Source organism: Emys orbicularis, chromosome 10, assembly GCF_028017835.1.
Source record: "Emys orbicularis isolate rEmyOrb1 chromosome 10, rEmyOrb1.hap1, whole genome shotgun sequence".
NCBI lineage: Eukaryota > Metazoa > Chordata > Testudines > Emydidae > Emys > Emys orbicularis.
Genome location: NC_088692.1, coordinates 31,321,656 through 31,463,707, shown reverse-complemented (window position 1 = coordinate 31,463,707; position 142,052 = coordinate 31,321,656). Strand labels below are relative to the sequence as shown.

Sequence of the window (142,052 nt, the reverse complement as noted above, 5' to 3'; positions counted from 1 at the left end):
GACGGGGAAGAAAAGCAATCAGGGTGTTCAGTTCTTCCTCCCCTGACTCCAGCACAAAGAGACACTGGAAAACACCTGAGAACCAAAGACTGGACTGAGGGAGGAAACAGCTGCTGATCCAGGCTGGAAAGATCTTTCTGGCCTGTGAAAGAATCTGCCTGGAACAATATTTAGGGTGAGAAATATTAGTTGTAGCCAATTTCTGTAGTGTACTAAGGATAGCAAGCCTGTTTTGTTTATTTACTGAAGTGATTCTGCTTGTTACCACTTATAACCACTTAAAATGTACCTTCTTTTAGTTAATACACTTTTCTTGTTTATGCTATAAGCCAGTTTGTGCAATTAATATCTGGGCAGGGGCAGGGAGCCGTGCACATCTCTCTTCACACTGAGGGAGGGGGCAACTTTCATAAAACCTTTGGGTCTGCACCCCTTAAAGGGGGAGACCCTGGGTGCTGTAATAAGCCCTAAAGCTGGTCTCTGTCTGTGCAGCTGGGCATGGCCCTGCCTATGTGCTTGGCTGGGAGAGGCTAGTGAGCCTGACCCAGGAAGATCAGGTAATAGGGAGCCTAGGCTGGCAGAAAGTGGGGGAACTCAGTGATTTCCAGGCACATCAGGTGACTCCCCAAAGGGTGCAGCTCGTCACAGTGGTGACCTTGGGCCCTGAACACAGAGCACCCTGGGGATACCATGTCCCTGGGCACCATGGGCCGCAATCCTGGCCTCAGGTTAGGGGCAGACATCTGGGCTTAGGAGCAGTGTCAGCGGGGCTCAGTGCACCAGCCAGTCACCCCAAGGGCTGCAGCGCTGGGTCCTGCTTTCACCCATCCTTGGGCCTGATCATCTACCCCGGGGACCTGCCCCAGCAGCTGCTGTAGTGCAAAGCCCTAGCGCAGACGGACTAAGCTGCTCGGGGTTTGTGCCAGGGCAGCTGCCCCCGGTGCCAGTCCTGCCTGTGGCCCTTCACCCTGTCTATGCTGGGGGCCACCCTCCTGCTCCCCCTCCACCGGGATTCTGGCTCTGGGGTCCCTCCTAAGAGCCTTGGCGCTGAGGCCAATAGTCCCAGGCCAAATCCATCCCTGCCTCAATAACACAGCTTCCAGCCAGGAGGGAGCAGGCCCCAGCCCAGCACAGAACGGCTGCTCCCTCTGCCTACGCAGCACCCGTCTCCCTCCCCACAAGAGCTGCCCTCACCTGGGGGCCCAAGCTAGCCCCGTCTGGGCCCTGGCGGTGCCGCCACGACCTGTTGAGCTCCCAGATGTAGACTGGGTGAGGGATGGCTCATGGAGGGCATGAGATTGTGCTCCAGTGGCCGGGCCCAGGGAAGATGTCCTGGGCTGGATGGGGTCTGGATCTCAGCTCTCTGGACTGGCGGCATGGCAGGGAAGAGCATTCCAATGCCCTGCTCCAGAGCTGTGCAGGGGCTGGGCCGTGCCAGTTGCACCAGCCGTAGGCTCTTAGAGGCTCACATCGGCGTCAACGAACCTGCTGCACTAGGACTTTGGAGACACGCTCCTTCCTGGTGCTTTCAATTAACTCCTTGCGGTGGAGCCTCTCCTGACTTGACTGGGAGCTGGGTGGAGGGGAAAGGATGCAGGAGCTAAAAGCGTTTCCCGGGGAGAGGTAGGGCGCCGGAGCTCAGCCCGCATGCAGGGAAGAAGGGACTACAAGGAGCTCCTTCAGCCTCACACTCTTCCTCCATTCCTAACTAGGACGGGTGTCTTGGGGAGCAGCTTGGAGAGTGCCCCTGGACTGAGCCTTGGGAGGGTTTGTCTCTGTCCCTTTCTGCAGCTTCCCCTTGTCTCCTCTCTGCTGCTTCTGGCTTGTGTGGGGTTATTGTCATGCCTGTCTGCTGCCTAGCTGCAGGGAAGTTGTGCAGCCATGAGGTCTAGTGGTTGAAGCTCAGGAGCAGGGAGCTGAGGTTCTGTTCCTAGCTCTGGTGTTGTGTGACCTGGGGGAGTCCCTGGCCTCCTTTGTTTCCCTGCTAGTTAGTTGGTGATAATGATCCAGACCTGCTTTTGAACTCTGTGGATGAAAGACCTTTTATAGGGATCAATATCACCGGAGCTTCAGCCTCCAGGTGCCTGGGATTTCTTCTCCCTCCTCTTCCTCACACTGTGGTTCCTCAACCCCTGCCAGCTCCATGGCCAGAAAGAGCCCCTGCCCCTCCCCCCCATGCATAGCACCTGCTGCCTCTGCCAAGCTCTCTCACACCATCACTGCCAGCCAGGACTCTGGGGGAGGACAAGGCTGTGGTGCTGGCCAGGGGGATTGGCCATATGGGGTGGGCCAGGGCACCCCCTGTGACGTTGCCCTCCATATATTTATGGAAATATGCTTATGAGTGTAAATATAATGTAACTGGAATATGCTTTATGCAAAAGGTCTCTTGTAAGGTATCATTACAAAGCTTATAATCTACTGAATGTGTTCATCCTGTCATTCTTGTATCTGAAGCTAGAAATATGAAGTATTATTCTGAAGTCCTGTTGTAACTATGCAAAATGTGGGCTATTAATGGTGGCTTGGAATCTTGATGGCTTCCATTAACTAGGACAATTGGTTGTAAATGGCTCTGTTTACTTGTAAGCCTTCCTGTATACCTGGGTGCCAGCCAGTGGGTAATGAAGTCTCACAGGACATGTGAACATATCACATGATACTGGAATCCATCTTAAACCTGGTGCTTTTCCATTTAGAAGGAAAGGTGGGAACCCAGAGAGAGACAAAGGATTCCTGCCTTGTGCCAAAGCTATAAAAGGGGGTGGAACAGAATAAAGGGGGCTGCAGTCATGAGAAAACCCCTAGTTACTACCAAAGCTGGAACTAACAAGAACTATACCAAGGGAAAGGATTGGGCCCAGACTAGGAAGGAGTCTAGTCTGTGAAAGATGCTTATTGGAACATCTCTGAGGGTGAGATTTACCTGTATTCAGTTTCTTAAATGTATCAGGCTTAGACATGCGTGTTTTCTTTTCTTTTGCTTGGTAACTTACTTTGTTCTGGCTGTTATTACTTGAAACCACTTAAATCCTGATTTTTATACTTAATTAATAAACTAAAGGGATTTTATTAACCCAGACTAAGTGATTAATACTTGGGGGAGCAAACAGCTGTGCATATCTCTCTATCAGTGTTATAGAGGGCGGACAATTTATGAGTTTACCCTGTATAAGCTTTATACAGAGTAAAATGGATTTATTTGGGATTTGGATCCCATTGGGAGCTAAGTGTCTGGGTGCTGGAGACAGGAGCACTTGCTGAGCAGCTTTGGGGACATGGACCAGACCTGGGTCTGTGTTGCAGCAGACTACCATGTCTGGCTCAACAAGGCAGGGTTCTGGAGTCCCAAGCTGGCAGGGAAAACGGGCTCAGAGGTAATTCCAGCACGTCAGGTGACAGCCTCAAGGTGGTCTCTATGACTGAACCCGTCACACCCCCTATTCTCCCGTCCCTTAACGGACAAAGAAGACTTAACACCTATCCTGGTACCCCCCATCCCCCCCACTCCTTTATCTAGGCTCCAACAAGCACCTCTGTAGGTGCTGCCCATAGACAGAATATCTAATTCCCCACCTGGGTACAATTGTCTGTGTGCGCTCCCCTTCCATCTGTGCAAAAATGCACCTTCATGGTGGGGGGATAAGAATACAGATAAGAATCTGTTTCATAAGCCTGGAATTCCAGAAGTTAGCTGTTTCGAAAGGTACAGTCCAGTTGTGTACACTGCTTTTCACTGCATTTGTATGCAAGAAAAACTACCTTTGTGTTTAAATATAAATCAAAGGGATACAGTGTACTATTTATTGTTTGAAAACAGTATTTTCTATGCTCAGTTTTAAAAGGTTTTTTGGGGGGAAAAACAGAGGAATACTGCATTGACGCTGATTTAACAAATATTAGAAGGGATAGGCTAATATGCATGTGTTATCACTGCCCTCTCCTGGAATAAACCAGAACTGCTGAGTTGTAAACCGTAGGTCCTGCAAACCCACTAGCTAACTTTTGCTCAAGTGGTGGGGCTTGTGCTTTTGGAGCAAGAGGATCAGGATTTATTCTTGCTGACCTTGTCAATGCTAAGTGACCACACCTAGTACAGCATAAACACAACCATCCGGAGCTCAGATACTGCAGCAAAGGTGCTCAGCGGGCGTTACCTGCTAGTACCTAGACAGACAGAACCCTAAAGTCTTAAGGGACCAGCATTTTGTTATAACAGATTAAAAACTCGAATGCAGTTTTTAAACATTATGGTCAGAAAAATAAAGATATTTAAGAGATCTGGGTGAGGGAAGGAACTAAGAATTAAAATTCCAATAAGCTCCCCTCACAAAACCCTCTTACTGAATTCCCCTGCTCTGTTATCACACACTCATTTGCTTGGGCAGGTTAATCTGCTGCACATCTCTCCAAACCTGCACAGGAAGCAATAGTGGCTGGTCAGGGTTTCCCAGCTGCTTATGCGGCCAGTGCATGTAATGACTGCAGCGTGCATGCCAAGTAATTGGGACATCTCCCAGGAGACTGACTGCATCTAGCGACTGTGAAGGGGAACAACGGCTGCTCAGGTGAAATAGATTGCGGGGGGGATAAAACCCATTAATCAGAATGCCTTTGGCTAGCTCCAGGGGGTTAACCAGGTGTGAAATCCAAAGCTCTGCCCTTTTAATACTGAAGCTGCCACAGAAAAATTAAAAGAAGAAATGACAGTGGAAGGGAGTGAAGACCATGTTCTTATCATTTATTATCTGTATTGTAGTGACACCCAGGAGCGCCAGAGATGGACCGGGCCTCATCGCGCAGACGCCGAGAGTTTCCAATCTAAGTACAGGAGTTTAAATCGCTTCAGACTCTTCTAGCCAATAGTCTAATAGATGAACATTGGCTCTTACTGACGTGGTATCCAGTGAAGAATAGTCTCCTGTAAAAATAGCCTTTAGCGGTTGCCACACCACTGATGGTAGTTCACGTTTATAGGACGCTTTTTGTCCTGAACATTACACACTTACACGTGCAAGACTAATTCCCTGCACTCCTGAAATGCAGCCCGCTATGGGTGGAACTCAGCAGCTGTTTAACAATGGACAGTAACACCAACACAGAAGCTAAAAGGCAGCGAAGAACACCCTGGCTAGTTGAACTAGCAGGGGACTCTAGGTAGGAAGAATGCAATTATCCACAATGGACTCTTACCCAGAGACCATTTCAGCTGGGCACAGGCAGGTCTGGATCAAAGCCATACGGGGAAACATCCCCCACAGCAACCACCCCAGCAGAAGGAGACCCACCCCCTCCCAAAGCAGAGTGGGGGCCTAGGCTTTTCTGAGGCTGGGTCTCCGGCCACCTGGCTTCCTCCTTGGCGCGAGCGGTTGCTGCTCCCCCTCCACTGCAGGCTGGCTGCAGACTCAGGCAGATATCACGGTTACCCTCAGCAGCACGGCTAGCAGGAAGACTAGAAACGACAATGAAAGCTGAGATACTGGCATCGCCACATGGACAGGGGTGGGGAGAGGCAGCACCTCGTCCTGGGCCTCTCTGCCTTAACCTGGCCAGGGGACAAGCACTTGTCTGTCCGTCTATTGCTGTTTGTGGGGCACCCTTCGCTGTAGCCTCTCAGCCCCAGCTGGGCACAGAAAGCCACCTGCTGCCGACCGTTCTCCCAGGGGGCGGCTCTGCAGACCCCACCCCAGGGCAAGCAAAGGAATCCAGGCCACGATCTCCTCCCCCAGTTCCACGGGCAGCCCAAGGACGACGTGTGCTGTCAGACAGGAGACAATCCCAGAGGGGACTTTGTTGGTGGGGGGGATCCAGAGCCCACAGCTTGTTTCTCACAGGATGTAAAGCCTCCTGCTTCATGGTTTAAGCCATTCTAACTCGTAGGGAGAGGGCTGTGTAGGCTCTGTAGACTCTGGGCCTGGCCCAATCTGGCAGCGTCTACGTTCCTAACAGTGGCTCATGCACTGTCCCAGTGGCAGGCATGTCTACAGGCTTCTCATGAATGGGAGCTGCTCCCCACCTCCTGTCCAGCCCCAGCCATGCCTGTGGTTTCAAAGCTCCTTCCACATGCACAGCTCCGTCGCCGCCTGGGCGATCCCGTTCACACGGCAGCACGATGGTCCCGGCCAGCTGGTGAAACGTGACCATGAGAGACCGCCAGGCTCGGAACAAAAAATAAACCAATAAATCAGATGTTACGGAGAATCTGGAGGTGAAAACAGGAGAAAGAGCGACAGCTGGAAAGATCAAAGCACCCTGCCCGACTCCACCGCAGAGCCACTGCCCTGCTCCTGACCCGTTCTCTCGCTCCAGTGCACGAGAGAGAGAAGCCGAGTGAATGAGGATAAGGGGTGTCTGCAGGCGAGTAGCCCCCTGTGGTGTGTGCGTGGTGCTCACACACACCCCAGAGGTGGCTGCATTTCACAGGTGCCGGCTGTACACAGGGTAGTTGGAAAGCATTGTGTGAGCCTGCTTTTATAGAGCACCCAAAGAGCTGCCGTGTGTAGAGCCAGCACCCCTGAGGGCAGCCCAGAGGACAGCAGAGGAGGGGGATTTTTGGTTAGGACAGTGGGGCAAGCCCCTGGCTTAGGGAAGCCCCCTGGGAGCTGCATGCCATCACTGCTGAATTGGTCTCGTCACTAAGGCGCGGCAAGGAACTCGGCAACGCACAGGGCGGGGTGCTGGTGGGGAGGGGGAGAACTGAAGCAGCCCCACTGGAATTGGAACCTGCTGTCCCAGAGCGTTTATTAAAGCCGGACTCAGAGACTGTGGCACCTGGCACCCCCTGTCACGAGCCAGCTGGAGCGGGCCCGATCCCGGGCTGCTTGCACGCTCCCAACTCCCATTGGCTTCAAGGCGAGCTGGCTTTGAACATCAGCCTTCCTTGTGCTCTGTCTTAAGTGCCCAGGGCCGTTGCTGGCCATTCCCCTAGCCTGGCAAGGGAAGCCATTTGCAGGGCACAAGAACCAGGGGATTGTGTCAGCCCAGCTACAGTGCTGCTCCTTCTCCAGCCCTGTCCTCTATTAACCCTTTACGCACACAGACGTAGCTTGCACAGAGGCTTAGATCGTATGGCGGGAAGGCCCATTGTGATCGCTAGCCTGAGCTCCTGCATAGCACGGGCCAGGGGACCGAGCTGAATTAATTCCTGCCTCAGTAGAGCAGATCTTTCGGGAAACCAGCCAGTCTCGACTGAAAAATTGCCACTGCTGGCTGGGTAACCCGGATGCAGACGAGCCAGCCCCAGTTGTGCCGAGGACTTGAAAACCGGCCCCGGAGCCCCTTCCTATTCTTACATATCTCAACTGATTCCAGTCCTGTCCAGAGTCGGACGCCCTCAGTGGCAGCCCCTCCGCACTGCTGTGCTAATGTAGGAAGGGCACCTGCGGTAGCAGCCAGAGCTCCTGGGTCCTCAGCACACGTGCTGCCTTGCAAGGTAAAGGTGGGGAGCAGACCTAGGGCCAGACTCAGACTCGAGGGCTGCACGCCTGCATCGCCCAGACGTCAGTGGGAATTCTGGGTGCTCAGCCCCTCTGAGAACCAAGCACCTGGTGTTTCAAGTCACCGAACCCCAGGTCTGTGCGGTGACATACGCTCCCAGACAGCCCTTTGTAATGAGAGGTGCTGGGTGAAGCCCAGACACCAGACAAAGCAAGCATGGCTCATTGTTCAATATTACAGCAGCTGGAGGACCCAACCAAGAGTGGGGCCTCCCTGTGCCAAGTACTGCACAGCCACACAGCGCGAGACAGTCCCTGCCCCAAAGAGCTCACAGGCTAAACAGACAAGACAGACAAAAGGTGGGAGAGGAAACTGAGGCACAGAGCAGGGAAGTGACATGCCCAAGGTCACCCAGCAGGCCAGTGGCAGAGTCCCCTGTGACTCTCCTGTGTCCCCGTCCAATGCTGTGACCACCAGACATCCCTGCCTCCCATCACCCCATGTATTTGCTCTGGTTAAGCAGCTCCCCCTTCCTCTCCTCAGCGTTAGCTTTGCAGATGGGCATATTCCGGGGTATCTCTCGTCATACCAGGGTTAATTACAGCCCAGACTCACCCCCTCAAATTCCTGAAACACTTGCCATCCTCCAAGGAGCCCAACGGGGAATAATTTCTCCCACCTCTGAAATGCAGCCAGCTCTGGGGTGCAACGTGACAGGCAGGTGAAACAGCATGCTGCCCCTATAGGAGGGGAAATGTTGCCTGATGACACAGAGCCAACTCCCTTACACTTGAGAGAGGTGCATTAGTCTCGTCTGTGTTACCGGAGTGCCTCCATTGTGCGGGGGGCTGTACAAACCCACACCAAAGAGCTGGTCTGTGGGCCCAAGCGCCCACAGGCGGGTACAGCGAGAGCCAGGAAGCAATGGGACAATCCTGATCAGCACCATGGCAGCTGGTGGGCTGCACCTAGGGACCAAAGAGCAAGTGTGAAAAATGGGGATGGGGGGGGGGGTTAATAGGCGCCTCTATAAGACAAAGCCCCAACGATCAGGACTCACTGTAAAATCGGGACATCTGGTCACCCTGGCTGAGCTCAGAGCCGGCATCATTGTCAAGTGTGTTATCAGCATCACAGCAAAGGAGGGATTTGCAGGACAAGGAGCGGGTTTGTGGGGGTTTCCAGGGAGCTGTTGTGTTAATTTCAAAGGATGAATGGCCCCAGACAGTCAGAGGTGTGAACATGAGCCTGTTACCACCCCAGGTCTGGGGTCCAGAGACCTCGGCCTGCTTAGTCCCATGGCAAATGCGCTCGAAAGTTCACGCCAAAGGCTGGGAATTATTGATCAGGGGACACAAGAGAAACAGGTTCAAACCCAAACCCGAAAGCCTTCTGCGATTGACGCGGAGTGGTTCTGCAGGAGAAACGATCCAATGTATCACAGGGCATTGGCTAGAGTCGCTTATTCTGTCCCTCTTAGCAGACAGGAAAGGGTTCGTTCTGTAGCCGGATTGCTGTGAATGGGGGTCACTTTCCTGGCTTTTGACCCAAGAGACCGATGCAGAAGGAGGAGAAGAGACAGGGTAGTAAAGGTGGGGCAGTATGGCTTTCCACCACCTTCTTAGGATACAAGTCACTGGCTGATACCTGGGCTGGCAGGTCGGCCTCCCCCCAGCTCACTTCCCCAGGCTGGGGTGTCATCTGGCTGGTCTGGTCCCTCTCCTTCGCTGGCAGGGCAGAGCCGAGCCGGGGGGACTGTCTCCTCCTGTCATGCTGGTGTTGGGCCGTGCCAAGAGCAACACCACCACATGCCCAGTTCCACCCTCCCTTTTCTCTCTATGCAGATGCTTGTGCTCTTGCTGCTTTGGTTTCAGATTTGCTGGTGGTGGTTTGTGTTTGTATTGTAATAGCACCTAGCCCCGTCCTGGACCAGGACCTCACCGCTAAGCATGCTGCAAAACATCCTTTTGCAAATGTTTTGGTGTGTGGGAAGAGCATGGAAACGAGCTCTTTCTAGAGTAGCACGAGGTGCCCCCAAACATCAGCAAAATAGTGAAGTAGCTTGCTAATAAATCCACAAAGTAAACACTTGAAAGCTGTTTCGTCTACTTTTTCTGCTGCAGTGATTTTTGTCAAGTAACGAAATGGCCAGAGGAGAAGTGCAATAGTTCAAGTGGATGGCGATCCCTCTTTAGTGTGACAAATCATACGCTTGTAAGCTCCATTTTAAAAAGCAAAACGTGTCACTGGTACATTGTAACGCCCATAAGACTCTACACTTGCACCTTTTCCACTACCTGGAACTGCACCCTAAGCATCAGAGAATCGGGTTGAGGTAAAGGAGCAGTGAAGAGGTCTCCAGTTGTTGTTTGACTTCACCTACTGCAGAACTGCAATCTTCTCTCATTGTGCATGTGGCAGTTTAATAATGAAAAGCAACCCTACAGTGTGGCAGGCAGCGAAGAATACCTTAAGCAGTCCAAACTGCTGGGGAAATTTAGCTGCACAGAATGCATTACTCAAATTGGAACTGATTTAGAACCGTGGGACCAAACTCCCCACCCCATGTTATTTTTCAAAAATGCCACAATCTATAATAGAGACAAGGGAGGTGAGGTAATATCTTCTTTGGGACCAACTTCAATCTAGAATAATCTCTAATCAGAAGTGGTTAAAACCTCAATTTTATTTAGGTCTCATCTGAAATATAGGAACTCCACAAAATCACGCCGTGCCATTGGGTCCCTATTGACCCAGAAGGAAGAGTGCCATCTACTGAATTATTAGTACAAATCTTTGCACTCCACTGCGCTATCGCTGGAGATTCTCTCTGTATACTGACTATACTTTTTCCTGACCTGCAGAGAAGGGGTTGGACGCCACTCGGTGAGCAACGCTCTGTCAGCCTGAGTGTAACCAGAGTCTGGGCAAGTCAGCCTACAGCCTAGTCTGCTCCATAGGAGCCACAGGCTGGGGAGAAGGGGAACCAGGCGCTTCCTACCCAGCCCTCTCTGCCTAGTCTCCTGCCATTCCAGACCCACCTTGTCTGGGAACTCGGTCACTGCGTTCCTGAGGCCGTGCAGCGCTCTGCCTCGAACGTGGATGTTGCTGTCCTCTGTCCGCTGCAGCATGGCCTTCACCACCTGTTTCCGCATCGCCTTGGGCTCATTCTCCATCAGCAGGGGGCTGCCGAGGAACTAAAGGGACCGAAAGGAGCTGTCAGAGAGGGCTGGGCGAGGCCAGTGGGTCCTAGCCCGGCAGGAGCAAGGGGAAGGGAGTATGATCAGGGGCCAGGAGGTGACATAGATCCATACCGACTGCTGTTCACGAGGGGCTGGCTTCAGCTGAGCTTAACAGAAGTGACATGTGCAGGGCAGAGCGCTCCCTCTGCTTCCAGTGGGGTGCTCCCAAATCCCACCACAGAGCCCCCAGCAGAGGGATTAATTTACAAGCAATACACCACCAGGACCATCTCTCATTGGCTGACCAGCTATTGGCCCCCTGTTCCATCAGCTTCTGGGCTTGGCTAACCCTCCCCCCTGGTCTTCCAGGCTCACCTCTGCGAACAGGGCAGTGCAGGCCATGCGTTCGCCCTCCTGACTGGCCTGGAGGCTGGGAAGGAGAAGCTGTGGGATGCTCTTCAGGGCCAGGTTTGGGTGGGTCACTATGGCCCTGGGAGAGAACAAGAGTTCGTGTTGACGTGTGCATGACAATCCTGCACATGCCGGAATCCGGCCCGGTCCCGGCCACCGCCTCCCATCTCTGCCCCACTGGGCTCCAGAGCGAGAACGTGACTCCTCCAGCCTCTGTCCTCACCTGCTAAGGAGAGTGAACCCCTCGGGCTGGGCCTCCTCCAGCAGCTGCCAGCCTCGCTCCTGGTCCATTAGCTCCACAGCTGGCTGACTGCCCCTGAGGCGCAGCACCCGCGCCAGGGCCTGCACGGCCATGCTGAGAAGAGAAGGAGGCAGGAGATGGTGATGCGGGGATTCCTGCTCTCTGGGCGGGGTGGGGGGGCAGGACTCCCTTGCTGCAGCACTGAAGGGATCAGGGTGAGCCTAGAAGCTGCCCCACTTCTGCCTTTGGTTCTCCCCCCGCAACTGTGGGGGCAGGGGGGAGTGTCTGCAGATGTGACCTTCGCTCTCCTCCAAAGATGTTAAAATTGCCCCCCCCACCCCGCCCAGGAAACTGACCCTGGGGAGAAAAGTACATGCAGTGCCCCCCTGAATGCCCTGCTGCCCTGAGCCCTGCCCCCCAGGGCCCACTGCAGAAAAGGGGTGAAGTGGCTCAGTGACAGGCCAGGCCTCTCCTAAAGCCTTCAAAGTAGACAGTAAATAGAGAGGTTTCAATAGAGCTGCTGTCTCTATTTATTTTTTAGTAAATAGAGACAGCAGCCAGCTCTGCCCTGCTCCCCAGCTCTGCTCCCCCTCCCCCCGCCCCCGGCTCAGCTCCCTCATCACCCTGCTGAGCTACCCACTCTGAGGAGCTCTCCAGCTCCCTGAGTATCCGGGAGCAGTTCTGCCCGCTCCTAAGCACGAGAAGCCTGGCTGATCTGAACCCTCGGTCCCCCGAAGGTGTCGGGGGTCCCTGGACAACGAAGGTCCAAGCAGGAAGCTTCCCCCTCCTAGGGGCTAGCCCAGACACTGCGTGGGTGCTGGGATCCATCGGCCCCACACATTACCTGCGTGGACTGGTGTCACTGGGCAAGTCCTGCTGGGCTCCCGAGAGGTGCCGTGCCGGGGGGCAGGCGATGGCGAGGAAGCAAGAGGCGAACAGGTCGTCCTCGCGTCCCTCCAGCGTGTCCGCTTGCCTCAAGGCCCCGATCAGCTCCCACAGGCCGCATGTGGTCTGGAAGGGAAAAGATACAGTCAGAAGACCGTGGCCGTGCGCAGAATGCAGCCGGGAAAGAGGGCTGAAATGCCAGCGATGGGAACTTACCGCCGGGGGCAGCCGGGCTGGCTGGGGGCAGCTCCTGTCCTGGGTCTGTCCAGGGTTAGCCCGGCCCTTCTCCGGGCTGTCGTACAGCAGGATGTGCAGTACCTCCCTGGTCAGCATGGGGTCTGCACCTAGGAATCTCCAGATGGCCTTGATGTGGCTGTGACGGACAGAGGGACGGCAGGTAAGGAATTCACACAGAGGACGGGCCCAGTTGGTACACACCGGGGATGATGCCCTCCGAGGGGTGACGGGCCAGAAGCAGCAGGTTGAGCCTGCTGGTGGCTGACCTCAAGGCCCTTCAGGCACTGTCCAGTCCTAAGGGGTTCATACCCTCCTGCCTGGGCACTGCCAGGGGGCGCTGTGTCACAGAAAGGGATGGGTGGACGTGGCCAGACTCACTTCTCCCAGCTCGGGGGCCCCCTCCCTCCCTTGCTGCCTTCTCCTGATGGGAACCAGAGGGGCTGGGGTTAGAGCCCCCATGGGGGAAAGCAGTGACTCTGGGCTCAGGGGTGGGGGCTGGTGTGAGGAGGTGCCCACCCTTGGGAGGGGCTAGGGCTAGGTGCTGGGCTGGATCTCCTGAACTGCGGGGGGGGGCACAGAGTGGGAGCTGCGGCCAAGGAGAGCAGGAGCTCCTTCCCCATGGGGCAGAGAGTGGGGGGTTCAGGAGGAACAAGGCTCCAGTTCTGGCCACGCCATGGCTCTGGGGTGGGGGGTTTGGAGAAGGCTGTAAAATGGGCTCTGTGCTTGTCAGCTCTGGGCAGGATGCAGGGAAGGCGCTGCTGGCCCAGGGGAACCTGGCAGGCTGGTGAATCGGAGAAGACCAGCCCCTGGGGTGGGATGAGACGTCTAAAAGCGTGCGGTGATGGGGAAGATACCAGGCTGGGATTCCAGGGGGGAGAGGGCATTTCCCAGCTGGGGGGAGGGGGTGCCCCTGCGGGGACATGCTCAGTGTAGGGGCGTCTGTGGGGGCAATGCAGTTAGGTTGGCCCCTCTCCTGCCTCAGCCTGGAGGGATGCCCTGCCGGGAGCGGGGGGCCATGCTGACAGAGGGGGTGACCCTGCTCACATGGGGTCTCTCCTGGTCTGTGTAGTGATGGGGGGGGGGGGGGCTGGAAGACTGTTCTGGCCTCCAGCCAGCCAAGCCATTGCACAGCCGAACCGGGATGGGGTGCACTGGTTAGCAGTGCACAGAACGAAGTGGGGGAGGGTGACAGCTGTGTTAGGAATAGCTCAGCTGGGGGAGCCCTGAGCCGGGGGTCCCAGAGCACACGGAGCCCTCCAAGGGACAGGGAGGCTAATGGTGACAGCATGCCGGGGCAGGGCTGTTCCCTGGGGGCCTGTGTGCAAGGGGAGGGGCTGTGCTGCATGTAACCGTGGTGCTGTGGAGTGACCCCATTAAGGGGGGGCTCGGAGGCCGGAGGGGGGTGTTCTATCCTTTCCCTGGGGCCGGCGCTCACCGTTTGTAAGGCCAGGGCATCTTCAGGAGGATGCTGACCGCGGTCTTGGTGTGTTGTCTGGCCAGTAGGTGGAGAATGTCTCTCGTCTCATCACTCAGCCGCCCCCCCCGGGGTGGGCTCAGTGTGTAGGAAAGAGCCGCCTGGAGATCCTGCACCTGCGGAGGCAGAGCAGGGGCTGAGACCCTACCCCCGCTGTGGGTGGGTGGCAGGCAAGGGCCAGGAGGAACTGGGCAGGCTCAGAAACAAGGCAGCGGTCACATGGCCCGGCGGAGGCCATGGATAAACTCTCCTAGCGAGTGACTGAGCCGAGGGGGGTTCTGGGTTCGGTACCTTGAAACCCCCACCCGTGATCCAGCACCGTAGAACTAAGGGTCCCAATCCCGCTGCCCAGTGACACCCCACCCCCCGGATATCCCGGCTGTACCTCCCCTTGTGACAACATGCCTGGGCTGCTTCAGCACCAGAGTGGGATCTAAGCGTCTGGGATGCATTTCCATCCTGTACGTCAATCCATGCCCACTGGGCAAAGAGTCAGTGGACACGGGGGACCCCACCACAGGCTCTGTTCCTCCAGCTGGGGGATGGGTCTGGAGATAGGGCACATTTCCCAGGGAGTGAGCTGGGCAAGCCAGACTCCTGGGATCAAAGCCTGAAAACCATTACAGGGCCGTGCCCAGCGGCCCCCTTGCAGACAGGGCATGGATGGGTCCCATTGATCAATGATGGTGAGAAGGGATGTCTCCCCTCCACATCCTCCCTCGTGCCCCAGGAATTCTAGGCACGGGGCAAGATGGAGCTGCTCGAGATGTCAGCATGGTGCCTCCAATGCCCAGCCATTACTTGGCCCTGCAGCTCTGATTCTTGCTCTCCAAGCACCGCCTCCATGACGCCCGCCAGCTGGTCTGCACACTCCTCCTTCTCCAGCAGGCCCACCAGCAGGGTGAAGCTGAAGGGCATGAGGTCACTCGACTGCAGGTGCTTCGCGATGAGCTGCAGGGAAAGGCACAGGCCGAGTGTGAGCAGCGAGCCCCGGCCCGGGGAGGTGGGTTTGCTCTTCGGGGAACGGGGACAGAGGCACTGGCAGCCTGTGCCCAGGGCTATGTGAGTGGGCACTGGAGCCCATACCCAAGAATTTCCATCTGCCGGCTCCTCATCGAGGGAAGGAGACAATAACCCCCCTTTCCCATGTGTGTGTCTGTCTCTCCAGCCACAGTCTTTTACTCACCATAGCAACATGGACAGGGTTCTCTCTGCAGCTGGCATCCTTCTGCGTCTTGCTCAGCATGCTCACCACCGCCCCGGTCTTGGTGTACACGACAGCTGCACAAGAAACCACCAGTGCTCAGGCAGAGCTCTCGGGGCCGGATTCTTCCCCCTCCCCTTCGAGACAGATCAGAGATGCCAAAGAGCCAGACTCCGGCCGCAGCTGGGAATGACCAGCTAGGGTGAGCTCTCAGCTGGCTTCTGGGCCAACTGCCCACCTTCACACTGATGTAGAAGGTGTGTTGGGGCTGGGGTGGGATCAGGGGAGGTCCCAGATGGTCCCAGGCACCTGGTGAAGGGCAGATGCCAGGTCAGCCCGGTAGGTACCAACCCACTTCTGCTCGGTGTCCCTCTGGTCAGGGCTGCGATGAAGGCGCCATGTTCTCTCTGCAGCCCTGCTCGCTAGGTAACGGCCGGGGCTGTGAAGGCTGAGAAGTGGCGACTGCTTCCGCTCTATCTTACCTTTGCAAGGCGTGAAGAGCCAGTAGAGAGCCTGAGATGCCCAGTATCTGGTGGCCTCCTGAGCATCGAAGGCCTGGCTTGTCAGCAGCCCGGCCATGTAGCCCTGCTCTGCCATGGGTTTCAGGTCCTAATGGGCCACCAAACAGAAATTGAGGACATAGGTCGGGGCGAGCCCAGCTCTGTCTGTATTCCCCCCCCCCCGCTTCCCGTGAGTGCTGGGAGGGGGCGGGGGGCAGCAGGGTCTGCGCTGCTCACCTCGGTGATGGCTTTGAAGCGGTAGAACATGAAGAGCCGGGCGCTGGCTCTCACAGCTCGGCTCCTCTCCTGGGCCCGGGGAGAGCAGATCCACGGCTGCAAGTGCTGGGGAGCAGGGAGAAAGTGGTGTGAGCGGCAGCAATGCCGGGGCGACCTCCAGAACCTGCTTCCCGCCCCAGCAGGGAGAGGACATGGAGCATTTAACCTCTTCTCCTCCACTTCCGGACACTGGAACTCAGCGCTCCTCTCCTGTCTGGGGGGCGTTGGCACAGGTCTGAGGGTCTTGGGCTCAGCGCTTTGAGGATTCTCCCCATTGATCCTGTAGGGTCTCGGGGCTGTTTCCTTCAGGGGAACAGGGGCTCCAGGCCAAATGTAGGAGGCCAAAGTGACACCCCTGGAGCAGGACTAGGATTGTCTTGCTGGATCCCAGGGTTGGGTGTATGCCCCATGGGGACTGGCTAGTTCACAGCAGCTGGGAGGCCTGCTCAGCCCCCTCGGGATCAACTGGAGCCTTCCCTCTTGTGGTTCGGGTAGAACCTGACCAGCCGGCCCATCCCCAGATGGCCAGTGCGAATGGGCCCCTCCCCCCTTCCTGATTGGAAGGAACGGAGCAGGCGGGGCCATTAGAACGGAGACAGGTCCTGGCATGAGTCAGGTTGAGTTTGATGGCTCGAGGGACAGCTCCCTCCCTTAGTAGCAGAGCTCCAGGGGGCATCTCCAGCAGAGCCACCGCCTAGGGAATGGTCCTGTCTGGAGATGCCTATGCCCCCTGGGCCCGGCAGGGGCTCTGCTGGGGAAGCTGCTCTCCGGGGCTGATCCTGGGCCCTGCTCTGCGCCTGCACCCATTCACAGCACTTCATGCTGACGGGAGGGGCTCCCTCTTACCAGGCAATACGCAGAGATGGGGGCTGGATAAAGTGACCCGGAGGCCGAGGAGGGTATGGCCCGTTAGTGAGCCACCAGGGAGAAACATCCTCCGGTTCTTATTGCAGCTCATCCCTCCCCCACTTCCTCTCCCTCCATCTGCCCCTCCCCGGCTGCTGGGCTCCGCAGCTGAGTCAGGCCCCATGGACGTACCCTATGTATGAGATGGCCAGCAGGGCATGCTGGTGATCGGGGCTCTGCAGCCGGGCCCGGTCCTTGACTCTGAGCATCTCCTGCAGCACAAAGCAGAGAGTCAAAGGCAAAAGAATTTGGGGGTGCCCGGTTCCTCAGCAAGACGTGGAATCTCCAAACGCAGTTTGACGCCCCCACCGACCCTCAGCCCCAGCGTGCAGTGCACTGGGGCACGGAGCTGGGAAGATGGCCTGGGAGCGGCCATGTGGCCAGAATGCAGGAGACATTCACCAGAGCCCCTATTTCGCCATTCCTGACGGCACATCTGGAAACTTCAGCATCTGCCACGGAGCAGGGAAGGGGGATCTGGGCAGAGGCGATTTTGTGACGGGGAGCATTAGAGTCCTGAAAAGCTGAGGTCAAATATTTTCCTGCAAACCAAGGGAGGGCTGCGCCTGTTAACTCCTCAGGATCATGTCCCGGAGTGAAAACCCTTGGAGTTAATCCCCAGGGCGCTTTCTGGGTGCTGGGCAGATCCCTCAGAAGTGGGATGGGGAATGGTCCCAGGTGTAAGCAGCATGAATCCGCTAATGGAAAATAGTGTCATTTAATTCCTTGGGCTGGAATCGCACCAGAAGAATCTGGCATCAGCACTGGGTTTGCAGTGCACAATGTAGAGCCCTGGGCACCGGGTCGCAAACCCAGCACATGGCCTTTAAACGCCAGAGACTGTGGCATGTGCATCTGCCCTAGGGACCCCTCCCAGGACCCAAGCATGCTCACTCACCAGCAGGGGGGACAGCACGGTGTATGTGTCCTGGCTCACCAAGGGAATCCTGCTCACTTGGGTGACAGCTTCACCCACCAGCGCGAGGCTTCTCAGAAAAGCAGATCTCACCAGTGGGTCCTGGGCTCACAGGCAGGAGGGGGAGAGAACAATGAGGAAACAGCCACAGGCAATAGAGAGCTGAGACACAAGGCTACAGGGCGAGTCTCTACAAGGGAGCTGCTGTCCTAGGCGGGATTGCCCTCACGCCCTAAGGGAAAGGACCTGGTTTGCCGAGTGGAACATCTTTGCAGTCCCTAGGCCTGTGGGTCTCCAACTATTTTTACTGATGACCCCTTTCACACAGCAAGCCTCTGGGTGTGACCCCCCTAATAAATTAAACACCCTCTCTAATATATTTAACACCATTATAAGTGCTGGAGGCAAGCGGGGTTTGGGGTGGAGGTTGACAACTCGCGACACCCCATGTAATGACCTCGTGACCCCCGGAGGGGTCCCGACCCCCAGTTTGAGAACCCCTGGCCTAGGGGAATATCTCTGGAGATGAATGCAAGGAATGGGCTGATTCCCAGAGGTGCTGAGCACTTGCAGTTCCCAGAGCTGTCAGTGGGCCCTGGGGCTGCTCAGCTCCCCTGACAATCAGGTCGTAATTGTCTGATCTGGGACAGGAATCTGCTGCTCTCTGCAGTTGGCTGGGCTCTCCCTACCAAGGCATCCGTTCTCCAAGGAGAACATTCAGTTAAACCAAAGTAGCATCCCCTCTCCTTTTCGCTGGGACGCGCATATGGGCATCGTAACCAGGGTAGGACTGAACATCGGCCTCAAACCTCCGATGGCAAGAAAACAACCTAGAGTTATCTCAAAAATCCCCCTTCAGCACCAGAGCCTGTCAACCGGGCTAGGGGCCTGAATCCCTCCGTGCGCCTTTTGTGCCCAGCTACACCATCGACTGCAGTGTGTGGGGAAACAGGCCCTAAATCTTTATCTTCTGATCCCTGAGTGCAGCACAAGCCTAGAGGTACCAAACAGGGTACAGTCGTCTCTGGGACAATAGCACCAAGTGATGCTCAGTTACACTCTAACAAGGCCCAGATGGGAGTCCTTCCATTAGCTTCCATGGGCCTGGAATCAGAGAAGCTAATTGAGATGGGGCAGTCACAGAGAGTGGTGCTGTTCCCATGTCTCCTGTCCCTCCTGGGGCAAAGGGCCAGCCCTCTGAGCTGAGTTTATGCAAAGACATAGCTCTGTGCTGCTGTGCATAGCCCGGGTAGGTGCTGTGTGGGCGGTCAGGGGAGGGCTCTGACTTACGTGTGGGCTCAGAAAATAGTGGTGTCGCATGGGAGCCCAGGATATTGAAGCCTATGGTCTCTAGGATGAGATCCGTGGGGCGTGAGTGGACCACGTGCCCATAGGTGAGGAGCAGGAGGCTTCTCAGCTGCTCGATGGAAGCTGGCTCCTGAGAATTGCAAAGGAAAGAGTGAGGAGAAGGGATGGCCTCCAGCTGCTCCTAACTTACAAATGGGGCCAGGGGAGGATTTTTCATCCAGCCGGCTTAGCCACCAAAGGCTACTCTGCTGAGCTGAATTGCCTGGACTCCGAGGCCCTTCCCAGCTCCCCAGGATTGGGTGGTTGAGGTGACCCGGCAGCCGAAGGGGACGCACTAGCAGCTGCTTTAATTCAGCCTAGCTCCAGAGATGTCACTGGGACCACAGTGGATTGCACTGGCCCAGAGCGTTACTGGGAAGGTGGTGGTGGTGGTGCCGGGAGAGGGGGGATGCAGGTTAATGTCAGACATGCCAGCTCTGGTGAGTCTGCCAGGAAGGTCTGTGAAATAGCCCAGTTCAGGGGAAGACCAAGGGTCTGTTCTGCTGAGAAATGTGTCAGCTGGAGCTGATGGCATGGCAGTGTCTTTTGGGCCCTCTATGAGCCTTGTTTATGGGGCTGCGTGGAGCATGTCTGAGCTCCCCAGGAGATACCCTGGAGAGCTTAGACAACAGGACCCACCTTCCCCCCTGGATCCACCCCATTGTGCTGAGATTGCAACTCCACAGAGGAGTAAGGAAAGGGCTCCCTCCTCGGAGGCTGAGCCACTGCTTGGAAATTCAGCTCTTCGCTGAACAGGCTTCTGGGAAGCAGGGTCCTCCCTGGCAGGTCCCTTTACCTGCAAAGGTTGGTGAAGGGATGGATGAAAGAGCAGAGATGCTAGGTGGGACCGTACCTCCAGAGAGCCACCGGCAGAAGGCTGGAGCTGCACCCTGCTGACAAACTCTTCCCAGTGCTCCAGGATGGCGAAAACCTCATATAGCTGTTGCCTGGCACACAGCCCAAGCGCTCGGGCGAATCCCTGAGAGACAGAAAGATGGAGGTTGGGAATGCTGAGCAACAAGCCAAGGGGCCAGGATGGGCTCTCCAAGTCATTGCCATGGACATGGGTATAAGGAAGATCTTTTCAATCCACTGGACCTTGTCCAAGGCAGAACATACACATGTAGCATAGGGGATTGACAAAGAATGAGGGATCACTTGACAGTGGAGGAGCAAAGACCTCACCTCTCTTTCCTCTTCTTCTCGGAAATCGACCATCTCCACCAGAAGCCATAGCTGGGGCTTGATGCTCTCTGCTGGAAAAAACATCAGCACGGTGCCCCAGCACTTGTAGAGAAAGCTCTGCGAAAGAGACACCATCATGCTGGATGCATTGGGCACAGCCTGGCATGCACAGAGCCCACTGGGTATAGCTGTCTGCTTCACTGACCCCAAGCTGCCCTGGTTAGCGACTGCTGTTCTGAACTAGGCTCTGAACCCCAATTCCTTCCAGGACACTGACCTTGTCACCGGGCCGCTTATCACCGTAGGCCAGCTGGCGCCTGATACTAGTGATGAAACAGCCCAGCCAGGTGTGGTCCGAGATGAAGAAGAGAAGGTCTTCCAGGAACTGCCAGGGAAAGAAGAGCCAGTTAGAACCGAGAGGGGCCAAGAAACTGGTCCTCTCAATAGCTCCAGCCAGGAACCCACCACAGCTGGGAGGGGAGGGGAAGAGGGAGCGTGCACTGTCACCCCCCACGTGTCTCCTAATGCTTCTGAATCCTTGTGAGCTGCCCCTGGTGCTTCTCCAATTGCATCTGCTGGACTCAGCTGCTTCCTCTGTCCCACAATGTAGTGCTGCTGAGGGGCCTCTTAATCCTGCCTCAGCGTGGAGGGGGCTGGACTAAATGACCTCTTGAGTTCCTTTCCAGCCCTCCATTTCTCTGACCCTTACCTGCAGCAGCTGCTGCTCCCACTCCCTCTGGCAGAAGCAGGTCTTGTGATCTGGAAGAGATGGGCAGGTCAGTTTCCTTTGTGTTTAGACCCTTCTACTGAGGAGCAGCCTTCAACTTGGCTCTTGTTTGGCAGGGGGTGGGGAGGAGCTGCCAACTCACGGGCCCCGAGGGGACCCATGGCTCTTTGAAAATTGCTGATGGACAACAATGCTCCTCAGACCCAAACCCCTTGATGTGAAATACCCAGGAGTTCTGCTTGCCAAGATCCTTCCCCAGGGTGTGAGATGTCGAATGAAGGTTAGATACGGTCCTGGAAAGGATCCTGCCTGTCTAGGCATGGGGGGCTGGGCTAGATGAACCAAGGGATATGATCCTGACGTGATCCTCTCTGATTCCAAGGTCACAGCATCATATTATACTGGATTCAGAGGGAGGCCCTGGCCTCTCCCTCTCTGAGCCCAGCATCACGGTGTCCCCTCCCTTTGCTCCTGCAAGGGGAGACACTCCCTCCTCACCTTCCACATAGAGGAGCATTTCCGTCTTGTAGCTATTCCAGAACCGGCTCGACCCGGCCTGGAACATGCTCATGAGCTGGAAGAGGAGGAACATGGCTGCCCTTCTGACCTGCACCGTCATAAACGAAGACGCACCGAGCACCTGGCGGACAAAGAGGCAGAGGTGGCTGTACCCCTCCCTTGCGAGGCAGTGTGAGAAGGGAGCTCCCTACAGATGCAGGGGGAGAGCTCAGTGATGGAGGGAAGGAGACAGCAGGGAGGTGGAGCTGACAACCAGGACAGGATTGAGATGGATATTTCAGTTGATCAGGGACACTCCATGGACCAGCTATTGGCTCCTTCCATCCTCTCACTCCTGGGCTGGCTCTAGCTCAGATGAAGGGAGACAGGATTATCCAGAGGCCGTCAGGCAGCTGCTGAGTCAGATCCTTGGCCTAGGTTAGAGCAGCACAAGGGGAGCTTGAAGCAGCCCGAAAGAGGCAGCTGGGCCATAAAGGGAATCCCCAGCTGCCCCTTGGTAAGGGAGGATGCTGGAGGCCAGGGGGCAGGAGGGGGCCTGCACAACAGTCCCTAAAGGCTCATTCCAGCTGCCTTCTATTGGAGCCGTCCGAGGGCTGCACTGACTGGTGCTGGGGGACCTGGTCCAGCCCCAGGATTGGGGAGCCAGGAAGGTGGCTGGCTCAGAGAGCTTGCTGGTTCTGTTAAATGCCGAGAGGCGCTGGGTCGATGTGCAATGAACGCGAGGAATGTGACGAGCCAGCTCCTCTGGGGGCTGCGGGGAGAAGAGCCACCACACACTGCACGCCAGCTCCAGGAGCGGCCCCTTCCCACTGAGCATAAGGAACCTCCTGGCTGCGGGTTACTCACCAGCAGCCGAGCCAGCAGCTCCTGGGGGAGAGTGGACTTGGGGCTTGACCGACACCCTGTGAACAGAAAGGGGGGACATCCCATCAGGCTCTGGAGGGATCTTTTGCATTCATCTCTGAGCTCTACCTGTGCCCTTGACGGCTGGCTGTGTCCTTGCAGTGAGCCGGAACCAGAGCCAAGAGCTGATCCCCACCCTCACCTGGGGGCAGACGCCTCTCGCCACAGAAGGACTAAGAGCGGGTGGATAAAATACTGGGACTCACCTCTGTTCGCCTTGCCGCACCTCCTGGCCAAGGGCAGCCTGCCTTCCTCCTGCATCCTCTTTACCACCTCGACCGAGGTCTGCAGGAGGAGAGGCAGGGCTGGCCCATGGGCTGCTGGGCTCAGTTGAAGGAGCAGCCCAGGCCATAAAACCTGCAGAGCAGAGAAAAGCCATCTCAGTACGGAAATATCCTCTTCCTGCACCAGCTCTCTCTTTCCTACACTAGACAGGACCCCTGGCCTCGCCACCGCCAGCCAGACCTCTCTACCCAGCCTGAACCATGCAGCGATCCCCACCCCCTCCCCTTCACACCTATCAGTGTCTGCCTCCAGCACCAAATCAAGTGACACATGACTGACCCCCCGCCTTTTGTTGAGTGTAGCATCATCATTGACAGCACAGTATTTCCTAACTCCAGTCCCACTGGGAAAGGCTGTGTTCTCACGGCAGAAACGCAATACACCAGCTTGATAAATAAAGAGGAGACTAGGAAACCCAATACTATCAAGTGAAACCATGACAGGCGCTCAGGGAGGTTTGAGCTCTGACCTTCACATCCCCACACAGACCTGCACCACTTGAAGCACAGACGCAATTGCTGTCTGCTGTGTGGACAAGAGGGGGACTTAACACACACTGTGCCAGAGGGTTACACAACTCTTTGCTAGACAGTATAGAACAGTGGAGATCAGGAATCCCCGGGGGTCTATCCCCACCTGTAGTAACTAAAGCACGTATATTGGGCATGCTCAATCTGAAAGACAGTGTAGCTGAGTGCACAATACTTGGGTCTGCCTTATTAGAAATGTGGCTTCTAGTCTCAGCTCTGCCTGAAGTGACCGTGCGCAACCTCGCTGTTAATTTGTTCAGTGTGGGAAGGGGGCTGGCTAATACTTGACTGCTTAGGCTTGCGTTCTGACGCCTGGGTCAGTAATCAGGTCTGTGCAGTGTGTGGAAACCTAAGCAATAGTCGGCAGAGATGAGATTTGGATGTAGTGTCTCCCAGCTCAGTGGACTCTCCCGTAGGCACCAGGGTAGTGTGGGTGAGAGGCAGGAACTCCTGGGCTAGGGTTGGCTTTTGCAAAACAAGAATGTGATGGGCTGTATAGACCCCACCCTGTAACAGCCAGGGAAAAGTTAACAGAAGGACCAATGAAGAGGGACTGAGCTATGGAAGCTGCAGAACCAGCATGACTGACCACAGGGGATACTCGAGCGGAAGAGCCCCTGTGACACCAAACGCTGGCGTGCAGGGGCACTCAGACGGTGAGTGTTCCCTGTTCCAAAGACCCAGGTCTGGCTCGGATCCGGGGTCCATTTTACCCAACCCCATGATGTTCTGGAGCGAGGAGGCTCAGATAAATAAGTCTGGTTGGGGCCTGTCTCATCGAAAAGCTCAGACCCAGAGAGGCCTGTGTCCAATGGAGAGGGGCAGGGTCACTTACATTGGCCATTCTGGGGGAGTTAGCCAGGGACTGCAGGGTGCTGGAGCAGAGCTGGCGGACCTCGAGCTCCATGGTGCGCCTCCCGTCTGCTTCCTCCTGATGGTGAGAAGTAAGGGAGACACCAGGGAGATTTAGATTCGGTGGAGACCTCCGTGGCACGGTAACTCTAGTGGGCATGGCAGGGGGTGAAAATGGGGCTTGAAGAGAAAAGGCGCAACCCTGGTTGTGACTGTGCCATAAGCAGCCCAGGGTCTGTGTGGAGCCAGTTCTAGGCTCCAACCCTCTGCCTGGTGAAAACCAGATCCATCATGGCTTAGTCTCCTAAGGTGGATGATCACAGTGAGGCGAGAGAAGGAGGAAGCCAGGGGTCCTGCCCTCCCTGCGCGAGGGACAGAGCCCGGATGGCAGCTGGGAGAGGGATCAGAGAGAATGGGCTGGGAGGAAAAAACACTGTCTTCTATTTGTCATCATCTTCCATCAGTAGACGGAGGGTGCCGTCCCCAGTTCCATCTGCTTCCCAAGTCCTATTTGCTGCCCATCGCCTGCCCCTCCCCATCTGCAGCTGCCCCCCTTCCCTATCCCTTGACCCCATGTTCTGCCCTGTTCACGGACTCCCGTCACTAAGGTCTCTGCGGATTCTTACCGTGCTGTCGAGGGTCAGGGTGCACTGACGCACCAAGAAGTCAATTAAGGGTCTTGAGGCAGATTTCTCCAAGAGCCCATGCGCCCCCATTGTCCTTATAAAATAAGCAAGGGCTTCTCTGACCTGCCAGACCCAGACAGAAACAGAAATGATTTGCACACAGTGTGGAGGGACCTTGTCCCCTCCCAGTCCAGGCTGGGATCCTTTCTCAGCGGGGGGTTTGGTGAAATACTGCTAGGCAGCCCAGAGATGACAATGCAGCCGGAGCCCTGCAGGGATTCTCTCCCCCACCTTCTGCCCTACACTATGGAGCACTGATGGATCATGTGTTTCGATGCACAGGGTCCCGGCAGGCTCTGCACTGGCAGGCAGACATTCACTAGCTTTGGCCGCGTTGGCCATGGTTCCAGACTCACCCGTATGCTTGTGCTCTGCAGGATTGGCCCCAGGGCTATGAACAGCTTCTCAGTATTGTGCGTCATTTCGGAAACTGTAAGAGACACAGACACACGGCTCGGCAGGGCTGATGTTAAACCGGGGTGTGCAGGGACCTGAGATCTCAGGAACCTTAGAGCAACCTCAATGTCCCTACATGACCCTCCTGGCAGGTTACTCCCATGGGTAACCAGCTGCATCTGCCCACGCTTGCAGTTCCAGCAGTGACTGTCCTCTCTCATTGCCGCAGCATCGGCTGAGGGGCTGCAGGACTTGGATTATCTACTGCAGACAGGTATAAATGACCCCAATGAGGCCCAGTGCTAAGCGCTGCTAATTGCACAAGAGGCCATAAGACATCAAAAGACGAGGCCTCGCTGTGGGGTCACTTACTGTTGGATCGGACTATCCGGTCCAGAATGAAGAGACTGGCACAGGTCTCCTCTTCCTCGTCCTTGTTCAGCCTCCTGAACAGGAACACAAGCAGCTCCACCAGGAACAAGCGAGCTGCAGGAAGAGGAGTGAATCAGAATGGGGTGGGTGAATCATAAAGGGGAAGGGAATATAGTTCTATGCCTGGGCTCTGAAATTCTGCAGGCTCTGGGAAATCTCCTTCTCTGGGAAAGGTGAATGGGTTTCTTACCCAGATGGACCAGAGAGTCCAGGGCCTCTCTCCGCTCCTCCAGGTGCTCTCTGGGGAGATGACACACCTAAGGGAAGAAAACAACACCAGCAAAGGCAAACTAGATCAAGTGTCTCTCAGGCCAAGCCCTCGGATGGCAGAGTGAAGGGGTGAGGGTGGAGAGGCAGATTCTAATTCCCATCTAAAGAACAGGCCAGCAAGCTGGATCAGTCTATGAGTGACGCCGAGGCTTCGGGGGCCGTGGCTCATGTAGAAGCAGAGTTTGACGGGTCAGGAACCGAAGATGTGGAGCCTTGGAACAAGGTGCGGGATGCTGATGTTCCCGGTCAAAGGGGGTGGGTTGAGTGGGAGGAAAAGAAACCAAAGGAGAGTTCTCCAGGATCCATCCCCCAATGGGAACAGGATGAGGCAGGGACAGCTCTTCCCACAGCCTACCCAGTTTAAGCCAACAGGCCCCGGGATTTTGCCTGAGTGATCCCAGCATCTCTTACCATGGAGTGGAGTGCTGGGAAGAGGGTGCCAATGTCCTTCCTCAGGGCAGCCTCATCCATGTCCCCCTCATGCCTGTCATTGGTGGGCCCGGGCTAGTCACTGGGCACCTGGGGCTGGGCCTAGGAATGTCACAAAGCAATTGGGGGTGTAGCACAGAATGCTATCTGCATGTGGACCTAGAAATATCAGTGGGTACTGGGGAATGTCCCACACTCAGGAACCATCCCATTACATCAGAGCCAAGGGAACACCGGCAAACCCTGAAAAACTCGTGGGGTGGGTGGAATATTATGTAGGGTAGGGATTTTCTGCCAGAACATCAGTATGACAATAAAACAACATACCTTCCATCCAAGGATCTCAAAGCACTTAGTGAATTAAGCCTCACTAGACATCTCACATGGGGAAGCTGAGGTTAAGAGGCTTGCCCAGAGGCACACAAGTTTGTGGCATCAGCATAGCTTGTTTGTCAAGACACTTCTTAGCTATTCAAAGAAGATTTAATAGTCCTGAAGCGCAGATTACTCTGCCTTTACACAGAAGTGTTACTGCCTTCTACTTTGAAGTGTATGTAACCCTTTTGCCCATCTAAGTTGGCAGCAACAAGGGCCGGGTTCTGTATCTAGGGGTTCCGTTTTAATAACACAATGCAAAACCGGCTCGAGCCCCCACCCAGTGACCTGGGACAATTACATACCACCCCCCTGGGTACCTTTAAGAGGCAATACTTCCCCTCTCGCAAGCACGGAGTCTGAGTGTAGCAGAAAATGTTTAATAACATGAGGTAAACGACATCAGCATAAAATTGGAAAAAACACCACAAACAGGATTTATAACACAAACCATGAGCAAAACCCACCCCAGCAAATTGGGCTGTGTTCTTTCCCTTTGGCTCTTGAATTCAACAACCCAAAAAATTACCCAGAGTCCCCAAAGTCCAACACCCCCAAAGTCTCTTGGGTCCAGCAACCACCCAAAGTCCCAAAAGTCCAACAACCCCCAAAGTCTCTGTCCCTGGTCAGTACAGCCCCAGAGTAAAAAGGGGGGGGCACGCAGGGTGGCTGGCCAGCTGTCTGTTTCCCCGTGGGGGTTTCGCTGCAGCCTTCACCACAAGCCAGTCCACTTTCCTGCCATCCCACGAACTGCTCCGCTCTACAAGCTGCTCCGCTCCGCTCACCGACCTGTGAGCCGTTCCAGCTGTCCCCACAAACAGCTCCACTCGCCATTCCTTGGCCCACTTTAACCAGCCCCGCAAGGCTCCACGCCGCTCCTCCAGTCGTCCCCACAAATTGCTCCACCAGCTGCTGAGCAATATAGCTTCAGGCTCCCCCACTAGTTAACACAGCACTTAGTGATCTTGGCTCTTAATAACTTTAGCTCTTTTGTGATTTCAACTCTTAGCAATTTTAGCTCATAGTATAGTAGGGGAGCCCCAGTGCTGGTGCACCCTTGGCCCAAAGTGAATTCAGCTCAGCAGCCTGTAACTAGACTCCGAATGGAATCAAAGTTAGCTCTGACATTCAACAGTGGAGAGAGGAGGTGGTGCAATTGGTGTTTCAAACCCTCAGAGAGGGCCCATACCATCAGGTACAAATATACCTGTCCCCATCCTCTCTCAATTCACTGGGTTTTGTAACCCATGCCCCTTGTCAAGCAAGTGCTACTTAGGTAATGGTGAAGGACTTACTCAGTCCTTCTGTCATACAACAGTTCCACTGGCCTTGATTCACAGAATCAGGGTAACAAAACTTTATTCTTCCTGCCCCAATAATAGAGAAACTGGGGATCCCACACCAGCCAAAGTAACCACTTTCAGTTGCTGTTGTTTCATGCCAGGTGAGTGGGTGTGCCTATGCAAACAAGATCAGCCCCTGGAGTTCTTTTCCACACTCACCATAATTCACCACCAGATGTCAGGGTAGAGCTCATCCTGACTCTGCTTACATGTATTTAATCAGAGAACGAGACAATAGCAAAAGTGCTCAATCAAGAATCTGCAAAATATGGATTCTTGGAGAAAAAAAGCCCCAGGTATATACCCCCCTCCCCTCCAATCACAGAACACATGTACACAGGGGATCTCTCTTGTAGTGCAGCTGGCCTGTTAAGTGATCATCAGCAATACATAGGGCCCTACTAAATTCACGGTCCACTTTGGTCAAGTTCACGGTCACAGGATTTTAAAAATTTCATTATTTCAGCTATTTAAATCTGAAATTTCATGGTGTTGTAAGTGTAGGGATCCTGACCCAAAAAAGAGTTGTGGGGGGAGGAGTCACAAGGTTATTGTAGGGGGAGACTGCAGTATTGTCACCCTTCTTCTGCGCTGCTGGTGGTGGCGGCACTGCCTTCAGAGTTGGGTAGCAGTGGCTGCTGGCAGGGAGCTCAGCTCCGAAGGCAGAGCCGCCGCCGCCAGCAGCAGCACAAAAGTAAGGATGGCGTGGTATAGTATTGCCACCTTTACTTTTGTGCTGCTGTCTGCAGAGTTAGGCCTTCAGCAGCTGCCACTCTCCAGCCACCCAACTCTGAAGGCAGCAGCGCAGAAGTAAGGGTGGCATGGTATGGTATTGCCACCCTTACTTCTGTGCTGCTGCTGGCAGGTTGCTGCCTTCAGAGCTGGGCATCTGGACAATAGCTGCCCAGCTCTGAAGGCAGTGCAGAAGTAAGGGTGGCAATACTGCAATCCCCCTGCAACTCGCTTTTGGGTTAAGACCCCCAATATGAGAAACAATGGTCTCCCCTGTGAAATTTGCATAGTATAGGGTAAAAGCACAAGAAAGACCAGATTTCACTGGGGAAGACCAGATTTCATGGTCTCTGATGCGTTTTTCAGGGCCATCAATTTGGTAGGGCCCTAGCAATACAGTTCTGTTCTCAATGTGTTACAATTTCCCAACATGATTCACTCCTGCATTATTTAACAGGCAGCCCTGCCTATTCACTGCAGATTAAAACAACCTTCCTCCAAAATAGGGTTAATGTTGGAAGCAGGAGGTAAATCTTTAGTCCAACAGCTAATACTGCTGTGTGGGGAAGGTTGTATGCTCTTCTGGGAAACAGAGTGCTGATGCTTCACTGACAATTAGTGGCACAAAACGATCCGGAGAACTAACAGATCACTTGCTTGTACCACATCCTATTACTCCTCCCTTTCCCGCTCTCCTAACAGCCAGTTTCTTGCCAAACCTCTCACACTAACATTTCTAAAATCTGCTTTTTCCTTTCTGTCCCTACTACCAAAATCTTGGTTCACACCATTGTTGTATCTTGCCTGGATACCTAATTTCTTCCTTTCCAGTGTCCATTATTTTCTCCTCTCCAATCTATCCAGCATTCAGTAGCTCAAATATACTTGCTTTCCCACCTCTCTGGTAATATCACCCCCAGAGTACCTTCATCAAGTTCCTGTCTCTTTTTGTGTCAAGATCAAAATCATCTTCACTTATGGTTCTGCACAGCTCTGCGCCCTGCCCATGTTTCATCTTTTGCCTCCTATTGTTTCCTGCCTTGCCCCTATACAGTATCCCTCTTCCTGAGTATCAGGCATCTTTGCCATCCTCCCTCCTCAGAACACATAGCATTTGCCTTGCTGTGTACTCTCTACTCCTGTACTCTCTACTCTTCCCTTTATCCTGTCTCACTCAGTCTCTACTTAAAAGCATCAGAAGTTATGAGAGTCATTTGCTGTATAATAATCAACCCTCATCTCTCCTTTTTCCACCCCCCCTCTCCACTATCTAACTTCATGGTCTATGCTTGTCTAATTTAGATGGAAAATTCTTTGTGGCAGAATTATGGCACTGCATAAATGTTTATTAATCATAACAATGCAGGAGGACAAACCTCCAGCAGTTTCCATCACTATTGCATCTGTTCTAGTTTGCAAAGCCCTCTTCAGCTTGATCGGTGAGCTACACCACCCAACCAGCTGGCTTACAAAGCATCTCTGTTTTTTGTGTTGATTTTGTATCTTTCTTGGTAATTTTCTCGGTGAGGTGGACTCTTCTTCAATACACATAGGTCTCTGTTTTTATGGTGCTGGTACCATATACAGTTCTCATAACTACTGAACTGTTTTAAAAATCAAACAAAAATAAGTGGGAAAAAGAAACACATATATCTCTTTTGAGTAGTATCAATCTGACTAAAGGATGGGAAATCATCATTTTAGATATTAAATAGTATAAACGTCCTGCCTAGCTTAGGATAGCAATAATTCAAATAATAATTAAAAAAATCAGTAATTGTAAGCTCTGTGGGCAGGGACCATCTTTTTTGTTCTGTGTTTTGTACAGTGCCTAGCACAGTGGGGTCCTGGTCCATGACTTGGCCCCCCAACCGCTACAATGATACAAACAATAATAATGTTTGTTTATGAAGTGCCATCTCAACCTCTAGGTTATAAAACATAAGTTCTGTACAACATAGTACAAAGAAATTAATCAAAAACAGCCCTCTTAAAAGTCAAACATAAACAAGAGAGTAGATTTTTTATAAGGAGATGGGAGGGACAGATAATACATACGGACAGGCCTTGTGTCCTTTTGTTTTTTGAACACCCACATAAACTCTTTTGGGAAAAGTTTTTTGGTGTTTCTAAATGCATAAAAAGATGGACTAAGATTAATATCTGGTGCAAATAGAATCCCATCCTAGGGGAGGCCTTAGAACAAAAGCACAGCCTCCTGCTGATTTAAGGCCTGCTGGTGATATATCAGTAAAGGCAGGTAGCATACGAGCACAGAAGCCCACCAGGACAAAGCTAGAGGCTTTACAAACAAGAAGCATACAAAGATTGTTTCAAGTACAGAAACTTAATTTTATTAGGAATTAGGAATAAAATTAACGCAGCATTATAATCTCTCCTACCCTTCCTTCTATATGGCTGCCAAAACTGTTACAATAAGAACAAGACTCCAAATAAGGAAAAGATGTATAATATATTTTTTAAAGGTATAATCCTGATAAAACCAGTTCTGAATGATGGAAATATCAGTGGTTAACTGCTGGTTTATGAGTAGTTTTCTTTTACCAACCCCACCCTAACAGAAAAAGATGGTGGTTGGGTATCCAATGGTCAAGTACCAGTGTATTATAATAAAACCACTCACTTACTTACTTTTTGACTATAATCACTTCCTAAGATACCTTTCTGATAATGGTCCTTAAAATATGGTTCTACTCTGAAAAGTGACTGTAAAAATGGTACCTTCTTACTCAATAAATCTGTTCACTGTCATTATTTCAAGTCATATCTGCTTACCGACAATAGTAAGTTTTTACTATTTTATACACTTGCTGCCACTGCTTACACACAACTATGGGAGAGAGAGCTGGAATCCATTCTGGCTCATGCATCATTAACCAAACTGCTAATTACATGTCAACTGCAGAAGCTTTAATACTGGTGAAGATGTGTAACCCTGAAAGAACTCAGTTTGACTTTCAGATCTCAGATGGAGTTTACAGAGCTGGCAGTTAGGAGGAAAATACCTATATTTTTACTCCTAAACTAAGTGAATAGGATCTGAAAAATTATTAACAAACTATCAATTTGTAACCACATGATACCATTTTTAGAGTTACTTTTCAGAGTCTCACCCCATGTTAATTGCTTCTGAGCTATTTTATTTCTTATATTATACATGAGAGTTATTTTTCATAAAGCAGATGAACTGGGCTGATGAATGTATTATATGTTACATCAAGGAACTGAACATAACCAACACATCATAAAAGGGGAATTAATTCCCATGGCCTTCTATCTAGGGGTTCTCCTTCCCCCCCTCCACCCCCGTGCCATTGAGGGGTTTAATTTCTCCAGACCACCTGATGATCCACTATATCAGCAGGAGTTTGGACGTTTGGAATGTTTCATTAGTGAATGAGGGCCAAGACCATGATGTTCACCCATCTCCTGACTGAACAGAAGAGACCGTAGATCAGAGAAGAGGAAGTGCTCAGAACGATGGATTACCGAAGCCAACCATTCGCTGTACCTCATGGATTTCCTGGAGCAGTTCCTCATTCTTCAGCTCTAACTGTATGGAAAAGAAGAGGATCAAACAGGGACACATGAACAAGTCTTAAAGCACCTAAGATACAACTTTCTAGAATACTTTGGGCCATGAAGGAGGATTCAACCAATTAATCCCACTTAGAGACTGTAAAGAAAATAGAAATAGCCTCTTTGTCATTGTACCAAATATTTCCCTACTGCTGGTATCAGAAGTAATATCAGATGTCAGCAAGATGATAGCAGCTGACAGCAGAAGCCTCAGAAATGTCACCTTTAATTAAGTATCTTATTTTCAAATATAATTCAAACCTGAAAAAGGGCAAGCACTTCTCACTATATGAATATTCAGAATCCTCTGCTGAGAAAAATAGATGACTTCCTTTTTAATTGACATCAGACCATGAGCCGACCTCTTCATCCTGCTTTTTTTCCCCAAACTAGAAGGGATGAGAAAAATACAAACCTTCATTGCGTATTTGTAAGACTGCTCTGCCTCCAACTGCCTTCCTCCCTGAAAAACACCAGTAGCCTGTGAGAAGCTTGTTTGATAGGATAAAATCAGGTGTTTCAGCTACTGTCAAGAGACACATTTTAACAAGGTTGGATGACAGGAATACCTCAGCTGTGGAATATTTAGTAGGAGAAAGGGTAATGAGAAACAAAGGGGAAGATTGTTTCTTTTGGCATTAAAATGCTTCCACATTTGTGTGTTTCCAGAGAACAAACCCCAAACCTATCTATCTTTACCAATGAGGCACCTTTGAGACATATAGATAGACATTGATGTAGATAAAGCAGAACATGTTTCATCACATTTGATGTTGAGATAAGACACTCACTTGCATGCAGACTAGCGCTAGATATGCCCACACTTCGGCATTGTTGTTATTCAGGGCATTGGCCTCAGAGAGGGCATCTTCTGCCTCCGCAAGTTCTTTCAGCTTTATAGAGAGAGAGAAAGAGATGAGCAAAAACTGAACCGCAGGTGAAGTATTGCTCAGAGTTTAACACACACCTGGTATACGACAGCTGAAGAAATCAGTGTGAAAAAACCTTCAGAAATGATCCTCACTTTAGGCTCCTCTGAATTATACAACAATAATGACACAGTGTAACAAATTTAGAGCAGAGAGAGTGAGACAACTGCAATGTCAGACTCTTCTGCTCTCCTGACTGGAGGGAAAGCCCCTCATCACTGACTCAGACACTACCGAAGAGCCCAGTCCTCTTACAAATTACCCATGGACTATTCTCACTGAAGAAAGCAACAATCACTCTTTCACCGCCATGTGTCTAGAGTTTAGAAACTACTGGGGAACCCTTACGATGGTTGAGGAGGAAAGTAGAGTCACCCTGACCCCTCCCATTCACTTTCTTCAGATGAGGGAACCTTGCAAAGCAGCCCCTTGGGAGATGCTACACTCTTTATGGCTGCAGGAATCTCAGGTCTGTGTCTCTGTCTTTATTAAACCATTCTGAAAATCCTCACATCTTTAATAAAGAAAGGGTTATTATTGGTAGCCCTTCCCATCTGCTGACTTGCCTACATTCCTTCCAATGGGGAAAGCAATGTGAGTCAAAAGAAAAAGGATCCTTCCTGTTGACACTTAGGTTGCACACAGGTAGGTGCTCATTTAGAATGGAGTCCAGCACAGTAATTGCATGCCTATGTGACAATGTACTGAGTGTGTCTCTGGGAGCCCTCTAATACCAACTGGTAGAGTGCATGTTATACTGTAATCAGAGGTGAAAGTAAGCTGTAAGTAATACTAATCTATTAGAGTTCTTTGAAGGGGTCAACAAACATGTGGACAAGGGGAATCCAGTGGACATAGTGTACTTAGATTTCCAGAAAGCCTTTGACAAGGTCCCTCACCAAAGGCTCTTACGTAAATTAAGCTGTCATGGGATAAAAGGGAAGGTCCTTTCATGGATTGAGAACTGGTTAAAAGACCGGGAACAAAGGGTAGGAATTAATGGTAAATTCTCAGAATGGAGAGGGGTAACTAGTGGTGTTCCCCAAGGGTCAGTCCTCGGACCAATCCTATTCAACTTATTCATAAATGATCTGGAGAACGGGGTAAACAGTGAGGTGGCAAAGTTTGCAGATGATACTAAACTACTCAAGATAGTTAAGACCAAAGCAGACTGTGACGAACTTCAAAAAGATCTCACAAAACTAAGTGATTGGGCAACAAAATGGCAAATGAAATTTAATGTGGATAAATGTAAAGTAATGCACATTGGAAAAAATAACCCCAACTATATATACAATATGATGGGGGCTAATTTAGCTACAACAAGTCAGGAAAAAGATCTTGGAGTCATCGTGGATAGTTCTCTGAAGATGTCCACGCAGTGTGCAGAGGCGGCCAAAAAAGCAAACAGGATGTTAGGAATCATTAAAAAGGGGATAGAGAATAAGACTGAGAATATATTATTGCCCTTATATAAATTGATGGTACGCCCACATCTCGAATACTACGTACAGATGTGGTCTCCTCATCTCAAAAAAGATATACTGGCACTAGAAAAGGTTCAGAAAAGGGCAACTAAAATGATTAGGGGTTTGGAACGGGTCCCATATGAGGAGAGATTAAAGAGGCTAGGACTCTTCAGCTTGGAAAAGAGGAGACTAAGGGGGGATATGATAGAGGTATATAAAATCATGAGTGATGTGGAGAAAGTGGATAAGGAAAAGTTATTTACTTATTCCCATAATACAAGAACTAGGGGTCACCAAATGAAATTAATAGGCAGCAGGTTTAAAACAAATAAAAGGAAATTCTTCTTCACGCAGCGCAGAGTCAACTTGTGGAACTCCTTACCTGAGGAGCTTGTGAAGGCTAGGACTATAACAGCATTTAAAAGAGAACTGGATAAATTCATGGTGGTTAAGTCCATTAATGGCTATTAGCCAGGATGGGTAAGAATGGTGTCCCTAGCCTCTGTTTGTCAGAGGATGGAGATGGAGGCAGGAGAGAGATCACTTGATCATTACCTGTTAGGTCCACTCCCTCTGGGGCACCTGGCATTGGCCACTGTTGGTAGACGGATACTGGGCTAGATGGACCTTTGGTCTGACCCGGTACGGCTGTTCTTATGTTCTTATGGTACGCCCTGGTATGGCGTACCGGCAAGAACCGGTTTGCTGTACCGGGGTGGCCCGGCTTCCCAGGGGGGCAATTTAAAGGGCCTGGGGCTCCCAGCAGAGGCTGGAGCCCCAGGCCCTTTAAATTGCCACCAGAGCCCCACTGTTGGAGCCCTGGGGTAGGGCTGCGAGGCCCTGGGACCTGTTTAAAAAGTCCGGGGCTCCCGCTGTAGAAGTAGCTCCAGGAGTAGCGGGGGGCTCCAGCTGTCTCTGCCGCCCCGCTCCTTTAAATAGCCACGGGAGCCCCGCTGCTTCCCCAAGGCTCCCACAGCTATTTAAAGGGCCGGGGCAGTAGAAGCAGGGGAGCCCCGGGCCCTTTAAATAGCCCCCGGAGCCCCGGGCTGCTGCTGCTACCCCAGTGGGGGGGGCACTTACCTTACAGGGTGGGCTGGGGCTGGCTCTGACTCTCTCAGCCACACCCCTTCCACCCTAGGCCGCACCCCTTCTGGAGGCCAGAGCTGGCCCCAGCGTACCGGTAAGTCACTGGACTTACTTTCACCCCTGACTGTAATTCACAGCAGGTCTGACACACTCAGTGCCCCAACACATTGTTGTCATAACCTGTATCTAATAGGTGTTACGTAAGGTATCTTATGCAAACTGGTAACATGCTGGTCCCCAAAATCATTGCATGGTGTGTGTATGAATGTATACAAAGAGTTATTGATGTGTGCTGGAAATATGTTCTTAAGATATGTTTGGGAGGCAGCACATAAGCCCAGCCTTCCCTAGACAAAGGAATGTGTATTTATTTGTCTGACCAGCTTGATCACAAGCAGAGGACAATGCAAATATGTTTATATATAAGCTGAACAAAGCCATCAAGCTAACAAGAAGGGGAGGAGACTGCTTAACGATCATGATGGGGGATGGAATCTGCACCCCAGAAAGCCTTCCTGGCTCCAGAGACAATGAACTTTAGGGGATACAAAGACAAGCAAAATCCCATTTTGTTTATCCATCACTGAGGGGACTTAGTGTTCAGCACCTTCCAAGCCTCTGAAAGCTGGATTTGCTTGGCCTGAAAGGCAAGAGTCACTAGAAACTAACTACAGGTGTCTAACATTTGTTTTTTTAATTATCTAGTATCTAGACAAAGATAGTAACTTGTGAAATTAAGTTTTAGTCACTTGAAAGTGTGCTGTGTTTGGTTTTAATTGTAATCATACCTGTTTCTTTTATTCTTACTCATTAACACTTATCTCTTTTCTTTGTTAATAAACTTATTCTTGTTTTATTACAAAACCATCTCAGTGCTGTGTATTATAGTAAAGGGTAAGTCTTGAGCTAACCTAACAGGCTGGTGTGTGTTCTGTCTCTTTGGAGGCAGCAAACTTTCCTTCTCACTGGACACTCACAGAAGTTCTGGACATCACAGAGAGATGTTTCTGGGGAACTTGGGAATTGGGGTTCATTGACTGTTACCGGCAAGGCAAAGTTTGGACTGGCAGAATCCTGGAGAGTTTGCTGGGAAGGCAGATGAGCTAGTGTCAGAGAGCAAAGCTCTCACTTGCTGAGACTGAGGGTTAAGACAGTGTCTCACAGATCTGGGTACCCCAAGCAGGACATCACACCGAGAAAAGAGATTCTAGTCCCAGGAGGAGTTAATTGCTATACAGTGATTGTCTGTTCTACAGCTGGTTAGAGTATTTTTTCTCTCACAAACTTTCCATTTTAGCATCAGTGAGTCTCATGCATGTAACCATGATGGCACCCACTGCAATGTGGCCTTTACCCTAAGAACAGCTTTAGAGAACTCTGGTCCCCCCAGATAGTTTGGATGAACAGCTTTTACCTAAGGAAAGGGGAACAGTGGAAAGTCAAGTCATAATCTCATCTTCCCAAGATCCATGCAATTGTCTAAAGACTGGCCAAGCATGGATACTTTTCACTCTCTTACCCTGTAGCAGGCGATTCCTACTCCCAGCCAGGTCAGGCAGGATGAGGACTTCTTACAGGCCAGCATATAGGTGCGCTTTGCCTTATCATACTGCCAAGAGAAGAGATCAGTAAGTTGCTCTCTCTAATGTAACCATTCACTCTGCACCATGGCTGCTCTTCCTCCACAGGCACTCTGAAACCACCATATTTCCAACTGGGCTCATATAGGAGGGGACACTACCATCCAAATGCTGTTGGTTGTGGCCAAGAACCTACTCACATTTCCATAGCAGGCAGTTCTGCCTGTATAGCCCCTGAGAGCCTCAGATTAACAAGCCAACAAGAAATGTTTAGCTCTCCGTATCTAGTGCTAGAAAAATTATTGGGGTTATTATTACAGCAGCACCCAAAGATTCTGATCAGGATTGGCGCTAGGCACTGTACACACAAAGAAGTAAAACAGATCTCTGCTCCAAAGAGTTGAGTTCATTAAAAGACTTAATTGTATTGTCTGATCTGCAGCTATGAAAATAAAAGTTGCAATTCACATTATTCATCCAGAATAGTTACTTTCCCTGCCTTGGTTTATCTCCCATTTTTAGATCCCGTGTTCAGCTCCTCACCTCTTTCTCTTTCAGATAGATCGACCCCAGTCGCAGGTAAACAAAGTGTATCTCAGAAGCATCCGTTACAAAGCTGATGGTTCGCTCATAGCATTCCTTTGCCTCACTAAGATTTCCACTCAGGTAGCACAGGTGCCCTTTCTGTGCCCAAGCATTTGGATTCTATGTAAACAAACCCAGTAGTTAGACAAAGTGAGACAGGTAGGGCAAAGTGGACAAGAGATTAACTGGATAGCATCTAAACTCAGAAGTAAGGGAGATGATGAAGGCTATTTGCTTACAGATATGTATTTTACATACAAGCAAGTTTGAGTTTGTAGCGAGGAGTACTTGCACAACAACTACTGCACCTAGCACAATGTGGGCCTAATCTGTGACAAATACAAATATTAAAAAACATTTAGCGATATTAGTTCTGCTGCTGTCTGCATGCTCCATTCAACTTGACATTCTCAAAAGATGCATCTCCCTTTCATCTGAATATCATATTATATATATGAAATAGATAAGTGCACATGTTCACACAGGGAGAAAGGAACATATTACTCCTGGGGACATTCTGCACCCAAATTAAAAATTCTGCACACAATATTTTAAATTCTGCAAATTTTATTTGTCAAAATAACACTGCAGAATCACGCCAGTTTCAATTATTTTTGTAATTTATTCAAAATACCTGTCAGCAAGTATGTCTGTAACAATGCAGACACACACACAAAAATCCCCCCCGGGGCAGAGAGTTAAAGAAACCCCTATGACAACCCAGCTCCTGTTTCTCTGTCCCCTTCCCCCCCATCCCCCGCAGAGCCCAGCCACCCACAACCCCTCCCCTCCACAGCCCAGCTGCGGGGACCCCCCACAGCCAATACACCCAAACCCCCTCCCCCCACCCAGCCCAGCCATGGGTTCCCCCTAGCCCAGATACCTGCCGTCCTCCCCGCCAGAGCCCAGCCGTAGGGGCCCCCCCTTGCCCAGATACCCACTCCCTACCCCCCTGCAGCCTAGACACCTGCCCCTCTCGCCTAGGGTGACCAGACGTCCCGATAAAATTGGGACCGTCCCGATATTTAGGTGTTTGTCCCGCGTCCCGACCGGTCTTTGCTCGGGATGCAATTTGTCCCAATATTTCGCTCTGCCGGCAGCATTGGCTTGTTGGTTTTTTTGCTCCGTCGGCAGCACTCGGCTTTTTTTTTTGCTCCGCCCGCGGACCCCCCCCCACCATGTGTCCCGATATTTTCTTCCTCTCATCTGGTCACCCTACCCTCGCCCCAGAGCCCAGGGATCCAGAGGGACAAACAGCCTGATGCTCGGTCCCAGGCTTGCATGGAGTTTCCTGCGCTGCCCTTTCCTTCCCACAGGCCGTTCTGAGAACTGCAGCGGTCAAGAACCCTTTAGCTCCCTCCCCCGCCCCCGGCAGTGCCTTCAGTGTGCAAGCTGGGCTCTGCGGCCAGCAGCACTGCAGCCCATTTCTGTGGGGGAGAGAAAATTCTGCGTGCACAATGTTAATTTCTGCAAAATTCTGCATTGCACAGTGGCGCAGAATTCCCCCAAGAGCAACATATACACTGAGGGGAAAGAAAGACAGAGATCTACACAAAGAGGAGTCCTCCCCCTGATGTGTTGCCTCATGTAGAAGATCAACTAAAATGCAAAATAATGAATTAAATAAAGGGGAAGAGAAGTGAACCAGGCCAAATCCTGATGTTCTTACTCAACTTCTATGTAATCCTTGCTTAGGCAAACTCCTACTGACTGCAACGGGAATTTGATTGAATAAAGATCGAGTCAAGACCTCAGGACCTGACCCATTGGAACGAACATAGCAGTGGATATGCTGTATTATTCTGCAAAGCTCCTTGTGTTCTGAGAGAGCATGTTGACTGCTCAGGGCAGCATAGTGCTAAAAAACAGTTACCAGGTAGTCAATCTGGATAGCCTCTCGGAGACATTCTTCAGCCTTAGAGAAGTCCTTCTTGAGCAAGTGTGTTTGTGCCAGCACTAGGTAATACTCACAGCTGGGTCCTTCCTGCTGGCACAGTAGCTCATGTGCTAGTGCCCTGTGAACAAACTGAAAGAGAAAGCCACACACAGGCAATGTAACGAAATTAACACCAGCCATGAACATCCCAACCCCTGTTCTACTCCCAGCATGGAGAAAAGGGATAACGTGCAGCCTCCTCTGTGACCAGGGCCGGCTCCAGGCACCAGGCAACCAAGCTGGTGCTTGGGGCGGTACCTGGAGGGGGGCGGCGCAGCGCTCTGGCCGCCGGGGGGAGAGCCGAGCCCCAGCCGGGACTCGCCGCCCTCTCGCCGCCCTGCCCCCGGCGCTCTGGCCGCGGGGGGGGGGGGGGGGGAAGAGCCGAGCCCCCGCCGGGGCTCGCCGCCCTCCACCCAGGGCTCCGGCCGCCCTCCCCCCCGGCGCCCTGCCCCCGGCCGCCGGGGGGAGAGCGGAGCCCCCGCCGGGGCTCGCCGCCGCCCGGCTCCGCCCCCCCCCCCCGCAGGGGGGGGGGGGCGGCCGGAGGCTTTTTTGCCTGGGGCGGCAAAAAAGCCAGAGCCGGCCCTGTCTGTGACAGACAACCAGAATGCTCACCATGCACTATACGTATCGGAACACACAGGTAATGTCTCAAGATGACTTTACATGTTCCCTCAAGGCATCCTCTGATTTAATGAGAGGGTGTCTCATTAGCAGTTCAAACACTGGACGGATACATTTTTTCCTTTGAAATTTTAGCTTCAGTTGCTTTTAGTTGTCTTTGTTTGTTGTTAACACTCAGCAAATTTCCCATCCCTTCTCTGTCAAGTTAACGTCATACAGCACAATGTGGAAGTCACTGCATTCGAGGAGGCCCCTGTCAATACAGGCTAGGAGATAGTGGGGACAGAACTGAAAGAAAAGTTGCCAGACAAGAGGAGCTTGAAGTGCTGTTATGAAGGCAGCTTGTCCCTCTGACAACCCTCCAGTGGTTGCTCAGAGAGTAGCTCTGATCTAATGGACAAAGGTTGTCCAATGGGCTGATACTGGTGCTGTTGGTCTTAACTTGAAAGGAGGATGAATGTGTGAGAGAGTCAGAACCTGGATGAGGGGATGTGGGGCACATACAAGCTGGCATTGGGACTGAGGAGGAGGTCTGGGCAGTGAGTTTCCCAGGTGCCTCCATGGCCTCCCACTGCACACCTTTTCCTAGGGCTGCTGTTTGTATATTGGTTTGGAAAGTTTGGAAAGGGTTTTGTGCTCCTTTGGGATATTAACATTGCATGATTTTAATGCATGAGGCAATATGGTAAGAAAGCATTGAATTGGGTACCTAAGAGAGGAAAGAGAAAATGAGGAAGGCAAAGGAAGAACTGGCAGAAGATAGTGAATGTACTGGCATCACCTGGGAAGAAATACCACAAGTAGTGAGTGACCGTAATCAAAGGAGGAACTAGACTGCCCAATGCATCAGTGGTAGAGGAGTACTAAGGTCAAAGATGTATGCTTGTCAGCAGCGGCTCCAGGCACCAGCGCTCCAAGCGCGTGCCTGGGGCGGCAAGCCGCGGGGGGCGCCCTGCTGGTCCCTGCGAGGGCGGCAGTCAGGCCGCCTTCAGCAGCATGCCTGCGGGAGGTCTGCTGGTCCCACAGATTCGGCAGCAATTCGGCAGCAGGTACGCCGAAGCCACGGGACCGGGGACCTCCCGCAGGCAAGCTGCCGAAGGCGGTCTGCCTGCCGTGCTTGGGGCGGCAAAAAAGCTAGAGCCGCCCCTGATGCTTATACATCAGAATGATGTGGACAGGTGAAAGTATATGGAACAATATATGTGCCGGGAGTCCTCTTCACAACTCTTTTAGGGAGAAGTTATTCTGTGCTCCTAGGATTAAATGATGCATTGTAACGTATGGTGGCTATTGTGAAATCCAAGGTCACAGGGAGAGTTCCATCTGATGAAACCCACAAGGAGCCATTGTTTTGGAAGGGAGGCACTCCACATGCATGTGAAAGGTTACTCTGATGCACACAGAAGTGCGTGGATGGCTATTCTGATCCAAGAAGTGACCACCTGGTCTGTAGGATGCATCAAAATAATAGGTATTTCCTCTCAAAACTATCCTTGAAACAGCTCTTTTATGGACAAAAATTGGATTACTTGTTCTTCCTGCAACAAACCAGTGGTGGATTTGAACACTCCTATTACTTTGCCTAGCTAAGGTTATTTTTGGTGCATCTTAGGATCATTTCAGTTCAGAATTCTCTAAACAGCCATATCTTGGCAGCACTTGACAATAATGTTGACTTGACTGATGTTCGATGAGTTGAGTCTGCATAGCCCACTCTTTAAACCCATAAGAACATCCTACTGGAAGCTGCCATGAGCTCACTATTTTAATACCACAGGGAAGTAACTGTCACCCATGGAAATGAGTTCAAAATCCTAATGCCACCTTCCTTCCCCAGTTCATGCTGCACTGACCTGTAGAGCATTGACCTCCATCAAGAAGTGTATGGTCTCCATGAAGATTGTGTGGGAGGGCTGTGAAAGTCCAGGAAGGGGGACAGGGGCCACCGCATGTGATGGATCAAGTGCTCCTCCACTAGTTTTCTTCATTACTGAAATAATAGCAAGAGAGAGAGGCTCATAGGCGCTGAAAAGACCAGAGGTTCAGAATAACAGTGATAATCCAAAACCATATCATGTATTTGTTTATTATGTGAGCAGGATAGGCCACAGCTGACCTTAACTACTCATTTCTTTGATTTTGTAAGTGCTTAAGTTTTGATAAATGATGCAAAAGGAAGCTACACCATTGTCACAAAGGGTATGTCTATACTACAATTAAAAACCTGGGGCTGGCCCATGACAGTTGACTCAGGATTGCGGGGCTTGGTTCAGGGGCTGTTTAATTGCAGTGTAGATAGTCGGGCTCTGGTTGGACCGTCTACAAGAAAATCCACTTTGCTGAAGATTCCTAACCTGGGTTGGAGAGCAAACCTTGCTGCTTTGTACCCTATCCTGATGAATTGAACAGCAAGTAAATTAGCTTTTACGGACTATCTCCTGTATTATCTGTACTTAATCTCACCCCATCTTTGCCACTGGTTGCAGTGAAGTCCCAACCCTCTGCCCCAGCACTGAAATCCACCCCTCTCTCTAAGCCACAGACCCCACTTTCTAACCTTTCTGGGACGTCTCCTTGTTCTTACTGAGAGTGGGGGAAAGTTTCTTGGTCAGTTTAACTGCAGGATCATCTTCAGGCAGCTGGATGGTTACAACAGGCTCTACAGAATCTGGCTGTACTTTCGGGGAGCCATCTGGAGCCTCATCTGGAACTAAACCCCACAATGGATTAAGTTCAATGAAAAGTTCTCCATAAATTGGTCACTTCTTAGCAAGACGCTGTACCTGAGAGAACTCAGAAAACTGCAGAACTAGCACAGTCCCAGGACTGCTCGGAAAATACTGCGCTGGATGCAAATCCCTGGGAATGGATTTTTGGTTACATTAATACCTTGCAAAGTTATAATGAAGTATCAATAAGGCCCTGTCTTCACTGGCAAGTTTCTGCGCAGTAAAGCAGCTTTCTGCGTTGTAACTCCCAAGGTGTACACACTGCCAAGCCACTTAGTGTGCAGAAACTGCGCAGTTGCAGCGCTATAAAAAAAACACCCTGACAAGAGGCGTAGAGCTTTCTGTGCTGGGGCTACAGCGCTGCAGTGCCAGTGTAGACACCATGGCAATTACAGCACTGCGATTGGCCTCCGGGAGGTGTCCCACAATGCCTGTTCTCGCCTCTCTGGTCATCAGTTTGAACTCTACTGCCCTTCCCTTAGGTGACCAACCGTCAGCCCCACCCCGTACATTCCTTTGCAAATTTGAAAGTCCCCTTCCTGTTTGCTTGGTGATGCATACAGTGGTCTCAGCGCATCTTTCCAGGTGGCCATGCCTGCTCCACGCACCAGGCGATCCCCCGCTTTGACAATGCTGAGCTACTGGACCTCATCGGCATTTGGGGAGAGGAAGCTGTGCAGTTCCAGCTGTGCTCCAGCCAGGGCCGGCTCCAGGCACCAGCTTAACAAGCAGGTGCTTGGGGCGGCCAAGGGAGAGGGGCGGCACCTGCGGCAATTTGGGGGTGGCAGGTCCCTCACTCCCTCTGGGAGCGAAAGACCTGCCGCTGAACTGCCGCCGCCGATCACGGCTTTTTTTTTTTTTTCCAATTGCCACCGCCGATCGCGGCTTTTTTTTTTTTTTTGCTTGGGGCGGCAGAAATGCTGGAGCCGGCCCTGGCTCCAGCCATAGGAATTATGATACCTACGGACAGATTTCACGATGCATGATAGAAAGGGGCCATGACCGGGACACACTGCAGTATAGGTAAAAGTGAAGGAGCTCCAGAATGCCTGCCACAAGGCCCGAGAGGCAAACCGCCGCTCCGGTGCTGCACCCACAAGCTGCCGGTTCTACAAAGAGCTGGACGAGATACTCGGTGGCGACCCCACCTCCACTTCAAAGGCCCCTGTGGATACTTTGTTGGCTCACGTGCCAGTCAAGAGTGGACTGAGCCAGGAGGAGGAAATCTTGGACGAAGAGGGGGAGGGGGACCCAGAGGCAGAAGATGACTCAGAGGCCAGAGATGCATGAAGTCAGGAGCTCTTTTCTACCCCGGAAGAGCCTAGACAGTCACAGCAGTCGGAGCTTGGCAAAATGCAAACAGGAAAGGAGGCCCCTGGTAAGTGGATCTGATTTTGGGAATTGATGAAGCGAGTTGTTGGGGGCAGGAGGGTTGCAGGAAGCAGGCTTGTCTCCCACCGCATGCCTAATCTGAGCAGCGGAACAGGCTGTTGATAGACTCCCTCACTTCATGGGAATCTCCCTCAGAGATCTCCAGGAAACTCTCATGGAGATACTGGGCAATCCGCTACTGCAGGTTGCTCGGCAGAGCTGCTTTGTTTCTTGCCCCATTAATGGTAACTTCCCCACGCCACTTTGCCATCATGGGGGGGACCATTGCTGCACACAGGTGAGCTGCACAGGGGCCAGGGCAGAAGCCGCAGACTTGGAGAAGACCCTCCCTTGATTTCCCTGCTCACCCTCAGCAGCGAGATATCTTCCATAATGATCACATCCTGTGGAAAGTGTGGGGACAGTAATGATTATTAGGCCCCCCCGACAGTGCTGGCTCTACCCAAGAGCCACGTGCCCAGTGTACAACAGGGTCCAGGAAGAGTGATTTACCCTGGCCCTCTGGCTACTCACCATTTTGGGGGTCTTGTGGCTCATGTGTGCTTGCCTGGGGTCAGCCAGTTAGTGACAGGTGTGTGAGTACTGGCTGTATTTTAAAGCACTGAATCACTGTTGTCTGTGTTGCAAACAATACTGCTTCTGTAAAATGTTGCATTTAAACTTCACAGAGATTACCTTGGGAGACCAGTCTCCCTTATCGGCGGCAGAACAGCTGCGCAGAATTAGAAAGTGGCCAAGAAGAACTAAGGAGGACTTTCTGTGTGAGGTTATGATGCACTCGGCCGCCGAGAAACAGGAATTGAAGAAGTGGCAGCACAGCGAGAAGAAGGACCGACGGGAGAACGCAGCACACAAAAAAGAAGCCACAGAGCGGCTCCTAACAGTTATGGAGCGCCAAGTGGACACGTTCCAGCCGATACTAGCTCTGCAAACCGAGCAGCTCCGCCCCCCCCCTCCCCTAAAGCCGCTGTCGCAAAACTCTTTCCCATGCGCCCCCCCACACACTGCCAACACACTGTTATCAACCTGGCTCCACTCTCTACTCGCAGCATTCCACTCCTCCCTCCTCACAGTCCAGCAGTGTGGACTCCCACTACCCACTGCACTCAACACCCAGCCCTCTGCAGCTTGGCCCTGGGGAAGTACAGCACCCGCTGCATTGTACTCCAAAGGAAAAGGTTGGGTATGATCCCTGGACATACAGAAATCTGTAGCCATCCTGGGACCCCTCCTCCTCTTGAAAACTTCCCCTCCCACTCCCTGCTGATGAATTTTTTCGTTTGACTCTCTCCTTCGGTTGTTGTCTTTTAATAAAAGAATTGTGTTTGTTTGAAAGCAATCTTTATTCTATTAAGTGACAGCAAAAATAGCACTGCAAAGCAACATACAATAATGTTAAGGCCCCTTCTTGCATCATGTGCACCAATCACCTCCTAGCATTACAAGCACTGCAATCCTGAGCATAGCAACAAAAATTAGTGTCTTTCATCTTCAAATTGCTGCCTCAAGGCATCCCTGATCCTTATGGCCCCGCGCGGTGCCCTTCTAATAGCCCTGGTCTCTGGCTGTTCAAACTCAGCCTCCGCGATCCAGCCCTGAGTGAAGCTTTCACCCTTCCCTTCACAAATATTATGGAGCATACAGCACACGGCTATAAGCATAGGAATATTGTCATTGGCCATGTCCAGCTTCCCATAGAGGCAACACCAGCGGGCTTTTAAATGGCCAAATGCACACTCCACAGTCATTCTGCACTTGCTCAGCCTGTTGTTGAACCACTCCTTGCTGCTATCAAGTTACCCCATGTATGGCTTCATGAGCCACGGCATTAAGGGGTAGGCAGGGTCTCCCAGGATCACAATGGGCATTTCGACTTCCCCTGTGGTGATCTTCTGGTCCGGGAAGAAAGTCCCTGCTTGCAGCTTCTTGAACAGGCCAGTGTTCCAAAAGATGTGTTCGTCATGCACCTTTCTGGACCAGCCTGCGTTAATATCTCTAAAATGCCCACGGTGATCCACAAGCGCCTGGAGAACCATTGAGAAATACCCCTTGCAATGAATGTACTCGGTGGCTAGGTGGTCTGGTGCCAGAATTGGAATGTGCATGCCATCTATCGCCCCTCCGCAGTTAGGGAAGCCCACTTGTATAAAGCCATCCATAATGTCACGCAATGTCATGCCCAGAGTCACGGTCTTTCGGAGCAGGATGCGATTAATGGCCCTGCACACTTCCATCCACACGACTCCAACGATCGACTTTCCCACTCCAAACTGGTTAGCAACCGATCGGTAGCAGTCTGGAGTAGCCAGCTTCCACAGTGCTATCGCCACGCGCTTCTCCAGTGACAGGGCAGCTCTCAGTCTCATGTCCTTGCGCTGCAGGGCCATGGTGAGCTCATCACACAGTCCCATGAATGTGGCTTTCCTCATGCAAAAGTTCTGCAGCCACTGCTCGTCATCCCAGACATTCATCACAATTCGATCCCGAGCCCAAAAGCAGCGTTCCACCTCCTTGAATGCCACAAACAATCTCCTGTCATAGCTATTACGCGTGGTGAGATCAATGTCGCACTCTTCTTGCCTTTGTAGTTTAAGGAATAACTCCACTTCCACTCGTGACGTGTTGGTCAGAGCGAGCAGCATACTGGTCAGCAGTTCGGGATCCATTCCTGCAGCCCGAAAGAGGCAGGCCGCACAGTACACAAACCGTTGAAAGATGGCGCCAAATGTGGACGGAAGCACAGGGATTGATGGGATGCGAAGCAATGCATCACGGGGCATTGGAATTGGACCCAGGATGCCCTGCGACCCTCTCTGCTTTCCCACATGTCTTAGCGGCAAAAGAGAAAGAGCTACTCTGTGGGATAGCTGCCCAGAGTGCACCGCTCTGAATAGCGCTGCAAGTGCCACAAGTCTGAACACACTATTGCGCAGGCAGCTGTCAGTGTGAACACACAACAGCAGTTTCCCTTCTGCGCTCTCTGAGCAGCGCTGTAACTGCTGGCGCTGTAACTTTGCAAGTGTAGATGTGCCCTTAGAAGAGAGAGCTAGAGCTTTCAGGTCTGGTGTTGGCAGGCTTGGGGGTGGTAAGCTAAGAAGCTGCTCCTTTTGTTCTTGGTTCCCTCTGTGGTCAGAGAAACAGGACTTTGCATATTAAACAAGATTACAATAAGAATATACCAAACTCCATCAATTTCTACTTCCAACTGGAACATCCCCAGTGCCCCCACTTTGATTGACTGCTTGGGTCAAAAGAGCCAACATTAATTTTCCTCTCATGCCTTTCACTGGACATCATCCCTCCACATTAAATCTGAGTGCCCTTCTCGCCAGTCTCTGATTGGCTGCTGGCTACACTGCTGACTTACCTAGTAGGGTGTCTTCCTGGGGAGAAGTGACAGTTCTTAGAACTGTGGCAGAGAGAGTGTGTAGCTTTTTTCCTCCTCCTTCAGCAGCTTCAGCGATATTTTTCTCTTTGGCCAGTCGTGCCTTCAGTAGTTTGTTAGCCTCATGGAAGGCCATCTCCACCCGAATATCATTTTCCTGTATTTCATAGAACAAACCTGAGTGGGGACAAACGAATTGCACAATGAGGAGTTGTTGCACCTATTTCCCTCTGTTCTGTTGGGTTCCATACTCCTGCTCTTACAGCACCAGAGCAAGCAATGGGGATCAGGACCAAAATAAGGAGCAAAACCAAAGGTCTACAGAGTTTATCAAAGGTACATATTCAGTTGATTTCATACCTAAGAGAGTCCAGGACAGGATGCTGGATGGCTCCAAGCAGGTGGCATCCTCAAAGAAGATTTCTGCCTCTTCATAGTGCTCCATCATGACAGCTATGATACCACACAGCAGCAAGCTAGAGATGGTGTCAAACAGGTTACCCACAAAAACTCACAACTGATTAAATCAGTGACATTAAACAGACCCCTCTCCCTGCCATCCCTCCTAGCCAGAACCAGCAGTACCTGTGCAGGTGACTTGGATTCAGAGAAAGAGCTTCACGAAAACACTCCTGGGCTTTGATATTTTCCTCCATCAGAAGGCAGAATGCCCCATAATCTAGCCAGTGCTGAACAATCTGGCGGTCACGAGCCAGCCTCTAGGTATAAGATACCATTGCTACAGTTAGGATCCCTGGAGTTTTAGCTGATGCAGAAGTTCAGAATGAGGGGTTCCAGTTTTATGCTAATCTCCCTTTCTGTATCTTCACCCCAACATTTGGCTGCCAACTGTCAGCCTTTATTTGCTATGAGCTAGAGTTTCTCCTAAGCAGGGATCATGACCAGTATCAACCTTCAGTCTACCCACCTTCAGTCTTTTTGCCTCCTTCACCTGGCAGTAAGGAGCAGAGAGTTTTTCATCTTTAGCCAGTTTTCTTGTTGCTTTTCCTTCTAGCTCTCCTTCCCCTCTTGTTAAGTGACATAATCTTCCAATTCTCACTCTAGCTGCCTTTTGTGACAGCTCATCAGATCCGTTCTTTTCCCCTCCCCATCAGGATGAAAGCCCACAATGACATGGTCAGCCTCTGTCATGCTTCAGCCTGAGATAAGCCTTATCCTGACAAACAACTCTCAATGGTAAGTGCTAAGCCTACTGAGCTGCATCATCCTTCCTTCACTGTGCCCACCTACAGTGGAGTTACAGTAAGAAGCTTGAGGCCTTCATTGATTTCAGCCTCACTGTCATCCCTATAACATACTGTGTGCCAAACAATGTGCCTGGAGAGAGGGAAGGGAGGGGAGAAGCTCCCTTACCTCCTGATAGTAGACAGATGCCAGAGCATAGTCCTCATTGACTTCGGCTTCATGAGCAAAGAGTCGCAGCTGCTCACAGCTTGTGAAGGTGGGTGAGGCAACGACAGTACTCTCCTGTGACAGTATCTGTTAAGAGACAAGGACATAGGAGATAAAATGAAGTCAAATCAGCACACAGAAGTTTGGCAAGGATGAACTAGGTCACTCTGTGGCATCACTGTGCAAATCCAGTGTGATACAAAATGCAATACATTACAGGCTGGGCGACAAATTATAAATCATTCTGACTATTGATGGCAAATGGGACTCACTCCTGCATCTCTCTTATCTGTACCTCACTATCAGGTATGTAAAATCATGGACTTTGAGCTACCTTCATCACATAAGTGAGGTGTCTTCCCCATTATTTACACCTGTGGTCTATTGGTATCAGAAGGTCTCAATCTTAAAAACCAAAGAAACATCTAAGGACTTCCATATGGACCAAGAATATTGCAAGCTTCCTACTCTACTAATTTGTGTAATGTCCCCAGTGTGGCTCTTTGATACACAATGAAAGATCTGTATCATATATATGAGTCTGCTAGCTGACATCTCCTCATCCACCCCTAACATGCATCAACCCAAAGACACCTCATACACATACATATTCTATGGCTATGGGCAGGGGTGAAAGTAACGTAAAGGACTTACCGGTACATCAGAGTCCTGAGCGGGGTGTGGCCTCAACTGGAAGAGGTGGGGCCTTTCAAGATTTAAAGGCCCTGGGGCTCCGTCTGTGGCTGGGAGCCCCAGGGCCTTTAAATCACCCTGGAGCTACCAGCTGCAGAGGCGGCTGGGAGCCCCGGAGCGAATTAAAGGGCCCGGGGCTCCGGCTGCCGCGGAGCTCTAGGCCCTTTAAATCACCGCGGGAGCCCTGCCACCACTACCCCGGGGCGGCAGGGCTCGGGCTAGGGCTGGGGTAGCTGTGGCAGGGCTCCAGAGGCGATTTAAAGGGCCTGGGGCTCCAGCTGCTGCGGGGAGACCCGGGCCCTTTAAATCCCCGCCGGAGCCCGGCTGCCGGGGCCCCGGGGCTCCGGCAGCCAGGCTCGAGCAGGGATTTAAAGGGCCTGGTGCTCCTGCCACTGCGGGGAGCCCCGGTCCCTTTAAAGCACCGCCGGAGCTCCGGCAACGGGGCTCAGGCGGCGGTTAAAGGGACCGGGGCTCCCCACAGAGGCCGGAGCTCCGGGCCCTTTAAATCCCCACCCGAGCCTGGCTGCTGGAGCTCCGGCGGTGATTTAAAGGGCCCGGGGCTTCCCGCAGCAGCTGGAGCCCTGGGCCCTTTAAATCACCGCCGGAGAAGCTGGTCCAGTCCGGCACGGCGTACCAGCTCTTGCCGGGTACGCCGTACCGGACTGTACCGGCTTACTTTCACCTCTGGCTATGGGACCATAGAAATACTGAGATAGTGTAGATTAAAAATGTTTCTGACAATGTTTCGGGGGCTGCATGTTAGGCTAATTGTAGTAATTGCATATTCAGAGCTTGATCCTGCCCCCACTGATTTCCAAGGCCTGGTCTACACTAGGAGATTATGTCGAATTTAGCAGCGTTAAATCGAATTAACCCTGCACCCGTCCACACAACGAAGCTATTTAGTTCGACATAGAGGTCTCTTTAAATCGATTTCTGTACTCCTCCCCGACGAGGGGAGTAGCGCTAAATTCAACATGGCCATGTCGAATTTGGGTAGGTGTGGATGGAATTCGACGCTAATAGCTCCGGGAGCTATCCCACAGTGCATCACTCTGTTGACGCTCTGGACAGCAGTCCGAGCTCGGATGCTCTGACCAGCCACACAGGAAATGCCCCGGGAAAATTTGAATTCCTTTTCCTGTCTGGCCAGTTTGAATCTCACTTCCTGTTTGGACATCGTGGCGAGCTCAGCAGCACTGGCAACGATGCAGAGCTCTCCAGCAGAGGTGACCATGCAATCGCAGAATAGAAAGAGGGCCCCAGCATGGACTGATCGGGAAGTCTTGGATCTGATCGCTGTGTGGGGCGATGAGTCCGTGCTTTCGGAGCTGTGATCGAAAAAACGGAATGCGAAGATCTACGAGAAGATCTCAAAAGCCATGACGGAGAGAGGATGCAGCCGGGATGCAACGCAGTGCCGCGTGAAAATCAAGGACCTGAGACAAGGCTACCAGAAGACCAAAGCGGCAAACGGACGCTCCGGATCCCAGCCCCAGACATGCCGTTTCTACGAGGCACTGCATTCCATTCTAGGTGCGGCCGCCACCACTACCCCACCACTGACCGTGGACTCTGACGATGGGGTATTGTCGACGGCTGCTTCCTCGGAGATGTTCGCGGACGGGGAAGATGAGGAAGGAGATGAGGAGGACGAGGCAGTCGACAGCGCTTACAACGCTGATTTCCCCAACAGCCAGGATCTCTTCATCACCCTCATGGAGATCCCCTACCAACCCTCCCAAGGCGTTAACCGTGACCCTGAATCAGGGGAAGGATCAGTCAGTAAGTGTTTTAAACATGTAAACATTTATTTTGAACAGAACAGGAATGGAATATTAACAATGGGTTTTTCATGATTACTTTGCCCTAGGCACTTAACTTTTTAGTCCTTGCCAGTGCAACTACTGCAAAAGTATCTCAAAATGTCCGTTTTTTCATGATTAGTTTGCCCTAGGCGCTCTACTTTTTAGTCCTTTCCAGTGCAGCTACTGGAAAATTATGTCAATATGTCCGGGGATAAAGCTGAAATCCTCCTGGGACATCTCCACGAAGCTCTCCTGGAGGTAATTTGAAAGCCTTTGCATCAGGTTCCTGGGGAGAGCGGCCTTATTGCGTCCTCCATGGTAGGAAACTTTTCCGCACCAGACTAGCAGCAAGTACTCTGGGATCAGTGCCTCGCACAGCATGGCCGCATACGGCCCTGGTTTTTGCTGGCATTCATGCAGCATGCGGTCTTTCTCAGTGTCCGAAATCCTCATCAGAGTGATATCACTCATGGTGACCTGCTTTAAATTAGGGGAATGTTAGTACTGGGACTGATTGCCTGTTCCTTTACATAACTGTAACCGGCGGTTTACAGCCACGCGGTGGAGGCGGGACAGGGGCAGCATACAGGGATCTTTCCCGGGGACAGCCACGAGGGGGGTGGGACAGGGGCAGAGTTCATGCTGGCTGGATTGCTGGCAGCAGGAACTGGCCAACGCTAGGGGCATTGCTTTGAACGTGAAAGGAGGGCACTGCTATAAATTAAGCTTTCAGCAGCCAAAAGTCTACAGCTTACCATGTCCGCCTGCTACCCAAATTCCGCTGTCCTGCCCCGCTTGTGTGATCTGTACTCCAAGACCCCAGGCACTGAATGGGAAGGCCGAAAATTCGACCTTGTCCTGAGTGCGCATGTGATAGGTGCTGTGCATGGTCTTGTTCACAGAGAAAGACTATGTTCATTGTTCACAAAAATGTATCTTTGTGAGGAATTCACTCCCTTTTTCATCCCACAGCTGCGAGTGTCTCCCGACCTACCCCAGCATCCCCCTCCCAGAGGCTGGCGCAGATTAGGCGCCGAAAGAGAAGGACACGGGACGAGATGTTCTCCGAACTTATGGGCTGCTCCCGAGCCGAGGCGGCACAGCAGACCCAGTAGAGGGAGAACATGTCACAATACCAGCGATCACACAGCGAACGGGAGGACAGGTGGCGGCAGGAAGACCAGCAGGCGACTCAAACGCTGCTTGGACTAATGAGGGAGCAAACGGACACGCTCCGGCGCCTTGTAGATGTTCTGCAGAACCGGAGGCAGGAGGACAGAGCCCCGCTGCAGTCTATCTCTAACCGCCCTCCCCCGCCACCAAGTCCCATCCCCCCCTCACCCAAAGTCCCAAGAAGGAGGGGCGGCAGGGGCCGTGAAAACAGTCACTCCACCCCTGCAGACTGCTCAAGTACCAGACGGCTCTCATTCCCAAGTTTTGATAAGTCCTTTCCTTCACTCCAAAAGCACCTCACCCAAGCCCCTGTCCCAGTGTCATCCCCTACCTGTGTATTTATTTTAATTACTGTTTCTGTCAGTTTCTTTTAGAGGAGAGTGTGTTTGAAGGGGGGAAAAGGGGGTTGGTAATTGGAGAGGACAGTCACCTTTACCAGGGTACAGACACGGGGGCAGGTTCAGCAGCAGGTCACACACACATTGCAGTCAGTAGGCACCCTGGTCAGTCTGGGAGGTGGTTTTCATGTTCTGTGGCGGGGGGCTATGTGAGTTTGTGGCGGGGGAGGGCGGTTACAGATCTTATGCAGCGGTCCTTAGCCTGGATGACAGAGCCACGCAGCAGGGGATCTGTAACCGTCCTACCCCGCCACAAAGTCACATAGCCCCCACACACAGAGTCCCGAAAAGGAGGGGTGGCAGGCTCCGTTGAAACAACCAGTCCACCACTGCGGACTGCTCTAGGAGCAAGAGCCTGTCATTCCTCGAGTTTAGAAGCGTCCTTTCCATCACTACACCCGCTCCCCACCACAGTCTGCGTCCCAGTTTCAACCCTTTACCACGAAACCCTTAATAAAGAAAACGGTGTTAATGAACAAAGTTCCATTTATTTTATTTTTAAAGGTGTGTTGGAAGGGGGGAAACGGGGTGAAGGGGGTATGTAACTGGAGAGGATAGTCAACATTAACTGGGTAAAGAAACGGGGGCAGGTTCAGCTTCTCTTTAAACAAACTTAATAGTCACAGGTTACCCTGCTCACTCAGGAACCTAGCTTTCAAAGCCTCCCGGATGCACAGCGCGTCCCGCTGGGCTCTTCTAATCGCACGGCCGTCTGGCTGGGCGTAATCAGCAGCCAGGCTATTTGCCTCAACCTCCCACCCCGCCATAAAGGTCTCCCCCTTGCTCTCACAGAGATTGTGGAGCACACAGCAAGCTGCAATAACAATGGGGATATTGGTTTCGCTGAGATCAGAGCGAGTCAGTAAGCTTCTCCATCTCCCCTTGAGACGGCCAAAAGCACACTCCACCACCATTCTGCACTTGCTCAGCCGGTAGTTGAACAGTTCTTTTTCAGTGTCCAGGGCGCCTGTATAGGGCTTCATGAGCCAGGGCATTAGCGGGTAGGCTGGGTCCCCGAGGATCACTATAGGCATCTCCACATCCCCAACAGTTATTTTGTGGTCCGGGAAGTAAATACCTTCCTGCAGCCGTCTAAACAGACCAGAGTTCCTGAAAACACGAGCGTCATGAACCTTGCCCGGCCATCCGACATTGATGTTGGTAAAATGTCCCCGATGGTCCACCAGTGCTTGCAGCACCATTGAAAAGTAGCCCTTTCTGTTAATGTACTGGCTGGCCTGGTGCTCCGGTCCCAGGATAGGGATGTGAGTTCCATCTATAGCCCCACCGCAGTTTGGGAATCCCATCGTGGCGAAGCCATCTATGATGACCTGCACGTTTCCCAGGGTCACTACCTTTGAGAGCAGTAGCTCAACGATTGCGTTGGCTACTTGCATCACAGCAACCCCCACGGTAGATTTGCCCACGCCAAAGTGGTTCGCGACTGACCGGTAGCTGTCTGGCGTTGCAAGCTTCCAGAGGGCTATGGCCACTCGCTTCTGGACAGTCAGGGCTGCTCGCATCCGGGTGTCCTTGCGCTTCAGGGCAGGGGACAGCAACTCACAAAGTTCCAGGAAAGTTCCCTTACGCATGCGAAAGTTTTGCAGCCACTGTGATTCATCCAGACCTGCAGCACTATGCGGTCCCACCAGTCCGTGCTTGTTTCCCGGGCCCAGAATCGCCATTCCACAGCATCAACATGACCCATTGCCACCATGATATCCACGGCACGGGGTCCCGTGCTTTGCGAGAGGTCTGTGCCACTCTCAGACTTAATGTCCTCACTGCGCTGCCGTAGCCTCCTCGCCCGATTTCTCAGCATCTGCCTCTGAAAAAGGTGGATGATAAGGTGCGAGGTGTTGACAATTGACATAACTGCAGCGATGGTCGCAGCGGGCTCCATGCTCGCAGCGCTGTGGCGTCCGTGCTGTCACTCACCAGAAAAGTGCGCGAACTGATTGCCCGCCGGCGCTTTCAGGGAGGGAGGGCGGGAGTGACGGTTGAATGACGGCAGTTACCCAAAACCACCCTCGACACATTTTTTTCCCCAGCAGGCATTGGGGGCTCGACCCAGAATTCCAATGGGCAGCGGGGACTGCGGGGACTGTGGGATAGCTGCCCACAGTGCACCGCCTCCAATGTCGACGCTTGCCCCGTTAGTGTGGACTCACAAAGTCGAATTACTGTTCTTAGTGTGGATACACACGTTCGACTTTGTAATATTGGTTCCACTAATTCGATTTAAGTAAAATCGAACTACTCTCGTAGTGTAGACATACCCCAAGAAAGCCGTGTTAGGCCTCAGCTCCATAGTGAAATAAATACACTCCAAGTCACACTTGACAATGTTCTTACTATGTGATTGGGTGTCTGCCTACCTGATTTAGAGCAACGTGCATCTGATCCACCAGGTATACATACAGCTCACTCAGGAAAGCTTGTAGCTGCTCCAGGTTGTTGAATGCTGTTGTCCTCAAGTACTTCTCTCTCACAATCTTCACCACTGCATGCTACAGAGAACATAAAACAACTACTTGACAATAGGGTCCCACCCTTCAACCTACCACTTTCCTCTGTGGCAGCAGCAGAGAGCCAAAAACACCAACTTCATTTAGCCTGAACCCATAACATGTATTTAATGAAAGAAGGCCATGTACAGCACTGATTAAGGGGATGGGTGAATGCAGCTGAATTCCACTTTCAGCCTAGCTGACTATGGTCCCTCTTGGACAGACCCAAGTCCATTGGTGGAGCAGTCCATGGTGGAGCATTGGCTAAATACACATGGAGACTGAATTCTGCTCTTACCCCCAGAAAGGGCAGTTCCTCCAACGGCTGGGGTCAATTGGCAGAGTGGTACAAGCATAGGCCAAGACTAACTAAATCAAAGAAGTGAACTCTTTTTTCATCTTAGTAGGATGGTTCAGGTCCAGAATTGTACACAGAGGATTACTGCATGTGGAAAGCTGATTATCCATCCCTTCCTTTAGCTCGAAACTAAACTAAACCTGCCTAGAAATGTGGTGCGAACACATGCCATTTGTGACTCCGTGCTTGGAGCTGTACCCCACTGACAGAAAAGATTCTCCTGACATGCAACCAGCGGCGTATTATCGCCTAGGCCAGGGGTCGGCAACCTTTCAGAAGTGGTGTGCCGAGTCTTCATTTATTCACTCTAATTTAGGGTTTCACATGCCAGTAATACATTTTAACGTTTTTAGAAGGTCTCTTTCTATAAGTCTATAATATATAACTAAACTATTGTTGTATGTAAAGTAAATAAGGTTTTTAAAATGTTTAAGATGCTTCATTTAAAATTAAATTAAAATGCAGAGCCCCCCGGACCGGTGGCCAGGACCCGGGCAGTGTGAGTGCCACTGAAAATCAGCTCGTGTGCCGCCTTCAGCACACGTGCCATAGGTTGCCTACCCCTGGCCTAGGCTGACAAGGCCTAGGCTTAGGGTGGCAAATTTGCAGGGGTGGCAAATTTGAGCACCCATGGAGAAGCTCCCCTCCCCTCCCCACATCGCCCCCCCCTACTCCAGCTCGCCTCCGCCTCCTCCGCGAGCATACCACCACGTCCTGTTTCTCTCCCCCTCCCTCCCAGCGCTTGCGCCGCAAAACAGCTGTTTCATGGGGCGGGGAGGGAGGGGGGAGGAGGGGGAACACGGTGCGCTGGGGGAAGAGGCGGGGCCGGGGTGGGGATTTGGGGAAGGGATCCAACGGGGCAGGGAGGGGGCGGAGACTTTGGGGAAGGGGTTGGAATGGGGGCGGGGAAAGGGTGGAGTCGGGGTGGGCGGGGCAGCAATTATTTCAGGGCCTAGGGGCGGCAAAATCATTAATCCGCCACTGCATGCAACCAAAGTTTGGACAACTGCCTGCCCCGTTAGAAGAGAAACTTCAGAATTTATGCCCCTGTTGGAACAGGTACTGACTATTTGAAAGGGATTCCTCAGTTGCAGTAAGATGGCACCTGCCATTTTAAGTTCCTATTGAAGTACAGAAGCTCTCTGCTGAAGAGAAAGAGTCAGGAAGGAAATGACAAGGCAATCAAAGAGATACAAATGGAAGGTTTGCCTTCAGCTGTTCCTTAAAAGCAAAGTATTTTCCTGAGCTGTTGAGTTCATAGTTCAGTTGACACTTCTGTTCCTCCAGGGTGTGATGATCTATTACACCACCATCAACCATCTGCTTCCCAAACAGCTCATGGTACTCATCCAGGATGGCTCCAGCAATACTAGTGATCTGATTGTGGTAATCTTCCACGGCCTAGAAAACAGAGAAGCTGGAGCTGAAACAGGAATCCGGCCCTGGGATTCAGACTTTAAAGGTAACGTCTAGTACAAAGCTTGAAATTGACTTATGTTACAGAGCCCACTCCTCCTGCTAAGTACGTCTGACTCAGCCTCAATTAACCTGTCGTATCCTTCCCATTAGTGATTGATAACTACTAAGGTGTCTGTGTATAAATAGAAGCTTTCTCCTTTATAATTAGATATTGCTCCTGTTTTATTTTTCCATCATAATCTAGTATTTCAGACATTGTCATCTCTTCCATGGTAGTATAATAGGCTTTACATAAAATATAATTTTATTTGTCAGTGTGACGTTGCACTCTATATGATTTTATGAAAGTATGCTGATGAGTGTGAACATAATGTAACTAAAATATGCTTCATGCAAAAGGTCTCTTGTAAGGTATCACTACAAAGCTTATAATCTACTGAGTGTGGTCATCCTATTTGTATAAATGTATCACTCTTGTATCTGAAACTAGAAATATGAAATATAACTCTGAGGGCCTATTGTAATTATGCAAAGTGTGGGCCATTATTGGTGGTTTGGAATCTTGATGGCTCCCATTAACCAGGACAGTTGACTGTAGATGGCTCTGTTTTACTTGTAAGTCTTTCTGTATACGTATGTGCTGGCAAGTGGGTAATGAAGTCTTGCAGTGACATGTGATCATGTCACCTGAACTGGAATCCATCTCTAACCTGGTGGTTTTCCATTGAGAAGGAGGGGTGGGAACCCAGAGAGGGACAAAGGATTCCCGCCTATGCAAAAGACATATAAGTAGGTGGAACAGAACAAAAGAGGCTGTAATCATGAGAAATCCCCGAGCTACCACCTGAGCTGGAACAAGGACTGTGCCAGGGAAAAGGATTGTGCCCAGACTAGGAAGGCATGTGATAGAAGCTTATTGAAAGATCTCTGAGAGTGATATTTTATCTGTATTCACTTTTCTTATTATATTAGGTTTAGAGTTGCATGTTTTATTTTATTTTGCTTGGTAATTCACTTTGTTCTGTCTGCTATTACTTGGAACCACTTAAATCCTACTTTCTGTATTTAATAAAATCACTTTTTACTTATTAATTAACCCAGAATATGTATTAATACCGGGGGGGGGGGCAAACAGCTGTGCATCTCTCTCTATCAGTGGTATAGAGGGCGAACAATTTATGAGTTTACCCTGTATAAGCTTTATACAGGGTAAAACAGATTTATTTGGGGTTTAGACCCCATTGGGAGTTGGGCATCTGAGCGTTAAAGACAGGAACACTTCTTAAGTTGCTTTCAGTTAAATCTGCAGCTTTGGGGCACGTGGTTCAGATCCTGGGTCTGTGCTGGAGCAGGCTGGCGTGTCTGGCTCAACAAGACAGGGTGCTGGAGTCCCAAGCTGGCAGGGAAAGCAGGGGCAGTAGTAGTCTTGGCACATGAGTTGGCAGTCTCCAAGGGGGTTTCTGTGACCCAACCCGTCACAGTGGTGTAGTCGAGCAGGGTCTGTGCACAGCTGATTGCCTTGAGATACTGGTAGTGATTTTAAGTGAGTTTTAAGTGTGGTGGCTGGAGAACAGACAAAGTGGTTACTGGTTTGTTATTTTCTGTTTGCTTATTTCAGGTAAGGGAAATAGGGACAGAAAAGGAAGCAAAATAAGTAAGAGTGAAGATCAGAAGAGGCTAGAACTACACAAGTTGCAAATTGCCCAGGAAGGCTGAACTCTGGGCACTGGGAAAATCCCTGTTAACTAAGAAGCCCTTGAGCTGAGTGCATCTCCGTTTCAGTGAACTGCAGACAGGTGTGGCCCAACCTCTGTGTCTGTGCTGAAGCTGACTGGAGTGTCTAACTTAGCAAGACAGGAGTGGAGGGGTGCCTGTTCTGGCAGGAGGGGGTTCTCTGTGGTATCCCAGGTCATCGAGTGATGATCTAAAGGGAAAACAAATGGAAATTGATGTGCAATTTTCCTGGGAAAAGGCTGCCCTGGAAAAAGAAAAGGCTGCCCACCAGCAAACCCTGGACTTAAAAGACAAAGCAATTAAGACCCAGAAGCATGAACTGGCTGTAATGGAGTGGAAGAGGTGCACAAAGACATGTATCCTGGAGCTGGAAGTTGAGGTCCTGGTGACTGCTGCGGTGGGAACAGACCCCAAGGACTCTGTAGCTGGAAGCATGCCCAACCTAGTGAAAGGGGGGGGATAAACCCAACTACTGCTGTTTCCTCCCTCTCTGATTTTCCATGAGTCTAGCTAACACAGATTAGGGGAGGAGCTCCTTAAAGGTGTGGTACAAGTACCATATATACAAAATATATCCCTAAACGCTTTCTTCATTCTGTTTGTCCTTTAGAAAGGAACGTGTTTCCTGCAAATCTTAGGGTATGACTACATGTACAGTGCTGCAGCAGCCGCACATCTGGTGAAGACGCTCTATGCCAACAGGAGAGAGCTCTCCCGTCAGCATAATAAAACCACCTCTGTAAACAGCAGAAGCTATGTCGGATAGCGCTGTACACACAAGTGCTTATGTCGGTGTAACTTATGTCGCACAGGGGGTGGTTTATTCATGATGTTGACACAGGCTGTAGTGTAGACATAGCCCTTTTAGCTCATTCTATTACTGACTTCTCGGTAGTGTGGATTTGAAAACGAGGATCGTGGAGGGTTACTAGACACCTGTGGAGCGGAAAACAGTCACAGAAAGGACCTACCTTCTTAGCTCCTGCACTCCGGCGTGGTAGCTGAGGGCGTGGAGGAATCATCTCCTTAACTCTGTGTGAGAGAAAGCAGAAGGAAGCTATTCCATGTGCAGAAAGCAGCCCCAATCTGTCCTGGACCCAAGTAGTCTGTATTTCTAGGGTTATCGGCCTGTTATAGTTAGCTTGGGGATAAGGCACAGAAACAATCAGATCATGGGAGAAATTATGAAGCCTCACAGGGAATGTCCATACAGCAGCTGGAAGGGCAATTCCCAACCCAGCCAGACACACATTCGCTTGAACTATCATGCTAAAAGCAGGAGTGTGTCCGTGATGGCACGGGTGGTGGCTTGGGCTAATTGCCCAAGTACAATCCTGCCTGACCTCCTGGGTAAATACTTGGGCAGCTAGCCTGAACTGCTGCCATGCCATCACAGCCACACTGCTATTTTCAGTGTACCAGCTCAAGTAGAACTGGAAATTACCCTGCCTGCTGCCATGTAGACATACCATAGACCAAGAACAACTCAGTGCAGACAAAAATCTCTACATTCAGTGTGTGGGGCTCATCATGACTTCTTGGATAACTAGTTAAATATAAAAATATATGGAGATATACCTATCTCATAGAACTGGAAGGGACCCCGAAAGGTCATTGAGTCCAGCCCCCTGCCTTCACTAGCAGGCCCAAGTACTGATTTTTGCCCCAGATCCCTAAGTGGCCCCCTCAAGGATTGAACTCACAACCCTGGGTTTAGCAGGCCAGTGCTCAAAACCTCACACCTCACTAAAGGCCCAAGGCCTGATTTTCATTTACATTAAAGGGTGTAAAGGGGGCTTAGTATGAATGCAAATAAAGTCCCTAGGCTCTTTTCACAAACCTGACTGTCCTGTACTATCTAGTCCAGTGTCTAGTACTTGTGCTGTGAGCCACTGCTCTGGCCCTTTCTATTCCTGCAATGTTTTAATTGATCTCTAGCACCCACCTCTGTACATTGCCATGGGCTGGTCTCTGAAAATGCTCAACATCAGTACAAATATTCAAAGTACATCCCCTACCTCACTTACCTAACCACCTGCTGCCCTATGAAACCCCCACATCTCAGATCTTGTATGTTTGTCAATACCAGTCTCATGGAATCCATGACTACTGACAGGAATGAAAACTGTACAGCATTATCTACTTTATCATTAGAAAACATTGTGAAAATATTATTAAGGGTCAATGATCAGGCAAATAACGCTGGAAATATGAGTTTAGACTGATAGAGAACCTTAAACTCAGCCCACAGAAGCTGACTATGGAATTCACAGTATTTTAAACACGAGTCCAGAAATGATTCAGTATTGACATACATAGGAATAACGTTTGCAACTAGATGAGCACACTTCTGGGTGTAACCTGATTACCATCCAGGGCCAGAATAGATTCAGATTTCAAACCCAGAATCCAGATTCCCAGATCCCAAGGCCACTGTGGTCACCTAGTCTGACCTGTATAACACAGGCCAGAAGCCCTCCTGCCCAATGTTCAGCATTGCACAACTGGCTGGGTGTACTGAACCTGATTCCAATCTCACTTACCCCAGTATAAATCAGGACCAATAACACCAAATTCAGTGAAGTTGCCCAGAAGTAGAACTGGTGTAAACAAAGTTAAAATGAAGGCTGTTATAAAGGGGTTTCAACTTCCTCTCATGCACCAGACATAGGCCATTGCTAGAGCATACCAGTTTATGTAGGCCAATGACCTACTGAATTATGGCAATTCCTGTGTTGTTCCAGGGGCAGTGGGGAGTAGTGCCCATGCAATGGAATTATTGTGTGGGCTCTGCCCCCATGAAAACTTGTACATGGGGGTGGGAGGACAGGGGGGCAGTGGAAGCGAGAGCGGTGGAAGCAAGAGTGGGACCCAGAGGGCTGGCGAGCAGGTAGGAACTGCTGGGACCACCCTTCCCAGCCTGAAGTGGGCTGCCACCCCCTCAGCCGAGTCTCAGTAGCTCCCTCACACCCTCTCCTATCCCTCTGCCCCCCTGTGCTGTTCCCTTAGGTCTGTTGATTCAGTTGTACATCGAGAGAGTTTGTGAGGCCCTTTTTCCGCACATGCTGGATTTTATCTGTTTTCAGTATTCTCTCTTTCCTATTCAATAAATTATACATTAAAAAGAACCATACAAGACTAGGTGAAATGTGAATCTATCTTCCTGTCTTCCAAACCCACACCAGTTCCCTGTTCTTAATGGGCCTGATCCAAAGCCCAATGAAGTCAAGGCAATTCTTTCTATTGATTTCAATGGACTTTGGATCAGGCCCATTATTATTTATACAGCACCACAAGTGTGCGTGACATTTAACAGATACATTACAAAACAGTCCCTGGCCTGAGGAGCTTACAGTCAAACCACTGACTCCAGTGTTACAGTCATGCCTTTACGCACCGGCTGGCGAGCTCCTCCGGCAATCGTTTTGGTACCAAGGCCTTGGCCAGCTCTATTTCCATCACCAGGAATGTCCCTGCATCTACATATTGCTGTGAAGACAAACATTGCTCTCTCAGTGTCACATTTTTCAGTGTCACTGCTGTCATGACTGAAGCCTTAGCACAATGCCAGATGTTTACCAAGGACTCTGCTGGAATCATAGAGTAACAGCTTGTTTTCTTATCTGACCTCAAAATTTTATATCACAGAAAAATCGAGTTAGCGAAATGCACAGGTCTGGAGAAACAATTTCCTCAGATTCTTTTTTTTTTTTTGAGAAGGAAGCCAAAATATGAAAACTGTTGAAGAACCCTCCTAAATTCAGTCCCCGATATTTTTGATCCCCCACTTGAATGATAATGTGTGCACAGATGTCACTGGAGAGATCTCACTGTGGTAGCTGCAAAAGAAGTGAAAGTCCCCAGTCCTCAGCTCTCCTAGCAGAAGTCAATTATGTAGATGATGCTGGAATCTGGGCTATGGGAATTTACACAATGACAGTCTACAGATTCTTTCCATCTCTTTAAAGCACACACTTACCTGTCCTTCCAGGTTCTGACACACTGTTGCTTCAGTTTCTATAGCAGTCTCTGACACCTGAGATTTTAGCGTAGTGGACATCTAGCAAGAGAAAGAAGGTCTACATTGTTCAGTATTCAAAGATCCTCACACTTCCCAAAATTAATCCAGTCCCTGTGACACCAAGAGAGCAGTAAAACAGAGGTTTATTACCAGCTTACCATGCTACAGTTTTGAAAGCCATGAATATTAAACAGCCAAGCCATTCTCAATGTTAGATTTGGTTCATGCATCATGTATTAGGAAATTCCAAAGTGATGACGATTTTTCAATCATTCAGGAAGAAGGAATACTAGCTGGCCCCCCTGCCTCCCTTCTGTCCTAAAACATGCAACGTTTCCAAGTTTCTGAGTTCCACAAATCTGCTTTCTCTTATACAAACTGTGACACTGTATGGAATATGTGGGACACTTTGTGATATTACTGATACCATATTATAAAATTGCAAGGAATCTGGCCAGATATGCAATGTAAGGTATCTATGAAAATGTTATAATTTGCCAAGTATGATAATCTTGTGTATATGTTTGTATCACCTTTTTATGGTGAGTATAGATATGTAGGGTATATCGGTTATTTCCAAACTTGTGCTGTGTTTCTGGGTAACACCCCCAGACAGATTGGCAACAGCACTGCCTAGCCTGTTCGATAGCCCATCAAGGGTCATCAGCTATACAACTGACCCATTGAGAGAAGGCAAGGGATACACCTTATTAGACAGCAAGGCGTGTAGGGGCACGCCGGTAGACAGAAAACTCTAAGGCTTTTCCATGCCATGTGCTGTGAAGCTTGTGTTTGGGACACAGGAAGTACAAGCCACATGGCAAAAGAATATAAAAGGCAGCTGCATCTTCTCCATTTTGTCTTCATTCCTGCTTCTTACCCTCGAGTAACTTTTCTACAAACGAAGCTCTGAACAAAGGACTGAATGACCCATCCAGCTGTGGATGTGTTCCAGAAGGACTTTCAAGCCAGCAATCTCACCAGTATTGCTAAGAACCTGATATATGGACTTTGAAGTCTCTGTATGTATCTGAGTGCTTTACCATTTAACAACTCTCTTGTTCTTTCTTTTTTCTTTATGATAAACCTTTAGTTTTAGGCACTAAAGGATTGGCTGGCAGCGTGGTATTTCGGGTAAGAACCAAACCTATACTGACCTGGAAATGTGGCTGACCCTTTGGGGTCAGAAGAACATTTTATATAGTGAGCACAGTTTTTTAAATAACTTCTCACTATCCTGGACCTAGGTGCTGATTGGGAGCCAGAGAACTGGAATGCAATAAAGGGGGCTGGGTGATTTCTTTTTTAGCTTCTTGATAACCAGTGTGGGGGAGATCAGAAGCACAGTTTGTGACTGGTTGATGAGCTTAACTTCAGTGTTAACCACCAGTTTTGGGTGTATCTGCTCTCCCTTTTGCAGCTTTCCCTGACCTTGGCATTTTCAGTGAGGTCTGCCCCAGGCACCCCAGGTCACACAAGCATGGCAAGGCCCAAGAGCTTTATAACCATGGGTGAATTTCTCTCTAACCCTTACCTTTCTTAGAACATCCTTCTCTTTGGTCATTTTATCCTCTTTCTGGTTCCTACTGGGCATAGCTTTTGAATGAGGGGAGCTGGCTGCTGCGATCACTGGCCCTAATTTGTTCAAATTGGCTTGATGCCCAAGATCACGTAAAATGCTGAATAGACACTTAGTCTGAAAAAGAAGGAAATTTTGAAATTAAGGCAAAAAAAGAAATGCAGCTTGCGGGACTGGACATCACCATCCTTCTTGCCGCAACACTTCACATGCTAGAGCACAGCAATGAATCATTAAATTATCACTAAACATTTTTCAGAGGTTGCCTTTTTAAATAACATTTTATCTCTGCATAGGAGGGTTGCATCACCTGCAATTTAGCACCTATTTAAAAGCTATGGTTAGTGCAATAACTTAGGTTGGTTTGAATTAGCTACATCATCTGGACAACAGCTCTCATCAAGCATAAGGTCCAGTCCATGGCATTAAGGAGACCAGGAAATGAGAATGTAAGAGAGACAGAGAGAGCATGTGTTGTTTTATTTGCAAGTTACAATGTATTTTTATAATTGTGACCCAGTGGGGAGTACCATATGGGAAAGAAGACATCACCAAAGCACTGCTGGGATATTGTGGAGCAATAGGGTGACCAGACAGCAAGTGTGAAAAATCAGGACAGGGGGTGGGGGGTAATAGGAACCTATATAAGGAAAAGCCCCAAATATCAGGACTGTCCCTATAAAATCCGGACATCTGGTCACCCTATAGAGCAGAGACTAGAGGAAAGCTGTCTGCCTGGACCTGCTTTTCAATAATCCATCTCCTAGAAGGATAAAGTTTGTGTGACTCACACAGGAAAGGGCTGGTGTTTTCATCCAGGTCCAGCTACTAGACTGCACTTGGGATATTTGTGATCCCCAGTCAACAGTTAAGGTGAATGAGGGGACCAGTAAAACCAACTTACTTTCCCTTGTGTGAGTCTCTCCTGCTTTGGGACAAACACGGAAACAAGTTCAACATTGTTCAAGGGAAACATGAATGTTAATATTTGCCTAAAGTAACATGGTTGGGGGGAAGGGGAGAAGAGAAACTAAAATAGAAAAAACTGTATGAATTACAACCTCAATGTGGTCCTTTTAATTAATTAAAATCTTTTGAGCATCCCTGGTGGTAACTACACTGATCCAGTAACCACTATATTTTCCTAGGAGGACCTGCCTCACTAAGAAGTGGTGGGAAAAACACCTATCATAAGGGGGAAGAGGATTTTTACAACACTGATTAGCTGCTGCCAGAGAAAGGAGTGAAGACAAGTCATGTCCTAAGGGTCCCTTCAATCCCCAAACCCCATTGCACAGGATGTCTGCCTCATACCACGGCTTAGGAAATAAATTGGCTCATTTAGGAAACTGCTCCAATAAGCTTGGAAATCCAGTGAAGTCTCAGAGCCAGCTTTATTGTAAAGGCAAACCTAAAGTACCATTCTGATAGCCCTGACTGCTCCCAAACATGTGATGCATGAACACAGATGGACAAGGAGATTGTACTGCAGTGTACAGTACAAGCCCATTCTCACCTTCCCAAACACCTCACTGTCTTGATATGCAAATACACGGTAAGCCCCTCGTATGCGCTTCACACCAGGATACAGCAAAGGCACCATGTTGACGTATGCCACGCCATGGAAGAAAATCTGTCCATCATCATCTCCCTAGAAAGGCAAACAAGACCAGGCATGAGTTAGCTAAATGATTGTTCTCAGGACTGTTCTTTGCAAAGTTTTCAGGCCATCACTGCAGGCTTCTGCATACTGCACCAATTCCTAATAAAACAAAGTTATATCAATGGTGTCCTGTCACTGAAGTTTCCCCAGCTGGCATAAAGCTGTGTCAGCTTGAAAGAATATGCTGTAGTCCTTCCATACCCAATATTATTCCAATCTCTGCAAGTCAAGGACACATTTTCTTAGTGAAGCCAAGTGCTCTGTTCCTACTGGGCTGAATCCTGGCACTCAAAGAGATAAGCCTCTAAAGGCACTCACCAGCTGACTAGGAAACAGAATGTTCTGCTAGAGTTATGAGGAGCTTAGTGTCCAGTATGGGGCAAGGAGAATGACTAATCATTGCTGCAAAATCATATGGCCAGTTTAGGATCCCTGAACATCTGAGAGGTGCTCAAGGAACATCTTGGCCAAAGGAAAGATCAGCTAATTACTTTCCCAAGCAGTTACTTTCCCAAGTAATCCCTCTTCAGTTGCCATGGTACTAAAGAGCACTAGCAAGATACTTGTGTGTTGTAACTTGAAACGTTGCTATTTGTTTGACAGCTTTGTAAGGCTGATTACTCCATTATCAAAGCCTCTAGCCCTCCCTAACTCACTTCTGCCATTTGGAAACTGTTCCTGGCTTAGCAGAACCGCTGATGGAAAATGGCACCAAAATACTATCATACACATACATACAAATCTCTAGGCATATTTACCTTGTCTAACTTGCTAGATTTCCCTTTGGTAGAAGTAACCACAGGCACCCTGGTAATCTCCACTGGCCAGTACCGGCATTCTGCAATGCGCTTCTGTAAACTGCCACACCAAAGGAGACAATTGAGAAATATAGAAAAACAGTCCAGAGATTAGCCTGTGCCATGTAGGGAAAGTGAGGCTACACATTTACAGTAAACTCTATGGGAAGAAATAAACTGGTAGAATTATTTTCTTAAAAAAAAAAAAATCTACCAGTGTCCCCAGTGAAATGTTCTATTCTAAGTTTCAGTTTTTATTAGCAGAGACAACTGCATGAAAACAGGAATGTTATTCCTTAAGAGTTCATCAGCTCCTATGGCTCATTCTCCATTGTAAATCACAGTGCTTTGGCTGTGCTATCACAGCATTCAACTGTAAAAATCACAAAGGACAGAATCACAGGATAGAATCGCAGAAATGTAGGGCTGGAAGGGACCTTGAGAGGTCGCCTAGTCCATTACCCCATGCTGAGGCAGGATCAAGTATACTTATGCCATCCCTGAAAGGTGTTTGTCTAACTTCTTAAAAACCTCTGATGATGGGGATTCCACAAACTCCCTTGGTAGCCTATTCCTGTACTTAACTGTCCTTATAGTTGAAAGTTTTTGCTAATATCTAATCTAAATCTCCTTTGCTGCAGATTAAGCCCATTACTTCTTGTCCTATCTTCAAATGGATATGGAGAACAATTGCTCACTGGCCTCTTTACACCAGTCCTTAATATACTTGAAGACTATCAGGCTCCCTCTCAGTCTTCTTTTCTTAAGACTAAACATGCCCAGGTTTTTTTAAACTGTTCCTCACAGGTCAGGTTTTCTAAACCTTTTTATCATTTTTGTTACTGTCCTCTGTACTTTCTCCAACTTGTCCAAGTCCTTCTTAAAGTGTGGCACCCAGAACTGGCCACAATACTCCAGGAGAGGCCTTACCAGCACCGAGTATAATGGAAGAGTTACTTCCCAGGTCACACTTATGACACTCCGGTTAATACACCCCAGCATGATATTAATTTTTTTTACAACTGCATCTGTAGTTGGCTCACAATCAATGTGACCCAGTATAACCCCCAGATCCTTTTCAGCAGCACTACTGCCTAGCTGGCTATTCCCCATTTTGTAGTTGTGTGTTAGTGTAGCACCTTGCACTTGTCTTTATTGAATTTCATCTTGTTGATTCTGACCAATTCTCAAGACTATTTTTAAGTCTAATCCTGTCCTCCAAAGTGCTTGCAATCTCTGCCAGCCTGGTGTCATCCACAAATTCTAGGTGCTTACAAGGAGATTATTTAATAATTTGTTCCAGTATCTTTCCAGGTATCAAAGTTAGGCTGACTGGTTTATAATTCCCTGGGTCCTTTTTGTTCCCCTTTTTAAAGATAGGTACTATGTTTGTTCTTCTCCACTCCTCTGGGATCTCACCCATCCTCCATGAGTTCTTGAGGATAATTGTTAATGGTTCCGAGACTGCTCCACCCATAGGCGCCGACTCCGTGGTTGCTGCAGGGCTGCAGCACCCATGGGGGAAAATTAGCAGGTGCTCCACACCCACCAGCAGCCAAGGTCTCCCAGCCCCCATCCCCTCCTCACCTTCTCCTCCCCCAAGCGCGCCACGTCCCCACTCCTCCCCCTCCCAGCGCTTCCCGCCTGCTGCCTAACAGCTGTTTGGCGGCGCTTAGGACTTTCCAGGAGGAAGGGGGAGGAGTGAGGATGCAGCGCACTCAGGGGAGGAGGTGGTAAAGAGGTGGGGAAGGGGTGGGGACTTGGGGGAAGGGGGTGGAATTGGGGCAGGGCGAGGTTGGTGCAGGGGCGGGCAGGGGTGGGGTCAGGGGGTTGAGCACTCATGGGGAAGAGGGGAAGTCGGCGCCTATGGCTCCACCTAGTTCCTTAAGTACCCTAGGGGTGCATTTTGTCAGGCCCTGATGATTTGAATACATCTAATTTATCTAAATATTCTTTAACCTGTTATTTTCCTATTCTGTCCTGTGTTCCTTCCCTCTTGTTGTTAATATTAACTGTGTTAAGCATCTGGTCATAATTAATGTTTTTAGGGAAGACAGAAGCAAAAAAAACCATTAAACACCTCAGCTTTTTTGGTGTTGTCCATTAGCTCTCCTTCCCCACAAGTAATAGACCTACACTTTCCTTCACCTTTCTCTTGCCGCTACTGTATTATAGAACCTCTTCTTGCCTTTTATGACCCTGGCTAGGCATAACACAATTTGTGCCTTAGCCTTTCTGATTTTGTCCCTACATGCTTCTGCTATTCTTTTACACTCATCTTTAGCAATTGGTCCAGGGTTCCACTTTTTGTAGGATTCCTTTTTGATTTTCAGGTCATTAAAGAGCTCCCAATGCAACCATGCTGGCCTCTTACTATTCCTCCTATCTTTGCATTGGGATAGTTTGCTGTTGATAGGCTAGGATGATCACTTAGGGCAGGGAGAGAGCTGGGAAGGTTTAAAGAGGAAACTTCAGACCACATCTTATGTCTTCTTTCATGCTACTTGTTATGCCTGGAATAGCCTTCCATTTAATATGAGCCAAGTCCTCCCTCTCTTTCAAAACACTCCTGAAGATAACCATCTTCCCCCTCCTGCAAAGCATCAACTCTGTTTGTTCGGTACCCTTTGCACTGGACAGAACAAACCATTTTGTGGCTTTAGAAAATAAGCATTTTGGGGCTGTGACTCTTATTTGTTTGGCACATTTTACTCACTGTGGCACATTAGATATAGATCTATTATTGTTTGGCACATTAGATATAGATCTATTATTAATTGGCAAATCAGTCTGAAACATGTTGGAGTTTTCCTTTCTTTTCTCCCCTTTACCTTAGAAAGGAGATGAATAAGAGCAGACATGACAAAAGTTTAAAATAATGAATTATAGAGAAGGTAGATGGAGAGTGTCCATTCTTCCTGTCTTATAGCTCAAAAACAAAGGGAACATTCAATTAAATTGAAAAGTAGCAAATTCAAAACGGATACAAGGAAATACTTCTACACATAATGTATAACTGGACTATGGAACTCATTGCCACAGTATGACATTGAGGTCAAAAACTTAGCAAGATTCAGAGGGATTTGATATTTATATAGATAACAGAAATATCCAGACTTACGGATGCTAAAAAAATTAAAAGTACTGGAAGGGATATAAAACCTCATGCTTCAGGATTTAAAACAAGCTCTATAAGGGATTAGGCAGATTACCCCACATCTATGGTGGGGTCTATTGCGTCTTCCTCGAAAGCACCTGGTGCTGGTCACTGTCAGAGACAGGATACTGAAATAGATGAATCATGGGGCGGATGCAGTCTGGAAATTCATATGTTCCTCCCCAACCCCATCACTTTTTGCCCAGAGAATTTTTCTTTGTTTTCTTACCTGAGAACTGCTGGAGGGTCTAGGTAACAGCGCCTTTCCAAGTCCCAAACAATTCTCTTCTTTATGCTCTCTGCCTGAATCCTAAATTCCCTGTCCTAGGAGAAACAGTCAGATGTTCAGATCACACCCTGACTCAGTACACTGCGTTCCAACTGATGGGGAGTGCCTAGCCTAGCGGTGAAATGCTTATCACCTCCAAGGGGAGAACTTATTGCAGAATTCAACTCCACACAGAAAAATCAGCATATGAACAAAATGAGTTAGCAATAGTTACTATAGTTCTGGGGCCAATTAAAGTTAAATTTACTTGTGTCACCAGCAGCCTGGCTTGTGATGGTGCTTGGACAAGCATCAGGTCTCCTCCTCTGGACCTTTCTTCTCAATTTTCCCATTTTGTATCTTTGAAAGTAGGTTGTCAGTAATTAGTTTTGCTACATACTACGGCTCTCTCCCGGCTGCTTCAAGGTCATTTCTTCCTCACCTCTGTTTTGTTGAGCTCTCCATCCTCCTCCTCATAGGGGCCACCAACAATAAAAGAGTCTGGAATGTTTTGAGCTCCTGGTGCCAGGATGTTGCTAATGGGCCATTTTTTTGGCCGAGGTATTGGCTCTTTTTCACCACCAAGCTTCAGGATCCCGTTCTTGAATGCCAAGGGGTACTCTTTCTAGAGAGGTATAAAGGAAAAGGATTTTCATTCAGAGGTCTGAGCAAAAGCAAGTAAACACTATAGTGAGGTGTGACCAACAAGTAAAAAAGCAACATTATAGCGACATAGCTTGGAAAACATGATCCAGCCCACACAGGTATAGAAGCTACAAAACACAAGCATCAAACTGCATGAACTGACAGAGACAGGAAAATCCCACCCATTTCAACACACATGCACATGGGAGTTGCCATGGAGATGAACAGACCAGGCAACAATGGGCTTGATCTAAGTCACAGAAATATACATACACAAATAGCTGAAAAATCATTGACAAATATCAATATAGTTATGTGGCCACAGAAACAGTTGGACATACTCACATAATAGGCATAGGCATTCATTACTCATGCAGATTAACATCTTAGAAACCACAACCACAGAAGCAAAGATCTATCTGGGACATGTACAAAGAGTTCATTGACAGTTCCCCACCTCTCCAACAGTTGGTACTTGCAAGCAAACCATGTAGTTTTGCTGGGGTCCTGTGGGAACAAACACTTCAGGGACAGAATAAGCAGCCTCCAAGGTAACCCTGAGGAGATTGCCACCTGAAAGTTGTGATACAGAAAGCAGGGACTCTTGGATGTACACTGACACTTCAAGGCCACACTGCAAAACAAGAGCAAACTGAAGTGACATTCCACTGGAAACAGCAAAGTTATTAAACAGTTACCATGCATCTGTCTTTGCAGAGGAAATGAGTAGAGGTCTGCCTAAGTTAGAAATCTACAATATTATTTTATTCATTTATTCAAATGAAGACAAAATGGGCATTACTGTGTGCTAAATGAATCTTATGGTAATTAAATTATTTGTTTCCAAATTGTACTGTTTCTCTACAGTAACTCCTCACTTAACATTGTAGTTATGTTCCTGAAAAATGCTACTTTAAGCGAAACAATGTTAAGTGAATCCAATTTCCCATAAGAATTAATGTAAATAGGGGGGGTTAGGTTCCAGGGAAATTTTTTTTGCCAGACTATATATATATATATATATACATATATACACACACACACACACACACAGAGAGTATAAGTTTTAAACAAACAATTTAGTACTATACACAGCAATGATGATTGTGAAGCTTGGTTGAGGTGGTGGAGTCAGAAGATGGGATATTTCCCAGGGAATGCCTTACTGCTAAATGATGAACTAGCACTCGGCTGAGCCCTCAAGGGTTAACACATTGTTGTTAATGTAGCCTCACACTCTACAAGGCAGCATGAATGGAGGGAGGGGAGACAGCATGGCAGACAGAGACGGAGACACACACCCTATGTGAGAGAGAGATGCGCATTGCCCCTTTAAGTACGCTGACCCCACTCAAAGTAGATTGCCTTTTTAAGTAGATCAGCAAGTTGAGACAGCAGCTGCTGCCAGCAAGCTCCCTCCGTCCTGAGCCCTGTTGTGTCCCTGCCCTCCCCTCCCACTCTGTGGAGATGGGGTAAAGGAGCGGGGGGCAGAAGCGGGGGGAGGGGGACACCCTGACATTAGCCCCCCTCCGACCCCACCTGCACAGCAAGCAGAAGGCTCCCACGGGCAGCTCCAAGGCAGAGGGCAGGAGCAGCACACGGCAGTGGGGAGAGGGACAGCTGAACAGCTGGCAACTGATAGCCTGCTGGGCGGCTGCTGCACAGGGAACTTAGGGGAACAGGGAGCTGATAGGGAGACTGCCAGTCCACCCTGGTTCCAAGCACCCAATTTGCTCCAATGGGCTGCTCTTTCTGCAAGCAGTGGACAAAGCAAGTGGCTGCCAAACAAGGTTATAAGGGAGCATTGCGCAACTTTAAATGAGCACGTTCTCTAATTGATAAGCAACGTAACAACGTTAACCGGGACAACTTTAAGTGAGGAGTTACTGTATTTAGAATGTAAGCTTCTCAGGGCAGGGACCATGTCTCTCACAGTCACTGCTTAACAAACAAATGAAAAGTTAAATAAAACTTAGCTGTGTTGAAAGAACATAAAGGATGCAAAATGAAACACTCAACATTCAGGAGATGCCAAAGTTAACACATGGAACCTCAACTGAGCTCTTTATCCATATACATTATTACACAGTATTTAATCACAAGATCACATATAGGATGGATGGGATTCAGTGAATGAAGTAACTTTTGAATATTTATTATCTTCACTGTTCAGTGTGAGTGGACACTTGCCTCATTCATTACATATCGATTGACCTGTCTACTGACGGCAGAAAGATATTTTCAGATATACCAGTGTAAATTTAAAGTCCACTGATTTCAATGAATTTACACTAGTAATTGCAAACAGAATTTGGATTAAAATTAGACACATTTCCTCATTCACTATGTATCATTGCTTCATTCACTAAACACTGTTCAACCAGTGTGCTGAATAAGGCAGGGATCCTATAGTAAAAATAGTATGCGATGAAGTACTAAAAGACCATGTAATATTTTGTTTGCACAAAGGGACAGAGTTAAGGTTATGCAGGCATCCTTAATAAAGCCATTTTCTGATTTTTCAGTCCTTCGCTTTGCAACATTAACGTTCTTTCAATGTAGCTTTTTGTACAGCATATATTAGGGTTTATGGACCCAATCCTGCTCCTATTGTAATCAATGGGAGAAGGACAGGGCCCCAAATTTTTATATGTATTACCATAATGTATACATAATTTGCAATATGGCTGAGTCATAGTTCCTGAAATATTCATAGCTTTTGATTTAAATTGCACCATATAGCTGCATAGTTGAATTATTGAGTGAATGTCCTTGGTAAATTCTAAATACCTTGGCATCTGGGCGAAGGCTCTCTAGTGGAGAGCCAGGAACTGGATGCAGTGGAACTGTTGCTCTAAATGAACACTGTCCTGTGAAGAAACAAAGACAGAATCAGCACAAAGTCTGAAGCCCTCCTGTAGTGAAATCACTCCCTGAATGGAAAAACTGTGCTATCTGCCCCCCATATAATCCAACTTTCTAAAGACAGCACTAGGTATTATTTGTCAACAGAAGTGAAGCTACAATGAAGAAGCTATGTGAGAGCAAGAGGTGGATGTGGACACAGTATGAATTCTACCTTCCAGCAGAGGTAGAAGGTCCACAACAGCCTGACCAAGAGCCACAGTCTTTTCCTCCTTCTGCTTCTTCTCCTTTGGTAAAACTTCAATCACAGTCACTGGGGGGGAAAAACATAGAATCTGGTGATGTTTCTCAATCACCTATAAAACAGCAGTTGGAAACAGTGAGATCATTCAGGGTGCTTAAAAAGTATATTAGCTCTTAACCAACACTCCTACTTGATTCCCCAGTGATTGAAGGGGATAGAATAGCTGAGTGTTTCCCACAGCCAGTGCTCAGACTTCATTCTCAAGCAAGTCCTGCTGGAAGAGGATGAGACTAGAGAAGCTGAGAGTTCCCCACAGCGATGCTTCTACTCCATTCTCTAATGAGTGACTCCTGCTAGGAGCAGATGGGGATGAAGCAGTGAGAGATCCCCACGGCCAGAGCTCCTTTCAATTCTCTAGTGATTCATTCTGAGCAAATATAAATGGACAGTTAGAGTGACAGTTACTTACAGAATAAGGGTTTGTGTGCGATGTCATCTAGAGAGTTTGGCCCATCAGAGTTGTATTCAAAGCTAGTGGTGAAGTTATATTTCACTGTCCCATCTGAAGAAACATCAATTTTCAGGGAGTCACCCAGGATAACACCATTATACTCTGCACGCACATAGGTCACTGGAGTGTCTCCTTTGACACCTTTCTGGCAAACACAAACCAACAATAGGTTAATTATTTTATTCTACTGCAAAAGGCAGATTTCAAACTACTCACAACCAGAGCTGTCCACAAAAGGTGGTTGAGCTAAGGAAAAGAAGGATTTTTTTCAGTTACTCCACACACAAGAATGGGTTTATGATGAAAAATTCTGGTCTCACTGAGATTTCACCCTCTTTTCTTCATTCTCTCCCTCTGCAGCACCCCAGTGGTTACTAGCACCCAGATGTGGTAGGGGCATTTAGAACTAATAGTCTTCATTAACATGGAGGAGGAGAGAAGCATAACTACACTGACTTTCATCCAAAGAGGCAACATAATAATGAATAATAATAATAATTTCAAGAAAGGTTCTGATTTCTGTAAACAACTGAGGAGGTAGCTCACAAATGGCATGGCTGCATTAATATGAAATTCTAGAATACTGTACAGCTAAAGAACTCCTTGAAATCTAGTGGGAATTTTAGCAAGCTTTTTGGAAATATTTAGATTCTGTAGACTCATTAATTTTACACTAGTAGCTTTAAAGAAGGGCACAGTTTTTAGCATGTGTTTACCAGTGTTCTTAAACATAGGAATATAGGAAATTCTAAAGTATATCAGACCAGTGGTCCATTTAACTCACCAGCTTTTCTCTGACAGTGGCCACTGGCCAGGAGCAGATGCTCCCAAAGACAGTGCAAGAAATGATGAGGTGGGCAATTATAATATAACCTCAATACAGGGGAAAATATTTCCTAACCCTCTCAAGATAGAGGTTGGCTTATGACCAACAAAGGCTGATATCCTCTCCAAACTTTTCTTTAATTCTTATCCATATAAGCCAAATCTTTATTTGAATCCTGCTAAGCAATTTTGCCTAATGATACTTTGCGGTAATCATAGAATCATAGACTTTAAGGTCAGAAGGGACCATTATGGTCATCTAATCTGACCTCCTGCACAATGCAGGCCACAGAATCTCACCCACCCACTCCTGTATCAAACCTGTGTCTGAGCCATTGAAGTCCTCAAATCATGGTTTAAAGACTTCAAGGTGCAGAGAATCTTCCAGCAAGTGACCCGTGCCCCATGCTGCAGAGGAAGGCGAAAAACCCCCAAGGCTTCTGCCAATCTGCCCTGGAGTAAAATTCCTTCCCGACCCCAAATATGGCGATCAGCTAAACCCTGAGCATGCGGGCAGGACTCACCAGCCAGACACCCAGGAAAGAATTCTCTGTAGTAACTCAGATCCCACCCCATCTAACATCCAATCAGAAGCCATTGGGCATATTTACTGCTAGTAGTCAAAGATGAATTAATTGCCAAAATTAGGCTATCCCATTATACCATCCCCTCCATAAACTTATCAAGCTTAGTCTTGAAGCCAGATATATCTTTTGCCCCCACTACTCCCCTTGGAAGGCTGTTCCAGAACTTCACTCCTCTGATGGTTAGAAACCTTCATCTAATTTCAAGTCTAAATTTCCTGATGTCCAGTTTATATCCATTTGTTCTTGTGTCCACATTGGTACTGAGCTTAAATAATTCCTCTCCCTCCCTGGTAATTATCCCTCTGATATATTTATAGAGAGCAATCATATCTCCCCTCAGCCTTCTTTTGGTTAGGTTAAACAAGCCAATTCTTTGAATCTCCTTTCATAAGACAGGCTTTCCATTCCTCGGATCATCCTAGTAGCCCTTCTCTGAACCTCTTCCAGTTTGAATTCATCCTTCTTAAACATGGGAGACCAGAACTGTACACAGTATTCCAGATGAGGTCTCACCAGTGCCTTGTATAATGGTACTAACACCTCCTTATCTCTACTGGAAATACCTTGCCTGATGCATCCCAAGACCGCATTAGCTTTTTTCATGGCCATATCACATTGGCGGCTCATAGTCATCCAGTGATCAACCAATACTCCGAGGTCCTTCTCCTCCTCTGTTACTTCCAACTGATGCCTCCCCAGCTTTCATTGTGCATTGTGTAATCAATATATCCTTTTATCAGTTTAAAATTTGCTGTTTTTCAGTTTCATTAAATGCCTCCTATTAATCCATTAAGAGAAAGGCTAAAGAGAAGACACCTTTTTTATACCATTCATTATTCTGTATTCCTTTCTCATGTCCTCTCTTATTCATCTCCTCTCTAACTAAACATTCCCAAATTTCTTCTATGTACCTTCATCTGGAAGCTTTTACGTATCTCTTAACATTTCCTTCCCCCCCCCCCCCCCCCATCTCTTAGCCCTCTCTATACTTTCTATTTTCTTTTTGAGAGGGGGCGACCAGAACTGAAGTATTCCAGTTCAGGTTGTACCACTGATTTATATAATGACATTTAATATTTTCAGTATTATTTCCCATCTCATTCCTTTATATACTTCCCTACTGCACAAAGACATAGCAAGGGTAAATCTATTAATGCATGAGAGGTATTTTGATACTATGGTATAAATGCCTAGACAGATAGCTAGATGCATTCTACCATTTTATTTGTTTTTCTGACTGCTGCTAAATAATGAGCAGAAATTTTCATTGTGCTGTCCACTGTGACACCCAGGTCTTTTTCCTGAGTTGTTACAATTACTCTAGACGTCAATAAGATCAGCCAGGAATGTAATGTGGTACATAGACTCCATTAATGGCCAGATTTTGATTTTAGTTAACTGGCACAAATTTCAGTGGAGTTATTTGAGATTTACATTGCTGTAACTGAGATCAGAATCAACTCTTTTATAAGTATTTGTCTCTATATTATGTTGGTGATGGAAGGAGGGTGTGGAATTAAAAAAAAAAAAAAAGAACATGTTAGCAAAACAGGAATATGACCTATATCATGCATTGCTTAGAAAACTTTGTTGTAAAGAATTAACTAAAAGTACTGATAGTAATGCAAGAGGGGGCATAGCAGGCCACGTTTCAAATTAATGTTTATGCAATGCAATATTCCTGGATGGGCTGTCGGTGGGGATTGAACCCAAGATTTTTGGACTGAAAAACAAGACCCGTTACTCTACATATGAGCTAGCCACTACTGGGGAACAGAGAACCATGCTGTGTAACTATGGGTTACACTGAGGTCCTGGTTTCATTATAGATTGCTCACTAGTGTTATGTTCTCACACCAAGTTTTTGAAGCGTTTACAGTATAAAAGTTCATGCCTGCCCCATTTACTAAACCAGATATATTTAATGCCAGACAAGATGAGACATTTCAGAAGCCTTTACCAGGTCACGTGCCTCCAACACTGTGATCTGTACCGGTTTGATTGGGGACAGAGGTGCCTCAATGGAAGAATGTGGAGCCAATATAAGGGATCCTCTTTTACTAGCCTGCCCAGAAAGAACAGCCATGTCTCTGCAGAAATAAGGAATGAAAAAAATTAAACATACCAATACTCTTTCTTCTGGGCTCTGTTTTGCAGTAGCTCAGCACAACCTCTTGTTATGCTCTCAGCAGCACTATTCCTGTGTTGTGAGCTCTTCTACCTTCTCTAAAACTACCCCCTCTCCCAGCTAATCAAATTCAAAATAATGTAAATGATACACAGAAACGGCACATTCTAATAAGATTCAAGACCTGGATGTTGAAACATCACAAAATGCACATGGTTTTACTGATCACACAAACACTTTTTACAGTTCAGTTCCCTTCAATGTGAAGCTCAAAGTGAAAAATGTCTTATGGAAAGCATAAACCCAAAATGGTACAGGACGGGGAGCATGTCAAACGTTTGTGTGATGTATCTAGCTATGGAGGGAGAGTGGGGTGAAGGGATACCCAAAGAAGGGCAGGTCCCAGGGACAGGGATACCCAGTGTGTGTGTGTGGGAGGGGGAGTTCCTGTGGCAGGGGATAGGCAGGGAGGGAAGGGGTACCCAGAGGCAGTTCCCAGGGCAGGAGGGGAGAGGGAACAGCCAACGGAGGGCAGTTCCCAGGGATGGGGATAGCCGGTGGGGGGGAGTTCCTGGGGGAAGGGGAGGAGCGGAGGGGATACCTGGTGGGGGGCGGTTCCCGGGGCAGGAGATAGCCAGGAGAGGATGGGGGGGGCAGTTTCTGGGGGAGGGATACCCAGAGGTGGGCAGTTCCCGGGAGGAGGAGGGGACAACCGGGGGGCGAGGGGGGGCAGTTCCCAACTTCCCAGGGCAGGGGATAGGCTAGGCGGGGATACCCGGTAGAGGCCGGTTTCCGGGGCAGGGGATAGCCCGGAGAGGATACCCAGAGCCTGGAGGGGGCAGTTCCCGCGGTAGGAGGGAGGGATACCCAGAGGGGGCTGTTCCCGGTAGGGGGAGAGGACAGCCGGGGGGGGCAGTTCCCAGGGCAGGGGATAGGTGGGGGGGGATACCCGATGGAGGCCGGTTCCCGGGTCAGGGGGATACCCAGAGAGGGCTGTTCCCGGTAGGGGGAGAGGACAGCCGGGGTGGGGGGGCAGTTCCCAGGGCAGGGGATACCCGATGGAGGCCGGTTCCCGGGGCAGGGGGATACCCAGAGAGGGCAGTTCCCGGGGGTTCCCCGCCGGGTGTACATGACGGGGGCAGACCCCAAGGTAGGGTCACCCCTGGTCCCGGGTGTACGGGGACGTGAGCGAGGGGTACTCACCGCTTACGGCTGGGACGGGGAGGAGCGAGTCAGTGACTACCTTTCAGGGGCGCGTCCTCCGTAACCGTAGCAACCGTTCCTACTCCCGCGCGTGCCTCGCCCCTTGCCCGAAGCGTAGGGCACGTGACGGTGTTCTGACTCCACCTCTCCTGCCGCCAAGCTTGTTGTGGGCAGCAGGGGGCGGGGAGACTCTCTCCTGAGCTGGGGCTGAGGCCCAGGCGGCCATTTTGGTTACTGGCGCAGGCGGACTGTGCCCAGCTCCAGAGCCCTGGGCAGACTGGCCAGTCACTTTGATTGGAGCAGAGCAGGACCTTGGTTCTAGCTGCGCGGGGCCCTGAGGGGCAAAACCTCATGCAGCTTAGGGCGCCCGGGATATAACCACTCTGACATGCCTGTGTCCTCTCCTGTCAGTGCCATGGGAACATGCTGTGACCTCACACAGTGACATTGTGGGAACAGGTATGAGTTCACATGGCTGGGCCATGGGAATGCCCTGGGACCTTGCCTGGCACACATCCTCGCCTATCAACACATTATTCTATAATGCTCCCAGTCAATCTGGGGCTTTTGAACTGCCCTCGACCCTATAGTGTGGACCCTATTGTTTAAGGAATTCCCTTACTTAGGGTCCAATGTGCTGTATCCCATATCAAGTCACCATGGAAGCATTATAGCCAGCCCCAAGCATTCAAAACTCATTAGTCCCTGAAAATCATGAGATTGCCTTAAAAGTCACGAGATTTTAAAAAATAATACATTTGGGATTCTTTTTATTTGACCTTTAGGGTCACACTTTCAAGCTTTTCTCTTCAACCCTGAGGGCTTAAAGCTTAATTGAAAGAAAGAAAGAAAGAGAAAGCTGAGATTCTCACATAATGAAATGATGCCATGAGCTGCAGCTTAAGAAAAATATCAAATCTTGCAAGACTCGTGAGAGTTTGTAACACAGTAGAATGCATTTTGTTCCCCATTTCAGCAACAATTACATGAAGTATCACACAGTGCAATACAAATGTAGGGCTTTGGTCCAGGAATGGAACTATTGGCATTTAGATAGATAGATAGATAGATAGATAGATAGATAGATAGATAGATAGATAGATAGATAATCCTTTATTTCCATGACACATAGGTGACCACCCTACCTGATTTACAGGACATGTGACACAGCTGTGAGAAACTAGAATCCTCAAAAGCAGAGTGGATAGCATCTTGTAGGGGCAGTATACTAAAGCAGGGGAGAAGGAAATCCATGGCTCTGAATGTCCTCCTCATCTATAATTTTTTTAGTGTCCATATTGCACTGGAAACACAGTAACAAATTAACAGGCATACACAGCTCCTGAGCCACAGGTGCCCTACAAGTCTCATCCTCAGGCATGGAGGGATGTGGGGGTGAAACAGGTGATGCACAGTATCATTGGCCATGGAGAAAGGGTGGCATAGGGTAGATGATATGCACTGTCCTCTTCCAGAGAGGTGAGGTGGGATACACACATTCCAGCCACGTGGAAGTGATGGGATCAGGTAGGTGATACTATCATCCAGCATAGGGGTGAATTGGGTGATTCACAGTATTCCCTAGCATGGGGTTAGTGAATAATACCATATTTTCCAGCAGGGGGCAGGTGAGACATAGGATCCTGGAGCTCCTGTTGTCAGGACCTGATAAGAGTTTTGCACGTGCGCCTCCTAAGAGCCAAGCCCCAGTGTCTCAGTCACTCTACCCAGTGAGAAGTAATTCTTGACAGGGTCTGAGTAGGCAGGATATTCTTAGACCACAAGGTTCTGCCTAGCATTTCTGCAGTTAGAAGCAGAAAACAATCCAGGAGAAGGCAGGCAGCTGCAGCTCGAAGACAAATCCACAGCGAAGGAGAGAGCAACGGAGTGGGAAAGAAAGAAAGAAACAAAGAAAAAGCACCTAGAAGGTTAGTCTGCCTTGTAAGCTGTTGTCATTTCAAGGAATGGATGGTTTAACTTCTCAAAGTTTACTTTGGTCCTTAGATTCCCTCCCTTCACTGCTTTCTTCCCCCCTTTCGTCACCTCCATTTAGCATTCTCTTACGTTCCTCCTGCTGAAGCAGTTTTTAGACCCATTAAATTTCTCCCTGTTTTTCCCTTCTGACAAATGGAGCTACAAATGAATGAAGGAACAGGCTAAGAGGATTCAAAGGGGAGGGGAAATAACCTTCTCTGGTCTCTATATTCAGGGGCTGAGCACAATTTTCTCTCTGCTTGGACACCTCAAGCTCCTGGCCGGCATGGGGCTGAGGACCAGGTGAGGAGGGTTTCAGTGAGAGAAGCATTTTTAACTATTTTGTTGATCTGGGTTGGAAGAGTGCTTTGAGTATTAATGTACCCACCGATTTCCTGGGGGGAGCAGGGTCTTGGGACTAGCAGTGGCTAGCTTGAGGAGCTATGTTTGGATGCTTGGGGAGCAAAATACGGACTGAAAAGATCTGAAAAGTTCCAGGGCAAACAGTTAATGGAAATCACTCCTGCCATTATAATTGCTTTTGGCTTGATTCCTAGGAGGTCTCTGGCCAGTCCTATAGCTGATTGGCTGGCTCCACATGGTGACCCAGGACCAGAATAGCACTGCTATCAGATTTGTGTTGGTAGTGGTTGTGTTTTTTCCTGGGTCTATCTTCTTGCCCCATGACATTTGAGCATGGCTGCCCTTGGCTTTCCTCCTTTATTCCTCATCACCCTATCTCCATAAGTGCTTTTTTTTTTTTACTCTGGGGTGGAAAGGCAATCAGTCTGGTACAGGAATAGATCAAGCATCTGTCAAGTGGTGTGGGAGGCAGTCCGAGTGATCCAGCTGGCAAACTCCCTCCCACCCCCACACATAGAATCCATGCCCTGCTCCCTTGGGTGAGTGATTTGTACCATTCCACCACCACTGGCTTCTGTTGAGCTTGGGTTATTATATGCCACAAGATTCAGGTCCCTGGAGCCGGCGCAGAAAAGTATCTTATAAACACTAGCAGCATGTGCATTGGTACACACACACATGAAGGAAGAATTCTGTCTGTGGAGCACACGTAGACAGAATGTCACTGCTGGTATATGTATGTACGTGGAGGGGGGGGGAAGAGCATGCTCAGAGGCAGCAGCTAGACCTCCTTTTTGTAGGTTCAACATATGCTCCCTCGTGGGCTAGCTGCCGCTAGTATGGAAAAGGGGTGAGACCATGGCCATCACCAACACCCTTCCCTTCGCGGTGTATAGCACCACCAACTCCTATGTATCCATGAAGTTCAAGCATGATCTGTCCCATCTGGAGACAAACCAAACAACATGGACTGGCTGATGGTGGCATCAATGTTTTCCCTTTGCATTTCCTAATTAGGCTGATTGACTTTGTAAGAGCAACGTGGTAGGTGCTCAGATGCTATGGTTATGGGTAGAGCATAAAGCCGGAACAACAACAGCCTAGAATTTAATACTCATCAAATGGAGATCGGGGGTACCAGACTTGTTCCTTCTCTGGCTCTGGACCATAATCAGGCCCTTGTAAGGCTGACAGCAGGGCTCAGTTCTTTGCCAACCAGGTCAGCTGGCTGGGCTGAAAGCATTTTCCTGGCTTTCAACCAGCTTTGCAAGCAAGGCAGGCACCGTCCACCTGTCAGCAGTTATTCCCCTAGGCCAGACCTCTGCGTGCATCTCCAGGCCCTGTTGAGAAACAGCAATGAACTTACTTATCATAAAGAGAAACCAGCCCGCTGTACAGATCACCTTTTCTTAGTCTATGCAAGTTCAGTGCTGGGAAAATGTGCCTGATTGCCAGCCCTGGAGCTGGAGTCCTCTCTCTACTAACAGAGCAGGTACAACACAGGCAGGGAAAGTGTAAGCTCTCTCCCCAGTGTGCCCCAGTCTTGCTCTGCAGGGACCTGTTCCAACAAGGAGAGCTCACTCTATTCACTCAGTTCTTGTCTTCTCTGCTGGGACTGCACAAAAGGGGGCAAATGCTGCAAGTGCCAATTATGGTGGTGTCTTGGATGTTAGGAGCACCTTTCCATGGACACTACCATCTGATGTGTGGTCTGTATGAAACTGGTGGTAACTTTTGTACTACTGAGCTGGGCCAAGTTTGAACCTTTGATCTAGAAGTAAAAACACACCGCCCTTGTCTGAGCTGAGGATCTCAAAGCACCTTACAAGAAATGTTAGCAAATTAATTTTAAAAAACACTCCTGAAAGATAGATCATTACCACGCCCCTGTTGTACAAATGGGGAAAGTGAAGCACAGAGAGGGGCCATCCTGTGCTCAGTGAGTCCGTGGTAGAGATGTGAAGAGAACCCAGGTCTCCTGACTCCCAGCCCCCATGTTTTGGCCACAAGCTTATCCTTCCCTGAACCTGTCAGATCACTAGACCGGTAGCGCAGACTTCCTTCCAACAGTGCCAACTAGAACCAGCCTGAGGACCTCCTACCCTGTGTCCTCCTCCACCTTCTGTGTCTCCTCTTGTGGGACCAGTTCTTTACACCGTGGGTCACCCCACCCTGGCTCTGTCTGCCCACACAGCGTGCAGCTATGGTAATAACACTACTGCATTCACCAGCGTGCCAACTTGGAGGACATTTGACATGGTCTTGTGCCACTGGCTAGTCAAGACACCTGCTGAGCTACCCTTAGTACTGGTCAGAGATGCACATGCATCTCATTGATTGCCATGGGAGCCTCCTGCGCACAGCCCAGAGCAGATTTGGGGGTCTGCTGTTAAAGGACTAGGCAAAACCAGAGGATGAAAGGGCTTCCTTCTCTCCTCCTGCTGCTGCTGGCATCCTCTTCAGAGGAGAGGTCACGGCCGCTGTGGGGGAACCAGAGCAAGAGCTATCTGAGAGGCTGAGTCAGTCAGTGCTGGCAGCTTGTGCTAAGCGATGACAGACGCGCCACCACGCTGATTTCCACCAGCGGCCAAGAGGCAAGCAGTGCATCTACAGCCCTCTGTCAAGGGGGCAAGAGAATGGACGGGCAACACGGCAGAGGAGGGAGGACAGCAGCTCCCTTCACAAGCAAGAATGTGGCCGAGTCATTGTTGGAGGGGTAGGTAGCGATACTAGCGAATAACGCCAGTCAGGGCAAACGCCTGAGGGAGTGGATGGAATCAAAAAGCCTGTGGTCTGAGAATATGCAGAGCAGAGCACCAACAGGCCCCCTTGTGGCTGTCTCATGCATCTGCAAGCCAGCAAAACCGGCCTCCCTTGCCTGTCTGCAACACACCTAGGGGTGAAAGGCACACTACACAATAGTACCAGGCTCGCAGCCGTTTGCATGCTAGACCCTGCTGCTTTCCCTGCAGGTCGTTATGTGGGGAGGACATCTCCAGCATACCAAGAAGAGGTGTCCAGAGCTCAGGTACCATAGTCTGGGATAGATGGGGGGAGCCTGTTCAAGACCTCCGCAGTTATTCTCCTTTATTCATTCTCCTTATTTCCAGCCTGCCCGATTTCCAGCACTGACAGAAATGGCCCACAGAAACAAGGGCGCGACTTCCAAGTCCAGCCACTCCAAGAAGAAGCCTGCGGAAGAGCCAGTAATTACAAGCCACAACATGGACTCCCTGGGCTTCCAAGCTATGGATAGCAACGTCCCTGGTCTGTCGCAGGTCATCCTGAAGAAGCTCAACATGAAGAGCTATGACGAATACAAGTGAGTAATGCCGGGGTGCCCCGTGGCTTCTGCACAAGGTGTGTGCTGCCATCTGAACACCCGCATGGCACACGACCTCAGACACCTCTAGGACTGTCTCCACTAGCCACTGGGAGACTGCTGGATGGCCTGAGGGAAAGAGCAAAGCAAACACTATGTGCCCCTTGGCTAGAGGGGAGCTTGGTGGACTGATAGGGCCACTTCCAGTGAAAAGAAAGTTAAACTCCCTTGTTCTCAAAGGATCAGAATATCATGCCCTGTTGGTTCATACCCTAGTAGGGATAAAGTTCTCTCTCCTAAGAGGTCCTCAGATGAGGCCTGGCCCTGCCAGTTCATATCAACATGTGGCTATAACTTCCCTTCAGTTCAGAACAGTCTCTGATCATACCAAGCATGGATAAAGGCATCCGATCAGGACAGTCTCTGCTAGCTTCCATCAGGGCATTGATAACATTCGGGCTGGCCCCTACAACAGAAGCCCTCATCAAAGCTGTGGTAATGAATTCATACTGCAGCAGTGATGAAGCAGCATACAGTACCCCCCTGCAAGTTGAGCTGATGCTAACATCTTCCATTACACAGCATCTTTGGGCCAGTCTTGTCGCTATGAAAGGACTACGCTAGGACAAGGTTGGGTTGTGCCCTGCTCGCCTTTCATCAACTTTGCTACTTTGGCTGTTTTCCTGCAGGTCTGCCATGGATGGGAAGAAGCTGGGGATGGATTTCGGGATCCGGACTTATTTTGACATGTTTCAAAAAATGGAGGACACCTTCAAATTCTGTGCTGAGTGCAAGAAACTCCCCGATGCCCTCCCTGACCCCAGAAGCCTCCGGCGATGCAAAAGGTACTCAACAGCACCCAGTGTGTGGCTGAGGGCGGCTATAAAGGACTGAGCCATAGCATAAGGCAAGATCCTTCCCTTGTCCTCAGTGGAAATATTCCCAGAATATCTATGGTAGGGTTACCATATTTCAGCAAGCAAAAAAGAGGACAGGAGGAGCCCCGCCCTAGCCCCACCCCTGTCCTGCCCTAGCCCCGCCCCTGCCCCTCCCACTTCCCACCCCCCTCAGAACAATCAACCCTCCCCCCACTCCTTGTCCCCTCCCTGACTGCCCCCTCCTGGGACCCCTGCCCCTAACTGCCCCCCAGGACTCCACCCCCTACCTAAGCCTCCCTGCCTCTTGTCCCCTGACTGCCCCCTCCTGAGACCCTCCCCCCATCCTCACTGGCCCCCTAGGACCCTACCCCCGACCTGTACCCTGACTGCCCCAACCCTTATCCACACCCCCAGACAGACCCCTGGGACTCCCACGCCCCATCCAACCACTCCCCACCCCCTGATAGCCCCCCCCCAGAACTCCCGACCCATCTAAACCCCTCTGCTCCCTGTCCCCTGACTGCTCCAATCCCTCTCCCCACCCCTGCCACCTGACAGCCCCCCCCCGAACTCCCAAACACCCCCCCGCTCCTTGTCCCCTGACTGCCCCCTCCTGGGACCCCTGCTTCTAACTGCCCTCCAGAACCCCACCCCCTACCTAAGCCTCCCTGTTCCTTTTCCCCTAACTGCCCCCTCCTGAGACCGCCCCACCCTAACTGCCCCCCTAGGATCCTACCCCCTACCTGTACCCTGTCTGCCCAAAACCTTATCCACACCCCCCAGAAAGCCCCCCCAAACTCCCAACCCCCCCCCCCCCCCGTCTCTTGACTGCCCCCTCCAAAACCTCCCTGCCCCTTCTCCGACCCCCGGGCCCCCTTGTTGTTGGCCTTCGCCTAACGTCTCTGTGAACTTGCTCAGGAACGGCCTGAGCCGTTCGTCCCGGCACGCTGGGCAGCAGTGGAGGAGGAGCGGGGGAGGAGCTCCAGACTGCCGGAGGCGATCTGCGAATGCAGGGAGGGAGAGAGGGAGGGATCTCTGCTGCAGGGAAAGCGGAGGAGGGGCTCTCTCTGGCTGTCGGAGCCCCATGTAAGTGGCACCATCCGGCCGGCTGCCCTGTTAGCCGAGCGCTCTCTGCAGGGTGGGGAAGTCCGGACATTTACAAATTCCCCCCGGATGCTATTTTTAGCTCAAAAAGCCGGACATGTCCGGGGGAATCCGGACGAATGGTAACCCTAATCTATGGGAACAGGAGGACAATTCCTTCTAACATAGAGGCTTAGCTAGGCTTCTGAATGGGGCCCCATAATAGAGGTTACTCCTCTGAATAGCAGCTGGGTGCATCTGTTTTTTTAATTCCTCAGGACCGGATCCAAAGTCAATGGGAGTCATTCCATTAACTTCAGTGAGAACAGGCCCTCGGTGTCTAAACCTCTGCACTCTCTGGCTATCATGGGTGGAGGATGAGATATTGCAGGGGGTATAACTGAGGACAGGGGGCGTAGCTGCCCCTTGGTGGGAAGCTTGTACATGATTCCAATGATGCTGCCTGGCTGCCTTCTGCATGAAGGCGGCAGTACCAACTCAGTGGGCGACAGCTGCTAAGTGAGGAGCTCTCTGTTCTTACCAGCCCCTTTGAAAGACATTGCAACAGCACCAAGGCCAAACTAATCCCTGGTGTAACCCCAATGGATCAATGAAGTTACCCCAGGAACAAATTCTTGTATTTATGTCATGTTCACATGCAGGGATAGGTGAGGGCAAGAATGCTGTGCAGTCCAGAGGGAGCCCATCAACTCATGCACTGAGTATTGGTCTCCTTGGGGCAGCTCTCTCAGGCTCACTCCTGATGGTCCTCTCCTATCAGGTGCTAGGATGTATCTTGAATTTGCTGCCTGGTGGAGCACCATATTCTTTCTCCTCTCTCCTGCTCCCTCTAGGTGCCAGAACGTGTATTACTGCAACTCAGAGTGCCAACGGGCCAACTGGCCTGTGCACAAGAAGTTGTGTAAGAAGCTGAGGTTGGTAGCTCTTGACCGGCTGGTAGAATGGCTCGTCTTCACAGGTAGGTTTGCTGCCTACATTCAACAGCAGGGGACAAGGGGTCCACTTTGACTGGGTCAAAGCTGGCTGGGCCATCTGCAGCCAGAGGCCATTTGACTGTCTTAGTGCAGATTCATCTGTCTGCTGCCTCATGCAGGAAGCAAGCCTCCAAGTAGATGGTAAGAAGATTGCACCAAGAAGGGAATTGGGCCTGGGGTCTCATGGTGGATTCTATCCAGACCTGCTCACGTTCCCTCCCCAGCTCCCAGACCTTTGTGGCTTGCCTGGGTTTCCATGATATCAGTGACAAGCACTGAGGGCTGTCTTTGAAGCCTGACAGAGCCCTGTCATGCTGTGAAGCCAAGCAAGGTGGTGTCTGGATACCACTGAGTGTTAGCTAGGGGGAATCCAGGAATTGTACACACACACAGAGACTCATAGCTGCAGGGGCTTCCAGTCTCTGCATTAGGCCTCATACACTCAACTGTTCAGGGGATTTGTGGAGTCCTGCATACCTGCAGCTGCTCTCCTAGTTTGGCTTGAAGACTCCTGGGTTCTCTGGGGTTCCAACATCCTTCACAGAGTTGATGGCTCAGACTTCCGTTATACAGTCAGCTCCTTCATCTCCCTATTGTTTCCCCTTCATTACCACACAACATATCCTTGTTCACTGGCAGGGCTGCTCTGGGCTCAGCACTTCCTGTTAAGCTGAATGGCAGAGCTTCAAGCTCTGTCTTTTTAAAGGGATGATACCCTTATCCAGGGAAAAAGATCAGTACAGCCTGGGGAAGTCTGCAGCACTGAACTGAGAATTTCTGGGGTTCTCCTTCTAGGTGACATCCCATTCCCCACGGCGACCTGGACAAAGCACATACAGGAGGTGAAAAGCTGGGAAGACTGGTTCTCCATGCAGGAGCACCTGGAAGAAAAGCTGAGCGCTATACTGACCGGGCGTTATATGAACATCCTCTGGGCCAACGTGGGGAAGCCAAAGCCAGAGGAGGGAGAGCTGCTGGAGTCTGTCAAACGGCTGACCACAGACTTCCAGTCCAGGCCGATCACCATCGGCTTGGCGCTGCATGCTTTCGGCATTGATCTCTATACCAAGCCTGTCACGGTGCATGTCATAGGGGCTTCCCATATCGAGACCCTCAACACCCGGGTGACAGATTACGATGAGCTGACACGGGTGTTTCCTGGGCACCAGGGCATCGAGGTAGTAATGGTGGGAGTCAATGTGGTAGATGGACCCATCATGAGGCCTCCGCTGACAGCGTTCGGACCCAGGGGAAGAGTCTATCTCAGCAGCTACAAGTCGCTTTATCCTGACTTCTGGGAATCACAGGTGGAGACTCATCAGGCTGCCCGCCCAGACCTTGTGGTGGGCTTTCATCCAGGTGAGTGCACAGACAGAGGCTAACTACTGTCTCAAATGGTGCTGCCCTCCCCACTGATACTGCCCATCTGGGGCAGCGCTCCTCGGGTTCCTCCTTCTAGGCCCAATCAATGCTGCCCTTCAGATTTCCTGCTGCTCCCTGACAGCTCCCCCTCCCCCCAAATCTCCTCTCCTGCAGCTTGTTTCTGCACCCTCTGTTATCACCACACCCCGTGGCTGGGTTTCCTCCTGCTGACCTTCTCCACTTCCAGAGGGTAGGGGACACTCAGATTGACAAGGACTTGGGGCAATGTAGCAAAGCGAAGACCCACTGGCACAGCACCTCCTGCTGGTCATCTGGGAATTAGCTCTTTTCCAGCATATGGAGCACTCTCTGCAGGTCAATGTCTCACCTGCCACTGGCCCCGTGTCCCTCCCGGACCCCGGTGCCCTTTACCTCAGGGTTCTTCCTCAGCAGTACCCCCACGCTCTGGGTCTCCCCTCCCAGGGGAACCCCCAACCCTCTATACCCACCTTGCCTCAGTGACTACTGCCAGTCATCATCTAGCCCCCGCTCACTGGGGCAACTGCAGTCTGTAATGGCCACTCACCATTGGCAATGGAGTAGGACCACCTGGCTCTTCCTATCCCCGGGCTACACCTCTGCAGCCCCAGTACCTCTGTAGGCCTTCGCCAAGGCCTGCAGCCTGGGGGTTTACCAGGCTGGAGCTCCCCCCAGCTCCTCTTGCTCTTTTCCCCAGCACTGCTCTGCTCTGCTTCAGATACCTTGCTCCCAGGCAGCTAGCCCTTCCCACTCCAGGGCTAGAGTGAGACTCCTCCCAGTTCCTGGCCCCCAGCCCTCTTATCAGGGCCAGCTGGGCCCTGATTGGGCTGGCCACAGCTTGGCTGCTTCCCCAATCAGCCTAGCTTGGCTGCTTTTAACCCCTGTTATACAGGAGTGGGGCAGCCACTCCACTACAGGCAACATAAAGCAAAAAGAAGGGAGAGACACCAAGACAACATCTTCTCAATGGTGATATCAAGGAGGCTCTGGGGGTTAAAGGCCAGAACGACTGAAAAGATTTCAACTGTTCCTTTCCGCCATGCAAGAAGAATTCCCACCGGGCTTTGTGGGCTGGGAATTGATGGCATAGTCCAACTTTGCATGGGTCAGCTTGCATCCTGCAACCCCAGCTTAGCAGGACAGTTAGAGACTCCTGGGTTTACACAACGTGATGTCGTTGCACTGACCCATTGTCAATGACATACTGAGGCTCATGTGGCAACATGGTGACTCAGCATCAAGGTGTTAGAATGTGCTGGGAGCATTTTTGTACGAAAAGACAGTGTTAGGAAAGGGCGGCCTTGCTTAGTGTATATTCCTCCTAGAGCTTGGCTTGCCTTTTTTTTTTTTTTTTTTTTTTTTAAATGTCTCTGCTCCGAAGCATTGTGCCACAGGCTTTCGTATTTAATGCACCATACTCGCTGGATCCTTCATGTGTTTAACCAGGATCAGAAGATTTCCTCATAACATCTTTATAATGGCTTACACATAGAGAGCCTTGGATCTGATGATCTCAAAACACTTTAAAAATGCAGGGATTGTATAGATGGGGAAACTGAGGCACAAAGTGTTGGTTTTTTTAACTGACTTTCCCAAGGGCACACAGCAAGTCAGTGGCAGAATTGGGACTGGAACCCTGGAGTCCTGACTCCCACTGCCCTGCCCTAGCCACTAGATATTGCTGCCTCATATATGCCACAGTATATGATTTTTGAGAGCCAGTGCTCTCTTATCATCAACCAAGTTCCTTGTGACTTGCATTTGCCTTCTGCTGGGACAATGACATGAACCAAGAGCTCAGCAACACTGCAGACACTGGCTGTGGTAGCCTATATCCTGGGAAAGGAGGAGGCAAACCCAGGTACTTTGTTAGCTCCTAGTCAGATTGCTTTTTAACTTTGTTGCCATATGCCATTAGGGACTAGCTGCCACAGGAAGTGCCACATAGCCAGGATCTCATAGGCCTAATATCACAGCTCAGCCAGGCTATCAAGATTTCAGTCCAGATGTCTGCTGCCCCCTAGCAAGCACAGCCAAGAATGGTGTGCGCTTTCCCCCTCTGCGTATGCCAGACCCACTGTGTGCTTTCTAGATACCCTAGGACGTCACCAGGAGCCCAGTCTATTGGAAAGCGGAGACAGGCCTGAATCAGATCATCAGATTGGGACTCCTCTCCTGCCTTGCGCATCCCGCTCTGAACCCTGTGGATCAGCCCAGTCTCTGAACTGAGAATCCAGCCCGGAGGGAAGTTTGCAAGTGGTTAGAAAGTTTGAAGGCGTAGTTACCCTGGCCCTAGCACTAGTCCCTGCTGCAGTTGGGCTTAGCGTTAGAGCCTGCAGCTGTGATGCAGCAGCACAGAATGCTGCCCTGGTGGGGAGATAGACCCCCCAGAGAGAGGGCAGCTCGAGCTGCGGAGGGGGCTCAGATTCTGCCGGAGAGGAGGCCATTGGAAGGCGGTTAAAGAAGGCAGTGGCACTGGGGTAAAAAGGAGATTTGCTGAGGAAGCTGGATATGAAGGGCCATGTGCAAGGAGCCCAGCCGTGCAGGGCACAGAGCGTGTGACCGGTGAGGTTGATCACTGGGACACTGACAGAGGGAATAAAGTTTAGGCACCGGAGGAACAGGCATGTCTGTCCGGGGAGGCACTGTCGCTTGTGGGTGAACCTGCTGGAAAGAGGTACGGTTGTAGCAGCATCGGCTCAAAGGAGCATCACAAGCCGGAGAAGTCAGGACAGCCAGGGTGAAACTAGACTTTGTAGCCAGAGGGAGGAAGAGTTGAGTCCTCCCTGAGGGTGACACAGCATGTTGGCAAAGTTTCTTTCCTTGCAATGGTTATTTACAGTTTATTATTTTCCTAAACAAGTATTTGATGTTACTTCATCGTATTTATGTTCTTGCCTAATTTTGGGGGTTTCCTTTACAAAGTTTCAGGTTATCTCCATTGCATGGGTTTGCCTCTGCCTCTCCTCACAGTCGGCATAGCCTGCCTGAGGCCTGCATCACTGCACTGGCCAATCGAGGCTGGAAAGGGCAGGAAATACTCGCAAGCACGTAGAAATGGCCAGAGAATTACAAGGGTTTGTAACATATCAGCACTTTTATTTAAAAGAAAGAGAAAGGCCTAGGATATGAAAGCACAGACATGGCACAACCTATTGCAGAAGTAAATGGTGCTAGGCTAAGCCCAGAGAGCAAAGGCAGCCTCTGCAGAGGGATCTGGAGCTAAATCAGGTGTAAATCAGCACCACTCCATTGACTCCATTGGAGTCAGCTGAGGATCTGGCCCTTTAGAACCCCTCTGATCTGCTGCTTTCCCGCTCCGTGAAGATATGGCAAGGCAGTTTGGGGCTGTAGTAAATCAGCCCTGAGTTTAGCTCAGGCAACGAGTTCTGAATCTGGAAGTGTGGGGGTGGGGTGAAGAGAGAGCTTCAGAAAGCCTGTTTATGGAAAAGTGCTTTTAAGATCATCACTAAATAAGTCCGTGAGCTACTGGAAATGGAATGCATCTGGGGAAAATATATCTGTCCCAGTAGGTGCTACATAGAGTAATCCAGAGCTTAGTCTTTAGGAGAGAGGACGCAAGGGTCGGATCCAGGCAAATGTTTTTAACTCATTGCAGGGGTGTTGTCAGGGCAGCGCAGCGGGCTAGGAGTCTTTTTCTAAAAGACTGGGGCAGTGGCATGGGGAGCTGTGAAATGATCTAATCAGAGGCAGATGGCAAAGAGCGAGGTAACTGCAGAAGCCCTGACAGTCTGTTCACAGTAAGTGGGGTCAAGAAGCCAGCAAGGTGTTTGGAGTTGGGTGTGAGGGCTATCCAGGCAGAGAGGTGGCCCTAGAGTTTTAAAGTTCACCTGGTGTCGCAGGGTGCACCACTCACCGCTGGGCTGACGCCACCTCCTGGTCACTCTGGGGATTAACTCAAGGCCTATGACCCCCTGTCTGTGGTTTGTGCACCATCACTCCATCTCTGCTGTCAGCCTGCAGCCCCTCTCACAGCCTCAGGAACCACAATGTCCTCTTTGTGGCTTGGCCCTCCAGCCATGTCTCTATCCTTTGGGGGGGGGGGAAGATTAGCTCCTCAATAGTCACTGCCTCAGTGCCACTCATCCAGTGGCTGGAAGGGGAACCCAGGCCCACCATCTACTGTGGGTTCCAGCCCAGGGACCCTCAGCTCAGCAGCCTGGGCCATCTCTTCCAGACCTAACTGCTCTGTCCCTGGGCTGCTTCTAACTACTGGTTCCCCTTTTATTCCTGGGCCTACCAGTTCCCAAAGCCCCCTCCCCTTTTCCCAGGGAGTGACTGCAGCCTGCCCACCCCACTCGCTCCTCCATGTCTTCTGGCAGTGTCTGCTTTTTCCCAGCAGCCTCTTCCCCTTCCAGCTCCTGGGCTTTATAGGCCCTGCCTATTCCTGCCCAGTTGAACCTCCTTAATTAACTGCCTAATTGGTTAATTGGCCCATCTGGCCTGCATTAAACCTTGCAGGGTGAGTGTGGGGTAGATGCCTCATCACACCAGACCTAAATGACTCTCTTACATGTTCCACCAAAGAACTGTGTTGCTCAGTTGAATCGATCACCAACCCAACCAAAACAAGCCAGGGAACCTTTAGTGAAGTCCTCTCTCTGCTTTTGCCATCTACAACCATGTCTGCCAGCCAGAAACCTCTTCTCTGTACTTCAGCCCAAAACATGCAACCGTAACCATCTAGTTATGCAGCCCCTATTGCCATGGTATATGGATGGCTTTATCCGCCCCACACACTGTGAAGTAGGGAAGTGCTCTTATCCCCATTTTATAGAGGGGAACTGAGGCACAGAGAGAATGAGGCCAGGTTTAGACTAGAAATTTAGCTGGTATGGTAATGTTGGTTAGGAGTGCGGTTTTATTTATGATCTTCCTAGGGTGGCAAAAGCCCTAGTGCAAACACAGTTGTAGCTTATTTCATTTGGGGAACTAGGATTAGCTATTCTGGCAATAGCACTCTTTTGTCAATGGAAGCTGTGTTTTTCACTAGAAGGGTTGACTGGCATAGCTGTATTAACAAAGCCTTTCTAGTATAGACTAAGCAATGTGCCCCAAGGTCACACAGGGAGTATGTGGAAGAGCAGGGAACTGAATTCAGATCTTCCAAGTCCCAGACTAGCGCCCTAACCACTGAACCATCCTTAACTCAAACATCAACTGCTGGAAGAACAAAACACAATCTCGGAGCTCCCCTGTTACCGCACCTAAATAACAAGACCGCGATCGATAACTGTCCAGAATGATCAATACTGCTATAGATTGCTAAGTAAACAGTGTCCAATGTTACCCTCTCAAACCATCCACTAAAGAACCTGCGCTGCACAAGCATGCTCTTCTTCAACATGCAGGGCCTGCTCTAGGATTTTTGCCACCCCAAGCAGAAACAATTTTGGCCGCCCCCCCCCCCCCCGTTTTTTTCTTACCCCACCCCCGGCCCCGCCTCAGCTCCGCCCCTTCCCCAAATCCCCAGCCCTGCCTCCTCCCCCCAGGCTCTCAAGCCTAGGAGGGAGGGGGAGAAGCGGCGCGCGCGCCGCGGCCACTCAGAGTCTCCCCCTCCCTCCCAGGCTCTCAAACCTGGGAGGGAGGGTGAGCAGCGGCACGCGAATCAGCTGTTTCACGCGCCGCGGCCGCTCGGGATCTCCCCCTCCCTCCCAGGCTCTCAAGCCTGGGAGGGAGGGGGAGCAGCGGTGCGCGAATCAGCTGTTTCGCGCGCCGCGGCCGCTCGGGATCTCCCTGTCCCTCCCTTCCAGGTTTGAGAGCCTGGGAGGGAGGGCGAGCAGTGGCGTGTGAATCAGCTGTTTCGCCGGCCGTGGCGCGCAAGCGGCAGCAGCGGAGGTGAGCTAGGGCGGCCGGGGCACATTTTTAGGGGCGGCATTCTGGTGCCGGCCGTGCCGCCCCTAAAAATGTGCCGCCCCAAGCACCAGCTTGTTTTGCTGGTGCCTAGAGCCGGCCCTGTCAACATGGCACTGGGTCAACACTCAGAACAATCCAAATCAGCCATTTCTGACTGGGGTGTGCTTTGTGGAGGGCAGAGACATGCGTTATGGGAGGTGGGCGTGCATGTTGTAAGGTGGAGGAAGGGGAAAATCCTAGTTGTAGGTTACAAAGGTTGGGTGAGAATGTAACTGGTGTGCTTCTGGGTTTGGGGGTTGTGTTTCTAGGCTGTGGATTTAGGCACCCTCTGGTGGCTTTTACCAAAGATTCTGGTTTGGTGGCATGTGTGTGCGCACACACATGCACATGTTATTCTGTTGTAGCCCTTGGTTTCTCAGTATTAAGGCCCAGATCCTCAAAGGTATTTAAGCACCTGACTGAAATCAAAGGCACCTATGTACCTTTGAGGATCTGGGCCTACGGCCCTCTGTTCATGGTCATCCCCTTGCTGGTATGTCTACACTACGGAGACGATAGCTATGTTGGCCTAGCCTCATAGTGTAGACGCAGCCTCCACTGACAGAAGGAGATTCTGTCAGTCTAGGAATACCACCTCCCCAAACGAAGTCAGCTCTGTTGACAGAAGCCCTCTATGGTGGACAAAGCTGCATCTCCACTATGGGTTTTGTCAGCATAGCTATGTCGGTCAGTGGTGTGGTTTTCACACCCATGACCGATGGAGTTACGCCAATCTAATGTTTCAGTATGGACCGAGCCTCATGCCTGAGCTAGACTGTAAAAGCCATGGAGCAGCGAGCTGCCATATTCTACCTGTCTGCAAAGCATCAAGCAGGCATCTAGCGTTGTTAATAAACAGACTCAATAATACCACAACACAAAAGCATCAGTTGCAAGCAATGAAAAATACCTGTGGTTTCCTCTGTTTGCAGCCATGTAGATCATTGCATAAGAGGCACAGGCTATTGGCTGGAACAGAGAACTGGGAGTCAAGATCCCAGGCTTTTAGTCTTGGCTCTGGGCAAGGTCTATGGCTCTGTGCCTCAGCTTCCCCAGCTGTAAAATGGGGATATCTCACAGGTGTTGTACCATGCTTTGGGGCCGTGGAAGGAAAGGTATAGCAGTGCAAAGGCTTTTTATTATCCCTTAGACAGCAGTTTGAAGGTACTGTGGATTGACTGACCCGCCGTGTCCTCCAGGATCAACTTGTTGGCATCATGTTGGGATCCAATGTTCCCATAGGAGGAAGACAGTCAGCATGCCGGTGTGCCATGATGGCATTTTGCTGGCCGTACGCTAGCACCAGGACAATAACACTGCAAGCAGGGGGCTGGCCTGGTAGAGCCTGAGGGAGCCTGTGAAATCCCCAATAGCTCACAAGCTGGGAATGCTTCTCAAGCCCCCACTCCCAAAACACTGCACGCTCCAGTCAGCTCATTCCATCCAGGGTGTCCTAGCTGGGGGCAGGCGAGGCAGCTGCATAAACAGCATTCCTTGTCACCGCTCCCTGCTGAGAAAACTCCAGGGGCTTGTTGCGCCTGCCCCTCCTCGTGGGAGACATTGAAGTCATGGGAGCTACTTGTTTGCAAGGCGGGGAGAACAGGGCCTCCTGGAAACATGATGCTATGCAGGGGATGGGACAATGGGGTGGCAGTGCGTATATGCCTGAGCATGAGCACACACACAGCTTCAGCACCTACCACAGCAAGGGCCTCAACCTGCTTCCAGTGACACCAGAGGCACGACTGCTATTGGCCTCACTGGGCAGGGGATCAGGCTCCAAAGCTTTCTGGTGTCCTTCCCTCTGCAGGATTACATGCCTGCCTGGATGTGATGGAAGGCTGGCTCCCCACACTGCTGCTGCTGCGGGACTACAAGATCCCCACCCTTTTCACCGTCTACAAGTAAGAAAGGCCCTTCCCCCTGCTTTCCCTTGGGGGGCTGAGTACATGTGGGACTCTGCTGTCCTGTGCCCCAGAGTCCTCCAGACAGTCATTTGCATGAGATGTCTGCTTTCTGAACCAGTCAGCTTGTTGCAAGTCACCTTATAACAACAGGCTGTATTTGGCTATTAGCGCCTGACTCTGTTTTAAACTGCTAAGGGAGCATTTTGGCAGCTGCCACTGTCAGAGCACTGCAGTGACGGTGGTGCTGCTGGAGCCCTGGCGAGCAGTGACAGGGCACTGCTGTGGGGGACGCTCACGATGCTGGAGTCCCAGCTGGCACCGATGGGGCACTGCTGTGGGGAAGCTCACACTGCAAGTCTCCTGGTGCAGTGTCAGGGCCCTGGTGTTTTACTCCAGCAGGGGTCAAATCCCAGGAGGTGTCTGGGGATCAGGGCTGGGGTGAGGTTGGCAGTGTGCTAACTGTGCCCCATCCCCTCCCGACAGCGAGCAGGAGCTGAAGTACTCCCTGAAAATCCTGACAGAGCTGGAGACCCAGATCACAGGCTACGGAGCCAATCCCTTCGCCTCTCTCAAGCCGGAGCAGGTCTATTCCAACCCCAACACGTCACCCATCTACTGCAGTGCCTACTACATCATGTGCCACGGGCTGGCTGGCACCCCGGATGAGCCAGACATGGGGGGGTTAGATGGGGCTGAGGACAGAGGGGAGTAGAGAGGAGACACCTTTGCTATACGTGCTGTCAGCTACTGCCACCTCCCCAGCCAGAGTGCAGGGCTCCTCCTGAGTCCCTCCTCCCCAGGCTCCCAGCCGGCACTGGACAGGGAATCTCCATGCTCGAGCCCAGGCAGGAGAGCTGCGTGCTTGGGCTGTGCAGTGCAGGGGACCTGGGAGGTGGGTGGGCCTTTTCCAGGGGGCTGTAAAGCATACTTCAGATAGTGCCCTCTGCTGGACAGGGCTGTGTGTTACAGTGATGCATCAGCAACATGGAAGAGGATCCTTCCAGGTAATAATAAATATCACCAGGGTCTTGCTCTCCTATAGTGCTAGCTAGTAGCAGATCTCAAAGGAGGCCGGGATCATAAAGCATGTAGTTACTAGGGCAGCATCCAGGGTGGCTACTCCTGACTGCCGGTGCCAGCCTTTGGGGGTCCATGTGCCTGGTGTCAGCTCCCCAGCTACTACCTTAGCCCACAGGTGAGAATGCCCGTCTCAGCTCAACGGGGGGCTCTGGGGAAAGGCTTCCAACCTGCCCTGGCACCCAGCATGCAAACGGGCACTTGCTCCCACTCAACCAAGGGCGGGGCACCCAGCCAAGAGCCACCGTCTCTGGGGCCTGGGCCCAAGTTACAACCTCACCCTGTTTATTCTACCCGTTCATTTCCAGGAGCTACAGCAGCTCCACTTGGCGCATGGGGAAGGTGTTGTCCCCTTAGGCCAGAGGAACATCTGGATCATGGAAGGGGCAGGTAGTTAGCTCCCTGGGGCTCTGGAATGTGTCTGGAGGTGGTATTGCCATGTAGTGAACACATCTGGCTTGGGAGTTTGGGGCTGGGGAGGAGGGAAACCCTGGAGTGATATTTGTGACCCTGGCTTGTCATCACTGAAAGGCAGGTTTTTCATTAGACCCAGCCTGCAACACCCCTTGAGCATGGTTAGATCCACCCCCCATTAGCCTGCTACTCTCGTGGTGTCCTCTGCCTCAGGGACCCCAGAGGGCCACAGCCATGGGAGATGCTGGTGACCTCAATACCCAGACAGGATCTCTTCCTGGCGGTGCCTGCCTCAGCGAATGCATCTCACTCTCTCGCATGGACCCATTGCTGGTGCAGCTAGGTGCCGTGTGCAGCATTGCAGAAGCATCCTTTCTGTCCACTAAAGAGCCATTTGCCCTTCCCCCGTGGTGGTTGCCTTCCAGGGCCAGTGATGGCCACGCTCCTGAGCCAGGGTGCATAGTGGGGAAAGGGGGGGGCGTGGCCCAGGAGCAGGCTCGTGGCCAGACACCCCTCTCCCTGGAGGTGACACACACCCCCAGCAGGGGCACAGAGCAGGGACGGGAGAAGCAACAGAAACAAAAAAAAAAACACTCAAGAGAAGCCAGTAGCAACAGCTTTATTTCTGAAAAGGGCTTCATTGTAAGAAAGGAAGCCAGCCCCTGCCCCCCTCTTTAGCTGGCCCACACCGAAATGGCCTCTCACATGCGAGGAGCACGGGGCCGCAGGAACAAATTCAAGAGAGAAAAATATTTCACATTGCCTGCCTGGAACAGACAGAAGGGGGCGCTGGTGTCACCAGGGCAAGCCTGCTTCCCTAGGCCCAGGCTGAGCCCCTGTGCATCCAGGGGGTGTCCTCAGCACCCTGCAGGGAATGCGGGGTCAGGGTGTCCCTGTCCTTCAGGAGCTGATCTAAGCCTCTCAGCAGGGAAGGTCTATGCTCCCCCCTGGATCTGCTGAAAGGGAGCGCCTACTGCTACCAGCTCAGCGCACACCTGGCAACCTGCACCCAGGGCTTCCCTCAGCCCGCAGGTCACAGACACCCAGTGCCCTGGCTGCCTGGGGGGGACAGGGGAGGGGGGTGGAAGAGAAAGAAATTAGTGAGGGTGTGAGAGGACGGGGCACGGGGCAGGGAGGAAGGGGGTGAGAGTAGTTGGGAGCTGGGCGGGGAGGGTAGGAAGCCAGACAAGGGGTGGGGAATGCTACATCATGACACTTGCATGCAAGATACATTCCCGCCAATCCCCCAGACCCCACTGTGATGCAGACCCTCCCGTCTCACATTTGGGTTTTGTCTTCAGCAAATCCCTATTTACAGGCTGGCAGCTGCAGCCCTAGCCCCATTCAAAGTGCAGGGAGGCAGGGGCTCTGCCCAAACACAACCCATGGACTCAGAATGGGAATGGGGTGGAGGAGTAGGGGGAGTGGCTCTTCGACAGACACCCATGGCCAGGTGCTATTTATAAGAGAACGGCCCTTCAGCTTCAGCACTGGCCTCCGGCCGCCGTGCATGATGGTCGGCACTCGCTCACAGGGCACCAATCAAGAGCCAGTCTCCTGTGTGCTCCCTGCAGAGCCCCTGCCATTGCCAGCTACTACACACTTGCCCAGGTGGCACCTCAGGAAGCCAAGGCCCCAGGCCACCCACGAGAGACAGAACTCCAGCCCAGGGCCTCTGGGGACCAAAACGGAAGCAGCCCAAACACCTCCGCGTTCGCTGCAGTGGGAACACACTCTCATGGCTACGTGAGGCTAGCGGTCCACACACCCACATGCTCACGCACACACTTTCCACGGACACCAACACATGGCCTTGGAATTTGGCACAAAGCGCGAGCCTGCGAGGGCTCACAATTAAAGACACAAAGCAGAGAAGTCCAGACTGGAATGTTGTATCTGGGCGAAACACAGACCAAATCCCAGCCGCACAAGGCCCTGAGACCCAGGAAGCACCAGACACATTAAAAGGCTTAGTCCATACTACACAAAACTTGAGCGAGGTACATAAAACTCAGTGACACCAGAGGGGGCTTTGTAAAATCCATCCAACCAGGGACAATGATCTACCCCAGAGATGGACTCAGATCCTACGGAGCAAGGCTCTGACTTGGAATTCTGGTCTTCAGTGTAAATCCGAGGGTGCAAAAATCTTGCCATGTGGCTTTGTGAGATTTCAGCTGCTTCCTGGAAGCAGCAAATAGATCCCTCCCAATTCTGGATTTGATCCAGAACCTGAACCACACTCGGAGGATTCAAATCCAACTCCTCACCCTTGGGAAGGGTTTGAATTGGAGTCTCTGGGTCTAGCCCATCTCTAATATCCAACCTTCTATAGCACATATAAAAACACTTCCTTCCATTGCATTCAGCGCTGCCAGGCAGTGAATGGATTTTCTGCACAACTGCACCAGCCCTTTGCACTGCCCATGTGGCGGACAAACCAGCCTAGATCAAATTAAAAATAAACCCAAACCTTCATCTCAAACTCAACTTATCCAAAATGCTTGGTTAATGTTCCCCATTTTCACGTAGCTTCCAGGGGTGACAAAATGCCACGAGACCCTGTTCCCATCAAATCCCAGCCCAGTTTTGCAGACTCAAGAGTTTGGGATAGTTTGTAGAAGGTTGGGAAAAACATCCAAACATGTGGGTGCATCTCCAAACCCAGCCTCCTCCCATCACGTCCCAGTGCTTCTCAGCTGGCAACTATGAATCCCAAGCAAGAGCCAATCTACTCTTCCAGTGGCCTCATGTAAAAGACTACAAGCTTGACCCTGCTTGTTGCTGAGGCCCCTAAACCTCAACGGAAGGCACACAGAGCTACGGAAGAGGTGCTCGGCTCCTCACGGGATCAGGGCCTTGTTGCTCAGGGTCACCTTGGCTTAGACCATCCCTATTCCTGCAGCAGGCCCATGCACTTTCTTGAAGCAGACACTGGCTATTTCATTGCTGCTGGTCTGGGACACGATTCGTAGCATGGATAATTACAACCCAGACAAACAGAGACCAGCCAGGAGGCCCTAGCACAGGGGAGGGAGTTGGGGAGATTCCTGTTTAGGAATAAGTGCAATTCAACGTGTGCTTAGTATGGGCGGTTCAAAACCAGCCTTATGGCTGTGACGGTTGGTGGTTGACACCCCTGTTCCCAGAGTCTGCACATTTCCAGCATCCCTTAGGTCCTGCATGGCAGCTCCTGGGCCTCAGCTGGCAATAAGACCCTACTCCAGCAGGGAGCTGGATTAGCAAGAGGCAGTTTCAAGGCTGCTGAAGTCTGAGGTGACTGAGGCGCAGTCGGAACAGATGGTAACACGGTGCATGGAGGGAGGGGGAGTGGTGCACACCAGCCTCGCCGAGGGCCCACAAGGGCACCAGGAAGCATGCGTGGCGATAGTCCTACTCCTGAAGGCACCAATGGAGAGAACACTGCTTGGCTGAAAGGCGGGGTGGTCAGGAGTGACGGGCTCCATTCTTGCCAGTGTCACCAGAGGGGACTGGTGAAAGGAAAGGGCACCAGGCAGGGCCCTCCCTGACCTTCCCCTGGCAGGGCTTACAGACACGGGGCAGCTCAGTTGGGACAGCAGAAGCAGCAATGCGAAGAGCAGCAATTCAGGCTTCAGGGACCTGTCTACACTAGAGACAAAGGCTGAAGCTCCTCATCCCATTCCTAACATTGAGGCATACCCACCGCTTAGCAACACTGGAGCCTGGCAAAGCCGGCTTGCTGTCTGCCAGCGCCAATGCACACCATAGCTGCTTTGAACTACTGAGAGGGCAGAGGGTGGGGCCCTGAGTGTAAATGATAATCAGGCCCGTGTCGCATAACCCCCTACTCAGAGCGGGCGTACAATCTGGTGGGGCCTTTTCTACACTGGGGCTCCTAACATAGCTAGTGCCAGAGAAACAGGGCTAGCAACAGGTAGGAAACTGTCCCTAGCATAGACAAGGTCCCGGCCTGGCTCTTCACCAGTGCCCTGAGGAATCTCATCTGGCTGCAGGGAATTGTCCCCAAAGCAGTCTGGATAGGGCTGTCGGCAGCGCCTCTCTTCAGTCCAATACCTGGCTCTCCTATTTAGCCTGGAAAGGAAGCAGGTGCCCTCACCATGGCTTTGCAGCTGGGAGGAGACTGTACAGTGAGGTTAGGTGGATGGTTGGGGCCACTGTTTTACATGGAAGCCAGGCGTGCAGCCGGAAATCACGGGAGGAGGCAGGGACATCAGCTAAAAGTCCTGGCAGGTCCCAATGGGGACCAGGGGCAGCCAATGCCTAGCAGTTTTTATGGATATCGTAGATTCCACTTACAAGCAATCCTGATGCTAACAACTTCTGGTTAATAGTAGTGTTTGGCCAGCTGATCCTGCCCCCTGTAATGTTAATGGGATTCCCACACTGCCAATGGCCTGCTGCTTACTGACAGCTTGGCCATGGCTGCAGGCAGGTTTGCAGGGCTACACAGGAAGGAAGCGCTGGGGTCGCAAGGTACCTTTCCATGCGCTCTCCAGGCCGTGTCCTGCCCTGGCACCGAGGACCCTGCTCAGCATATCCCAACACTTCTTTCCCTAGCAGCACCTGCCTCCTGCTCATTGATAACTTCCAGATAATGGCAACCAAGAGGTTGCTAATAAGCAGAATCCACTGTCGTTTCTAAGGTGCTTCCAACTTCATTAGGGAGAGGTTGGCGTGTCGGTTTCCTTCCCCAGCCTGGCTCCAGCAGAGGGTGCTTGGAGGAGCATCACCCCCCAGGACAGATGAGGGGTGGCTGAGCAGCGCCGCCGACATGGTCTGGTGCAGCGCATCTCCCTCAAGAAGCAGCAGCAATGTGCTGGCTGGACCAGGAGCCCTCCCTGAGTTGATGGCTGGAAAAGCAGAGCCCGCACTGGAATGCTGAGAAGAGAGAGACGACCACAGGGGAGTAGGGAGACGGCAACCTCAGGCCATCTATGACAGCAGGGAAGTCTGCAACCTCACAACGGGGCTTCCGCCGTCCGGCTCTGGAACCGATCTGGGGTCTCTTTTATTGGGGAGGGAGGGAATGACATTCTGAAGGACAACAGTAGAGTTTAGGCGTCTCAAGGCAGGTTAGGTGGGTGGCGTTGTCCCCAAGTCATGGGGGGAAGGAATCGGGGCTCTGCGTCCGTCCGATGGGCTTGGCCCAAGGGTAGCTATTACTCAGCATTGGCGCGCTCCCTCAGTGCTGGCAGCGTCAGCATTTCCGGAGCGGATTTCTTCCGGGCCCTGTCCTTGGGTGCGCTGAGGAATTCTGGGGGGTCGCCGCTCAGTGGCGTGGAGGGGGCACTGGCAGGGGCGCTGTGAGTGGCTGAGGGCTGCCCCACCTCGCTGATGGAAATGGAGGGCGTTACCCTGCCGATGATCTCGTTGGTGGCTTCCTGAGTTTCCCTCTCATACTGGCGCACATCGTCCATCGTCATCTCTGCCAAGAGCAAAGAGAAATAGAGTTCACAGGCCCGTCCGAGAGAAGCAGAGGGGGTGGCACCTGCTTCCTTCGCTCTCCGAGTACCAGGCAAAAACCAGCTTCTGCCTCCACAGCCAGAGTAACTAAGGGTGGCCTCTTCCTCTTAAGCCTCTGTCAAGTTGAGGGCCAGCTGTCCCATAAACCTGGGTTTGCTGAGGATAAGGCTGCTCAAGGTAATTTCTGCCATCTGTGGAACAATCCCAAACTGTGGGACACCCCCCTAACATTTGGGGGCACAGCTGGGGCCCGGGCCAGCCCCCAGAGGGGGCAGGGAGGGAGCACCAGCCAGTTCTGCTCCTGGCCCTGGCTGCCAGCCCCACACCCGCCCCCAGCTGTGGCCCCAGCCTTGGCCCCCTTATCTCTGTCCTGTGGGGGGGAGGGGCGCATAGATAGGGGTAAGGGGGGGCACGGGGTAAAGTTTGGGGACCACTGCTCTATCTACTATAACCCAATCTAATCCCACCCCGTCCCTCTGGGTGTTTACACAGGGCCCATCACTGCTGTGGCTAAAACAGAGACTGGATGAGGCCATAGAGAGCAAACTATGGCCCAAAAGGTCTGTAAAAGGGAGCCACAGCCAGGATAAGGTGGTTGAAGCCTTCTGCTATTCCCCAGAGGGGCGCACTTTTTCAACCTAAGCAACAATCGTTTCCCTGAGGTCTCTGACTCGTCCATAGCACGGCCCTCACCGTAAGAGAAGTTGCCCCACCAACACCTCCCCTCCCATGAAGCCGAGGGATGTGGGAGTGAGTCGACCACCACAGGGCAGCTCCTGTACATGGTTGGATCTACAGAGCCAGCAGGTGAACAGACTTGCTTCTTGCCTCTTGGGCAAGCCAGCTGCGTCAGGTCCAGCAAACAGCCAGGGGACTACCTGTGTACCTCTGCCACGGGCTGTGCCATGAGCCAGGGCCCAGGTTTCCATTCTGGGCTGTTATCTTGTGAGGGTCTAATACTGGAATAGCAGGGGATGTAGGTCGGGGCGAGGTGCATCGGCAGAGCTGTACTGGGGAAGCTGGCACAGCCTCTGCTCTGCCTACCCTGCTGTCAGCCTCTCCCACGAGTATTAACTAAATACTCACCTGACGGACCCAAGTTAAGGGCTGGGCTGATCCAGACCCTCAGGAGGTGCGCAAGGCACCTGGATGGTACTGGGAAATCCAACTCATTCACCAAGAGCTCCCAGAGTTTCTAGTGCTCATTGGTCAAATTTCTCTGTCTGAATCCACCCAGCCCAGGAAAGCGAAGGGCAAGGGGACCCAAGCAAGCAGCTCCAAAAAAGCAGGTGGCCATGCTGCCCGCTCAGGATCCAGGACACCGGGGGGAGACGCCAATGGAAGAGACTGCATGAGCTATGAATGGGAAACAGGACTCTGGTGCAGTTGTGAATGTGTCCCTCTGAAACCACCAGCTTCGGAAGGTGGGCGGGTGGGGGGAGGGCACCGTGTGTGAGGATAATCTCCAGGGAACTGGGGTGTAGGGGTGTGCGTGCAATCTGCCCGGAGGTGAATACATGTGTGTGTCCAATCTCCATGGGGCTGGGATGTGGGAAGGGAACTCTGTGCCTAGTTTGCCAGTGAAGAGCCCCCAGCAGAGCGGAAGGAAAGCCCCAGCCTGACGAAGACATGGCAGCATAACCAAACACAGGAAAGGACAGTCCCACAGCCCCAAGCACCTGCTGCTCCCCTCCCCATGGCCGCTAGGTCTGAGCACTCCCTGCTCGCTGACGATCAGCTCTAAAGAGCGTTGGCACAGGAGAGGGCCTGCCAGGCCACCCAGCTCCAACTCCTCACCCCACGTTAGCACTGGGGGCCCACAATGACACGCAGCTCTGCCCAACAGCTGGTTTCAGACTGACAATCAGGGAAGGAGCTGCTCCCGTGCCAAGCCCTACCGCACAGAGGTGGGGCTGGGAGGAAACCTGAACAACAGCTGCAAGAACTGGAGAAAGAGAGAAACCAAAAAGGAACATACATACAAAGGAAAGTCCCGGGCGGGGCGGGTGGGAAGCTAGGGGTCCTGGCTTCCGAACTTTTGGTTTGTGGCCACTTGCATCTGAGTCTCGAAGGCACGAACCTCCTCCAGGGGCATGTCTGTAACATGCAGAGACCCTCTCACTGCTCGGTTAGCAAGAAGAGCGCCTCCGGAGAGCTCCTCACACATCCAGCCCAGGGCGCGGCAATGGGGCCAGCTGGCCCAACAGCCAAGACACTTCTCAAGAAGGGAACCCCCAGACAGTCACAGATGCATCCAGCTGGCTATCACTTGGGTCTCTATGCTGGATGTATGTACACGTGCACACACAGGCACACAGACACGTGCACACACACACCATCTCTTCTGACTCCATTCTGGCTGTGCATGCACACACACACACCCTTACCTATCACTTGTGTCTGCAGTCTGGATGTACACCCCCGCCCCCACACACAATGCATGTCTCCATTCTGAGTGTACACACACCACTTGAGTCTCCACTCTGTCTTTGCGTGCGCACACACACACAAACACCCCCCCTCCCCCTGTGTACCCATCACTTGTGTATCTATTCTGGATGTATACACATACAATGTACCCATCACTTATATCTCCATTCTGGATACACGCACATGCATTTTGTGTTTGCGTGTGTGTATGTTTCCATTCTGAGTGTGCATGCACACATCACTTGAGTCTCCAGTCTGTCTTTGCAGGCACCCCTACCTGTGTACCCATCACTTGTGTCTCCATACTGGATGCCCCCTCCCCCATCCTATTCAGAAACTGCTGTGCACTGCCCCTCCAGAAGATGCATGCTCTACGCAGTGCAATATCCCCCTATATGAACACACACACACACACACACACACACACACACACACACACTGCATTCAGGCCAGGGTCTGGCTGAAACAGACGTAGCCAGACACCCTCTGTCACGTGCCCTGCACCTATGCTCTGTACACACAGCTTATAAAGCTTTGCTTGTAAAGTGGCTGGGACCAAGGCGATGGTGGGAGTGATGAGACAGTCTCCAGCCCAGGCATCTGTCACACTGGGATTCCAGGGGGGGCCATGTCACTGTCCCTCTTACTAACTTCTCCATCTGGCTGGCCAACCTGCTCAGGCCAGGCTCCTCCTTAGCCAATGCCTCCCTCCTCCTCCACCAGGAACTCAGGACATACACACACACACACACAGTCTCGTTCTCTCTAAGCACAAACACACACACACGCACAATCTCTCTCTCTCTCCACTTACCGCACGCTTAGGCATTCTCAGCCAGGCGCTCATGAAGAGGCATAACACAGAGAACCCAGCACAAAGCAAGTCACAGAAACAAACGTGCATAGGACAGAGAGACATTTGGACAGACTTCAACAGGCTGCCACCAGGAAAGTGAGAGGGAGAAGAAAGACCCTCCCCTTTCAAGGCACCTGCTTCACAAGCGGACACCCCCGTGCCCCCAAAGACCAGCCAATCCCATCCACATAATGGGATGCAGCTCCACTCCACATCGTCCCGCAGCCAAGCTAAACTTCCTTTGCCGAACCTCAGGCTGACCCCAAGAGCTGCCGAAGAGCCCCCAGCCTCAGGGAGCCCAGGAGCCAGATGGATGGCAGCCCTGGATGGTGCACAGGTGCTGGTGCCTAGCCTCTGCTGTGAACTGGAGCTGGAGAGATGGTGCCCTGCACGGTCAGCACAGTTCAGACCCGCGAGAGCAGCAGACAGGGGCTGAGTTGTTAGTACTGTTACCCAGGAGACCGATCGGTAACCCAGCCCCGAAAGACTGAAGGGGAAGGAAAAGAAAGCACCAGCAAATTGCACAGCTATCGTTTCGCAGACTAGACCTCTCTGCTGGGCAGAGACCTTGAACCACCAGCTCTGGCCAGTTAAAGCATCACCTTCCAAGCCCAGTGCAAACACCAGCAACCTCCAAGGGGCCCAACACACGCCCCTCCCTCCCTGTGCAGTGGTTGAAGGGTTTCTCCAGTCCCAGCCTCTCCCAGCAGGAGGCACTGTAGGGAATGGTGTGGGAGTACTGGCTATGGGGGAGCTCCCACGTCCTCCGATAGGAGCTCTGATAGTGGGGTGATTTCCTTCTGCCGGGACTTAACTTAGGAACACCAGCTGCAGGGCACTCCCAGGTCCTCCAGTCTCGTGCTCTCCTAGAAGCAGTCGCCATAGGCAATGGCCTAGCAGTGCTGGCTGGGTGAGCTCACGGCAAGGTCAGCCGCACTCTCTCCGAGTGGAAGTTCCTGTAGGGAATGGGGTAGGAGCTCTGGAGAGATTTCCCACCTACTCCAGTCCTAATGTCTCTTCTGCTGGTGTCACAGCCACTGTTCCCTTCCTGCTTTGTGATCGCCTGGGTCATTGGGAAGCAGCTCATTCTGCTCCTGGGCTAGCCCTCCCCATCTCCTTACTGCGGGAGGTCTGCCCTCCCCTTCCCCACGGAGATCCCCTCGCGCCAGCCTTGACCCCTGCCCAGATAGTGACACAATTTATCCAGCAGCATCCTCCATCTGCTCACCGAAGAGAGCACCCTGCAGAGGGCCCTTTCTGGGGCCCCCTCTCTGGCCAACTTGGATTGCGCCTGGCCTCCGGGCAAGCAGTGACTGTCCACGGGGCAGATGCCACAAGGATGCAGTGACAGGAACAGCTTCTTCTGCAAATCCCAAGAAGAGAGGGGTGCCGGCAGGCCCAGAGAGAAGGGAAGATCTAACTGGCTCTGGCTGCATGTGCTGGCTGTGGGCCCCTCTCTGGCAGGATTCCCCGGGAGTTTCCAAGAGAACTGGGGAGATGGGCTGGCTCAGCTAACTCAGAACCACTGGGTTGTTTTCCTTCTCAATACCTCTTCCCCTATGGAGCACCAGGGGGCAGTAGAGCCCAGCACACAGCAGCCCAGCGCTAGCACTGTTATGCTTCCTCTGTGCCCCATCTGTCTGTCCAGACACAGCCTTCCCCTTGCTCCATCCCCGTGACTCAGTCGTGCTGCGTGAATAGCTTTCTGCTTCTGGCGCTGGCTTCTCTGTGGCCAGGCCTGCCCAGACGGTGCCCTGAGCTGGGCGTCAAAGCCCATAATGCTTTCAGCACTGGGGGTGGAACACAGTTATGTCTCTGCCAGCCCCGCTGAAGAGCAGCCCTCAGGTGTCAACCCACAGCTCCATCACTGAGGTAGCCACAGCCCGAAACACAGAGTGGCTTGCAGGCTGGCTGAGGAAGCAGACCGGGGGCTCCAGAGACTTCTGGCTGGGAGCAGAGGTTATTCCTGATCCTACCTGGGCACGTCTCCTGCTGTCCCACCCCAGTACCCCGAACATAACGCCAATCCCAGGTTAGCCCCCCCAGCACCGCGTGGCTGCCGCCAGCTGGACATGCAGTGAAGGACTCCGGGGCGGGGGGGGGGGGGGGGGGTGTGAGAGCAGTGCAGCTGTGCCAGCCAGAAGGGAAAGGACTCGTGTGGGACAGGAGGGGAGGTGCAGGTGTAGGGGGCTCAGAAGTTGATTCAGTGAAATGAAAAGCCCCAGCAACAATGAGACTCAGAGGTAAAGCCAGGAAACGGGTGTATCAGCTCCGGGGGGGGGAGGGGGGAGTTAGTGGGGTTAGCAAAGGGGACAGGACTCTGCCCCTTTGAGATGATCTCTAAAGCATTTTTATGTTCAACAGTCGCTGACACCCTGAGGGGGGTGGGGGAGCCCCTTGTCTCTGCTTCCTGGGCCACAGCAGCAACGCTTCACAATCTACAGGGCCACGTTCAGCCCTGGAGGAAGCGCCAACCTTCCCTGGGGCATGAGACGGGTCACATGCCTTTATCGGTGGGAGGGACTGACCCCCAGCACAGCGCTGGCAGTGACCCTGCCATGGGCAGCCCTGCTCCCAGCACCAGGAGAGTGCTCACACTGGTGCTTTGCCTGCATTAGATGGAGCCAGGAGCAGAGACAGAGGGCACCTGTAAGGGCAGGAGCTGGCTCCATGCTCCCCCAGGCCTGGGGAAAGTGGGTTTGTCTTGGGAAGGGACGAGCATTCTGATGGCTGGGCCCCATGTTTCAATGTGAACGACCCCTTTCACTGTGGCAGGGAGAGGCTGCTGGGAAACCCTGGCACTGTAGCCCAGCCCAGACACAGGGCAAGGACCAGGGCTGGGGGGCGGAAGGGAGGGGGGTCCCCAGGGACCAGGGCAGGAGGCTCCTGCAGCTCCGCTGCACAGTGGGTTTCATCTACCGCCATAGCAATATTGCTGTAGGCTCACTCACCGCACCACTCGTCTATCCAGGCGAAGGCCTGCCGGTGTCCTATCAACAGGATGTCCCGGATCACCTGCAACCACAGCACAGTTATATCCCAGCAGGCACTGCCAGGGTTCCCCCCAACCTCAGATCCCTCTGCTCTGAGCCCTGAGTCCCACTCGCCCTGCCAAAGGTGGGCAGAGTCCTGGAACGGACTGCTTTGAATTAGCCCCGAAAGCTCCTCATGGCAGAGAGTAGGCGGCCCCTCCAGAGAGAAGAAGTAGGGTCTGTCATGCTGAGCTCCTGCCCTCAGCAGCAAGAGCCTGTGCCTCCTCTCAGTGTGCAGGGCTGGGGCAACAGCCGGCATCCAGATACAATATGATACATGGTAAGAAATCTGTGGCCATGCAGGACTTCACAGCTGTCAATGGGCTGTGCAGCCCATGTCCACCTGGAACATACCTGCAACAGTGGGGACAAGACTCCTGCCCTCCTGCACCAAAAGCACAGGTCACTTGAGCTCAAGGAGAATCTCCAGTAAGGGTTAGCAGTATAGGGGCTATGACACACAATTGAGAGGTTCCGGTTCCATCTAGTAGAAGGCAGTGGTACATCTGTATGTATGCTTGTGTGTACATACACAAGTATGCACACTCATTCTTTAACCAGCTCATTAAAACATAGCCACAGCCAGCAGGGTCTATTTATAATCCCAGATCAGGTGCTAACGACTGCAGAGTTCTCAAGTCTTAGCATGGGTTGGGCATGTGCTCAGCTAGGCCTGGAGATGCGGTGCTCTAGGGGTCTCTCCTGCCACCAGGCAATGAGCTGTGTGGGCCTGACCCCGCCTTGTCAGACAGAGTCCCTGGCTGGAACATGGGAATGTTAGGATCTTGCTGCCTCTCCCCCGCAGCGCCTGGGGACCCAGAGGTCTTGTCTCATTGGAGGGGCAGAAGCACCCCGCCCACAATGCCAGACTGCCATGCACTCACCTTGTGGACAAACTGCTCCACTCGTGTCTGCAGCCCCCACACCTCGAACTTAACTGTGACCAGTTTGTAGGAGCACATGATGGGCTTGGTGTGCTCCTGCCAGCCTTCTCTCAGGGGCCCCCGGCCCGTCTTCACCGAGCTGAAGTACCGTGGGTCCTGCCGTGGAGAGGGACAGAAGGGGGCGGCTCAGCATGCCAAGTCTTGATGCCAATCACAACTAGAAAGAAACTAGCCCAACCCCATGGCCTGTGGGTGTTTCAATGCTCTATTTCGTTCCAGCCCCAGAGTTGGTCTCCTTCCCACTTAGAACAGCTCATGGTTAATAGTGGTGGTCAAGAACATCTGGCCCAGGCCTCACTGATACTGGACCTCCCAGCTGAGGATGGGTGGATTTGAATGTATGAATGGGCAGGAAAGTGGATAGGCAGGGGCAGGAACAGGCCGGGTGGGAGGGCCGAGGGGGCCAGAGCAGGCCAGGCAGTGCAGGAGCAGGTTTGTAGAGGAACAGGTCCGTAGCTGTCTGGTTGGGCAGGCAGGTGTGGGCAAAGGGGTAGGCTGGCGGGTTAGTGTGTGGCCCTGTAGGTGTGTGTTCGGAGCAGTGCCCAGGGTTGGTGGGAGCGTAAGGATGTGCTGGCAACACCTATGCACGTCCTGCTCACTCCCTGTTCTCCTCCTGGGCTGGCATTACCTCTGGGCTCTGGTAATAGCGCTCAGGAATCTCGTCAAAGGCGATGTCCAGAAACGTGACCTCATGATCGCCCAGGATTTTGTCACTGAGGAAGATCTGGGGGTGGAAGGGAAAGGGTAAGAAACACACCCTCTTCAGCTGGCCCTGAGCACCCGCCCGCACCCACCCAGTGCCAACACACGTTTGCAGGGAAATGGGCCCTAGAACTAGCTCTGTGATGGGCAAGAGCCATTCCCAGCTGGGAGGGCTCCTGAAAGCTCCTTGAAGATGACTGGAGGATGGTTAACGTGACTCCAGTTTTTAGAAAAGGCTCCAGGGCGATCCTGGCAATTACAGGCTAGTAAGCCTAACTTCAGTACCAGGAAAGTGGTTGAAACTATAGTAAAGAACAGAATTATCAGACATATAAAATGAACACGATTTGTTGGGGAAAAGTCATCATGGCTTGTGTAAAGGGAAATCATGCCTCATCAGTCTATTAGAATTCTTTGTGGAAGTCAACAAACATGTGGACAAGGACCCTCACCAAAGGCTCTTAAGCAAAGTAAACAGTCAAGGCAGAAGAGGGAAGGTCCTCTCATGGATTGGTAACTGGTTAACAGATAGGACACAAAGTGTCGGAATATATGGTCAGTTTTCAGAAAGGAGAGAGGTAAATAGTGGTTCTTCCCAGAGAGCTGTAGTGGGACCAGTGCTGTTCAACATATTCATAAATGGTTTGGAAAAAGGGGTAATCAGTGAGGTGGCAAAATTTGTAGACGATACAAAATTACTCAAGATAGTTAAGTCCAAAGCAGACTGCAAAGAATTACAAAGAAATCTCACAAAACTGGGTGACTGGGCAACTAAATGGCAGATGAAATTCAATGTTGATAAATGCAAAGTAATGCACATTGGAAAACAATCTCAACTATACATACAAAATGATGAGGTCTAAATTAACTATTACCACTCAAGATAGAGATCTTGGAGTCATTGTGGATAGTTCTCTGAAAATATCCACTCAATGTGCAGCAGCAGCCAAAAAAGCGAACCGAATGTTAGGAACCATTAGAAGAGGGATACGTAATAAGAGAGAAAATATGATAATGCTACTATAGAAATCTATGGTATGTCCACATCGTGAATACTGTGGGCAGTTCTGGTTACCTCCATCTCAAAAAAAAAAAAAAAATCTTAGAATTGGAAAAGGTACAGACAGAGAAGGCAAACAAAAAGGATCAAGGGCATGGAACAGCTTCTGTATGAGGAGACGTTAAAAAGACTGCGAAAAGAGATGACTAAGAGGTCTATAAAATCATGACTGGGGTGAAGAAAGTGAACAAGGAAGTGTTATTTACTCCTTCCCATAACACAAGAACCAGAGGTCACCCAATGAAATGAATAGGCAGCAGTTTAAAACAAACAAAAAGGAAGTACTTCTTCGCACAATGCACAGTCAGCCTGTGGAACTTGTTGCCAGGGAATGTTCTGAAGGTCAAAACTATAACGGGGTTTGACAAACCTGTTCTCTGAAGCACAAGCATTGGCCACTGTCGGAGGACAGAAGCCTGGGCTAGATGGACCCAGCATGGCCGTTCTTATGTTCAGGCTCACTCCGAAGAGATGCTGCCAACAGAGTGACGCCTGGGATCTGAGCAATGTCCTCAGTCATGTGTGGCACACCCACACCGGCCCCAGGGAGCCTGCTGCCTAGGCAACTGGACTGGAGGCTCTGGCCTCCTCTAGGAGATGCAGCATGCCCCACGGGCATACACGGGAGCCCACACACACCTAGTGGAAGGGGGTCATTGGAGTGGTGTGGGGCTGCATACCACTGCCCCATGCAATAGGGGAAAGGAGCCCGAGAGCCTCACCCCACAGCGTCCCCTTCAGCACCCCAGCCAGAGGCACTGGGCGGGTCTGGGCTAGGAATGGCTGGTTCCAATGGAGTTCAGCAAATATGGTAGAGGAGTGGTAGAGTGTGTGGGGTGTGTGTTTGAGCCACTTACATTCGCGTTGTCTCCACAGTTATCCTCGTACTTGGTCTCAATGTAAATGGAGAACTTTGGCAGGAAGGAGCACTGCAGAGAGAGGGACAGGCCATTACGAGCCAGCCTGGAGAACATCACCCAACGCTAGCTAGGCCAGCGCAGGGTCAAGTCCTTCCCCCCAGTGAACCCCATGTCAGACCCACTTATCATCAGAGGCTCTCATCAGATTGCTTGTCGGGGCAATTCCCAGGGCACTAAAGCCCCCAACCTAACCAGGCACAGCATGGGCAGTGCCAGTGCCCCCCACGCTGCCCAGCTCATTGGCCTGCTTGTGTCTGCCCTGGAGGAAGCCGATCTAGCGAGGAGGGTTAGCGCAGTCTCCCTGAGCCCTGGGAGTGAATGATGCCCAGGCAGGAGGGGAGCTAGGATGGCATGTGTGTGACGGCAGTGGGGCACAAAGGGAGCAGACGTCAGCAAGTGGCAAGATACACCTTGTGACAGTATACAGGCCCCACCCAGTGTCTGTCAGGGAAGGGGTTAACCCTCTCCCTTAGGTTGGAGGCAGAACCACCCTGAGTTGCCCTCAGGGCAGGGATTGGCAGGGTGGTGGGGCGGGGCCAGCCGTGGGGCCATCTACCCCAGGCGCACTGTAAGCGTGATGGATGGAGAAAGGGAGCGGTGGGGCCTGAGTCTAGCAGTACAAGAGGGGCTGGTGCTTTGCCCTCTGAGCTGCCAGTCAGGAAAATAATGGGGCTGCTCTGAATTTGCTCTCTCACACGCCCCTCCCACCCCCCCGCACCTCAGCCATGCCTAGCAGGAGGCAGGGCCATGCCAACCAGCAGCTCCAGTGGCGAGCCCAGCGGGGGTGCTGGGAACGGTATAATGGCAGGTCCCTGTTCTTACCGTGTACTCTGCACCGACAGCACAGTGATCGTAGGGTCCGGCAGTGCAGGAGAGCAGGGCACCGGGGAGAGAGACAAGAGAGAGATGAGACCTAGGAACAGCTGCTGGCTTGGCTCTGGCTTTTTGGCCACCCCAAGCAAAAAAACAAAAACAAAAACAAAAACAGGGCGGCCAGAACGGCAAAGGAAAAAAAAAAAAAAAAAAAACCTGCGGCGCGGCCGGAGCCAGGGGGACTCCCTGCGCTGCAGATGTGCCCCGGCTAGCAGGGGGAGGGGGAGGGAGGGGGGGAGAGAGAGAAGCGGGGCAGCCAGGGCTTCAGCGGGGCGCTGCTGGGGCCGCATGCCGCAAGGGCTCCGCGCTGCTCCGGTCGGCTGGGAAGGAAGGACGCGGACTGCCCTGCCGGGCTTGCTGTCCTCCGTGCCGCCGCCTCCTACAGGGCGGCCAGAGCAGAACAACAACAAAACAAACAAAAAAAAGAAAAGAAAAGAAAAAAGCGGCCGTGCCACCCTAGGATTGGGCGGAATGCTGCCTCCTACAAGCTGCCGTCCCAAGCACCAGCTTGCTCGGCTGGTGCCTGGAGCTGGCCCTGCACGCACCCAAGTGTCGCTTTGTGACAGTCCAGCCAAACAATGAGACAGCTCCCCAAGCGGGGGAGGGAGGCACCCCTGCTGCCACTCCCCACGCCAGCAGAGTTACTGCAGGGAGGAGGGCGGCCTGTGGGGGATCTGCCCAAGAGGACAGACAGACTGTGCCAGAGCTGGGATTCGAACATGGGGTCCCGGCTCCCAGCACTGCGCCCAGACCACTGGGAAATGCTGCCTCGCTCAGTGACACAAGGTGTGATGAGCTGATCCTCCCTAGAGGGGAGTTTGGCTCCATCAGAACTGCACAATGCAGGGGAAGGGAAGGGGAGAGGAGATCAGCTTTTCTCTTCAGGCCTAGAAACAAACCCCACTCCCCAAGGGGAGACCCCCAGTCCTACTGGAAAGATCCCTGCTCCCCGGGATGAAGGACCTCCTAACCCCACCAGAGAGACCCTCCTACTTCTGGAGCAAAGGACCCTTAACCCAGCTAGAGAGACACCCTGCTCCCTGGGCAAAGGACCCCCACCCCACCAGAGAACCTCCCTGCTTCTGGAGCGGAGTCCCCACTGCCGATGCAGAGAGTTGTCAAACCCACTAAAACCCCCATAAAATTGACCTAAAATTCCTGAGCTTCAAAAATCAAGGATAATTGGCTGGCGATGATGAATGGGGCTGGGTTTCAGCATGTCCCTTTTTGCCTCACCCCTGCGTGGGAACCACTCCCTCCCATTTGTGAGATCATCGCTGGGTGAAAATACCACCTCAGATGCACACTCAACGTGCTGCTGGGAGGGGAACGCACTTGCTCTGTATGGAGGGGGGAATTCAGGCCCAATGTCTGTGGGCAGAGGGCACAGACGCCGCTGGCACTCAGCACTGCTAGGGGCCTGACTGGTTGGATTCCCCTCCAGGCCGTTCTAGAGCAGATTATTGTCCAACATTTCCAGTAAACAACGAGCCTATATTTTGCTGAGGGAGGTATCTGAGGTGAAGCTGGCTGGGCTACAGAGGGGGCACCACCATGAACAGGCAGTGCCATGCCCTGGAGGGGGACCTGGCTCTGTCATACTGTGCAGAATCCTACCGGTGGGGCATGGGTCACTGGGAATCCCTGGGCGCACAGCTGGATGCTGGAACGGCCCCACCCAAAGGCTGCGAGTGCTGCTGTGCAGGATCCTGCCTGGCATTCCAAGCCTCGTCCCTTTCAGCAGGAGAAGAGCGCCCCCTGTGGAGGGCTCAGGCAGCTGCTGGCAAACCAGGGCAGCGAGGACCCTGCGTGAGGTCCCACATTCATCTACTCTGGCTGAGGACTCGCTCCCTGCACTCCTACCTCTGCCTCAGGCCGTGGATCTGCAGCAGCCGGGCAGCACGTGGGCGGAGCTGGCAGCAGCCCAGCCATGGCATGGCTCAAGCAAGGCTTAGTCCTGCAGTGGAGATGGGACCAAGGCACAGCTAACACATGGTCTAGGCCTGTCCATGCTGCAACACAAAGCCCTAGTGTGTGTGGGCGGGGTGGGGGGTGGGGAGACAGATGAGTGGGTCCCCCAACCTGGTATGAAGGACCTTGAATCTCTGCCTCAGGAGGCCAGAGGGCGTGGGGAGAATTGCTTTGTAGTTCTTGATGTGCCCAACAATGGGAGGGTCTGGGCTGGGCCCCCTGTCCCGGTGTGAGTCGGGAGTCACTCCCCTGTCAGACGGGTGCTGGTGGCAGAAGCAGCTGCGGTGTGAAGGGCTGGAGGACGGGGAGGAGGAGAAGAATGGTGCCTCTCCGCGTGCCCAGAGAGCAGTGGCTGAGTGGGGGGCAGGGTTGGGGGCCTCTTACCCGTAATGGTGTAGGGGTAATAGTTCCAGGCCTTCTCTGTGATGTAGAATATCCGGGGGGTCACCGCGCGGGCCCAGCTGGGCAGCTTGCTGCAGGGGAAGGGAAGAGAAGAGCAGAGCAGAGCAGGGGGCTCTCGTTAGCGCACAGAGCTCGGCTGGTTTTCGGCCCTCTGGCCTCACAGCCCTGGGCCTGAACTCCTCCGCTCACCCCTGCAGCAGGTTCAGCACAATCCCTGCCAATGCGCCTCGGCACTGACGTGCAGGGGCCACCCCCTGGGGGAGAGAGGGGCTGCACCCACCCTGTGGGACCCAGCTAGCCCTCACCGCCCTGGGCCCAGGCTTGAGCTCCTGACACCTTTCCAGCCCTGCAGCCCCCTAACCAGCCAGCGGCTTCCCAGCTCCATACGCACCGAGCTAGGAGACAATGTGCTTCCCAGCTGCCCCCCCACCCCCACCCCCCACCCAGTGGGTCCACTGCCATGCTCCCCAGCCAGCCTGCATCCTTCCAACTCCATCCTCCAGCCCCCTGCAGCCCCACGCCCTCCCAGCTCACCCACCTGGGCCCAGGCTCTCGCAGATTCCTCCCCCTCCAGGGAACACAGGGTCGGCTCCTGCTCCCACCAAAGCAAAGGCAGCTGAGCCCTTGATTTCAAGGGGAGCCAGCTCAGGCCCTGGCTCCCAACGACTGCTTTTGCCAAGTGTTACCCCCAGGCACTGGAAGCGCAGGCCCCGCAGGGTCGGGGCAAGGGACGCAGCGTATGTGCGCGCTGGGGGGGACATGACTGTCGCTGGGCTGGGCAAGGAGCCTCTGCTCACAGGCAGAGCTGCAGCAGCCGGGGCTGGAAATGAACAGTCTGTTCATGCCAGCTCGCCGTGACCGCCGCTCCTCGCCCATTGGAGGGGGGAGGGAGAGATGAGGTGTGGTTTGATTAATTTTCAGCCTCTATAAATAGCATCCCCAAGAGGGGAATCGTGAGCGCCTCGGCTAAAAATACCCTGTCTAGCACCAGCAGCTCCCTCTGTGGGTAAGCAGCCGATTAATGTGCTGTGAGGAGACGGAGCAGCACAGCCAGGACTGCCTCACACAGCCAAGCTGTCCATCGCCTCCCTCCGTCTATGGAGGGGGCCAGGGCGCAAGGCCAGTTCGCAGGCATCGGCGCTCTTCTCCAGTCTATTCGCAATTGCTGACAGATCAGCAAGGGGAAAGCCAGAGGGTTGTGCCGCAGCAAATGGAAGAGAAAACCAAGGATGGGAAAGAGACAAAAGCCAGGGGACGGGGCAGTGAGAGTGAGCGTCAGTGAAACAAAGAGACAAAGGCCCACTCAGCTAGCCCAGACCAAGCACCCCGGTATCAGACAGCTAAGCACTGTAGTGTAGGCAGAACCCATCTGAGTCCTTGTAATGGGGCTAAAGCCACGGACAGCCCTGGGTCTCAGCTTGGTTAAAGAGTCCTGTCTACACTACAGTTTGCAGTGGTCATGTAATTGGGTTCTCCAACTCAGCTGTAGGGATGCCCCGAGAAAGACAGAATCCTGGAGCAACCCTAGGATTCTGCGCCCATAAAATCATTTGGTGACTTTGCTGGAGTCCCTGCAGTCCCTCTATGGGTCTGGCACGGCCACTGGAGTCAATGCAAGCTCTGCACATGGCAAGATCAGGCTGTGGGGCTGCAACAAGCCAGACACACAGATCTTTAGTGTGTTGCATTGCCACTGGGTGGGAGGACAAGCTCTGCCTTCCTTGGCTGTCTCAGTAGAGCCCATTTTTCTCTCCTGCTTCATCAAACGCCGAAAGGCTTGGGCCAACGTTTTCAGAGTTGGGCACCTCAAATTCAGCTTCTAAATCCATGTTCAAGCATCTAAACAAGTGCCGCCTGCACAGAGGTGCCCAGCCACTGCACCTTCCATTTCCCTGCAAGAGCTCAGCACCTCTGTAAATCAGATCACTTATCTAGGCGCCTACAGTCCCCGTTCTGCAAATGCCAGTGAGGAGTCCCACTGCTTTCCAAGGGACTGGAGGTGAGCCTAAGGGTCTGGATGCGTGGGTCCCTTTTGCAGAATCGAGGTCTGTATATGGTAACATTAGTCACCCAACTTTGGAAATTGGGGCATAACTGACTAGCCCAAACAGTGACACTGAGGCAAGGTGGGAAGAAAACTCAGTTCTCCTGCCCTCCCAGTTCCAAGTGTTGTGGGTTGGGTTAAACCTTTAAATTGTCAGGTGTGAGCATGACCTCCTCCACCTCTCATTTAAGACAGCTGTAAGAGACAGCTAAGCAGACCCCCCTAAGACAAAGGGGGTATGAGAGCCCACCAAGAGAATTTGAACTACACAGGCACAGGGGTCCACAGGGTGTTGCCTTTGGGGGGGGGGGTGTGAGGGAGAGAGAGAGAGAGAGTCTAATAAGAAGGGACAAAAGACACACACCGCCTGGAGGCATGGGGCTGTAAGCAAATATATAAGCTTCTGTTCTTTTGGCTCCTCCTGCATTCAGGGAAACAGGACTTGGTATGTTCCTTGGAAACAAACAAGATTGCCTCAACAGTACCAGACTCCATCATCAATTTCTCCTCCCAACTGGAAAAGCCTACAAGACCCAAATTCCTGCTACCCTCAGGTCAAAAAAGGGAACACAAGCTTGAAGCAGATTATCTCTTCCCCCCTTAGCTGAATGAGAACCTGAAAGTGAAACTGACCAGATACAGAAGCTATACTGACTAACCCAGTTTCCCAGCTCCTGCAGAGTGGTATGCAGAAAGTGAACAGCCAGTGCCAGTGCTGGCAGGCACATGAGATTTTTAAAGCTCTTTCCATTCTAATCACAATTGTTAATAATTCAGTAAGGAGCTACTTTAAAATACAAGTGCTGGCCCTTAAAACCTTGCCATTGTTACCTTAGATAAATAGTGCTGAGTTATTTCCTTGTAGTTCCCTATATGAGTCATAGGCAATAGCTTGAATACTGCAAATATTGAGCTGATCTATCGGCAAATACTTATTTCGCTCTCCAAGGCAATTGGCAAAGCTCAGTGCAGGAGCACGGAAGGATTCTAACCTGCTGGTGTGCTTTTAGTAACAGGTATTTTGCAGCACGGCCACAGCAATGGTCGCTGGACTAGGTGGCAGCACTGAGCTCACTAGCAAGCTGTTTGCATTTTTCATCCTGAAGCAGCCCCCCAGAGTCATCTCCTATCTCAGCAATAAGGGCTCAGAGAGAGAGAATGCAACTTTCTCTGGAGTCAGGGGCAGACCGACACCTGACCAGAACAGGGGAAGACATGTTCAGCCCCCAGGGAGGTTCATGACTAAACGCAAACTGAAGGGAGCGCTAGGTGTGTGCAGGCCAGATGCAAATTGCTCCATCTGGCAGGCTCAGGTACCAAGGAGTAAGCTGATCCCTGTGCTGCATCCAGCGTGGGGGTTGGCTGAAACGTCAACTACCGGCTACTGCCAGAAGTCAGACACCAGGTGAGCTGGACCAACAGTCTGATCAGGCATATGGCCCCAGCGCCTGGCCAGGGTTTGAAATGGATTTCTAACCAGAAGGCATTTAGACTTTGCGGGGCAGGGAGCTTGCCTCCTGACACCTCTGAGTGCCCTGCACTCCGCACAGCAGGACAGAAGCCATCACACTGAGGCAATCCCTGCACAAACTCCTCCTCACAAGCAATGCCTTCCCCACAGAGCTGTAGTCTGACTTCCAAGCTCTGAGCTGGCCTGGGGCCTTCTCCCTAGAGCTCTCTATGGGGCATCAGTTGACTGACACAGTTTTCCTTCTTGGGCAGGGCTGCTAGACAGAGCCTTTGCTCCTTCCAGTCTCACTGGATCTTTGGGGCAAAAGGATAAGGTGTGTGGGGAGGGAAAGGGGGTCAGAAAACAGCCTTGACCTCCTTCTCTGCCATAGGGGGTGTGATACAGACCTACCCAGGCAGGTATATTACCCCATCTTCTCTATGTTTCACCGGAAGGGGATAAAAGCTAAGATCTAGCTGATTGTCATGGTTACTGCATGGGGGTTGAACAGGACTAATAGGTTAAGAGAGATGCAAAATGTAGACTATTAGGTTGCAAAGTGAGTCTTGTCTCCTGTGCTGAGGTGGGGTCTCAGGGCGGAGGACAATGGAGATCCCTCCAGGAAGACAGCAATGTATTTACTATGGTCCAGGTGGAGACTTGGGCATTTACAAAAACAAAGGAACTGCAGGAGGATTCTCTGAAGAGGTGGGGCCCTGGGCTAAGAGACAATAGCCTGTGATTATAGAGGAACAGAAGAATTGGTGGTGGGGTGAGCTGTTATCCTTGGCAGAATTTCTCCTCTGTAAGAGAGGGTGTCTCATGAAAGGTGGATTCCAACTTTCTGAACTGGACAAGCATTGCAACGACTAACCATTGGGTGAAAAATACCTTAGATGGGAAAGTAACCTGGGAATAAGTACAGGCTATCGAGTGGGGTTCATGTATCTCTCTACTTGTAACCTTTCGTTTCCAAACCCTTTGACTTGCTTTTATTTGAATCTCTGTCTCCAGCTCTGTTTGGTTTTACTGCAGACTGGCTAGGGGCCTTGAGCAAACTTTGCAAAGGTGAAACTCATAAACGGGGAGACCCTGCTTCCATGGAGGCAGCGGTTCAGTGCACACTGCAGGTGTCCAGAAGACAAGGGACTGGGCACTCACGTGTAACCCAGTGGGGTGTGTCCATTGCTAGCACGCAGGATGGGAGAGTGCATCTCCTGGAGCCCAGAGTGGACGCTGGTGTTGCCAGCAGCCAGTGGCTGAGGATGGGCTGAGTTTCCCCCCCCAGTGGGGACAGACAGGGCTCCCTCCCTGGGAGCAGATGGTAGTTATTCACTCTGGACCCCTTGGGAAATGTGCTCTCAACTGCAGCCATTGGCCCCGCCACCACTAACTATGGGGATGACCTCTGCCTCCTGACCCCCTCCTCCTTGAGGACACTCTGGAGTTGGGAAGGCAGTGACCTACCTGGGGACTCGTTAAAGAAGGAAGATGGGGCAAGCAGCCACCCAGCACCTCAGAGGGCCTTGGAGAGGAGGACTGGGAGTGGCAGGGTTCCAGGTGTCACCCCTGGGTGACTCAGAGAGTCTGGGGATGAGATCACCTGGAACAGATTGACTGGGGTTAGGGATTGACATGACCATGGTGGGGAGCAGGGGATTCTTAGATGGCTGAGTTCTCTGAATGTGCAGGGATGGCCCACTGCCAACCCCTGTGAACAGAACCTAGTAATCCTCCGGGACAAGCCCCTGCAATTTCCATCCTGCCCTAGTAATCCTCAGGGACAAGCCCCTGCAATTTCCGTCCTGCCCTGCTCATGGTGCCCATTTACCGCCAGGTTCTGTAAACTGGCGGCAGGCACTCTGGGAAGATTTATACAATAGCGTGATCTAGTGCTCGGAGCTCGGACTCCTGGGGTCTATTGCTAGCGCTGCCTTTGACCCGCTTGGTAGCTTTGGGCACGTCACTTCCCCGCTCTCTCCACATGTGGGGTGGGGACAAGGAGAGTGACCCACTGCGAGGTTCCGCTCATGTTAGCAAAGCGCCTGGATGCTCAGATGAGAGCTCTCCAAGAGCAAAGCACACCGGACCTGCAGCATCCACAGCCCCTAGTGGCTTCCCAGAGCCACCCGAGTGCCCAGCACAGCTCTCCTCATGCTGCCCCAATGCAGCCGCCATTCGCCTTAAGGAACTCATTAGGATTCAGACACCTGGAGGCCGCTACCAAACAAGGGCCAATAAATTAGGGAGACACCTGGCCCGGCTGCTGCTTCTCAAGATGCAGAGCTGAAGTGGCCTTTTCTGGGATCAGGGAAGCTATTAATCCATCGTGCTCAAGGATCACTCAAGAGGAGGCTCAGAAGGGGACATGCGGGCTGGAGTAGGAATCAAAGCTGAGCTGGAATAAAGGAGATATTGACGGACATGCTCCTCCTGCTGGCAGGTGGGAACATTCATCTGTGGCAGCTAGTGTGAGACAATGCTGGGACGTGGTGCCTGGATGGGTCCCAAGAATTATTTCTGCAACCACTGATGTCCTGTGAGCTACGTTTGCAGGAAGCAGGATTCCCTATCAGGACCATCCAGGACCTAACATAAGAGGAGAGCTTTGCCTGGAGGATAGAACACCACCTTGAAATGCAAGAGGAAAGGGCACAAAGCAGCTGGGGATAGAGACCAGCTCAGCAAGAACCTCATGAGCTCTTGCTACTAAGAAGTCCGGGTCACTGTAGCGGATATGTCACACACTTCTTGGGATTCTGCTCCTGGGGGTGGGTGAAAGCAACCTCTCAAATGCGAATGATTGCCTGAGTTGTACTGGAGTTAGTGTGTTTGGTGAGGGGCGAGTCAGAGAAAGAAGTGGTGGGGGGATGGTGCTGGAGAGAGCCCAAGGGATTTCAAAGAGAAACCAACACAGAGAACAGGCAGGATCCAGTGACCAGGTCTTTGGAAGGCCCGGAACAAAGGCTAGATGCAAAAAGCATGGAGAGCGAGGGGAGCTGGCACATACGGGACAGGAGAGCCAGATTGCAGGTTCAAATCCCATCCTTGTTGTTTGGTGGCCCTGTATGAAATCAGCTGGGGATCTCAGGCTTGTGGTGGAGTGTCCACATCACAAGCCGTCCATCACCCTGGCTCTAACTGGTCCGGTCTCAGCAGAGAGCCTCTGTCCTCTTGCCCATAGAGGCGAGGGGGTCTCTAGATCAGGTGGCAACATGCAGGGGGAGCGTGCACGGCTGCTGCTTGTACTGTAGCCATTCTAGAGCCACAGCACAACATTATTATTTATGATTAGCAGTGTGGTAGCACCTAGGAGCTCACTGTGAACTGTGCAAGGTGCTGTACAAACAGAACAAAAAGAGAGGTGCAGCCCCACAGCTGTCAAATGGGGTTTAATAAAACACCCTCCAAGATGTCAGGGTTGCGATCAGGGGCCCCTTACTCAGGAAAGACACTGTTTATTAGGGAAGCCTTAACCCGGCGCTCAGCCCCCAGGGACAATGGCAGAAGTAGCCTATGCTTTGCGGATGATCATCCAGGGGATGGATCGGAGGAGCTCTCACCTGGACAGGTGCACACGTTTCTCGGTGAACTGGCCGGGCCCGTGGACAGGGTCTTCATGCGGCTCATTTTTCACCACTTCCACACCCTCGCCTTTTTCGCTCTCCTGGTGACTGTGCTTACTGATCATGTAGAGCTGTCCAACGCGGTACTGCAACAAGAGGGGACATGAGCAGGGATTCCCCGCTGCTGAAAGGCGCAGGGCGAGAGCAAGAGGAGGCCATGCAGCTCCTCTGACCCCTCTTCAGCCAAGGCGGGATTGTTCCCAACTCTATAGTGAGTAGCGTTCTGCCTGGCACAGCTTGACATTTCCAAGGGCTGCTACCCCTTCCTTGGGAGACTGGCCACAGACCTCTCCATCAGGCTTCTTTCTCCTGGGGTCCTGCCTCCCTTTTATCACCTGCTCCCATCACTCCCGCTCGCAGCCCACTCCAAACGATTCCTCTCCTGCCTTGGCATTTTCACCCCTCGCAGACTTGCCACAGTCTCCTCACTCTTCGCTTAACTTTCCCCACCATTCAGTCTCTCCCAATTGGTATTTTGCTCCTCCTCACTGAAAAGCTTCCAATTAGTCAATCCCTCTCTAGTAAAGCAGAGCCCAGAAATGAACACAATGGTCCAGTTCTCCACATGGGGTCACTTACACCAGTACAAAAAGAGCGTAAAATGCTGCCGCTGACTGGGGGAGCATTGCACTCTCGCTGGGGTAAATGACTGGAGAATTCAGCCCAGCTGGCCAGAGAGCCTAGCGCCTCCTCACTCTGAGACGCTGCTGCATATGCCATCCTACATTATATGAGCCTTTGTTTTCCCTGCCATATCACACTGCAAACTCCAGTGCACAGTACACACTATCCTGGGGCTACCCGGGCTGTCGAGGCTCCTCCACCCCCGCCATAGAATGGTTTGTTTTTCTCCCTCCCTGTGTTATTTGTGTGCATTTTGCAAGCTGAGCCTTGGGTTCTCCTTTTCTCCCCATGTTTCCTTTGGATGAATACTCTGCCCTGGCTCTTATTTGCGGCTCCTCCCAATTTAGAATCATCAGGGAATTTCATTAACTTGCTGTTTACTCTCCCTGCCAGATCATTCATGAGGATATTAAATGGGACTGGCCCCAATGCAGCTGGCACCCTCTTCACAACTCCCCCGTTGCCGCGCGCGGCTGGCTGGTGCTCCCCTTCGTCGAGGGATGCAAGCACTAGGTGGAAGAGGCATGTGTCGGTAGCTTCATGGAATGGAAGGCTCCATCATGCTTCCCGCCCCCTTCCCCCCAGCTCACACTGAGGGCAAAAAGGGGAACGGAGACTGCCTGTTCTTGCTTTCAGCCATGTTCCCGAGCAGCAGGTCCATACCCCACACTGCAGGGCTCCACCCTTTCTAGGGGAGAGAGCAGTTCACGCTCCACCTCCACTGGGGCTGCTCCCACCTCTGCACACTGCTTTAGCCCCACACCACCCGATTCCCCAACCTTGTCATCACCCTTCTCTCGGTACACTGGAAACCTAGGGCCTGATCCCGCGAGGTGCTGCAAGCCCTCAACTACAGCTGAAGTCAGTGGGATTCGGGGGCACTCAGCACCACACGGCATTGGAGCCAACATCCATTCAGCCCTAGGCTTTTCCACCCTGCTCCAGTCTTAGCCTAAAGGGGTTGCTGTTACATGGGGAGACAGAGGGATTTCAAGGTCTACATCCAGCCCTAGGCATCTGCACCCTGCCCCAGCTCTGCACTCCCCATCAGCAGCAGATGACACAGTGCTTTGTGCAGAAACCATTGATTTGGTAGGCAAAGCGTCTCCTAGCAGGGGAAGGCTGGACATGGGCGCTGAGCCCCGCACTTACCAGCAGGGGGCACTGCGGAGAAGAGCATGAGGCTCCCTCCTGGTGGGTGGGGATATGGCTGCATACCTAGCCCAGGGAAGCCTGACCCGAGGCAGTTCTGGGGGAGCACAGAGCGACATAGGAGCGATAACCACAGCCTCTGCTTCTGCACGACAGGGCTGCCTCTTAGATCCTCTGTGGTTTCCTCACTCATGTCATTCACCCCCAGAGCCACCAGGGTCCACACCCCCGCTCGCCCCAGAAGCCGCCCTTCCAGGGCCCCGTGCATGAACCAGCACCATAGCGAGGGGAAACGGGTTCAGACCCAGCCCGTATCCTGACCTTCAGGGCGGCTCAGGGGGGCCAGCCACCCCTCATCATTCCACCCCTCCCACCGCTCATTCACCAGTTAGAGGGCAGCATCTGCTGTATGGGGGGGAGCAGCCACTGTGCACACCACCCAGGGGATGCAATCAGCACCCAGGTCCCCTCCACTGCCACAGTCTGGGGGTCAGGGTGTGGGGAGAGTGCAGCCCTGGGTTGCCATGGCAGCACCAGCAAGCTGATAGAGGAGGCTCTGGAGTGGGGGACTGTAATTGGCTCTGCCCTCGGCCTCCTCACCCCACCGTGAACCCCAGCTGGCATGGCTAAGCAAAAGGCCTGGCCGCTCCTTGCAAGCTGAGGGCCTAGCAGAGCTGAAGGCCTCTCTAGAGCAGGTGGGTCCCAGACCTTCCTGCCATCCCACTGAGCATGCTCCAGCCCCAAGCAAAAAGGAGGCTGCGCCAAACCACTCACGGTGCCACCATGTGGGAGCCTGGCCCATGTTGGGGATGGCAGCACCCAGAGTTGCATGGGGGGGCAGAGGTGGCACAACAGGGCTCAGCACCCAGGCTGAACGCCAGCATTCAGCAAGGCAGGGAGAAACGGGGCGTGGCTGTCTGCAGGAGAAGGAAGGGGTGACAGCACCTCATGTTACTCAGTGGCACCCCATGTGACCTCTCAGTGAGGGGTGGAGGGGGGGCATTGTGGCACATCCACCAGCCCTGCCCACTGACACATCCTGCAGATAGAGGGGGTATAGCCCCTGGAATCCCCCACCCCCATACCTCCACAGGGGATGGCCGTGGTCCTGCAGCTGGCAAAGACCTCTGTGCCCCCATGAGCGGGGGGAGAGGGATTTGCCCCTATTCTCACCTTCCAAGCAGCTCTTCAAACTCCACCACAAAACCCCCAGCCATCCTCCTTCCTCCCAGGAGGTCTGGGGGAAAGGACCAAGTGGGACCTTTCAGAGGAACTCAGGGTTAGGGTTAATCAGCCCTCATTAGAGGCCTCTGGATTTTCTATTGTTTCCTGAGGATGAAAAGGGTGGGGCTGAGCCTCAGGCTCTCAGCCCTCCAATTGGCTTCCCTGTTCCCTCCGCGCTGGTCCTCCTGCTGCCCCAGAAATAACTGCCTGGCCTTTGTTCGTATCACAGACCCCAATGGATCCCTGTCTTGGCCCCAAACCTATCCCAGCTGGGCACAGGCAGAGAGCAGGAGGAGGGGAGGATCCTGCGTTATCCTCCCCCAGCCGGAGTTGCTTCAGCCACTCATAGCCACTGCAGTCCTGGCCTCTCCTGGCAGGGGGTGCTGAAGGGAGTAGGACAGGAACACTGGATGCAGGGGAGCTCCCAGCTGCTCCTGTCCGAGCCTCTCCCAGCAGAGGATCCTGGTAGGCACAGGCTGAGGAGCACAGCCGGGGTGTTAGTTCCCCCTACTAGGCCGTGGGGCTGTACTAAGGTTCTAGCTGCCCAGGAAGCGTCTCCCCGCGGCTGGCTGAGTCAGCCTCCATTGTCAGCAGCAGCTCAGCCTTCCCATCCATTACCTAGCGCTGCTGCCTGTGTAAATATTAATAACGAGTGCGGCACATGGAAACAGAGCTGAGTAGATAAGATATCAGCAGAGAGCATGTCCGTTCACACCTGCCAGCCACTGCAGGAGCCTCGGCGGCACCAGGCCAGGGCTCGCTTCTCCCCACCCTCTCCCCAAGCGGGGGAGGATAGAGCTGTTCCCTCCCGGTGGGGATCTCCCTGGGGACGCAGTCTGAGGGCACCCCACCGGGGTCTCAGTCAGGCTGAGGAAAAGGCACTATAGCCAGACCTGGTCAGACACCTAGGCATTGCAAACCTAAGCCATGGTGCAGTGCTCTCTCCCAACGAGTGGGTGGGGCCTTAGAGAAACTACGCTCCCTTTGTACAGAGGGGGCCGGGGCTTAACAGAGGCACTGGACTGGGACTCAGGAGACTTGGGTTCTATTCCCAGCTCTGCTGCTGAACTGCAGCATGACCGTGGGCAAGTCATTTCAACTCCTGGTGCCTCAGTTTCCCACCCCCAGCCCTTTGTCCGTTTAGCCTGTCAGTTCTCAGGCTCACAGCCCCTAGCATGAGGGGACTCTGACCTTGCTCAGGGACTCTAGCTGCTGCTAAATACAAATTACAGTGAGTAATGAAAGCGCTACATCCACACAATGACCTTTGGGCCTGGGATCCCTGGCTAACTCTCCAGCTCAGCCAGAAAGCAACCCCTGCACTGCTGCTATCATAGACAAACAACCAGGGCTGACTGAGAGCTCTGAGCTGGGGGATCTGCGGCTGGAAACACTCCATTGTTTGCAGTTCTGACAGTCCTCTGGGCTGAGCAGGGAGCGCTGGCATTACCCATGGCATGGGGCTGAGGCCCATTTCTTTTTGTAACGGGGGTCTATGCCTCTCCCCGCAATGATCTCATTTCAAAGTCTCTAACCATGCCTCAGTCTATCGCCCGCAGCTAGTGAAGAGAACACGCATTCCCTGCCCCAGACCTCGGGATCGGAGGAGGCTGTGTGGCCTACTGGGAAGAGCATGGAGCAGAAGCTGGGATAATCCTGGGTTCCAGCATGGATAACGCAACTGACTCACTGGGAGGACGAGTGCGCGAACTGACATGTCTGGAGCTGACCCTAGGAAACCTCCCTGTGGCACCAGGCCTGTACAAGGATGATCCCAGCTCCTAGTCCAAGCTCGTCCCAGTAGGGCACACAGCCGCCTCCAGTCCTGAGGCCTAGAGCAGGGAGAGCATGTTCTAGTTCTAAAGGCGCGTATGGTAAGTCACTCCATCCAGCAGCCGGGGTACAGGGGAGGAGACGAGGTTAGCACACTCAGACTCTTTCAGGCACACCCACAGGCCTCCAGCCAGGCTAGATGGAGTGTGTTAGCAGAGACTCCCGCTCACATGGGACACTGCAAACAGTCAAACAACACCCCAGAAAGGGCCAGTTTCTGCTGTGCAAACATGAACCACTCCAAGCAGATCAGCTTCCAAGTGCTCCTCCACTGGCTGCATGGACTGTTTGCTCAGCACATGTCAGACTTAACCTGATTTTAACCAGGATGTTCTCAGGGTGTCCAGGGAGGGACGCTGCTTGCTTGGAATGCCATGGCTCCAGGCCACAATCTTGCCATGGGCATCCTTTATAAACAGCTGTATTACAGTAGCGCCTATAGACTCCAGCTGAGATTTAGGGCTCTATTGTGCTAGGCACTGTACATACATCATGCGAGACAGTCCCTGCCCCAATGAGTTTAGAATCTAAACAGATAAGGGCTCGAAGGGGAAACTGAGGCACACATGCGGGACGTGAGCTGCTCAAGGTCACACAGCAGGCCAGATCTCCCAAATCCCAGTCCAGGGCTCTAGCCACTGTACTGTACTACCAGATCCCTCCCAACTGAAACCAGGGAATGGCAGGAGTGACAGCTCCAATCACAGCAACCGGGAGCCATCTTTGGCCTATCTGTCGTTTCCCTTTATAAAGTGGAGCCTGGAGATAGTTCGCCAGCTTTTCAAGCACAATAAACCCCTTCTGGAGGAGTCTGCTGAAAAGAACATTGACTTTTTGTTCAATAAATAACATGGGAGCGGAAAAAAAATATTTGATGATGCTTCTGCATAACAATTATTTTACTGTTCCACTGAAGATCCTATTCATCATTCTAATTGCCAGAGAGATCTTATCTCCACTTCACCTAACTGTAAATGTTCTCCAGATGTTAACACGAAATCTTTGCTCTCTTAGCACACTAGAAACTGACAGCCCTGCAGTCCCCAGAGTACATTTGGAAAAAGATATGCTAGTGGGCATCCTGAATAAATTGCTGATGTGCCCTTTCTAATCAAGGCTACAAAGCAACCTTTGTATAGGGATGCTGGGGACCTACTGTAATTACCGGGGCTTGCTGATGGGAATTTATGCCTCTTCATAAACATTAACACTATAGTTTACTATTGAGAGACTAGGGTATAGCTCAGAGGAACCCTAAGCACCAGTGCTGTAAGCAGATTAGCCATGGCTCTCCATAGACATGGATATGATATTACATTGATTCTAAGAGGGATACTTGGGAGGTCTCAGCAAGCATAGATATTTTAGGTCGGGGGTTCTCACACTGGGGGTCGGGACCCTTCAGGGGGTCGTGAGGTTCTTACATGGGGGGTCACGAGCTGCCAGCCTCCACCTGAAACCTGCTTCACCTCCAGAATTTATACTGGTGTTAAATATATTTAAAAGTGTTTTTAATTTATAAGGTGGGGGTCACACTCAGGGGTTTGCTGTGTGAAAGGAGTCACCAGTACAAAAGTTTGAGAATCGTTGTTTTAGATTACTATCGATATACTCAGTTTTAAAGCATGCCACTACTGCTTCCTATATGTTACTAAGCTTATCAACAGTCTCAGCAGTTATGGGCACGGTAGCTTACTACAGATAAACTCACAGCTCTGTACCACAGACAGTGTAACTTACTATAGATCTCCTCACAGCTCCCTGCAAGCATGGGCGGTGTGCTGTATGCTACTGCTGCTATCCTCGTGGGGAATCACTACTAGCACACGCCTACAGCAGTTAGCATGAATAAGGTCAAGATCTGCTTCTAAAAGTAGCTGCCTGTAAATATATTGTAGGTTACTAGTGGCAAATACTCGTAGCCCTTCTGGAGCCGCGTATTATGCTACTAGCATAGGCACAGCTAGCTGTAGCAATGACAATGCACAGCATTAGTCATGGAATAATTATTGACAACACTACAGAGCTCGGATCTCCTCATCCTACGATACTGCGTGCTAAAAGAGACTAATTGCTTAAGGAGCGCATGTGGTCTTGAATTATATCCCATCAGCACATGCATTGCCACGGCCAGCTTCCCCAGATCACCCCAGGGCTGTTGTGCCACAGCCAGGAATCCTCAATCTGTTGTATTTAATCAATCACAAGCCAATTGTTTTTAGCACTAGGGAAAAGTCATAAGTTCACCTTGTAGGCCACTAAAGGTTTTTTGCCATAGTTCTAATAGCGAATTCAGATCCGGGGCTTAGGCCCCTAGGTGTCCGTACAGCGCCTAGCACAGCCTGGATCTTGGTTGTGGCCTATAGGCGCTACAGCAATACAAATAATACATCTGCTGCAGTGACCCCGGCTGGCCCAAGAGAGAGCCTTGCAACCCCTACGCTCCAAAACATGGGTTTCAGTTTGGAGTGTCAATACCCAAACACAACGGAGGTGGCCTCTGATGCTGCACAGGGCCCCATTTTTCCAGGGCACCCAGAACACAAGCATCCAGCCACCAGGAGGTTCCCCTTGCAGTGGTGCCAGCTGACCATGGCAGAGATTGCATCTCTCCCTGCCTCACTCCTGCGGAGTGGGTGGGTGCTCAGAGGCCCAAAGGTTAGCGGGGGGCTGCCCCAGCCTGAGGATGCGTCCCACAGGGAAGCTGGGGGAAGCTCCACACAGGTCCCACCCACCTGACCTGGATGTCAGAGGTGCCGAGTGCCCACGGCTCCAGCCAAAGTCAGTGGGAACTGCAGGCACTCACCTCGGAAAATCATGCCCAAAGGGGCCAGGCTTAGGGAGGACTTGCACTGGGCAGAGGAGCTAAACAAGTGAACACTATAAGGGCAGTCAAATCTCAGGCTTCCGGGCATAAGCTATGTGTGAGTGTGTGTGTGTGGGGGGGAAATGGGCCAACGCAAGCCCCCCATTACCCCCTGCACACACACCCCTTCATGGCAATAGCATTGCCCCATCCCGTGAAAAGTAGGGGAGATGCTGGCCTAAGTGGGTTTGCTGGGATGCGTCCATCTGCCTTGGCAAATCCTACATGCCGATCCCTTCCCATAGCTCCAAAAACCAGCACAGCCCCATAAGGACTGGAAGTGTCACCCAAAAGTTACAGCAGGGGCCTGGGGAGTCAGGACTTCTGGGTTCAGTTCCAAGCTCTGCCACTCGTTGAGTGAGCTTGAGCAAGTCACTGCCTGGCTCTGTGCCTCAGTTTCCCCATACATAACACATGGGCAATGCTCTCATATGCCCAGGTCCCCTGAGCATTGATTGATGAGTGTTTGCAGAGCGCTTGGAGCGCCTCAGACGGGAGGGGCGAGAGCAGGGCCGCTATGACTGTGGGCGCCATGCAGGGCTGCTGCCCAGGGCTCTCCGCGCTCAGCATCTTAACATACCTTCGGTTCGGTTTCTCACAAGACCTGTCAATGAGGAAGTTTCCATGACGCACGCTGCCACGGTAACGAAGGCCTTTTGCAGGAGGCAGGAAGCTGCCTGCCTGACACTTCCCGTGCAGGGGAGGCCTCACATGTAGCTGACCCTGGGCCCATGCTGAGCTCGGGGCCTGCTATCAAACCACAGCCTCCCCTCTGGCCGTCTTTCATACACACCCGGTCCCTCCTGCCCGCAAACTGCAGACCTGCACGGCAGCTTGAAGCCTTCGCCCCCCCGCCCCTCTACCCACACCCCACAGCTGCTGTCGCTTTGTCCTGTTGAACAGCAGGCTGATGCAGACCAAAACTGCATTGCAGAGCCTGCCCGAGCTCCCCTCCCCACAACGCGCTTCCTGGCCAGTTTGGAAACTAGAGATCAGCTCCCGGGGAAGAACGCAGATCTGGATGTGGAACTGGCTGGAGTTTGGGGCCAGGCCCAGCTGTGCTAGAAGCTAAGTCTACCTGCATGGGGCACACTCCGGTCACTGTCCACTAATTCACTGCTCTCCTCTTTAACACCCCCACCCCTTCTCTCTCCAGGTCACTTCTCCCAGCAAACGCAGCTCTCTGCTTCCATCAACCATATAGGACTCTGCTCCCAGCACATGCGTGTGCCTGCACTCACGCCATACAGGTCAGCCCTCAATCTGCTTGGTGAGATAGAGCCTAAGGATTGACCCAAGCAGCTGCCTTCCACTCGCATGTGGCTCTCAATCTGCCACTGGCACCAAGTCCCTTTTCCCACAGCGATCCAGCTGCCCTCAGTAAACCTGTGCCAAGTAGGTGGCACGACAGCAAAGGTCGTGAATGGGGCCATGGGCAGAGATGATGCGCCCATTTCTTGTATGGGAGAGCAGCATGTCTGGCTAGCGCCCAGCCATGGAACATATGGTGCCAGGGAAGTTGGGATTGTTGCAGGTCTGTGGCACGAGGCAGAGATGGACCCTGTGGACAGAGTGATCTTACAATTACCCCACACAGCATATTTCATCCAAATCCATCCCAAAGCGCTTTACAACACACACATACAGGAAGAACTTCCCCTGCCACTAACATGCAGCCACCTCTGAAGTGGAACAGAGCAGCTGTTTTAACAGTGCACAGCAACCCTGTGCAAGAGTTAAAGACAGGGAGTGGGGACGAATACTGTATCCAACTGAAACTGCTGGGGGAATTTTTGATTGGTAGAGTGCAATGACCCCTCACTGGAATAGGGCCAGGGCTATGCCTCTCTCAGAGTGTGCTATGGCAGAGTTTTGATGCTCACAAGTGTTCAGAACCTGGGTTTCCTGTTTCTTCCAAACAGCAATGAACCAAAATCTGCTCTCAGTTACAACTCTGTAAAACCAGAGTCACTCCATTTGACTTCATAGGCGCTACTCCAGATTTACAGTGGTGTAAGCAAGGGTAGATTTGGGTCCAGCAGCCCAGTGGCCCATGTATCTATCTGCGTAGGTATCTCTAGCACATCCATCACTGTAGCTTCCAGGGGTCATGCTAGGGAACAGCCTGGAGCACCGGTTACTGAATCAGCAGTGCGGCTTCCCACTGCACCCTGCAATTTCCCAGCCAAGTCATGAGCCTGCCCAACTCTGCTTAGTTTTTCCCCCACAGTGAAAATAACCCTGCAGCAGGCCTTCAGAAATGCCACCTGCAAGTTACTGGCCTTTTTACCTGGTGGCGCACACTTGTCACTGCACATGGAAGCCATCACACTTAGCCGCCACCGGCTCCTGCCTAGCGCTTTCGCTTCACACACACTACCAGCCCCGAGTGTCAGGTCCCCTGAGAACAGACAGTTCTACAGTCAGCATCCGGCAGGTTAGGGCTTACACCAGTGCTCTTAGCACAGAACAGAGGACTCCCAAACTTTTCCACGGTGTGGGTCACATTTTAACCCCGTGCTTGTCCCCTCTCACCACCTGACCCCATCTCTCAACGCCTCTGTGGCAACTCCAGCAACTGCTTCAATGGAAACGTAACATTGGGAATGCAGTACACATACTGGCACTGGGATGTAATGCAATATGACAGCTGGAAATGTTCTCTGTGGACACCAGCAGGTGCGCCACAGATGTTTTTTTAAATAAGGCTCAGGATTGCTGTGTCCATTTTACAGATGGGGAAACTCAGGCAGGTGCCCACAGCCACACAGCGACTCAGTGGCAGTGCTAGGCAGATCATCTCCTCCCAGCTCCATGCCTGCTAGACCCTGCAGCACTGGACCCCTCCAGCATAGTGGGGAAGGAGCCCAGACCTCAGCAACTGCTCACTAAATGTGCACCAAGAACCACTCGATGGCACTGCTAACAGAACTGGGATCAGAAATCAGCTCTTACAGCCTAGTCCTCAGCTCAGACCCCGGAAGCACGGGACAAATTCCCCAGGACGAGCCACACAGCAGCAGTGCAGGGAGCTCCCGAGCCTGCTGAACACTCCTGCCTGGCTCCCTCCTCCCCCATGTGATGCTGGAAGCCCAGAGCCTTCCCCGCTCTGCTGTGCAGACAGCTCCCACTCCCTCTGCCCCTCTCCCTGTGAATCCCCCATCCCCAGGCTGGGGAGACTGAGACCCTGCCTCTGTTCTGAGCACTTCTTCCCGGCTGGCTGGGCTGGGAGGGGACGGAGCAGGTGACAGGCGCCAGGGAGGGCTGGGTTCCACCGGCCAGGGAGGGCACCTGGCAGGGAGAAGGAGAGGCCCAGAGAGGGGAGGTGGGCAAGGTGCTAGCGCCAGCTCTCCACCCACGCAGGACTCCCCGCCTGACACCCTGGGGATCTGCCCTCCTCTGCTCTCAGTTCTTGCAGCCCCAGAGCCCTGCTGCCCAGCTCGTTCGCCCTCGTCCATGGGATTTTCTGCATCAGCCAGACACACATCACAGGGAGGAAGCTTTGCCCCGCTTGGCTGGATCTGGTCAGCCCTGGCTCTAGGACGTCCCCCCACACACACTCCCCCTCGCCTCCCGTGCTCTGAGCCGGATCCTCCCATTTGGTACAGGGGGACGAGATCCAAGATCCTGCACCTCACAGCCCCTGACTCCTTACCTTTACCCCCCGCTGCCATTCTGCCCCTTTGGGCCCCTCACCCCCAACTCCTTACCTGTATACCCCCCTGCTGCCTCCTGCCCCACCGTACCCCTCACCCCATCACAGCCCAGCTCCCCACCTCACCCCCCGCTGCCACCTGCCCCATCGTACCCCTCACCCTCAGCTCCCCCCCATACCCTCCACTGCCACCCTTCCCCATCATACCCCTCACCCCCAGCTCCCCACCTCACCCCCCACTGCCACCTGCCCCATCATACCCCTCACCCTCAGCTCCCCCCATGCCCCCCACTGTCACCCTGCTCCATCGTACCCCTCACCCCCAGCTCCCTACCTCACCCCCCACTGCCACCCTGCTCCATCGTACCCCTCACCCCATCCCAGCCCCGATCCCCCGTCTCCCACACACCTGCTGTGATCCTATTCTCTATTATACCCCATTAGACTCCAATTCCCCACTTTACTGCCTACTGCTATCCCGCCCCATCATTCCGTTCTTCTCCCATTAGTCCCCATACCCCACCTCTGTGCCCCTTCACCTGCTATTCTGCCATCACACTCCTCCTCCCGTCAGAACCTCCTCCCCCCTCCCCACCTCTGTCCCCCCACCTGCTCTGCCCCCATCACACCCCTCCTCCCCTGTCAGACCCTGCTCCCGCCTCCCCACCTGCTGCTATCCCCCCCCCATACAGTATCTCTTCCCAACCCTGATCCCCTCCTCTGCCCCTTGCTGCTATCCACCCCCTCTCCCCCATGCAGTGGCGCTCTGGCATGCAGGAGGGCAGCTATGTTGCACCCCCTCACGCTGGGCAGTGTCGCCTGGCTCACGGGAAGGGCAGACCCCCTCGTGGCTGGCGTCTTTGGGGCCGGAACGTCCCTCGCAGCAAATGGAAAGTGTTCCATCTAATCCTTTAGCCGCCTGGGGTCCAGCCCACACTGCCCCTTCCACCCGCAGTGCCCCCCGGGAGAGCAGCCAAGTGCTTACCTCTTCAGTGGTGAGTGGCATGCAGATCCGATACTCCTTTATCAGCATGGTGGCCCCCACGCTCTGCTGGGCTCAAGGTGCATAGGCAGCCCCTCTGGAAGGAAGCTGAGAGTGGGGGGCAGACGGGAGCGCTGGATCAAGTGGAAACGTCGGTGTGGAGAAAGCAGAGTGGCACCCAAGCCTCCTTCGGAGAAGGACTCATTCTGCAGGGAGACAGAACCGCCCGCCGTGGGGAGAGGAGAGATCAGAGCAGAGCAACAGCTGGGCTCCAGCCCGTATGCCCGGGGACTCTCCGATCCCTTCTTAGTCAGAGCAAAGGCTCCTCTCTCCTTCCTCCCCTGCTACCGGCACAGCTCTGCTTGTGACTTCATAAGCCGTTGCCATGGCAGTGGTTGTGAGGTCACCAAACTAGAGTGTAACAACCTGGCATGTACCAAGGGAAGGAGCTGGAGGATCCAGGAGCTGGACAAGGAGGGGAGGCCAGCACCCCCAGCTGCATCAGCTCCACACATCAGTCATTGGGGGCAAGAAACAGTCACACAGAGGAGGGAGGGAGGGATCTAAACTGGGGTTTAACCCCTTCCCTGCTGAGGGAAGGTCTGCACCTCTCAGCAGCTGCTGGTGCAGGGACAGGTGCAGCCCGAGGGGAGCAGGTGCCTCTCCCCTGGGAGTCCCTGGGCCAGTCCAGCTGTGCTGTTCACAGGGGTGCAGATTACATAAGTGGCTCTGAAAATAGGATGAAGTGGCACCAGCACCACGGAATGTAGCTAACCCCTCAGGGGGATTCAGTGAGTGTGTAAACATCAAGGTGATCCACACGCTGCTGCGGGAGGGAGAGGCGGCCACAAGGAGAGGTCAGTGTAAGTGGCTGCCTCCTCACACTCCTTGTCTTACACTCATGATAGTTGCTGGTGCCCCTGCCCCCTCGGCCTGTGAGTGACAATGACTCACACCCTACAGGCACAGCCCTGGGCCCCTCTGCAGCCAATGGGAATGTTGCTTTTGACTCGAATGTACGTGCAGTCGGCCCCCACTTAACACCCAGTTAGTGTAGGCTACACTGTTGTGCCACTCCTTCCCCTGGTGTCTGACCAACCAACCACTCCTGAAGTAGCTGCTGAATTCTGAATCCACTGGGGTCATTGGGCTTCCTGCGATGTCCCCAGCCTTGCCCTGGGACCAGGCAGCCTCAGAGGCGCTTAGTATTAACTGGGTATTACACACCAACACAATGCGCAGTGCTGTACAATACACACCTAATGTCAATTACACCAGGCCAGTCCCAGAGTCTCGACCTCAAGGAGTTTACAATCCCAGGGAGATAAACCCAGTCTGGACACACGATCCCTGAGCTGCCAGGGGAGGTAGACTTCTTTAATGGATTCTCTCCACTGTCCAGCTCCCTTTTCCTTCCTCTCTTCCGCTTCCATGTAAACTTACACCGCTACTGTAACAGGTTGGCAGCGTTTGCCTAAAATAGCCTGCCCTATAAGCTCGTGCTGAGCCAGCTGGCAAAAGGTTAAGTGGGCTCTGCGGACTTGTTATCCCAGATGGCTAAAAAGGAGGCGGGAGTGGCTCTACAGGGACAGAGAACCTTGAGTGTGGGCTGAGCAGCCCTGAGGGAGGAACTCCAGGAGCAGCCAAGCCTATGGAGAAGGACTGACCTGAACTTTGTGCTGTCGTATGGTTAGTACCTTGTCTAACAATGCCAGTCCCCAGGATGGGGGTGAGGTTGGGCTCTACAGGGTATGTGGAATGCATCTGGGAAAGGCACTTGCTCAGTTATATACTGGCAATTATTTGTATGCAGAATAAGTGAGTGCTATTAGCACTGAACAGCTTCCAGGGAGGTATTTAAGAGGGCTGAAGTGAGGGTGGTTAACCAGTCCAGGAGAAGCAGGAGACTTTCCCCACACATAAGGGCCCTATGGAGGTAGGTACAAAGAGAATGGGAGAAGAGAGCAGAAGGGGTTTTGAGGAGGGCAAGCTGAGGCCGTTGCAGACAGCAGGTGAGGGAGCAGGAGAGAAGGAGGCAGAGATACAGCCGGGAGCAGGGAGAGTCCGATGGAGCCTTGACTGAGAGGCTCAGGCCTGAGGCAGCCACAGCTGATGGAGAAGCGTTTTCTGGGAGCTGCTCATACACGGGGCTGCCTGGGAGGAGTGATCCCCATATGCACCTTGTAGGCTGTTCAGGGCACTAGCAGCCTGGGCAGCGAGGTTTGTGTGGTTTCTCACCCTCACCCTCACACCTGAGCAAAGGCTTGAGCTCCAACCACACCCTGTGCAGCAGATATGGGAGTTGCTGTCTCCAGTGATGGTTGGTATCCAACATGCATGCAGTGTCCGGGAGGGCATGGATCCGGGTGTAAATCCATGCTGCTTACTGGGCTTCCTCTGGACTGGGTTCCACTTCCCTTCCCCCCTCGGTACTCCCATTGGGGATGGGTTGGGAGGAATTCATTCTACCACTGCCACTCAGTACTGAGCTGTCCCACCCTTCCGAGGCTGATCACCCCCTTCACACAGCATCCTCACTGCGAAGCCCTCTCCCTGCCCCAGCCGCCTGCTCAGCTTTCTTTTCAAGAAGTAAGAGTCACATATCTCCTCTTGAGATGCAAAGCTGGGAAGCAGGAGCAAGACCTCTCTCCTGGTTCTGTGAAAACCCTTCTTCATTAAGACTGGGGGGATAAAAAAACAGGGAAAAATGCAGACAACTAGAGAAGAAGCTCTTCTAGGAGAGGGAGCGGAGCTAGAACAAACCGGAGGTGGGGGGGGGGGGAAGGAGCTGGGGAGGGAAAGGGCTGGAGGAAAATCCAGGGGCACGCTCCATGCTGCAAAAGCTGCACTTCTCCTGAGATCCCAACTGGAGGCGGAGCAGAGGGCAGGCCTTGCACAGGCTTGGGCTGGATAGGGGGCTAGCCCAGATCCAGCTGCAGAGAAGTGGGCAGATGTAACTTCTACCCCGAGAATGGATGGGCAGGCAGAGAGAGCAGCCAGGTGGCCAGACAGACATCCTATGTCCATTGGACTGAGAGTAGAGAAAGAGAGTGCATAGGCCCATAGCCAGCAGACAGAATGCCTCCATGCCCCTATGCTGGTGGCCAGACAAAGAGCCCATACCCCCTGGATGGCTGGGCAGACCGACTGCTTAGGGTGCTGAGGAAATCAGAGCTGGAGAAACCCTGTCAGGTGCCCTAGTGCATATTCTGCTCTCAGGGCACTATGTGCCAGCTCACTGCAGAATTGAAGAGGGCAGGTGGTCGGATGGAAGAAACAGATGCAGCATTCACCCAAGGAGGGATGCTACAGCCAGGCTGGTAAGCTCAGGGGCCTGATCTGTGAGCCTCCAGCCCGTTCACCACAATCTCAGCACAGGCGCTTGGAGAGAGCATAGGGCAGGAGGGAGACACCAAGCAAGAGGAGATCAGGTCCCTTCAGCTTATGATTTGGATTGTGGTAGAGGGCCCAGTCTCAGTGAGCTAAGCACTATACACACTTCCTGCAAAGACCTGGCCCCTGCCCCACAGAGACAACAGAGACACCACAAACAGATGGGGGAAGCAGAAGGGACCAGTGAGACAAAACCAGGCAAGAATGAGACAAAACATGTTTTCATGCTATGGCAGTGCTATGTCCCCAAGAGAGGCTGAGGAGGCTAATTGTTTCACCTCCAGTAAACACTTATTGATTTGTGAGCTGCCTTCAGTGGAGATGCTGATCTCAGCTCCTCTGAGGAAACTGACTCCTGTGGCGTGGCTCTGGATTTCCTCCAGTGTAAATGGGAGCCAAACCTGACCCTTTGAAAGAGCTGTGGATTTGTCCCAGCTCCAATGGCCTGGACCTGATCCGGCAGCATTTGTTCATGTGACAGCCCCATCAGCTTTGGTAGGACCTCTGACATGGGCACGGTGAGCAGCATTGGGCCCCCAGTTTGGAAAATCTATTAGTAGATTACACCAAGAAGCTTATTAAGCATACACAGACCGGTAATAACAACCTTATCAGCCATGCAATAATAATCTTATCAGATCCACAGTAAATTTTATTAAATGTGCACTATCTAGCTAATGGAAACATGTAAATACCATGCCCCAGCCATGCAACAGACACATCTGGGGGGGAGACAAAGGGAGTACATTGTGGATTACGGAAATAATTACAGTAGTTGGGAAGAGATAGACCAGAACCAAACCCAAATGGGGTATTGGGATCTGCAGGAGCCAACCAACGAAGCTTGTTTGGGGGACGGGAACTGAATAAGGCAGACACATCCCATGTTCCTTTGCCCAGCCCTTAGTACCATAGGAATCGAGTGGGTGGGGATTCCATTCTGTTTGGGTTCTCGCTCTGTGTCCATCATTGTGGCCTCTGATCAGCGGTGTGAGAGCTGTAAACTCTAAGGTTTCAGAGTAGCAGCCGTGTTAGTCTGTATCCGCAAAAATAACAGGAGTACTTGTGGCACCTTTGTTAGTCTCTAAGGTGCCACAAGTACTCCTGTTATTTTTGCGTAAACTCTAAGGCGATTCATTCTGTTGATTGTGAAACCCCCTGTCTGGTGCCCTCTGAGTAATAAAACCATCTGGCTGAGCCCAGCTCCCTAGGACAGGACAGAGCCC

General features: G+C 51.8%; 3 protein-coding genes across 3 annotated transcripts; 1 reads left to right on the top strand and 2 right to left on the bottom strand.

The window, feature by feature from the left end:
* Positions 1–32,173: 32,173 nt before the first annotated feature.
* CFAP70 (cilia and flagella associated protein 70) lies at positions 32,174–72,133 on the bottom strand. The gene is made up of 27 exons (XM_065412356.1): positions 72,086–72,133; positions 71,426–71,608; positions 70,945–71,039; positions 67,520–67,619; positions 66,615–66,749; positions 65,066–65,215; positions 63,849–63,878; positions 63,478–63,558; positions 62,896–62,987; positions 60,470–60,530; positions 57,555–57,746; positions 55,856–55,987; positions 49,367–49,492; positions 48,578–48,711; positions 48,353–48,468; positions 48,040–48,169; positions 47,814–47,845; positions 45,634–45,673; positions 44,277–44,302; positions 43,044–43,190; positions 42,340–42,452; positions 39,803–39,955; positions 37,888–38,049; positions 37,284–37,373; positions 33,072–33,173; positions 32,696–32,743; positions 32,174–32,254 (listed from the first exon to the last, which is right to left on the bottom strand). The coding sequence occupies exons 1-27, from the start codon at positions 72,116–72,118 to the stop codon at positions 32,174–32,176; spliced, it is 2,784 nt and encodes a 927-aa protein (XP_065268428.1). The 5' UTR covers positions 72,119–72,133.
* Positions 72,134–85,465: 13,332 nt separating this feature from the next.
* MSS51 (MSS51 mitochondrial translational activator) lies at positions 85,466–98,542 on the top strand. Its single transcript, XM_065412817.1, has 6 exons — positions 85,466–85,650; positions 86,340–86,495; positions 88,466–88,590; positions 89,402–89,965; positions 97,734–97,827; positions 98,314–98,542. Exons 1-6 carry the CDS (start codon positions 85,466–85,468, stop codon positions 98,540–98,542), a joined length of 1,353 nt encoding a protein of 450 aa, XP_065268889.1.
* A 5,941-nt stretch (positions 98,543–104,483) lies between these two features.
* On the bottom strand, positions 104,484–137,484 carry LOC135884591 (cytoplasmic phosphatidylinositol transfer protein 1-like). Its single transcript, XM_065412020.1, has 9 exons — positions 137,437–137,484; positions 125,035–125,183; positions 117,960–118,048; positions 115,554–115,561; positions 114,669–114,740; positions 112,678–112,773; positions 111,990–112,145; positions 111,025–111,088; positions 104,484–104,749 (listed from the first exon to the last, which is right to left on the bottom strand). The coding sequence occupies exons 1-9, from the start codon at positions 137,482–137,484 to the stop codon at positions 104,484–104,486; spliced, it is 948 nt and encodes a 315-aa protein (XP_065268092.1).
* Positions 137,485–142,052: the final 4,568 nt, after the last annotated feature.

Coding starts and splice junctions, on each gene's coding strand:
- CFAP70 (XM_065412356.1), bottom strand. CDS start 72,118: ATGGTTTGCTTGCAAGTACCAACTGTTGGAGAG. Junction 67,620..70,944: donor GACCCTCCAGCAGTTCTCAG/GTAAGAAAACAA, acceptor TTGGTGTGGCAG/TTTACAGAAGCGCATTGCAG. Junction 37,374..37,887: donor TCTATCTGAAAGAGAAAGAG/GTGAGGAGCTGA, acceptor TTCTCTTGGCAG/TATGATAAGGCAAAGCGCAC.
- MSS51 (XM_065412817.1), top strand. CDS start 85,466: ATGGCCCACAGAAACAAGGGCGCGACTTCCAAGTCCAGCCACTCCAAG. Junction 86,496..88,465: donor AGCCTCCGGCGATGCAAAAG/GTACTCAACAGC, acceptor TGCTCCCTCTAG/GTGCCAGAACGTGTATTACT. Junction 89,966..97,733: donor TGTGGTGGGCTTTCATCCAG/GTGAGTGCACAG, acceptor TTCCCTCTGCAG/GATTACATGCCTGCCTGGAT.
- LOC135884591 (XM_065412020.1), bottom strand. CDS start 137,484: ATGCTGATAAAGGAGTATCGGATCTGCATGCCACTCACCACTGAAGAG. Junction 118,049..125,034: donor AAACGTGTGCACCTGTCCAG/GTGAGAGCTCCT, acceptor CTTCCCCTGCAG/CAAGCTGCCCAGCTGGGCCC. Junction 111,089..111,989: donor TGGAGCAGTTTGTCCACAAG/GTGAGTGCATGG, acceptor CTGTGGTTGCAG/GTGATCCGGGACATCCTGTT.